The sequence below is a fragment of the Mauremys mutica genome, chromosome 15 (assembly GCF_020497125.1).
Source record: "Mauremys mutica isolate MM-2020 ecotype Southern chromosome 15, ASM2049712v1, whole genome shotgun sequence".
Taxonomy (NCBI): Eukaryota; Metazoa; Chordata; order Testudines; family Geoemydidae; genus Mauremys; species Mauremys mutica.
The window spans coordinates 34,695,047-34,829,657 of record NC_059086.1 but is presented as its reverse complement, the minus strand read 5'-3'; the positions used below and the strand labels follow the sequence as shown (position 1 = coordinate 34,829,657).

Here is a 134,611-nt window from a genome sequence, read left to right as displayed (position 1 = left end):
AAACAGGAGGCCAATAGGGTGCCAGCAGGGTGGGCAAGGGCAGCGGGTACAACCCCCGATTTAGGGTTGCCCCCAAAAAGCTGCTGCCCCCAGCCTCAAGATGGGGCAGTGGCCTGAGGCCTCCCTCCCTTGCCTGCCCCCCAGCCCTTGGCGTGACCCGGGGGTCAGCTCCACCCCCACCCCACTGCCCCAGGCAGCGTCTCCCAGATCCAGCAGGGACCGGCCTGGTTTAGCTCAATGTCCTTCAGCCGGCAGCTCAAGGACAGAGCCTGGAGACGCCCCCCGCGGCGGTTCTGGGGGGCACTGGCTGAATGAGCGAGGGGCGGCGGGGGGCAGTGAGGGGGCCTGGCGGTGCCCCCTGCTCCTTGCCCAGCCCCTCAGTCTCAGCAGCCACCATGCGTGGGGCAGGGAAGGGGTCCCTCCAGCTCAGACCGGCAGGCACCGTGGAGGGTTCCCATTCGCTGTGGGGCGCAGGGCGCTTGCCCGGCTTATCTGGGCACCGCTCACGTAACCAACTCCCCAGCACTGCGGGGGTTCTGGGGCCCGGCGGGGACGGGACAGGGAGCAGCCCCCGTGGCAGGGATCCCAGAATGGTCCCTGGGAGGCGGAGTACCAGGGTAGATGGGCCGATGGGGCTGGTCCCAAGGGGCCGGGAGGGGGGGCAGGGTACCAGGTAGATGGGCCCGTGAGCCTGGTGCTCCCCGTTCCCAGGCCCCCAAATTGCAGGTAGCTCCTCTTCTCCCACACCAGGGTCCCCCCTCCCCACACCAGGGGCTCTGCGCACCCCCCCCCTTCCTCAGCTGTGCCAGCCTCAGGGCTCCCCGCTAGCTCATCCATCAGATCTGGGCTGGCCGGGGGGAGGTTCCCTGCCCCGGTCACTCGGGGTGGCTCCTGCAGTGGGGAGGGGGCCCCCTGCTCCATCCATCCTGCCCCCCCCCGGCACCAATCAGGTGCTCAGCCCTGGCCTGGGAGCCGGGGGCCGGGGGAGCGACAGACCGTGACGCGGGTGGAGGAAGCTTAGCCAGATTAAACTCGATGCGGGGGCCGAGGAGGGGACCAGCTGGGGCTCAGAGGGGTGGGGAATGGGACAGGGGACCCCATGGAAAAAGGGGGGAACAGGGAGGTGGCAAAATTTGCAGATGATACAAAACGACTCAAGACGGCGAAGGGATCTCTCAAAACTGGGTGACTGGGCAAGAAAGTGGCAGATGAAATTCACTGTTGATCAGTGCACATTGGAAAGCATCGTCCCAGCTATACATATACAGGGATGGGTCTTAAATCAGCTGTTCCCGCTCCAGAGAGATCTTGGCGTCACCGCGGAGAGATCTCTGGAAACATCCACGCGATGTGCAGCGGCAGCCAGAGAAGCGAACAGGCGGCTGGGAAACATCGAGAAAGGGATAGATAAGAACTGGAAAAGGGTCAGAAAAAGGCTACAAAAACGCGTAGGGGTCTGGAACGGCGGCCGTGTGCGGAGCGATTCATAAGACTGGGACTTTTCAGCTTGGAAAAGAGGCGACTAAGGGGGGATATGATGGAGGTCTATAAAATCGTGAGTGATGCGGGGAAAGTAAATCAGGACGTGTTATTTACTCCTTCCCGTAACACAAGAACTAGGGGTCAGCCGATGCAATGAACAGGCAGCCGGTTTAAAACAAACAAAAGGACGTTCTTCGTCACACGACGCACAGTCAACCTGTGGAACTCTCTGCCACAGGATGGTGCGAAGGCCAAGACTGTAACAGGGCTCAAAAGGGAGCTAGATAAGTTCCCGGAGGACAGGCCCATCGATGGCGATTAGCCAGGCTGGGCAGAGATGGTGTCCCTACCTCTGTTTGCCAGAAGCTGGGAATGGGCGACAGGGGATGGATCCCTCGCTGATTCCCTGTTCTGTTCATTCCCCCTGGCATTGGCCACTGGGCTGGACAGGACACTGGGCTAGATGGACCTTTGGTCTGACCCAGTGCGGCCGCTCTTCTGTTCTTATGGGGGTACTGGCCCCAGGGCGGGGACTGGCTGGCTCAGGGGGGCAGGGAATTGGGCATGAGGCCGTTCCCCTCTAGGGGGCGCTGACCCCAGGGCAGGGGATTGACTGACTGGGGGAGGGGGCTGGCGGGGGCTGGATCCCTCACCAGAGATTAGATATTGGCTTTGTCGTGAAATGCCACTTACAACCCTACACCTCCCCCGCCCCCGACACACACACACACCCCGCCCGCACGGAGCAACATAAGCTGCTGGGGGGGACGGGGAGGCTGGTGGCGGCTGCAGGGGGGGACGGCTCAGGGCAATCCCAGGTCCCTGTAGTGTGTGTCTGGGGGCGGCTCTAGACATATATCCACCCCCCTCCCCTGCCAAATTATCCTTGCAGAGTCATAGCCTGGCCCTGACCTCTGGCTTGGAGAGAGGAGTGGGGCTGAGGGGTTAGGGCAGTTGTGGGGCGGGTGCTGGGAGCCAGGACTTTGGGCTCCATTTCTGGCTCCTGGCTGGATGGTGTTGGGCAAATCCCTGCCTCGGTTTCCCCTTGTGGCGAATGGGGACAGGATACTGAACTGTGTCCCTGCTTGGTGGGGGGGATTAATTTGCCTTTTGGGGGAAGAGACTCCCTAGGAAGCCAGAGCTGAACATGGGGTCCTGGGGCGGGGGGTGTCTCTCAAAATCCCTCCCTTTTCTGGGGTCTCTTTCCCTCCACAGCTCCCAGAACCCCACGGGACTATTCTACGCACCCGCAAACTGCTGTTTAACCCCCACATCTCACACCTCCCTCCCCGACGCTCTCTGGTGATTCCCTCTTAGACAAGGGAAGGGCGGGATACCGGGGTAGATGGGCCCGTGGGTCAGATTCAGGGGGGCAGGGAAGGGGGCAGGATACCTGGGTAGACGGGCCCGTGGGGCTGATCCAGGGGGGCATGGAGTGGCCAGGATACTGCGGTAGATGGGCTCGTGGGTCAGGTTCAGGGGGGCAGGGAGCGGGGGCTGGATACCTGGGTAGATGGGCCCGTGGGGCTGATCCAGGGGGCACGGAGCGGCCAGGATACTGGGGTAGATGGACCCAAGGGACTGATCCAGGGGGCACGGAGCGGCCAGGATACCGGGGTAGATGGGCCCGTGGGGCTGATCCAGGGGGCACGGAGCGGCCAGGATACTGGGGTAGATGAGCCCGTGGGGGCTGATCCAGGGGGCACGGAGCGGCCAGGATACTGGGGTAGATGGGCCCGTGGGGGCTGATCCAGGGGGCACGGAGCGGCCAGGATACTGGGGTAGATGGGCCCGTGGGGCTGATCCAGGGGGCACGGAGCGGCCAGGATACTGGGGTAGATGGGCCCGTGGGGCTGATCCGGGGGAGCGGGACACCCTGCCCCATGCCACATCCCTGCCCTGGCCACCTGCCACCACCCCCCACAGAGCCCCACGACCCCCTCTCCTCAGCCCTGCCCCTCTGTCTCCCTCTCCCCCTCTGCAGGCTCGGCAGGGCCCTGGGGCCGTCCCAGGCCGCCGTCTCCCGCTAAGCGCCCGGCGCCCGCCCAGGCTCCACGCCGGGGGCCGTCCCGGGCCATGGGGCCCGAGCCGCTGCGGGACGAGGAGGAGGAGGAGGAGGAGGGGGCCGGGGGGCCCCCCCGCCGCAGCCGCTTCGTGAAGAAGGACGGGCACTGCAACGTGGAGTTCGTCAACCTGGGCGAGAAAAGCCAGCGGTACCTGGGCGACCTGTTCACCACCTGCGTGGACGCCCGCTGGCGCTGGCTGGCCCTGCTCTTCTCCCTGGCCTTCGTGCTCTCCTGGCTGCTCTTCGGCCTGGCCTTCTGGCTGGTGGCCGCCCTGCACGGCGACCTGGGCCCCCCGCCCGGCCCGCGCCCGCCCTGCTTCACCCAGGTCACCGGCCTGCTGGGCGCCTTCCTGCTCTCGCTGGAGACCCAGACCTCCATCGGCTACGGCTCGCGCAGCGTGACCGAGGAGTGCCCGGCCGCCGTGCTGGCCGTGGTGCTGCAGTGCGTGGCCGGCTGCCTGCTGGACGCCTTCCTGCTGGGGGCCGTCATGGCCAAGATGGCCAAGCCCAAGAAGCGCAACCAGACGCTGCTCTTCAGCCGCTGCGCCGTGGTGGCCCTGCGGGACGGCAAGCTCTGCCTCATGTGGCGCGTGGCCAACCTGCGCCGCAGCCACCTGGTGGAGGCCCACGTCCGCGCCCAGCTGCTGCAGGTGGGGACCCGGCGGGGGGGAGTAGGGCCTAGTGGTTAGAGCAGGAGGGGCTGGGAGCCAGGACTCCTGGGCTCTGTCCCTGGCTCTGGAAGGGGAGTGGGGTGTAGTGGTTAGAGCAGGGGGGCTGGGAGCCAGGACTCCTGGGTTCTCTCCCTGGCTCTGGGAGGGGAGTGGGGTGTAGTGGTTAGAGCAGGAGGGGCTGGGAGCCAGGACTCCTGGGTTCTCTCCCTGGCTCTGGGAGGGGAGTGGTGTCTAGTGGTTAGAGCAGGAGGGGCTGGGAGCCAGGACTCCTGGGTTCTCTCCCCGGCTTTGGGAGGGGAGTGGTCTCTAGTGGTTAGAGCAGGGGGAGCTAGGAGCCAGGACTCCTGGGTTCTCTCCCCGGCTTTGGGAGGGGAGTGGGCTCTAGTGGTTACAGTGGGAGGGGCTGGGAATCAGGACTCCTGGGTTCTCTCCCCGGCTCTGGGAGGGGAGTAGGGTCAGAGGGACGAAGCGGGCAGGGCCACGGATCCAGTGGCCGAGGAGGGGGGGCTGACGGGGTGGGTCTCCCGGCTTCCGTCCCATCACTAACCCCCCCGCCCCGTCGTCCCCCCCCCAGCCCCGCATGACCCCCGAGGGCGAGTTCCTGCCCCTGGACCAGCGGGACGTGGACGTGGGCTTCGACAGCGGCACCGACCGCCTCTTCCTGGTCTCGCCCCTCACCGTGGTGCACGAGATCGACGACGCCAGCCCCTTCTACGGGCTGGGGCCGGCCCAGCTGGCCCGGGCCGACTTCGAGCTGGTGGCCATCCTGGAAGGCATGGTGGAGGCCACGGCCATGACCACGCAGTGCCGCACCTCCTACCTGCCGGGCGAGCTGCGCTGGGGCCACCGCTTCGCCCCCGTCCTGGCCCGCTGCCGCCGCGGGCGCTACCGGGTCGACTTCCGCCACTTCCACCGCACCTACCCGGTGCCCGGCACCCCCCGCTGCAGCGCCCGGGAGCTGGGTCAGCAGCGCCCCAGCCCCCCACGCGCCTCCTTCTGCTACGTTAACGAGCTGGCCCTGCGCGAGCAGGAGGAGGAGGAGGAGGACGGGGCCATGGGCGGCCTCGGGGCCCCGGAGACGTGAGGGGGCAGCGCCTGCGGGGAAGGGGGCTCGTAGGGGGCCAGGCCGGGGTGGGGTGGGGGCGGATGGGGAGGGGTTGGGGGTCAGTTCCTAGGGGGGAGGTGAGTTTGGGGGAGTCAGTTTCTGGGTGTTGGAAGGATTGGGGGGCAGTTCCCTTGGGGGTTGGGGGGTTGGCTCCTGGGTGCTGTTGGGGGTCGGTTCTTGGGGGGGGTAGGGAGGCAGTTTCTGGGGGGCTGGATGTTGGGGGGCTGTTTCTGGGGGGCTGGGTTTTGGGGGGGTCAATTCCTGGGGGGGCTAGGGGCTGTTCCTGGGGGTTGGGGGCAGCTCGTGGGGGCCGGGTTTTGGGGGGGCTATTCCTGGGGGTGTGGGGGGGAAGTCAATTCCCAGGGGGTGGTTGTTGGGGGGCTCCATTCCTGGGGGGCTGGGGGCTGTTTCTGGGGGGCTGGGTTTTGGGGGAGTCAATTCCTGGGGGGCTGGGGGCAGTTCCTGGGGGGCTAGGTTTTGGGAAGGTCCATTCCTGGGGGGCTGGGGGCTGTTCCTGGGGGTCGGGTTTTGGGGGGGCTCAATTCCTGGAGGGATGGGGGCTATTCCTTGGGGGCTGGGGGCAGCTCCTGGGGGTCGGGTTTTGGGGGGGGTCAATTCCTGGGGGGCTGGGGGCAGTTCCTGGGGGCTGGGTTTGGGGAAGGTCCATTCCTGGGGGCGTGGGGGGGGAGTCAGTTCCCAGGGGGTGGTTGTTGGGGGGCTCCATTCCTGGGGGGCTGGGGGCAGTTGTTGGGAGCTGGTTGTTGGGGCTGGGATGGAAGGAGCAGCCCCAGCTTGACGGGGCAGATCCTGACTCCATCTGTCTGTCCCTGCATCCGTCTGTCCCCCCCAAATGGCCCCAAAGCGACGCCTGATGACACAGAAATAAAGAGGATTTGGAGAGGAAAATCGGCTCCGTCTGATTACTGGGTGGTGAACAGGGGTTGGTGGGTGTCACTCCCCCCCCCAACCCTCCCCACCACGTCAGCTAACGCTGCCCCCCAGGGATCCCTCCTTCCCATCGGCCAATGCTCCCCCCCGGGATTCCCCCATCCCATCGGCCAATGCTGCCCCCCCCGGGATTCCCCCATCCCATCGGCCAATGCTCCCCCCCCAGGGATCCCCCCATCCCATTGGCCAATGCTCCCCCCCCAGGGATCCCCCCATCCCATCGGCCAATGCTGCACCCCAGGGATCCCCCCTTCCCATCAGCCAATGCTTCCTTCTGGGGACTCCCCACCCCGTCAGCAAACGCTGCCCCCCTGGGACTCCCCTGTCAGCCAATGCTGCTCCCCAAGAGACCCCCCACCCTGCCAGCCAACGCTGCCGCCCCAGAAGCCCCGCCACAGGGACCCCCCTCTCCCCCGCCCTGCAGCGGGAAGGCAGGGTCTGCTCAGGTGGTTCCTGGCCTGGGCCCAGATGCCCAAAATAACCAGCAGCAGAATCCATTTACTAGAACTAAAGAGAGATTCCCACGGGGGAGGGGCGGTGCGGAGGGTGGGGTGATGGAAGGTTTGAGGAGAGCTGGATGGAGGAGGAATTATAGAGGGATGGAGGGAGGGAGGATGGAGGGATGCAGGGAAGGAGGGATGATAGAGGGATGGAGGGATGAGGGAGAGATGCAAGGAGGGATGATGCAGGGATGGAGGGATGATGGAGAGATGCAGGGAGGGATTTAGGCATGATGGAGGGATGGAGGATGATGGAGGGATGCAAGGTGGGATGGAGGGATGCACGAATGATGGAGGGAGGGAGGGATGATGGAGGAAGGGAGGGAGGGGTATGATGGAGGGATGCAGGGTGGGATGGAGGGATGATAGATGGATGGAGGAATGATGGATGCACGGATGATGGAGGGATGGATGGATGGGTGGAGGGATGATGGAGGAAGGGAGGGAGGGATGATAGAGGGTTGGATGGAGGGATGATGGAGGGAGGCAGGGAGGGATTTAGGGATGATGGAGGTATGCAGGGTGGGATGGAGGGATGATGCAGGGAGGGATGGAGTGAGAGATGCAGGGATGATGCGGGGAGGTATGGAGGGATGATAGAGGGATGATAGAGGAAGGGAGGGAGGGGGGATGATGAAGGGATGCAGGGTGGGATGGAGGGATGATAGACCGATGGAGGGATGTTGATGGATGGATGATGGAGGGATGCAGGGTGGGATGGAGGGATGATAGACGGATGGAGGGATGATGGATGGATGAACAGATGATGGAGGGATGGATGATGGAGGGAGGGAGGAAGGGAGGGAGGGGGGATGATGGAGGGATGCAGGGTGGGATGGAGGGATGATAGATGGATGAACGGATGATGGAGGTATGGATGGATGGATACACGGATGATGGAGGGAGGGAGGGATGGAGGGATGATGGAGGGAGGGATGGATGGAGGGATGATGGAGGGAGGGAGGAAGGGAGGAAGGGGGGATGATGGAGGGATGCAGGGTGGGATGGAGGGATGATAGACGGATGGAGGGATGATGGATGGATGCACGGATGATGGAACGATGGATGGAGGGAGGGAGGGATGATGGAGGGAGGAAGGGAGGGAGGGATTGAGGGATGACGGAGGGTTTGAGGAGAGCTGGAGGAGGGCTGGGAGCTCAGATAAATCTGACAGCGTTTCTATCACTAATCCCAGCCCCTGAGTCACAGCTGGGGCCGGGCAGAGAGCACCCCACCAACGCGCCCAGCCCGGCTCCTCCCCCCACCCCCAGCCCCCCCTCCTGCAGCCCAAGCGTGTGGGGACCTCGGTGCTCAGCACCCACTCCAGTCCCTGACGCACTCACGGCCTGGCGCTGCCGCAGCGTCTCTCTCACACCTTGTCCGGGCGATAAGGCCCAAAATAACCCCTCGAGTGCCCCTAATCTCGGGTCATGGGATGGGGGTGGGCCGGGGTGGGGGGAGGGGTGCTGTCTGATTGGGCCCATCCCGCACCAAGGGGCGACCCCGGGGGGGGGCAGGCCCAAATCCAGCCCTTCCCCCCTCCCCCACCCTCCTGAGCCCAAGGGCAGGAAATCAGAGATGGGGATTAGCGAGGGGGGGGGAGCCAGCTGTTCCCCCAGCAGGACCCCCCCTGGCCCAGCTCCCCCCCCCCCCCGCCCAGCCGCTAATTCCATCCCTGGGCATCCAGCCTGGTCCTTCCCTCGTCATCAGGGACACGGGGCTTGGCAGGGCGATGGGGGCACAGGGTGCCAGCCAGATGCTGCCAGCTGCCCTTGACGGTGCCCCTCAATCCCGACCCGCAGCCCCCCCCGGCCTCTCCCTTCAGCCCTGTCGGTGCCCCTCAATCCCGACCCGCAGCCCCTCCAGCCTCTCCCTCCAGCCCTGACGGTGCCCCTCAATCCTGACCCACAGCCCCCCCAGCCCCTCCCTCCAGCCCTGCCGGTGCCCGTCAATCCCAACCTGCAGCCCCCCCAGCCCCACCCCCAGCTCTGCCGGTGCCCCTCAATCCTGACCCACAGCCCCCCCAGCCTCTCCCTCCAGCCCTGCTGGTGCCCCTTAGTCCCGACCCGCAGCCCCCCCCCCCCCCCAGCCTCTCCCTCCAGCCCTGCCGGTGCCCCTCAATCCCGACCCGCAGCCCCCCCCGGCCTCTCCCTTCAGCCCTGCCGGTGCCCCTCAATCCCGACCCGCAGCCCCCCCAGCCCCACCCCCAGCTCTGCCGGTGCCCCTCAATCCCGACCCGCAGCCCCCCCCAGCCTCTCCCTTCAGCCCTGCCGGTGCCCCTCAATCCTGACCCACAGCCCCTCCAGCCCCTCCCTCCAGCCCTGCCGGTGCCCCTCAATCCCAACCTGCAGCCCCCCCAGCCCCACCCCCAGCTCTGCCGGTGCCTCTCAATCCTGATCCACAGCCCCTGATTAGCCCCACCCTCAGCCCTGCTGGTGCCCCTCACTCCTGACCCATAGCCCTCCCAGCCTCTCCCTCCAGCCCTGCCGGTGCCCCTCAAGCCTGACTGGCAGCCCCCCCAGCCCCACCCCCAGCCCTGCCGGTGCCCCTCACTCCCAACCCGCAGCCCCTGCTAGCCCAGCCCTGCCCCACCCCAAGGCTCTGCCAGTGGTTCCCCCCAAGTCATTTCAGACCCCCCGGAGCTCTGACTCCCCCCACAAAGTTGCCATTTCTCAGAATAGCCTGTGACGGGGGGCTGTGTCGGGCGGGGGGGTCACCCCCATTTTCCCACCCCCTGGGGTAGACGGGGCCCCTGGGTCTAAGCTGGGTTCCCGGCTGGTCCCCTTGGAGTCCACACAACCCCCCCGCCCCCCTGCTCGTGAGCTCAGCGCGCCCCCTGGTGGCTGCATGGGCACATGGCAGGGCTGTCTATGGGGGTGTCTATGGGGCAGAGAGGTTGGAGGAAGGAATGTCTATGGGGTGTCTATGGGGCTGCCTATGGGGTGGAGGAGGGAGGGGTGTCTGTGGGGCAGACAGGGTGGAGGAGAGAGGAGTGACTATGGGGTGGAGGACGGAGGGGGTGACTATGGGGATGGCTATGGGTCTGTCTATGGGGTGTAGGGAGGGTGGATGGGGGTATCTGTGGGGCAGAGGAGGGAGGGGGTGGCTATGGGGTGTAGGGAGGGTGGATGGGGGGTATCTGTGGGGCAGAGGAGGGAGGGGGAGAAGGTGGAGGGGGTGGCTATGGGGTGTAGGGCGGGTGGATGCGGGGTATCTGTGGGGCAGAGGGGGGTGGCTATGGGGTGGAGGAGCTGGAGGAGGGGGGTGGCTATGGGGTGTAAGGAGGGTGGATGGGGGGTATCTGTGGGGCAGAGGAGGGGGTGGCTATGGGGTGGAGGAGCTGGAGGAGGGGGGTGGCTATGGGGTGTAAGGAGGGTGGATGGGGGGTATCTGTGGGGCAGAGGAGGGAGGGGGTGGCTATGGGGCTGGCTATGGAGGTGTTGATGGGTGTGTCTGTCTGTCTCTGTCTGGTTGCCGTGGTGACGGGGCCCCTGGATTGACGGGGTGAGGGGCAGGGCCTATGCCACCTGTGGGATGAATATTAATAAGGGTCTCATTAATATTCACGATACGCTGATTAATTATCCATAGCGATAGGCCCTTAGCAACGGACAAAGCCCCACTAGGCCCTTAGCAACAGCCTGTTCTCTTTCAAGTCCGTCCTCTGGGCACAGTTAGGGGCGGAGGGCAGTGAATGGCAGGTTCGGTTCCCTATTGGCTGGCTTGTCTGTCATTTGTAATGATTGACGGCCAAAGTGTGATTTAGGACTATTCGGACTTCCATTGGCTGCTTGAGCTGTCGATCTAATTAAGGAGGGGCGTGTTAGATTCTTAGGCACTGATTGGCCAGTCTGAATGTCAATAACTAGTACGGCAGGCTGTTGAACTCATTGAGGGGTCTCATTGGTCGCCCTAGAGCTCAATCTCAGAAGTGGGGCGGAGTTTAAGCAAACCTCTGATGCCCATTGGTTTCTCTCTCTATCATTCTTACAAGCTGACGGGTTCAGACGGGAGTCGCCTCCTCCCATTGGTTGTCCCCAGCGGAAAGGGGTCGGGTTTTGGGGCATTCTGCCCTCCCATTGGTTGGTTCTGGGGAAGGAGGCGGGACGTTCCCCTCAGTGCCGGGCCGGGCGGCTGCGGGAGGAGGAAGCAGCCGCCGCCGCGGCAGGACAGAAGGGACGAGCCCAGGGGCCGGAGCGGCTCCGGCGGCCGGTGCGGGCGCCATGGAGGACGGAGTCTATGGTAGGGGTCTGGGACTGTACCACTCTTGGGGGCCGCGCGTTCTATTGCGGGGCCCCGCCCATTCCGTGCTGGCTGCCGGGGGGGGCGGGGCTGGGTTGGGCTGAACTGAACCATTCCCTCCTTTTGGGGGGTGTTTGGGCTGCACCATTCTCTTGCTGGTGGGGAGGTGGCTGGACTGTACCATTCCTCCCCTTAAGGGGGCTGAACCATTCCCACCCCCGAATGAGTAGATTGCCCCCTTATGGTGTAGGGTTGGGCTGTACCATTCTTCTTCTTGTGGGGCGTGGGCTGTACCATTGCTTCCTATAACCGAGAGTGAGCTCCCTTATGGGGGGAGGGAGGGATTGTGGAGGGGGTTGGGCTCAACCATTCCCTCCCTGAGGGGGACTGAGGAGAGGGTTGGGCTGTGCCATTAGTGGGAGTGGGGGGTTGGGCTCAACCAGCTGGTGTTTGGGCTATACCATTCTCTTGCTTATGGGGGAGTTGGGTTGTACCATTACTTCCCATAATGGAGAGTGGGCGCCCTTATTTGGGGCGGGTGGGAGGAAAGGGTTGGGCTGAACCATTTATTCCCCTATGGGGAGGGTGCTGTTGGACTGAACCATTACCACTGTTTCCCCTGCCCCCCCCCCACCTCTCCACTGACTCCCCGCCCCGCCCCCGGTGTTGTCCCTCGTCCGCCCCCCAGATTGTTTATGAATTGGAAGCGCCTTGGGGCAGGGAGCTTTGTTCTGTGTTTGTACAGCCCCTGGCGCCGTGGGGCCTGACCTGGGGCTGAGTCTCCCAGGGGCCAACAGGATCCAAATAATACATACCCACGTACAGCCCCTGGCGCCGTGGGGCCTGACCTGGGGCTGGAGCTCCCAGGGGCCGACAGGATCCAAATAATACATACCCACGTACAGCCCCTGGCGCCGTGGGGCCTGACCTGGGGCTGGAGCTCCCAGGGGCCGACAGGATCCAAATAATACATACCCACGTACAGCCCCTGGCGCCATGGTGCCCGAGGCTGGGGCTTGCAGTGGTCCTGCGCTGCAAATAAACAATAGGACGAGGCCGGAAAGCCTTGGGATGTCGTATTGGAAGGCAACCAAACCTGAGCTCCCAGTTTCATGCCACGGCTAAGGCCTGGAACGTGCACAGATTTTGCGCTGGTCTAACCATACCGCTCCCTATGGAGCCTGCAGGGGCAGGAAATAGCTGCAGTGCAGGGCACCCTGGCCATGTCCTCCATCTGCCCCCCATGGCAGCTGTGTCTCTGCACTGGACAGGGGATCCCTGTATAAACAGCCCCTGTGCCCACCTCACCCTGCAGGCGTCACCCGAAAGTCAAGAAACACTCACGCGCGCCCCGCTTCCTCCCTCGCTCCTAGAGCAGGGGGTTCCTGTGTCAGGCTAACCTCTGGTCTCCATCCCAGTGCCCCCGGACCTGACCCCCGAGGAGCGGCTGGAGCTGGAGAACATCCGGCGGCGGAAACAAGAGCTGCTGGTGGAAATCCAGCGGCTGCGGGATGAGCTGAGCGAGGCCATGAACGAGGTGGAGGGTCTGGAGGCGAATGAGGGCAGGTAACGAACGTGCTGATCCCCAGAGGGGCCGTGCCCCAGCGCTGAGTGAGGGGTCCCCGTATACCCAGCCCCTGTGCCCTACCCCAGAGGGCTTCTACGCTGCTGGGGCTGTTCCCAAGTGCTGAATCTTGTGGTTTTTTCTCCATCCGACCCGCAGCAAAACCCTTCAGAGGAACCGGAAGATAGGGATGGGCCGCAAGAAATTCAACATGGATCCTAAAAAGGTAAGAGTGGAAGGGGCTGGGAGCTAGGACGCCTGGGTTCTCTCCCCAGCTCTGGGAGGGGAGTGGGGGCAAGGAGGGCAGGGGGCTGGGAGCCAGGCCGCCTGGGTTCTATCTCCAGTCCCTGCATGTGGGTGGAAGCGGAGGTGACGCCTGGGGCAGGGGCCTGGGAGCCGAGCGGGGTGTGTCGGGTCCCGGGCGCCTGACTCCGTTCTGTCCTCGGCCCAGGGCATCCAGTTCCTGGTGGAGAACGAGCTGCTGCACAACACGCCCGAGGAGATCGCCCGGTTCCTCTACAAGGGGGAGGGGCTCAACAAGACGGCCATCGGGGACTACCTGGGGGAGAGGTGAGGGGGCGGGGCCATCGGGGACTACCTGGGGGAGAGGTGAGGGGGCGGGGCCATCGGGGACCACCGGGGGGAGAGGTGAGGGGGCGGGGCCATCGGGGACTAGCGGGGGGAGAGGTGAGGGGGCGGGGCCCTCGGGGACTAGATGGGGGAGAGGTGAGGGGCGGGGCCATCGGGGACTACCTGGGGGAGAGGTGAGGGGGCGGGGCCATCGGGGACTAGCTGGGGGAGAGGTGAGGGGGCGGGGCCATCGGGGACTAGCTGGGGGAGAGGTGAGGGGGCGGGGCCATCGGGGACTAGCTGGGGGAGAGGTGAGGGGGCGGGGCCATCGGGGACTAGCTGGGGGAGAGGTGAGGGGGCGGGGCCATCGGGGACTACCTGGGGGAGAGGTGAGGGGGCGGGGCCATCGGGGACTACCTGGGGGGGGCCATGGGGCCATCGGGGACTACCTGGGGGAGAGGGGAGGGGGCGGGGCCATCGGGGACTACCTGGGGGAGAGGGGAGGGAGCGGGGCGGGGCCATCGGGGACTAGCTGGGGGAGAGGTGCGGGGGCGGGGCCATCGGGGACTATCTGGGGGAGGGGGCGGGGCCATCGGGGACTACCTGGGGGAGAATTGAGGGGAGCAGGGCTATCGGGGACTAGCTGGGGGAGGGGGCAGGGGGCCTGTGGGGAGGGGCGCAGCCCTTGGACTCTGACAGGGAGGGGAGCTCTGGAAGTTCAGTCTGATTAAGGAGGGTGGGGGGACAGACGGGGAGGGAAGAGTATTTCAGCTCTGACACCCCCCCGCCCCACAGGGAGGACTTCAACATCGCCGTGCTGCACGCCTTCGTCGACCTGCACGAGTTCACCGACCTCAACCTGGTGCAGGCGCTGCGGTGAGCGGGAAGGGGTGGGGCTCGGGGGGCTGGGGGAGGGGGAGGATGGGAAGGTTGGGGGAGAAGCTTTGGGGGCTGAGGGATATGGAGGGTGGGAAGGTTTGGGGCAAGAGGGGGATCGGGAGAAGGGGATGTGGGAGGGGAAGGTTTGGGGAAGAGAGGGGGCTGGGAGTGGGGGAGGGTGGGAAGGTTTGGGGGCAGAGTGGGGGCTGGGAGAGGGGGATGTGAAGCAGGAGGGTGGGAAGGTTTGGGGAAGAGGAGGATTGGGGGGCTGCGGGGCGGAGGAGGGTGGGAAGGTTTGGGGGCAGATGGGGATCAGGGGGACTGGGGGAGGGTGGGAAGGTTTGGGGGCAGAGGGGGATTGGGGGGGCCCTACTCACCCCCCCCTCCCCCCGGTCTCCCCAGGCAGTTCCTATGGAGCTTCCGCCTGCCCGGGGAGGCCCAGAAGATCGACCGCATGATGGAGGCCTTTGCCCAGCGTTACTGTCTCTGCAACCCTGGCGTCTTCCAGTCCACAGGTACCTGGGTTCTAGCCCCGGCGCGGGGAGGGGAGTGGGGCCTAGTGGTTAGAGCAGGGGAGGCTGGGAGCCAGGACTCCTGGGTTCTCTCCCCGCTCCGGGGTGGGGGTGGTGTCTATTGGGGACGTTCCTCCTACCAGCCTCCCTTGCTCCCCCAGACACCTGCTACGTGCTCTCCTTCGCCGTCATCATGCTGAACACCAGCCTGCACAACCCCAACGTGCGGGACAAACCCACCGTGGAGCGATTCATCACCATGAACCGGGGCATCAACGACGGGGGCGACCTGCCCGAGGAGCTGCTGCGGGTGAGGGCGAGGCTCTGATCTGGGGGGCAGGGCGGGATCCTGGGGTCGATGGGTCTGGCCTGCTGGTGAGGAGGGGGTGTGGCTTGTGTCTGACTCCACCCTTCAGGAAAAGGGCTGTGGCCTCTGGCACTTGTCATTGGGGGCGTGGCTTTATTCTGACTCCACCCCTTGGTGGGGTGTGGCCTCTTTGTGACTCCGCCCCCTCGCCCGCCAGAACCTGTACGACAGCATCCGGAACGAGCCGTTCAAGATCCCGGAGGACGACGGGAACGACCTGACCCACACGTTCTTCAACCCGGACCGGGAGGGCTGGCTGCTCAAGCTGGGTGAGAGCGGGACCCCCCCCGGACCCACACACACCCCCCGATCCCCACCCCCGCGATCTCTGCATGCCTCTGCGCTCTCCTCTCTCTGTGTCCCACCGACCCCCCCGCTGTGTCCTCCAAGCACCGACCTTCCTTCCGCACCTGCAGGAATACTCCCCCCGCCCCGGCTAGGACGCCTGGGTCCGTACCCCCAACACAGCTCCTGACCTCAGCTAGAATGCCTGGGTTCCCCCCCCCCCCCCCCACACACACACACAAACACCTCGGCTAGGACCTCACACACACACACACACACACACACACACACACGTTTTGGCTAGTGCTCCTCGGTCTGCCCCACCCCCACTCCAGCCCCCGCAGCCTCGGCTAGGGCTCCGGGGTCCATGTCTGTGCTCTCCCCCCCACCCTCTGGCTAGGGCTCCTGGGACACCACCCCCCAACCCCAGCCTCAGCCAGGATTCCTGGGTCCCCCGTGCCCCCCCCCAACACCCGGCCTCAGCTCGGCTCCTGGGTCCGTCCCCCCCACCCCCAGCCTTCAGTTGGTCTCGGTCTGCGTCTGTCCCTGCCCCGCACGCTGGGCCTCCCCCAAGCCGCCTGAGTCTGACTCTGCTTCCTTCCCCACGGGGGCTTTGAGGGCACTGCCCCACCTCCCAACTCCCCCCCCAAGTTAAGCATTCTGGGGTTGGGGTGTTACACAGCTATAGGGGGAGCTCCTCCCCCCCAATGTGAGCCCCCACCCCAAAGGCGTTGGGACCCCAGTTCTCAGCACCCCCAGTTTTGAGGTAGGTGCCCCCCAGACTAGTGGGGCCATGAGGGGTCATGATGGGGGTCGCACAGACCCCACAGCAGCTCAGTCAGAGGCACAGGCTGGATTTGGGGGGCTCTGGGGTTTAGGGTCACAGGTGGGTGGGGGGAGGTGGAGAAAGCTGAGTGGGGGAATTCAGGAGGCTGGGAGGGTCCTAAGTGGCTGGGGAGGAGGTAGGTGGAGGGATCTGTGGGGGTGGGGGGTGATGGGGAAGGGATGTGGGTACAGACCTTACTTTGTGCCTGACCCATTGCTGCCTCTAGGGGGAGGCACCGATTGGGGGTCAGGGGGTGAGCAGGGATCAGCTCCCAAGAGCCGGGATGGGGACTGGGAATCCGGATACTTGGGTTCCATCATGGCTCTGGGAGGGGAGGGGAGTCTAGTGGTTAGTGGGGTGGGGGGTAGCTGGGAGCCAGGACTCCTGGGTTCTCTCCCACCTCTGGGAGGGGAGTGGGGGCTAGAGGGTTAGAGCAGGGGGCTGCGAGCCAGGATGCCTGGGTTTTCTCCCAGCTCTGGGGGGAGTAGGGACTAGTGGTTAGAGCTGAGGGGTAGAGGTGGATGCTGGGTGCCAGGACTCCTGGGTTCTATTTAATCTTCTCCCCAGCCCCCGGGGCAGGGAACGGCCATCTGGGACGATGGGTGCTGTCGCTCACAGAGAAAAGCCGGACAGAGGCACCCCCCCTCCCTCGCTCTATGTATCAAACCCCTGTGACATCCCCCCCCCCCCAGCGAAAAGGACATTCCCCCCCCCCCCAGCGCTGATCCCTGCGGCAGGGGTGTGATTTGACCGTGTTTTTCCTCCTCACGTTGATATAACTGATTTTTCCTCTTTCTCTCTCTTCTCTCTTCTCTTCCCCCCGCTCCCCCCTTTCTTTCTCTCCCTCCCCCGTTTCCCTCCCCACTCCGGCCCCCCACGGCCCCCCCCACCCCCACGCCGCTGATGCCACTTGCGCTCGGGTTTGACCGTTCCTCCCCAGGAGGTAGGTAACGGAGGGGGAAGCCGCTGCCGGAATGGGGGGTGGGGACCTCGCCCCGTTAGCTCCACATCACCGCAGTAGAGATCTGCCCCGGGCCCGACCCCCCCGGAGCATTGGAACTGGCTGCGGGGGGACGGGGGGTCCCGCCCCTTGAGAGAAGGGGGGTTGCCGGAAGCACCCCGGAATCGCCACGCAAGCTGCAAAGGTTTTGTCTCAGGGACAGTCGTGCCACACGGGGTCCCCCCCATATGGGACCTGGTGGTTAGAGCAGGGGCGGCTGGGAACCAGGACTCCTGGGTCCACGCTCCTCCCAGAGCCAGGGAGTGGGGCCTAGTGGTTAGGGCGGGGGCAGGGAGCCCGGACTCCTGGGTTCTCTCCCCAGCTCTGGGAGGAGAGTTCTGCCAGTGACCCCAGTTTCTCAGGCTCCCCCGCCGGCCTGCGGCAGTGCCATGGCAGGGCAGCTGCGTGGGGTCTTATGCCTGAAACTGATGCCCCATGTGCCCGGGCGAGGGTGCCGTGTCTATCCCAGCATGCCCTGGTCGTCTCCTCACGCTGCCCCTGGGTGGACCGGCCCAATAGGATCAATAGCTGCCCCCGCCCCCAGCTGCCCCCATCACTGAGCCCCCAATCTCTGCTTCCCCTGCAGGCGGGCGCGTGAAAACCTGGAAAAGACGCTGGTTCATCCTGACTGACAACTGTCTGTACTACTTCGAGTACACCACGGTGAGCCCCCCCCGGAGCAGCCCCGTGGGCCCTGCAGGCTGGTGTCCGCCCCCCCAGGGCCGTCTACCCCAGGGGCTGGTTTCTAACCGTGCCCAGCGCCGCCATCGTCTTCAGAGGCAGACCAAGTGCTCCCCCTAGTGGTCAGTGATGGAATCGCCTGCCCCTTGGGCGAGCCCCCTGCCCCGAATCACTCGGGGGTCAGGCTGGGCCCCACAGACGGCCCCTGTAGGAACCCAGCGGGTCCTGCCGCTCGCCCTCCTGGGCCCGGGGTTCCCTGGCTCCCCCCACTTAGCTCTGTAGCCAGTGGCAGGGCGTCCCGCAAGCCGAGCCACGTCTCCCGACTCCGGCTTTGTTCCCCACTCAGGACAAGGAGCCGCGGGGGATCATCCCACTGGAGAACCTGAGCATCCGGGAGGTGGAGGATCCCCGCAAGCCGGTGAGGGCAGCGCGCCCCCCCCCCCATTCCCCCACTCCTCTGGGCCTTCTCGCCCCCGATGTTCACCGTGGTCCTCGTCTGTCCTTATCCTCTCCTTCATGGCCTTCCTCCTCCTCCTCCTCCTGTCTATCCCTCCGCGCACCCACCTCCGTCCATCCATCCATCCACACACCTTTCCTCCCTCCCTCCTTCCATCCATCCCTCCGTGCACCCCCCTCCCTCCCTCCCTCCGCATACCCCTCCTTTCCTCCATCCATTCCTGCAGCATTTGACCCTTGTCGATCAGGCTACACCGCATTGTGCTCTCAGCTCTGAGCTTTCATTTCGAGCACAAATGACTTGACTTTGCCTGAGTTTGCCGAGAGCCTGAGCCCATCGCTGCAGGGTGCGGGGAATCAGCCCTGGGTGTGACCGACGCAGCCTGAGTTTGCCGAGAGCCTGAGCCCATCGCTGCAGGGTTGGGGGAATCAGCCCTGGGTGTGACCGACGCAGCCTGAGTCTGCTGAGAGCCTGAGCCCGTCACTGGGGGATGGGGGGGATCGACGCAGCCTGAGCCCCCGTGGCTGATTCTGTCTCTCCCCCCACCCCAGAACTGCTTTGAGCTCTACATTCCCAACAACAAGGGCCAGCTGATCAAGGCCTGCAAGACGGAGGCCGACGGGCGGGTGGTGGAAGGGAACCACATGGTCTATCGCATCTCGGCCCCCACGCAGGAGGAGAAGGACGAGTGGATCAAATCCATCAAGTGAGGAGCACCCCCACGCGCCCAATCCCCCTCCCAGAGCCAGGGATAGAACCCAGGCGTCCTGGCTCCCAGCCCCCTCCCAGGGTGTTGCGGGTGGATGGTTCCAGCTCATGATGGGGAAGGGGAGAACAGATTGGGGGCGGGGGGGGAGGTCTGATCCACCCCATGGGGGGGGGCAGACAGGGCATGTGGGGGCTGGGGCGTTCCCAGCAATGGTGGACGGGCCGTGGGGCCCCCAGGGGGTGACTGCCCCAAGGCCAGGGCTCTGGGCTGCAGCGAGATCCCCCGGCCCCCCTAACCTCCCGCTCCCCCCCAGGGCTGCCGTCAGCGTGGACCCCTTCTACGAGATGCTGGCCGCCCGCAAGAAGCGCATCTCGGTCAAGAAGAAACAGGAGCAGGCGTGAGCCGGGCCGGCCAGCAGGCTGCCTTTCTGTGCCCCACCCCGAACCCACCTCCCTGAGCGCCGCTGAAACTGACACCCCCCTGGGCCAGGGGGGCCCAGCCACGGACAGACGGACAGACAGAGCATCACTGACTTCCCCTCCCCCAGCATCTGTGTGCACCACCAGCCGGATCTGTCTTCCGAAACACTCCCCCCGAGGCACCCCACTTGGGATACAGCCCCTCTCCAGGAGCCACTGGGTACCATGGGCCAGCAATCCCCTCCCCGCCCGTGGGGGCTGCGGCCTGGGGCCTCTGCCATGCTGCCTGTCCAGGACCTTGCAGCTGATTCTGATCAGGAGTGACTCCAGATTGACCCTGGGAGAGCAGAGATCAGAATCCAAACCTGCCCCCATTGCAAATGGGAGTGACTCTGGATTGACCTTGGGGGAACAGATTAGAATCCAAAGCTGCCCCCATTGCAAACAGGAGTGACTCTGGATCGACCTTGGGGGAACTGAGATTGGAATCCGGCCCTGTCCCCATTGCAAACGGGAGTGACTCTGGATTGACCGAGGCCCTGACTCCGTATCTTCAGCACTTTCCTTCACGGCTCTCTGGATTTTCAGTGGCTGACACCAAGCTCCCGTCTACACTAATCAGCCCTGAGGTGCAATAAGCTCTTGCCGAGCCGCCCCGTCCCCTTCCCTTCCAGCTGGCTGGGAATTTACCCACAATGCTGTGCTCCCACCATGGTGTGGGGCACCAGGAGCGAGTGGCGTCCCATGGTGCACTGCCTTTGGGGTCTCCCCTGCCCCCCACCATTCCAGCAACACCAGGCATGGGGTGGGGGGGCATTCCCATCTCCCCCCCCCCCCCCCCCGCAATGCCAGCTGGCCCCCTGCAGTGCCCCGTGGCAGCCAGCAGGGGGAACTGGAGTTCTTCCCTCCGCGGGGCAGCCAGCGGGGGGGGGATTTTAGCCAGCCCCCTGGCCTGCCCCTCACCAGCTAATATTTAAATCTTCCCACAGGGGGTAGCCCCCCCACATACACACTATTGGCCCTAGAGCTTGGGGTCCACCTGGAGGCCCCCCCCATTTTCATGCCCCCCCTGTGGGCTCTAGGAACGTACACTACAGACTGGGGGTATATGGGGAGCACCCCCCCACCCCAAAGTCAAAAGCCTTTTGCTTTCGCCGGCTGTGGAATCTCGTCCTTCTGATCACTCCTCTGCCAGGAGCGCAAGGTGCCATCGGAAAGCCCGGCCTCTCGCCTGGTGCCACTGGGAGCAGATGTGGGGCTGCCCCCCCAGGACCAATCTCTGTGCCCCCTCCCCCCGCCACCTTTCCGGATCAGCCAGCGTGGGGCGTCCTGGGAGAGCCCCCCGGCTCGTCGGCTCCCAAGCCAGCGGGACCCATCTCCTCCCATGCCTGGGACCCCTGGACGTGCTGCCTCCTCCTGGCGCAGGGGGGTTTCACCCCACCCCGGGCGCTGGTGTGGACAGAGGGGGCCCAGCGCCAGCCCCCTGCCTGCCCCAGGATTCCAGGGCGGGTTCAGGTTTTTGTAATTATTATTTAAGGATTTAATGGATGCAACTTTCAATGGAATTAAAACACTACAGTCTTGAGTAGAACCAGGGGGGTGTCTGGGGTGTGTGTGTGGGTGGGGGGGGGATCCACTCAGGGCATCAAACACCCAGGACAGCTAGCGGAGGGGGCACCAAACTGGTCTGGAACCAGTGGCACCTTAAACCCTGTTTGGGGCTGGGAACCAGGACTCCTGGGTTCTCTCCCCGGCTCTGGGAGGGGAGTGGGTCCCAGTGGTTAGAGTGGGGGGGGGGAGCTGGGAGCCAGGACTCCTGGGTTCTGGCTCTGGGAGGGGAGTGGGTCCCAGTGGTTAGAGCTGGGGGGGGGGCTGGGAGCCAGGACTCCTGGGTTCTAGCTCCGGCTCTGGGAGGGGAGTGGGTCCCAGTGGTTAGAGCTGGGAGCCAGGAGTTGGGTTCTATTCTGGCTCTGGGAGAGGAGGGGAGTGGGGTCTAGTGGCTACAGCAGGGGGGTGGCTGGGACTCAGGACACCTTTAGCCGGGATCTAAGGTCCCTCTGGGCTGCGCAGCTGGGCAGCAGGCTCCCAAGCGCCTCGCAGGCCGGGGGAGGCACCTCTCCCCAAGCTGGGGCGGTGAGACAGGGCTGAGGGGAGTCCTCTCTCCCTGGGGCAGCCTGCACCCCAAATCCCTCATCCCTGGCCCCAGCCTGGAGCCTGCACCCCCAGCCTGAGCCCTCACATGCCCCCTGCCCCCCAAGCCCCACACCCCCAGCGGCGACTTCACACCCCAGAGCCTGCACCCCAAACCCCTCATCCCCAGAGCTCATACCCCAGCCCTGAGCCCCTCATTCCTGGCTCTGCCCCAGAGCCTGCATCCCAAACCCCTCATGCCTGGTCCCACTCCAGAGCCGACACCCTCAGCCCCATATCCCCGGTCCCACCCCAGAGCCTGCACCCCCCACACACTCCAAACCCCTCTGCCCCACTGCACATTAACGTAAAAAATTGGAACACGGCGACCCCTTGCCCCCTGATGGGATGCAGCCACTTCTGGGGTGGGGCGTGTTGGGTATTTGGCGCGCTCAGACAAAGCACTGACTCACAGGTGGCGCCGGGGCTGCTGCTGCTTCCTTGGCAGGTTTATTCTGTCCTTTCTGAGGGAAAAAATAGCATCGAATCCTACGTAAAACAGCGCCGAGCTACACGACATGGACACAGCGTATGTACAGCCCGCCCCAGCCCTAGGCTGAGCCACAGCTATATACACAACAAGAGAGGAAGGGGGGGGTCTCCCAGCCCCCTCTGCTTTAACCACTAGACCTCACTCCCCTCCCTGAGCCAGAGAACCCAGGAGTCCTGACTCCCAGTCCCGCCCTGCTCTAACCACTAGCCCCCACTCCCCTCCCTGAGCCAGAGAACCCAGGAGTCCTGAATCCCAGCCCCCCCACTCTAACCACTAGCCCCTACTCCCCTCCCTGAGCCAGAGAACCCAGGAGTCCTGACTCCCAGCCCCCTTGCTCTAACCACTAGCCCCCACTCCCCTCCCTGAGCCAGAGAACCCAGGAGTCCTGACTCCCAGCCCCCCTGCTCTAACCACTAGCCCCCACTCCCCTCCCTGAGCCAGAGATCCCAGGAGTCCTGACTCTCAGCCCCCATGCTCTAACCACTAGTCCCCGCTCCTTGAGCCGGAGAGAACCCAGGCATCCGGCGCTGCAGCCCCCCGTGGGGCGGGGCTCAGTGGCAGGCGTTGAAGGGCAGCTTGGCCACGCCCCCGTGCAGCTCCACGGTGCCCTCGGCCCAGGACACGAGGTCACCGCGGGCGCGGCCGGCGCAGGTGGCCAGCCTGTAGACCTCGCCCGGCGCCAGGACGTGGCTCCACACGTGGAAGTCGGCCAGCTCCCCGATGAAGGCCTGCGTGGCGTCGAAGCGGCCGCCCAGCGTGTCCTGGGGGGGGGGGAGCAGAGAGGCCAGGGTAGAGCAGGGGGGGCACAAGCCACTCGGAAAGGGGGGGTACCCTGGGCTGGATGCTCTCAGCCTGGGGGGTGGGTGTGAGGGGGGGGTCTCGTACCTGCTCCTGCCCCAGGATGAAGACGCCCCCTGGCTTGATGGGGTGCCAGGGGGCCAGGTTCTCCCCGCTGCCCCGCCGCACCCCGTCCTGGTAGCTCTCCCAGACGCCGTCCCGCGTCGACCAGGTCACGCAGATGTGGTGCCACTTGGCATCGTGGATGGCCAGGGGCAAGGTGGCAGCCTGGGGGGGGGCGTGGCAGGGAAAGGGTTAAGGGCAGAGCTCGCCTCTCCCCCACCGACCCCGCCCACAATGGGAGCCCCCCCTGCCCCGCTGCCTGCAGCCCAGCGCCCCCCCCCCCACCGGGTTCCCACTGCCTGCAGCCCAGCGCCCCCTGTCGGGGTCCCCCTACCCCGCTGCCTGCAGCCCAGCGCCCCCCACCAGGCCCCCCCCCGCCTTGCTTCCCGCAGCCCAGCGCCCCCCACCGGGGCCCCCCATCCCACTCCCCGCAGCCCAGTGCCCCCCGCCAAGCCCCCATCCAGCTCCCCACAGCCCAGCCCCCCCTCCTGACCCCCAGCCCCGCTCCCGCAGCCCAGCGCCCCCCGCCAAGCCCCCATCCAGCTCCCCACAGCCCAGCGCCCCCTGCTGACCCCCAGCCTCACTCCCTGCAGCCCAGCGCCCCCCACCCCCTCTCCGCAGCCCAGTGCCCCCTGCTGGGCCCCCTGCAGCATCGCATCCTCCGCTGACCCTGGCAGACCCCAGCCCCGCACCTTGTCGTTGATGAGCAGCTCCATGGGGTTGTTGCCCCACTCAATGAGCACCAGCTCGTTGGCCTGGCCAGGCACGGAGTAGGAGAAGGGGGTGCCGACACCAGGCGCTGAGCTGGACTTGAGCCAGAGGCAGACCGTGAAAGCGAAGATCTCGTGATGCAGCGTCCGCTTCACCTTGACGTACATGTAGTTGGTGCGAAGGGGGAAGCCCACACGGAAAACCTCGTCCGGCTTCTCCACCTTGTGCCCTAGAGGGACACGGTCAGTGCTGGGGCGGCCAGGCACAACCAGCCCCAGGGGAAAGGGATGTGATTCTGGCCAGTAGCCAGTCAGCCACCTCCACATGCACTGATACGTCCATCAAACCACCATTCCATCCAGCTGTTCCTTCAGCCAGCCAGCCCTCATTCCAGCCAGCCAGCCAGTTAGCCAGCCCTCATTCCAGCCAGCCAGCCAGCTAGCCAGCCCTCATTCCAGCCAGCCAGCCAGCTAGCCAGCCCTCATTCCAGCCAGCCAGCCAGCCAGCTAGCCAGCCCTCATTCCAGCCAACCAGCCAGCCATCCCTCTGTCCAGGTTCCATTTCATCCATCCATTCAATGATCCATCCATAGATACATCCCTTTCCTCCATCCATCCATGTACCATTTCATCCACCCATTCAATGATCCATCCATCCAGGTACCATTTCATCCATCCATTCAATGATCCATCCATCATCTCCTCCAGCCATCATCTCCTCCATCCAGCCATCCTTCTAGCCATGTACCATTTCATCCATCCATCCAATGCTCCATCCATAGACCCAGCCATCATCTCCTCCATTCATCCTTTTAGCCATGCACCATATCATCCACCCATTCAATGCTCCATCCATCCATCCAGGTACCATTTCATCCATCCATTCAATGATCCATCCATCATCTCCTCCATCCAGCCATCCTTCTAGCCATGTACCATTTCATCCATCCATTCAATGCTCCATCCATAGATCCAACCATCATCTCCTCCATTCATCCATCCATCCAGGTACCATTTCATCCACCCATTCAATGCTCCATCCATAGCTTCGCCCATCAGTGATTCCAGCCATTCATTCAATTATCAGTTCAGCCACACATAAATCCATCCATGCAACTACCTAGCTTTGTAGCTACAATGCCGCCCACCTGTCTATTCTGTTATCCCCCTGTCCATCCCGGCAGCGAGTCCTATTCATCCAGCCACAGCTCTAGCCTGGCTCCTTTGATGCCCACCACCACCACCAGCTATCCAGCCGCTGATGCCCCCGCACCCCTGCCCCTCACCCTTCTCCTGAGGCCCGTGGACCCCGTTCTTGTGCCAGGGCGGCTCCTCGTGGCTGCGGTGCGGCTCCTCGTGGCTGCGGTGCGGCTCCTCGTGGCTGTGGTCGTGGCGCTCGGTGGTGTTGAATTTCTCTCGGATCTGATGCTCCAAGAGGCTGATTTTCTTCTGCAGGGCGTCACGCAGGGAGATGGAGAACAGGGAACTGTTGCGGCTGTGCTGGGGGGTGGGGGTGGGGGTGGGAGGAGGGGACTGTGAGCGAGACCTCATCATCCTCTCGGTGCCCATCTACCCTGGTATCCTGTCCTGTCCCTGCTACCCTGGATCAGCCCCCATGGGCCCATCTACCCTGGTATCCTGTCCTGTCCCTGCTACCCTGGATCAGCCCCCATGGGCCCATCTACCCTGGTATCCCGTCCTGTCCCTGCTACCCTGGATCAGCCCCCATGGGCCCATCTACCCTGGTATCCCGTCCTGTCCCTGCTACCCTGGATCAGCCCCCATGGGCCCATCTACCCTGGTATCCCGTCCTGTCCCTGCTACCCTGGATCATCCCCATGGGCCCATCTATCCTGGTATCCCGTTCTGTCCCTGCTACCCTGGATCAGCCCCCATGGGCCCATCTACCCTGGTATCCCGTCCTGTCCCTGCTACCCTGGATCAGCCCCCATGGGCCCATCTACCCTGGTATCCCGTCCTGTCCCTGCTACCCTGGATCAGCCCCATGGGCCCATCTACCCTGGTATCCCGTCCTGTCCCTGCTACCCTGGATCAGCCCCATGGACCCATCTACCCTGGTATCCCATCCTGTCCCTGCTACCCTGGATCAGCCCCATGGGCCCATCTACCCTGGTATCCCGTCCTGTCCCTGCTACCCTGGATCAGCCCCCATGGGCCCATCTACCCTGGTATCCCTTCCTGTCCCTGCTACCCTGGATCAGCCCCATGGGCCCATCTACCCTGGTATCCCGTCCTGTCCCTGCTACCCTGGATCAGCCCCCATGGGCCCATCTATCCTGGTATCCCGTCCTGTCCCTGCTACCCTGGATCAGCCCCATGGGCCCATCTACCCTGGTATCCCGTCCTGTCCCTGCTACCCTGGATCAGCCCCATGGGCCCATCTACCCTGGTATCCCGTCCTGTCCCTGCTACCCTGGATCAGTCCCCATGGGCCCATCTACCCTGGTATCCTGTCCTGTCCCTGCTACCCTGGATCAGCCCCCATGGGCCCATCTGCCCTGGTATCCTGCCTCATCTGTACCACCCTGGATTAGACCCATAGGCCCATCTAGCCCAGCATCCTGCCCCCTGTCCCTGCCACCCTGGATCATTGAGTCATAAATCCCAAGGCCAGGCCAGGCCAGTGTGCTCACCTAGTCTGACCTCCTGAATTACACAGACCAGAGACCTGCCCTGCAATAATTCCCAGGACAGAACTTTCCGAGAAATTGCCCAGCTCGACTGAAAACGCGCCGGCGCCGGCGAAACCACCACGCTCCTGGGCAAATGGTGCCAGTGGTTAATGACGCTCCCAGTCACAAACCTACCTCTTATTTCCAGCCTGACTGGGTCTTGTTTCAACCTCCAGCTGTCAGCCCGGGTTCCACCTTCCTCGGCCGGATGGAGGAGCCCGTGATTAACGATTCGATTCGTTCCCCCTACATACTGGGGTCCAGTCCCGCCTTCACCTTCTCATTGCTGAGCTAAATAGCTGGAGCTCCTGGCGTCTCTTGCGCCAAAGCAGGTTTTCTAATCCCTTAATCACCCCTGTGGCTCTTCTCTGCCCCCCTCGCCAATCGGGCAACGGCCTCCTTGGATGGGGGGCACCAGAACTGGAAGCCCCACAGTGTTACCCCAGGGCCCAATCACCTCTCTGGTCCTACTCGAGATTCCCCTGGTGACGCTTCCCAGGTTCCCATTAGCCCTTTTGACCTTTGCATCCCACAGGGTAGCTCAAGGTTCAACTGATTGGCCACTACGATCCCCCCAAAAATCTTTTTCAGAGTTGCTGCTTCCCAGGAGAGAGCCTCCTGCCCCCTCCTGGGAGTCCAGCCAGCATTGGGTCCTAGCTGGATACAGGTACATTTAGCCGCATGAAAACCCACATTGCTTGTGTCCAGTTTACCAAGCGAGCCAGCCAGCTCCGTAGCCATGCCCTGGCCTCTGTGGTATTTACCCGCACCCGCAATTGTCGTGTCCTCTGTAAACGGCACCAGTGACGAGTTCACATTTTCTTCCAGGTCGAAAACGTTACATCGCCTCGGGACCAGGGCCAGTAGAAACATGCGCGCTCGATGGCGATGCCCTGTTTGCAGTTACAGTTTGAGACCCACCGTCGGCCAGTTAAAAACTTCCTATCGCGGGCTCGTTTTTTTTAATCAAAATGCCATGTGCTACCACATGAAACGCCGCCCAGGAGTGTACGTTTAGTACATCAACGCGCTTAGCGTTAGCAACCAAACTTGTCATCTCAGCCAAAAGCGAGAGCAAGTTAGACTGACAGGAGCTATTTCCCATAAACCCATGCTGATTGGCATTAAGTACATTGCCCTCCTTCAAGTCTTTATTGAGTCCTGTATCAGTCACTCCATTAACTTGCTAGGGATTGATGTCAGACCGACAGGCCTGGAACTGCCCCGGGTCATATGCTTTATTCTGTTTAAACAGTGGCACATTAGCTTTCTTCCAGTCTTCTGCAACTTCCCTGGTGCTCCAAGACTTATTGGAAATCAACATTAATGGGCCAGTGAGCGCCTCAGCCAGCTCTTTTAAAACTCTTGGTTGCAAGTTATCTGGACCTGCTGATTTTAAAAGTCTAACAGTAGTTGCTGCTGTTTACCATCCTCCTGAGACACAAGGGGAATGGAAAGTGTGGTATTGTATGATAGATAGGCCATCATCTGTTTTCCCCCAAATATACAACAGAAATATTTGTTGAACAATTCTACCTTTTCCGCTTTATTGTTCATAATTCTACCATTTCCATCTAGCAATGGACCAATAGCACTGTCGGGGTTCTTTTTATTTTTAATGTACTGAAAAAAAACCCTCCTTCTTATTGTACCTAACTCTGCTGGACATAGACCCTCTGCTGACCCTTTGCTTCCCATATCAATTTTCTACAAATCATAGTTTCTGACTTATATTAATTGCTCTCAACTTCCCCTTTGCCTCTGATTTATATTCATTACTATCAACTTCCTCTTTGCTTCTGATTTATGTTCATTACTATGAGCGTCCCCTATCTTCTAGTTGTTATACCTATCTACTTCGCTATCTGCCTTCACTTCCTCTCTAAGGTTGTGTTGTTAACCAGCACAGCCTTTTCCCTCAGCTGTGGTTTTCGGGTGTCTGGTATAGCGTTCTCAGGCAATTTCCAATGATCATTCACATTTTTCTGATTAAATTCTTCCTTCCAGCTGATTTGGCTTATCATGTTTTACATCCTTGTGAAACTGGCCCTTTTAAAGCACCAAGGATATATCTCACCACTCTGGACTTTACTCTGTTTGCACATTATGAATACCTTCAAGCCGTGGTCCCTTGTACCAGAGCCACCATTAACTTCTAACTCCGTGATCAGTTCCTCATTCTGTTAGGATGAGGTTTTATCAAGAATTCCTCCATGTCAGCGGCTACAGCGTTTGAGATAGGAACTTGTCAACTAGGACGTTTAGAAATTCCCAGAATGATTTAGTGTCGGTAGCAAATTGCCTCCAGCCTACGTTACTCAAACTGAAACCCCAGTGATCATGCAGCTTTTGTTCCTATACGTTATAGGGGGCATAAGTTGTTGTTCACCCTGGTCCCTAGTGTGATTTGATGGGGTTGTGGCAGACTCCAACTAATAACCCTTCTTGTTCTTTATCGGTTAGGCCATTGATCCCAAAGCGTAGCTCATTTTCTTCCGCGTTGTCCGTGACGCGGAAACAGGGCTTGCCATTTGTGGCGTGGATTTCCCCTTTCGCCCCCCAGGTTTCAGTGATACCAGCTAGATCACCCTTAGGTTCACATGCGAGCGAGTCCAAAGCCTCTTGGTTGTTTCCCAGGCGCCGAGCTTTGCTGTACGGGCACCTCAAGGCTTTTCCTCCCCTCACATCCTTTGCTTCCTTGATTCGTTTTTTCCCCTCAGAATCCTGATTTCGGGAGAAGTGCTCAGCCTGCTCCTCCACTAGGCCCGACTCCCCTCCCATCACGTTCTGGGGGCAGGCCGGCCGGCGCCGTCGAGCCGTGAACTAACACAGCCGGACGCAACATTTCGTGAGACCCTCGGGCCCGTCTGGCCTGGTATTTAGGCCCAGCGCCCTACTGAGGCCCTGATCTCCCCCCCCACACCCCTGCCCCATGGGTGTGGGGGGGAAATCTGACCCCTTCCCCCCACCAGCCAGGCTGTTCAAGTTTCCCAGATGCGCTAAGAAGGGACAAACAGGAAGGAAGAGGCCAAGGGGGGTTATATTTAGCTGAACGCTCCGGCTGGGACCCGAGCTGCTCCCGCTAATCCATCCCCCTCCTCCCACGGAGCCGCCAGCGCCAATTAGCGCCAGCGCCACAAACCTACTGATGCCAATGGAGCAGCCTTTGTACGGTGCTGGAGGGCAAGGGGGGGCAGCCTTTTCCTCCACTCGCCCCCACTCCCCTCCCAGAGCTGGGGAGAGAACCCAGGAGTCCTGGCTCCCAGCCCCCCCCCGCTCTAACCACTAGACCCCACTCCCCTCCCAGAGCCAGAGCCAACCCAGGAGTCCTGGCTCCCACCTGCCCTTCCTCTACGTGAGGAACAAATATTCAGTAACGGACTCTCCACTGTAGCAGAGGATGGTCGAGCCCGACCCCAGGGCTGGAAGTCGAAGCGAGACCCATTCCCGCAGGAAGCAGCGTGGGCATTTCTCATGGCAGAGCAATTACCCAGTGGCACAACAGGTCGGGCGGGCGGTGGATTCTCGTTCTCTGAACGCTGGGCCCTGGGAACAGCTGGGGGCCGTCCCCGGGGCCTGTGCTGTGCCGGAGCTCAGCTCACCTGACCACCACAGTCCCCGCTGGGCTTGGATCTGTGACTCTAACCACTAGACCCCACTCCCGTCGAGCGCGCCTTGAGGAATGGGGCACAGGGCCTGTCCCCTCTAGGGGGCACCAGCTCTGATCTGCCCCAGGGCAGGGACTGGCTGCCTCAGGGGGGCAGGGAATGGGGCCTGGGGCCTTTCCCTTCTAGGGGGCGCCGGCTCCCACCTGGCCCTGGGCGGGGACTGGCTGGCTGCATCCCAGGACCCCATGGGAAACGTTCATCTTCCAGAACCGTCCCAGTAATTCAAGGGCAAAGGGGTCTTAACTGGGGTCTTGGCAGATGGTCTTGAAATAGGATCAATCAGTAATTCCTCCGGGCTGGGATCTGGGGGCTGTTTCTACTTAACTAGGTAAAGCCGGAGGCAGGGGGCTGGGAGTGTGGACTCCTGGGTTCCAGCCCCGGCTCTGGGAGGGGAGTGGGGTGTAATGGCTTGCGGGGGGGAGCAGGCCATGAGGCTCCTAACTGGGTGAGTGATGAGAGAGGTTGAGATGATGGAGGAAGGGGGAGGCGGTAAACTGAGGTAATGGGGGCGGGGCTGGTGGTGTTAGGGGGTGAGCAATGGGGAAGGATGCAGGCGGATGGGGTAGGGGGGCCGTGGGGAGCTGCTCCTTGAGCCATTCCAGCATTTTGGGAGGGGGCGGCTGGGGCGTGGGGGGGGGTGTGAATGGGGCCCCACAGCATCTGCTGATGCTGCAGCCCCTCCTAGAATGACTCCAGGGTGCGGAAGGGGGCACTGGTGGGGGGCGGATGAGGGGGGTCAGTGGGCAAGGGGGAGAGGTTAATAGGCAGGGCGTGGGGTCACTGGGGAGGCAAAGGGGTGGGATGGGTCCATGGGAAGGGGGTCAATGGCCAGGGTGGGGGGGGGAAGCCGGGGAGGTCAGTGAGGTGGGGGGGTCAATGAGGGGGATATATGGCCAGCGGGGCTGGGGGTCAGTGAGGAGGGGGTGGATGTGAGGGTTGGTGGCTGGATGGGGGGAGCTGGGAGTCTATGGCAAGGGGGGGCTGTGGGTCAGTGAGGAGGGGGGGTCAATGGCTGAGGGGACTGGGGGGGGTCAGTGAGGAGGGGGTTGATGGGAGGGGTCTATGGCAAGGTGGGGCTGGGGGTCTGAGGAGAGGGGAGTCCATGGCTGGGGGGGCCAATCCCCCCCCTTACCTGGAGGTGCTCCAGCCTCTCCTTGAGCGACTCCAGCATGCGCTCCAGCTGGGGGGCGCCGGCGGGTGCCTCCCGGGGCGGGTCCTCCATGGTGTTGGGGGCGGCGCTGGCCTTGCGGAAGGCGGCCTCGTGCCCGGCGCCGCTGGGGGGCTCGGGGGGCTCGCGGTGCCCGAAGTGGGGGTACTCGTTCTCCCGGCCGGCCCCCTCCCGGTGCCCGTGGCTCAGGTTGTCCTCGTGCCCGCCCGGCCCGTGCTCCCCGCCCGGCCGCCCCTCGCACCGGCTCAGCTTGGCCGTCAGCTCCCGCACCGTCTCCCGCTGGTCCAGGATCGTCTCCTTCTGGTGCACCACTGTCTCCCGCAGGTGCAGGATGGTCTCTTTGGCCTCCTCCAGCGTGCCCGCCCAGTGCCCCCCGGCCCGCGGCTGCGGGGCCTGCTGGCAGCCCGTCTCCAGCTCCAGGGGCATGGGGCTGCAGACGAACTTGGGCAGGGCGTACTCCCCCCTGCCGCCGGGCACCCAGCAGAGGGTCCAGAGGAGAGCCCAGGCCGGCCACATCCCGGCACCCACCGGACCCCTCGCCACCGCCCCAGCCTTCCTCCCGCAGCGGCGCCCGGCTGATCTGTGCCAGCGGCCGGTTGGCTCGGTGAGCAGCTGGGATTTTTCTGTTTCTGGCCGCCCCCCCGGCACCGTCCCGTCCGCCTTGATTTCCCAAATCCCCTGGTGATGGGCGGAGGGCGCCCGTCTCCCCGGAGACAGGGGAATTAGACAGGCGGGTTAATGGGCTTAAGGAGTCGTGGCAAAGCTCCCCCACCTGCCCCTGGCAACGGGACCCAGGCGTCCTACAGCCAAGCTGGCAGGGATCAGGGGCTTTTGGCAGCTGAAAGGAGTCTAAGGAACTGGGAGGGATTTAGGAAGGGGAAGTGACACACCGGGACACCAGGGGGCTTTCCACGGCCACCGGGGATGAGCCCCCCCGCCCAGCGCGGGGTGTGTGTGTGCCCAGAGCCAGACACATCTTCCCTGCAGTCAATCCAGAGTCACCCCTGATGGCAGTGGGGACAGGGCCGGGTTCTGATCTGTGCTATCCCAGGGTCAATCCGGAGTCACCCCTGACGGCAGTGGGGACAGGGCCGGGTTCTGATCTGTGCTATCCCAGGGTCAATCCAGAGTCACCCCTGACGGCATGGGAGTGAATCCAGATTTGCACCAGGGGACCATGGAGCTAAAGTTAAGCTCCCCCACCCCGAGCCATGGGCTGTTGGATATAACACAGTAAACAATCCAGCTTTATTCCATACAGCGCCTATATAAACAGCGGCAGGTGTCACTGCCCCCTGCTGGCTGCAATAAGCCCCACTCACTGCTGGGTCATAGTCCTCGTACCGCTCCAGGCGGAGGGGGAGTCTCGGACAGCACCGGCTGCAGAGGTTGGGGTGTGGTTCTCTCCCTGCAGCCCCAGCTGGGGTTACTCAGCCACATTGAACTGAAGCAGCCCCCTGGCTTCCACGCCGTCCGCCAGGGCCTCCCGCAGCTGGGTCCAGAACACGTCCTGGGCCTCGGGCTGCTCCGGCCACTGCAGGTAGCTGCGCTGCTTCACCAGCTTCCGCAGGCGGTGGTAGGGGGAGAGGCTGCGGGGGCGACAGGCCGAGATCTGAGCCCCAGTACCCACGGCACAGGGCACCCGCTCCCCACAGCACCCCCGGGAGCTCCCTCACAGCCAGCACCCCCCAGCTCCCCACAGCGCCCCCGGGGGCTCCCCCCAGAGCCAGCACCCCCCCCGCTTCCCACAGCAACCTGGGGGCTCCCCCCACAGCCAGCACCCCCTCCGCTCCCCACAGCACCCCCAGGAGCTCCCTCACAGCCAGCACCCCCCAGCTCCCCCCAGGAGCTCCCTCACAGCCAGCACCCCCCACAGCTCCCCACAGCACCCCCAGGAGCTCCCCCAGAGCCAGCACCCCCCACAGCTCCCCACAGCACCCCCAGGAGCTCCCCTCGAGCCAGCACCCACCCAGCTCCCCACAGCAACCTGGGGGCTCCCCCCACAGCCAGCACCCCCTCCGCTCCCCACAGCACCCCCAGGAGTTCCCTCACAGCCAGCACCCACCCAGCTCCCCACAGCACCCCCAGGAGCTCCCCCAGAGCCAGCACCCCCCAGCTCCCCACAGTGCCCCTGGGGGCTCCCCCCAGAGCCAGCACCCCCCACAGCTCCCCACAGCGCCCCCAGGAGCTCCCTCACAGCCAGCACCCCCCACAGCTCCCCACAGCACCCCCAGGAGCTCCCCCACAGCCAGCACCCCCCACAGCTCCCCACAGCGCCCCCAGGAGCTCCCCTCGAGCCAGCACCCACCCAGCTCCCCACAGCGCCCCCAGGAGCTCCCCTCGAGCCAGCACCCACCCAGCTCCCCACAGCAACCTGGGGGCTCCCCCCACAGCGCCCCCCAGGAGCTCCCCTCGAGCCAGCACCCACCCAGCCCCCACAGCCAGCACCCCCCCTGCTCCCCACAGCGCCCCCAGGAGCTCCCCCACAGCCAGCATCCCCCCCCCCCGCTGCTTAACACAGCACCCCTGGAAGCTCCCCCCCCAGGCAGTGCCCCCCCCCGCTCCCCCCAGCCCCCTGCCAGGAGGGGGGGGGGGCCGGGCCAGCCGCGGGGGCCTCACCGGAAGTTGGGGATGTCCTCGAGGAAGACGACGACCAGCGGGTCGGGGCCCCGGTGGCAGGCGCGGGCGCAGGCCAGGTGGAGCTCCAGCGAGCACCACTCGCTCTCCAGGGCGCGGGCGCTCAGCAGGCACAGCGCCTTGCGGCTGCCGCTCACCCCGCGCTGCACGTTGTCCAGGTAGTAGGCGCCGGGGGCGAAGTCGCGGGGCCCGAAGCAGAGCCGGAAGCGGGGCTGCCCCTCCTGCTCCAGCTTGGCCAGCAGCGTCTGCACCACCCAGGCCTCGTCCTCGGCGCAGCAGGAGACGTAGGCGTCGTACTGGTAGCCCCGCCGGTCCCGCCGCAGCCGGCCCCGGCCCCAGGCCCGCAGCAGGTAGTAGCCGTAGCGGAGGGTCCAGCCCAGCTTGGCCCCGGCCAGGGACCCCGCCAGCGTCAGGGAGGCGGCGGCGAACGACCCGGCGAAGAAGAAGACGCCCGGGTCCGCCCCGCAGAAGGAGAGATCGTGGGCTTGGAAAAGCCCCTCGCTCACGCCGGGCCCCAGGCAGAGGTAGGAGCCCAGCAGGGCCACCTGGAGCCCCGGCTCCGCCGCCGACCAGTTCTGGAACCAGGCGTTCTCGCAGGAGCAGGCCAAGGGGTTCCCGGCCACGTCCAGGAAGCGCAGGGCGGCCAGGGCGGCCAGCGGGGCCCGGCTCACGTTGCGCAGCCCGTTCGCCCGCAGCGAGAGCCACTCCAGGGAGGCCAGGCTGGAGAAGACCTCGCCGGGCAGGTCCCGGAGGGAGCTGCCGTCCAGCCGGAGCCGCCGGAGGCTGCCCAGGCCTCGGAAGAGCCCCGGGCGGAGGCGGAAGGGCCCTTCCCGGCTGGGGTAGACGTCGGAGAGATCCAGGGAGAGGAGGCCGGCCAGGGGGGCCAGCGAGAGGTTGAGGAAGACGCCGCCGGGGTTGTCCCTCAGGCTGAGCTCCTGGAGGTTCCCCAGCCCTTGGAAGAGTTTGGAGGGCAGCCGGACGGGGGGCCGGGCCTCCTGCGAGCTGAGATCCAGGCCCCGCAGGGCCGGCAGGCCGGCAAAGGGGGCGGGCGAGTCGTACTTGCCGTAGGCCAGGAGGCGGTTGCGGCTGAGGTCCAGGGTCTCCAGGCCTTTCAGGCCCAGGAAGGAGCCCTGGGAGAGTTTGTAGAGGCCGTTCTGGGCCAGCGAGAGGTGGCGGAGGGAGGTGAGCCCCTTGAAAGCCCATTTCTGGAGGGTGAGGATGCGGTTGCCGGAGAGCAGCAGGGTGCGGAGGTGGTGGAGGCTCTGGAAGGCGGAGGCCTTGACGTACTGGAGGTTGTTGTCGCTCAGGTCCAGGGCCTCCACCTTGCGGGCGTAGACGAAGGTGTCACGGGTGACGGCTGCCAGCTGGCAGCCCTGCAGCAGCAGCGTCCTCAGGGAGGCCATGCCCAGAAAGGTCCCTTTGTAGAGGTAGGTGAGGCGGTTCCTGGACAGGTCCAGGTGGGTCAAGGCGCTGAGGGGCCGGAAGACGCCGTCTTCCAGCTTGGTGAGGTGGTTGCGCCGCAGGACGAGGACCCGGAGCCGGGGCAGCGCCCCGCCCCAGGCGCTCTGCTTCAGCTGCTGGACCTTGCACTTGTCCAGCGAGAGGGACTCCAGGCGGGGGAACGCGCGGAAGACGCCCCCCTGCAGCCGGCTCAGCGGGGTGGTGGAGAGGTCCAGCCAGGTCAGGTTGGTGCAGGCGCCCAGCTGGGCCAGCCGGGACGGCGGCACCTTGGAGTGTTTGATGTCCAGGCTGGTCAGCGCCGGCAGGCTCCCCAAGACCTGGCAGGCCAGCCCCAGGTCCGAGTCCAGCGCCGGGCGCATGCTGGACCAGTGCAGGGCCGTCAGGTTGGGCAACGGCAGGCCCAGAAGATGGGAGATGTTGAGGGGGTTTTCGTCCAAACTCAGCCTCTCCAGGCCGGGCGCGGCGCGGAAGGAACCGGCCTCCAGCCGGCTCATGTTGTTGCGGGTCAGGTTGAGCGAGCGCAGGCCGGGCAGGGAGCAGCGGGCGAGGTCCAGCCAGGCGATGCTGTTGTTCCGCAGGTTGAGGTCCCGCAGGAAGGGCATGGAGAGCAGGCCGGGCCCGGGGCACGGGGCGGAGATCCGGTTGGAGTCCAGGTCGAGGAGGGAGAGGTTGGCCAATTTGCCGGCGGCCGTGGCCACCTCCTGGAGCTGGGAGAGCTGGTTGTGGGGCAGGTGGAGCTCCTGCAGGCCGGGCTGGGCCGCCAGGGCGGTGGGGTGGAGGGCGGCCAGGCCGTTGCCCCCCAGAAGCAGCACCTGCAGGCCCGTCAGCTCCGCCAGCGCCGTGGGGCCCAGGGCCGCCAGCCGGTTCTGGCTGAGGTCCAGCAGCTCCAGCTCCCGCAGGCCCTGGAAGGCGCCAGTCTCCAGGGCGCGGATGCGGTTGCGGTCGAGCCGCAGCTCCCGCAGACGGGGCAGGTGGGCGAAGGTGGCGGGCGCCAGGCCCTGCAGGGCGTTCTGGGAGGCGTTGAGCCAGAGGGTGGAGTTGGGCAGCGGGGCGATGGCCGGGCCCAGCTGCGTGATGCCGCGCCCGGTGCAGCTGGCGTAGCCTGGCAGCTCGTAGGGCAGCAGGCACCAGGCGAAGCCGAAGGCGCCGGCACAGCGGGCACAGGCGGCGACTGCAAGGAGCCAGAGGGGCAGGGCCAGGGGCTGGGGCTGGGGCATGGTGTGGTGTGTGTGTGTGTGTGTGCTGCCCCCTGCTGGTTGTGTGTGTGTGTGTGTGTGCTGCCCCCTGCTGGTTGTGTGTGTGTGTGTGCTGCCCCCTGCTGGTTGTGTGCGCGCGTGTGGGTCTGCCCCCTGCTGGTTGTGTGTGTGTGTGTGTGTGTGTGTGCGCTGCCCCCTGCTGGTTGTGTGCGCGCGTGTGTGTGTGCGCTGCCCCCTGCTGGTTGTGTGTGTGTGTGTGTGCTGCCCCCTGCTGGTTGTGTGTGTGTGTGTGTGTGTGTGTGCGCGCGCGTGCGCTGCCTCCTGCTGGGTCTGTGTGTGTGTGTGTGCTGCCCCCTGCTGGTTGTGTGTGTGTGTGTGTGTGTGTGTGTGTGTGCTGCCCCCTGCTGGTTGTGTGTGTGTGTGTGTGTGTGCTGCCCCCTGCTGGTTGTGTGCGCGCGTGTGGGTCTGCCCCCTGCTGGTTGTGTGTGCGCGTGTGGGTCTGCCCCCTGCTGGCAGAGCTCAGAACACGCCCTGCTTACATCCCCTACCCCACCCAAGGACCCCCCCCACGCAGTGACCTCCACCCACTCCCGGCAATGAGTGACCTGGGGCGGGGCTTCCAGCTACATCCCGGCCCCTCACCGTGATTGACAGCTCCCCCACTCCCCAATCCAATGGCAGGTGCCTTAAAAGAGCCTCAGTTTCCCGCTCCCGGCTGGGGCTGAGCCGAGCGGCCCGGCACAGAGACACCTGCAACGAGAATGCAAATTGCACTCTGGTCACTAGTGGTTAGAGCGGGGGGTGGGGGGGTGGGGAGCCCGGACTCCTGGGTTCTCTCCCCAGCTCTGGGAGAGCAGTGGGGTCTAGTGGTTAGAGCAGGGCTGGGTTGTGTTCCCACAGCTAACAGCGAGTGTGTGTGTGACCTCCCAGGGCCAGACTCATTTCTCTGCTTCACTTCCACTTCTGCAAAGCCGGGCTAAGGAAATTCGCTCTGCAGCCCGGAGGTCTGTGAAATCAGAGAGATAATGATCGGAAGGGGCTTAAATCCGGGCTAAGCAGGGGCAGTGTTGGCACCCGCCCCAGGGCAGGGACTGGCTGGCTCAGGGGGCAGGGAATGGGGCCCGGGGCCTGTCCCCTCTAGGGGCGCCGGCTCCCACCTGGCAGCAGGTGCCCTGTATCCTCTGTTCTGGGACCCGTCAATGCCGAGTTTGTTGGGTCTCAGCCGTGATCCGAGGTGCCCCTGGGGCATGAACCCCCCCCCCCACCGGGAGAGAGGCCAAGGTCCGCATGGGCCTTTGATACAGAGCCCCTGTGCCCCGGGGAAGGGCTGGGGGGAGCTATGTAGTGGGGTGTCTGGGGGGGGGCGGGGTAGATAATGGCTGCCTCTGACGGGGGGGTGTCTTTGGATGCATTTGTGGCCACTAGGGGCAGGAAATCGCAGCTTCTGCTCCCCCCCCCACTCTTCCCTCCACCTTTCTTGTGGTAGAGCGAATGAAACCATCTCAGGGAAGTGGGCAGTGCCCCCCAGGCTGCCACGGCCCCCCCGCCAGGGATCAGACCCAGCACCCCAGGGGGCAGTGGGTCTCGGGGGGCTCCCCAGGGGCCTTCACAGTCTGGTTTGGTGCTGTCCCATCCTTGCCAGCGGGGGAGGGAGGGTTGGGGGCAGCTGGAGGCCTGCAGCAAGTGCATGGGGGGAGGGTTATGTCTATGTGAACAGACCCCCCAACTTGGCTGGTGCCACTCACACCCGACCCGCAGCCCCTGCTAGCCCAGCCCTGCCCCCCCCAGCCCTGCCGGTGCCCCTCACTCCCGACCCGCAGCCCCCCACTAGCCCAGCCCTGCCGGTGCCCCTCACTCCCGACCCGCAGCCCCCTGCTAGCCCAGCCCTGGGCCCCTCCCCAGCCCTGCCGGTGCCCCTCACCCCCGACCCGCAGCCCCTGCTAGCCCAGCCCTGGGCTCCCCCCAGCTCTGCCGGTGCCCCTCACTCCCGACCCGCAGCCCCTGCTAGCCCAGCCCTGGGCTCCCCCCAGCTCTGCCGGTGCCCCTCACTCCCGACTCGCAGCCCCTGCTAGCCCAGCCCTGGGCTCCCCCCAGCTCTGCCGGTGCCCCTCACTCCCGACTCGCAGCCCCCTGCTGCGCTCTCTCTCTCTCTCTCTCTCACCTGCTACCACAGAGCTCAGACTTTCAGCACCATCTGTCCCAACTCCTGGGATGAGTCAAAACTTTTCCCCTGGACGTCACTGGCCGCTACTTCCTCATTGTGCAACAGAGCGACACCATCAGAAACCTGCTGCGGAAATTACAGCACCCGGGCCAGGGCACAGGGTGTGCAACAGGGGGCGCCCTCCCCCAGAGGAGTCATTGACCCCCACTGAGCCCCTCCCCACTCCGCTCCCCACAGCCCAGCGCCCCCTGCTGACCCCCTGCCCCGCCCCCCACAGGCCAGCACCCCATACTGAGCCCCCCACCCCACCCCCCACAGCCCAGCACCCCCTGCCGAGCCCCTGCCCCACTCCCCGCAGCCCAGCACCCCCCGCCGAGCCCCCTACTCACCCCCCGCAGCCCAGCACCCCCTGCCGAGCCCCCGCCCTGCCCCCCGCAGCCCAGCGCCCCCTGCTGAGCCCCCCGCAACCCCGCGCCCCCTGCCAAGCCCCCGCCCGGCCCCCCGCAGCCCAGTGCCCCCTGCTGAGCCCCTGTCCCACTCCCTGCAGCCCAACGCCCCCTAGTGCCGCACTGGGGCATCGGGGCCAGCCCTGTCCCCTAGGGGAGAGCGCCCCCTGCTGAGCCCCCCACGCTGCCCCCTGCTGAGCCCCCCACCCCGCTCCCCAGCGCCCCCCACCGAGCCCCCTGCAGCTCAGCGCCTCCCCTGAGCCCCCGCCCCACCCCCTGCAGCCCAGCGCCCCCCGCTGAGCCCCCGCACCACCCCCCGGAGCCCAACGCCCCCTGCTGAGCCCCCAGCCTGCAGCACAACGCCCCCTAGCGCCACGCTGGGGCATTGGGGCAGCCCTGACCGCTGGGGAGCTGCAGTGCCAGGGGGCGGGCAGCAGGGGTCAGTCTGACCCCGGGCTCCAGGCCGAGCCAGGGACGATCCAAATCCGGCTGGGAGCTCGCAGGGGCGGGGGAGATGCTGGCCGCGGTCCCATGGGAACAGGGAGCCCGGAGCACCATGGACGTGCCTGGGAGCCCAGCCAGCCCTGGGGGGGGGAGATGCCGGTAACGCCAGGTCTGGGGGTGGGGGAAGGGGTCACGCAGACCTGGGGCTGGGGCGGGCACCAGGAATCCAGGGAAGTGGAGGCTGCAGCAGACACGTCTTTGGGTCTGGAACCGGGTCGGGGAACCCAGGGCAGGGAGATGGGGGAAGAGAGGGTGAGGGCAGAGCCCTGCTGGTGCCCCTCACTCCCGACCCGCAGCCCCCTGCCAGGCCAGCCTTGGGCTCCCTCAGCCCTGCCGGTGCCCCTCACTCCCGACCCGCAGCCCCCTGCCAGCCCAGCCTTGGGCTCCCCCAGCCCTGCTGGTGCCCCTCACTCCCGACCCGCAGCCCCTGCCAGCCCAGCCCTGGGCTCCCCCAGCCCTGCCGGTGCCCCTCACTCCCGACCCGCAGCCCCTGCTAGCCCGGCCCTGCCCCCCCAGCCCCGCCGGTGCCCCTCACTCCCGACCCGCAGCCCCTGCTCGCCCAGCCCTGGGCTCCCCCAGCCCTGCCGGTGCCCCTCACTCCCGACCCGCAGCCCCTGCCAGCCCAGCCCCGGGCTCCCCCCAGCCCTGCCGGTGCCCCTCACTCCCGACCCGCAGGCCAGCGCCCAATGACTGTTCATATTTGGCCACTGACCTTAGTAGTTAGAAAGGAGAGCCCCCCCCCGAGCCCCCCGTCCCGCACCCCAGCGCCCCCTAGCGCCAAAGGGCCCGGCCCTGACTGCCGGGGGGGGCGCCCCTGTAAGCCCAGCCCCCAGGGTCCATCCATCGGGCTGGTTCCAGCGGAGCCAACACGTTCCGTCCGGGGTGGGTGGGTGTATTTCGGGGGGGGGGTGAGGGGGGGTTTAGCCTGTCTCTTTAAATATGGAAATGAGCCAAAGAGGCCACGCCCATTTCATGCTAAACTGGCCCAGATTGGGAGGGGCGGGGCGGTCGCGGGCCACTCCTGATTGGCTGGAAAGTTTCTTTTCAGGCTGGAGTTTTGGCAGGACCTTTTTGTGTCTGTCTCTGGCACTGGGTCCTCCCCCCCCCCCCGCACCCCGCTTCCCCGCCCCCCTATTGCCCCCCCTCCCCGAACCTCCCATAACTCCTCCCCCGCAGCACCCCGCCCCCAGACCCCCCCCCCCCCGCAACTCCTTCTCCCCCTCCTGGAATCCCCCCGCTCTCTGCCCCCCCACCCCGCTCCCCTCCCCTGCCCCCTCCCTTCCTGGCCCCCCCAGCCCCAACTCCGCCTTCCCCTCCGCTGGTGCTGCCCACCCCGCCCTCCGCCCCTTCCCGCCCCCCCTCCGGTCCCTGCCTCGGGGCTCGCTGCCTCCCAGCTCCCGGCCGGTCCCGGCGCCAGCATGTCCCGCTCCGACGAGGTCAACCGGCTCACGGAGAGTGTCTATAGGGTGAGCCTCGCCGGCTCCCCCCCCGCCGGCCCCCCCCTTCCCGTCCCCCCCCGCCGGTCCCCCCCCCGCCGGCCCCTTCCCGGCTCCCCCTCCGGCTCCCCCCCCCCCGCCGGTCCCTTCCCGGCTCCCCCCCCCCGCCGGTCCCTTCCCTGCTCCCCCTCCGGCTCCCCCCCCCCGCCGGTCCCTTCCCGGCTGCCCCTCCGGCTCCCCCCACCCGCCGGTCCCTTCCCGGCTGCCCCTCCGGCTCCCCCCCTCATCGGTCCCTTCCCGGCTCCCCCCGCCCCTACTCCCCCCACCGCCGGTCCCTTTCCTGCGGCCCCTTCCTGCCCCCCCCCCCCGCCCCACCGGTCCCTTCCTTGCTCCCCCTCCGGCTCCCCGTCCCCCCCGTCGGTCCCTTCCCAGCTCCCCCTTCCGGCTCCCCCCCGTCGGTCCCTCCCGTCCCTTCCCTGCTCTCCCTCGCCAGCCCCCTCCCCCTCCGCCGGCTCCTCATCCCAGATCCTCCGCCGCTCCCCCCGCCGGACCCTCCTCTGCTCCCCCCGCCGGTCCCGTCCCTGCTCCCCCCGCTACCCCCCCCCAAGCCGGTCCCTTCCTTGCCCCCCGCCTCATTCTCTGCGCTCCCGCCCCTTTGCCTGCGCAGTTATTCTACTCCCTGACCCCGGCCGCGCTGCCCCCCCCCCCACTCCTTCCATCTCTGTCGCCAGGAGCTTTTCTCGATTTCCCCCCCCCCTTTGTTAGCCTGGCAGGGAAGAGTTTGGGGAAGTGTTTTGGGGAGGGGGGTGACGGTGGAGGGTGTATGTGTGGGGGTAGATGGAGGGGGGCGGGTCTAACTTCCGTTGTCCCCTGTTTGCTCCGTCCCACCTGTGGGGGGGGGGGGTTGGGGTGCTGGGGGCCCTGCCGCTCACCCTGACTCAATGGGTGGGTTGCATGGTCTGGTCCCCTCGGCTTCTGGCTCTTTCTGGGGCTATGGGCTTTGACCCCACCCCACGGGGCAGCCCTGAGTGGGTGGGGTCAATCCGGAGTCACCCCTGATTACAACGGAGCCAGGTTCTGATCCCAGCTCCACCCCAGGGTCAATCTGGAGTCACCCTTGTTTGCAGCGGGGCTGGGCTCTGATCTTAACGCCCCCTTGGTTCAATCCGGAGTCACCCCTGATTGCAGCGGGGCCAGGTTCTGATCCCAGCTCCACCCCAGGGTCAATCCGGAGTCACCCTTGTTTGCAATGGGGCTGGGTTCTGATCTCAGTGCCCCTTGATTCAATCCGGAGTCACCCCAGATTGCAGCGGGGCCAGGTTCTGACCTCAGCCCCCCAGCCCCACCCAGAGGCTGTTCACCGTGGAGATCAGGATTCCCCCTGGAGCTTGGACCCGTTCCTGCTCGGCAGGGAACGAAGGGGAAAACCGAACGCACAAATGCTGGGGCGAGGGAGGGGGGCGGGGGGATGGTTTCCTGCCCATGTCACTGGTGGGTTCATTTGGTGTCCACAGGGAGCATCAGGTGCTGGGGTCTCAGCTCCCTTCTATCCATCCATCCATCCCCCCACACACCGCTCCATCCCCGTCTGCATCCTCCATCCACAATCTAATCGCTCCGTCCTCCCCCCAGTTACGCCAGGGACCCCTCCTCCCATCCCCCTCCATGCAGCCCCCAGTCTGGGGTCCCCCCCAGGACAGGATGTGATCCCCAAAGGGCTATGGTGGGGGCTGCACCTTGTGTGGATCCCCCCCCACCCGAGTCCTGCCAGCCACTGTCCCAGCTGACCAGGAGCCCCGGGGGATTAGATTTGGGGAGGGGGGCGCTGCAATTTCTGGCTGGAATCAGATTCTTTTAAAAGGCTAATTCGTTCCCGGGGAAACGGCCTGTGGGAGCCCAGAGGAATCGGGCTGGGCTCCAGATGCCTCTCGGATCCGCCCCACCCCCCAGGGCCTGGGGGCCAGGGAACAGCCTCTGCTCAGGCCGCCCCCCGGCTACACCCCTCTGGCTCCAGTGTTTCCATGAGGCGGATCAGTCCATCTCTCCGTCCTCACCCCTGCGTCTACATGTCTAGCGATAACTACATGTCCTAGTTTGTTATTGTAGGGCCTACGTTGCCTGCTTTGCCATTGTAGGGTTGCTTGGGAACCCAGGAGTCCTGGCTCCCAGCCCTCCCCCCCCCCCCAACACTAGACTCCTTTCCCCTCCCAGAGCCAGGGAGAGAACCCAGGAGTCCTGGCTCCCCTCCCCCATGGGGACAGCGTCTTTGCACCCGACCCGCTGTCCCCAAAGCCATCGGGCTGAGCCGACTGATCCGGGCTGAGCCGGCGCTGGGCTCCCGTGTGCTGGGCGGGGAAGGGCTGGCAGCCGGCCGCAGCCCAGCGCCCAGGGGCCTTCGCTCCAGCCAGTCGCCCTCCTGCTGGGGCAGCCGGGCCGGCCCCGTCTGCCACCTGCTGGGGATTAGGGGCGCCAGAGCCCCGGGGCTCAGTATGGTGTCTGTCCCTCCCCTCTCCGTCCGTCCTCCCCCTCGTCATCTGTCCATCCATCTTCACACCCACCCCTCTATCTGTCCGTCCCTCCCACCCATCCGTCCATCCACCCCTCTATCCATCCGTCCGTCCACCCCCCACCCCCCGTCATCTGTCCATCCATCTTCACACCCACCCCTCTATCCGTCCGTTCACCCCTTTATCCATCCGTACGTCCACCTCCCCACCCCTCTGTCCATCCACCCCTCTAGCCATCTGTCCATCCACCCCCCACCCCTGCCTCCATCCGTCCGTCCACCCCCCACCCCTCTAGCCATCCCTCCCCACACACCTCCTCATTTGTCCCTCTCTCTGTCTATCCACCCTTCTGTCCATCCCCATGCTCACCCCTCCACCCACTGCTCCATCTGTCCATCCCCATATGTGCTCCTCCCTCCGTCTGTCCGTCCATCCATCCCCATGCCCATCCATCCCTCTCCACACACTCCCCGGATCCGTCCCTCGCTCCCCCTCCTAGCACCCCAGTCGCCCCTTCAAGTGTCGCTTTGCTTAGGAATAAAATATCTTGGTGTCCTATAATGTAAATCTTCAAAACAAGGAGCCTGGTGGCACTTTAAAGACTAACAGATTTATTTGGGCATAAGCTTTCGTGTGTGAAAAACCCGCTTCAGCTGCAAATACAATGTGAATCCTACCTCCCCCCAACCCAGGATTCCCAGCCCCTGCGCCCCAACCCAGAGGGGTTGCATCCTGGTGCAGGGCGAGGGATCCCCGTAAATGCAGCCCGTGCACCCCACCCCAGAGGGGCTGCATCCTGGCACCGGCCAATAGGCTCTTGTATATCCAGCCCCTGTGCCCCACCCCAGAGGAGCCATGTCCCAGTGCCGGGCAAGGGGTCCCCATATACCCAGCCCCCCGCCCCACCCCAGAGGGGCTGCATCCCCGTGCTGGGTAAGGGGTCCTGTATACCCAGCCCCTGCGCCCCACCCCAGAGGGGCCGCGTCCCAGCACCAGGTGAAAGGTTCCGGGGTAACCAGCCCCCCCACCCCAAAGGGGCCGTGTCCCAGCACCGGGTGACAGCACGAGCACTGTGGAGCTGAGATCACCCCCCCGTTTGGTGCAGGTGATTCTGGACCAGTTCAATCCCGGCCTGAGGAGTTTTGTCACGATGGGGAAGTGTTACCAACGAGCGCTCTCAGGTAAACCGCGATTTCCCCACGGACTCCCCAGCCCATCCCTGCCCTGGGGCCGGATGGGAGCCAGTGCCCCCGAGAGGGGACCCGTGCCCCATTCCCAGCCCCCCTGAGCCAGCCAGTCCCCGCCCTGGGGCCGGATGGGAGCCAGTGCCCCCGAGAGGGGACAGGCCCCGGGCCCCATTCCCCACCCCCTGAGCCAGCCAGTCCCCGCCCTGGGGCTGGATGGGAGCCGGTGCCCCCGAGAGGGGACAGGCCCCGGGCCCCATTCCCAGCCCCCCTGAGCCAGCCAGTCCCCGCCCTGGGGCCGGATGGGAGCCAGTGCCCCCGAGAGGGGACCCGTGCCCCATTCACCACCCCCCTGAGCCAGCCAGTCCCTGCTCTGGGGCCGGATGGGAGCCGGTGCCCCCGAGAGGGGACAGGCCCCGTGTCAATCACTCCCTTGTGCTCTCTCTCCCGGCAGGGGTGACCGTAGCGGCCAAGGGTTATTTCGACGCCCTGGTGAAGCTGGGGGAATTGGCCAGCGACAGCCAAGGGTCCAAGGAGCTGGGTAGGTGATGCCTGGGACAGAGGGCTGGGTGCGGGGAGGGGGCTGGGCCGTCAGGTCAGATCCACGGGCCCATCTACCCCGGTATCCTGCCTCCTACCCGCCTGCCTGGATCAGAATTATGGGCCTGGCGTCCCGCCCCCCACCCCACCCCACCCCCCAGGTCCCCATGCTGAGGCTTCCTGCTGCAGGAAAATGCTGTTTTCCTGCTGGAAGCCAAGATTTCCTCCGTCTCCACTCCCCCATCCGGGGCTGGGCCGGCCTTGCAGACTGTGTGGGGGCAGGGGAGTGTGTCTGTGTCCTGAGAATTCCCCCCCCCCCTCCGCCACCACCATAGCTCAAGGCCCAGCCGTCCCCCTTCGCCCCCACCCCCAGGTTCCAGCTTTAACCCTTCACGGCCTGGGGGGTCAGTTCCCCGCCCCACTCTGCTACCAGGGCCCAAATTCCCCCTCCCACACCTGCCTGGGGGGAGGGAAGGAGGAGTTGAGAGGTGGTGGGGGTGGAGTGGGGGGGCTGAAGGAGGATTGTGTCTCTCTGCCTCTGGGGGAGGGGGGCATGGTGCACACTGGGGGCGTGTGTCGTGCATGTGGGGGGGTGCACGCAGGGGTGTGTGTGGCTGGTGAGCAGCGTGTGAGCAGGGGTGCGGGGGGTGTAGCAGGTGGCGAGCGTCTGGGAATTTGGCGAGGGGATTGTGCGTGTGCAAATTGCGGCAGGTGTGCGCAGGCTGTGGGAGGGGTGGGTGTGTGCAGATGGCGGGAACCGGGAGGCGGGTGTGTTCAGAGGGGCAGAATGTGAGTTGTAGGGCAGTGGGGGGGTGACCGGCTGGGGGGGGGGTGGGGAGCCGGCCCCGCTCGCCAAGGCTAATGTGATAGTGCCGGGCGTGTGCGGGGGATGTGTGTTAACGGGTGGGGGACCCTGCTCACAGGCCCTGGGTGAGGGGGGCAGATGGGACCAGGCCCTTTTGCCCCACAGGGGATTATGGGATGGATTAACACCCCCCCACACACACACACACCTGTCGTTTCCCCGTCCCCCAGGGGACACCCTGTTCCAGATGGCTGAGGTGCATCGCCAGATCCAGGTGCAGCTGGAGGAAACGGTGAGTATCCCCCCTCCCCCACATCGTGTTATCCCTCCCCCCACCTCCCCAAAGCCCTGGGGTGCCTCCCACCCGCCCTCGCCTCCTTCTCAGCCCCCCCCATGAGACCCTCCCCTGCACCCAGAACTGCTCATTCATGGAGAACAGTTGGAGGGGAGGGGGGATACCGGGGATTGGGGTGACAGGAGGGGGGGATATCATGGGGAAGATGTACTGGGGGGGAGGGGATCCCTTGTTCGCTGTCCCCCTCTCACCCCCCCCACTCTGTCCCCCCCCCCCCCCCGCAGCTGAAGCTTTTCCACTCGGAGCTGCTGGCCCAGCTGGAGCAGAAACTGGAGCTGGATGTCAAGTACCTGCTGGTGAGAGCCCCCTGTGTGGTTCCCCCCGGCCCTCCGGGGGCCCCCCAGTCCGGTGCCTGCTGCCCCCTGCGCCCACCAGCCCCCCTGCACCCAGCCCAGCGCCCCTGACTCCCCTCAGCTTGGTGCCTGCCCGCCTGGGCCCCCATCCACCCCTCCCATGTACCCCCCCATTTCCCCCTTTCCAATTTCCCACCCCCACCAAAGGCTTTGGCCCATTGTGGCAGTGAAAGGCCTTTGCCATCTCTCTGCCTCAGTTTCTCCAATTGCACCATTCATAAGTTCAGACTGGGGTCCCCGTCACACTGGGTGTTGCGCGCGCGCGCACACACGCACACACACGCACACAGACACCCCGTGACTGAGATTGGGGGGGGGTCCCCATCACGCTGCATACAACCCCCTCTGACTGAGATCTGGGCGGGTCCCTGTCGTACTGGACGCTGCACAGGCCGAGCTGGCCCTGCTTAGGGTCCTGGGGAATCCCGTTCTCTCTCCCCCCAGCCCCAGCCCCGGGGCAAGCTGACCCCCCCGCTCTCCGGCGCCCCCACAGGCCACCCTGAAGAAGTACCAGAGTGAGCACCGGGCCAAGGCAGAGGCCATTGAGAAGTGCCAGGCCGAGCTAAAGAAACTGCGCAAGAAATGCCAGAGCAGCAAGAACCCCCAGAAATACGGGGACCGCGAGGTGCAGGTGAGGTGGGGAGTGGGGCTGGGGGGGGACCCTGAGGTGCAGGGGAGCGGGGGGGCTCCCAGGGCGGTGGGGACTAGGAGGTGCTGGGGAGGGTAAATCCGGTGGAGGGCCCTTAATCTGGGAGCAAGGTCTGGAATAGGGGTCTGCCCCACAGGGCCGAGACCCTCCCCTTCCCCCCACATGTTGACGTTCCTGCCCAGTCCCACGCTCGCACACACGGCGCGCTCGGCACGGGCTAGACCGCAGCGGAGCTGCCCCGAACACGCCCGCACATGAGCCCGACATGCTAAAACACGGGGAAACGCTAACACGCGTGGCGCACACGGTGTCCCTGGGCTGGAACGGGGTAGACGTGTAATGTACACGCCAATGCGCAGTACATACGTGACAGACACCCACACCCACACGCAGGCACATGCGTGGGCACACAGGCACTGGGAAAAACCTCTGTATCTCCAGGGCTGGCTGACCGGGAGGGGGCAGAAAGGACCCCAGGCCGCAACCCCCCTCTCCTCAGCCCCCCAAGGGGCCCCTGGCAGTGAGGGGCAGAGCTTGGGAAAACAATGGGATCAGCCAGGCTCCCGCAGGAGACACGGGGCCGTCACGTCCGGCCGGAAACCGCAGCAGGATGTCGGCACCGGAGGCGGGGGGAGGCTGGGGCAGCTTGGGAGCTCCCCCACCCCGCTCCCTGCAGCGCCCCCGGCGGGCCGAGGCGGGCGCTGCTGTCTTGGGAGCGGTGGCTCGGGGTGCAGGCGGGATCGGGGCCCCGCGGGGCTCGCAGCTCCGAAGGGTTTTAACATTCTTTGGCCAGCTGGTGCCTGGGACCCTAATCTCCATAAGGGGCTTTGGATGGATGGATGGGGGGGGTGGAACACGCACGGGGGGGGCGGGGACATACACTGCGGGGGCACCTACACGGGGTGTGGGGAGAGACACAATTGCGGGATGCACAGGGGAATAGTTTCTGGCAGGTGTCTCCTGCCCCCCCCCCAAATAGTTCTCTGCCCCCCTGCCTCTGCTCAATGGGTTCCCCCCCTCCGCACTCACTCCCCTCCCCCCTCATTAGCATGTCAGGCGCCTGCTCCTTCCCCGCTCCCCGCCTTGGCTCTGGAAGGCCCCCCTTTGTCGGCACCCATTGCCTGGGGAACCATTACTTCGGGGTCACGGCCCCCATTCTACAGGCTGCCGGGGGAGGGGGGGGAGGGGGGCGGACAAGGGGGGGATAGTGGTAACCCTTCCCCCCACCAGGGCCTGCTATGGGGAGGGGGGCGAGGGAGTGTGTGGGGGGTGTTAACCCTTCCCCCACCGAATCAAATGTGGGGTGTCAGGGTCTGAGGTGGGGGTGTTATTTGGGGTCCAGTGTGGGGTGTCAGGCCAATATGGGGGGGGATTATCTGTGGTCGGATGCAGGGTTGGTATCTAGGCCCAGCTCTGAAGTGGTGAGGTCTGATATTGGGGTGATTCGTGCCCCCCCCATGCTCTGATGCCCCCTTGGGACTCTTTCTCCCCCCCCCCCCCAGTACGTAGAGGTGATGAGTGCCAAGCAGAGCGAGCTGGACCGCTTTGTGGCGGAGGGATACAAGGCTGCTCTGACCGAGGAGCGCCGCCGGTACTCGTTCCTGGTGGATCGCCAGTGCGCTGTGTCCAAGCACTTCAGTGCCTACCATGCCAAGGTGAGCTGCCCGCCCCATATCCTTCCGCCCCTGTGGGATCCCTCCATCCCCTGGGGGGGGCACGCACACCCCATATCCCTCCACCTGCTGGGGAGGGGGCTGCATGCCCCATATCCTTCCACCCCATATCCCTCCGTCCTGTATCCTTCCACCTGCTGGGGAGGGGGCTGCATACCCAGTATCCTTCCACCCCATATCCCTCCGCCCCCGAGGGGTCACGTACACCCCGTATCCCTCCACCCTGTATCCGTCCACCTGCTGGGGAGGGGGCTGCACGCCCCGTATTCTTCCACCCTGTATCCCTCCGCCCCAGATCCCTCTGCCCTGTATCCTTCCACTGCTGGGGAGGGGGCCGCATGCCCCGTATCCTTCTGCCCCGTATCCTTCCCCTGGTGGGGAGGGGGCTGCACTCCCCGTATCCTTCCGTCCTGTATCCCGCCGCCCCCACAAAGAGCCCCCTAGTGGGACGTCACCTGCACCCTTCCCCTCGTGCGCCCCACCACCACTGGGGGGGGCAGTGCGGCCGAGCCCCCAGCGGGCAGCGCAGGCCCCATGTTCGGGGCTGTGGGGGAGTGGTGTAGTTCCTATGGGGCCCTGGTTGGGGTCGCGCTGTGGACTGGGTGCGGGGGGAGTGGGAGCCCCGTGGAGGGTGGGGGGCTCCCCTGGCTGGGCATGTGGGGCAGTGTAGGGCCCCCCCTCACCCATCTCTGCCCCCCGGCCCGCAGGTGAAGGAGCTGCTGGGGACCAAGCTGCCCGGCTGGCAGCAGTCCTGCGTCCAGCCCACCCGCCTGCCCGACCGCGCGCTGGCCCTGGTGAAGCAGACGGCCAACAGCCCTGCCGCGCCCGCCATCTCCGACCCGCTGCCCGCCCCCCAGCCCCTGGAGGTGCCCCCCGAGCTGGCCCCCCTGCTGGGGGGCGGGGGGCTGGCCCTCAACCACGTACGTCTCTGGCCCACGGGGGATGGGGAGGGGCGCCATTGCCAGGGGGCGGGGCCCCTTGGGAGAGACCCGGACTCCTGTGTCCCCTTCCTGACAGGGATGGTGACTTGGGCACTCCGGGAGAGGGGTAGGGTCCCCCTGGCAGTGACCTGCTTCCTGGGTCCTCATCCCCAGCTAGGACGGCGACCTGGACTCCTGGGTCCATTTTCCAAGGGCAGAGCCCCTGGGAGGGTGACTCGGACTTCTGGGTCCCCAAACCCAGCTGGGAGGGTGACCCTGATCCCCAGTGAGCAGAGCCCCTCTCCCCCGCCCCCCACCTCTCCCTCCGCAGCGCGTCTCACTGCAGGAAGCGACTCCGCTCCCCAACGGCGACTCTCACCGCACCCGGGGCTCCCGTGACCTGGGGCACCCGCCTGCCAGCGAGCCCCTCACCGTCCCGCTAGGCCTGCCGGCCCCGCAGCCTGCACCAGCCACGCAGACCCCGCCGCCCCCCAGGGCCAGCGACGGCTACTCCTGTACCCTGCCCATCCCCCGCAAAGCCTCCGCGGAGACCCGCCTCGCCACGCTCAGTAAGTGGCCGCCGGTGCCCCTCACTCCCGACCCGCAGCCCCCTGTTAGCCCGGCCCTGCCCCCCACCATCCCTGCCGGTGCCCCTCACTCCCGACCCGCAGCCCCCTACTAGCTCCCACACGTTTGCTGCTGGAGCTGAGCCTGACTGGCTCGTCGCACGTGTGACCCCAGATGGGGGCGTCCCAGCCCCCACTAGTTTCCAGCCTCCCTGGCACATGATGCAGGCGCTTTGGGAGAGTTGTTGGGGGGGAGGGTGACCCCATTCTGGGGGGAAGCTGCCCCCCCACCCCCCAGGTCTGGGCGATTTGCCCAGCCTAAGCCAATTAAGAGTCCAGCGCTGAGCGGCTTGTTCCGATTCAGTATCCTGGACTGACCTGGCCGGGGCTGGGACGGGATTCGGGGGCAGGGGGCTCTGCGGGTTCCTGGCCAGTCACTCAGAAACCCCCTGCCCTGAGATCTCTCCTCCCCTCCCATCCAGCTTTTCTCTCTACCCCGGGTCCCCTCGTGTGTACCTCCAAGACCCCCCACATATCCCCCGTGTGCCCAGGGGCAGGGAGGGGGGAATTCCCAGCCTGACCTCCCCCTTCTCTCCCGCCCCCCAGCAGAGAACAGGACCCTGCCGCGGGTCGGGGCGCTGGCCGAGCGGCGCCGGGTGCAGGCCGTGTTCTCCCACGCAGCCGGCGAGAGCAGCACCCTGCTCAACTTCCAGGAGGGCGACGTCATTGCGCTGCTGGTGGCCGAGGCCCGGGACGGCTGGCACTACGGGGAGAACGAGGCCACGCGCATGTGAGCCCCCCCCTGCCTGCTCTAACCCCTAGTACCCCCCCCACAGCCGGGAGAGAACCCAGGAGTCCTGCCTCCCGCCCCCACCCCCTCCTCTCCTCTCCTCTCCTCTCCACCCCTCCCACAGCCCGGGAGAGAACCCAGGAGTCCTGGCTCACCTCCTCCCCTCCCATCCCACAGTCGGGGAGAGAACCCAGGAGTCCTGGCTCCCAGCCCCCCTCCCCCACTAAGCCCCCCTCCCCTCTCAGAGCTGGGGACAATGGATCCAGGCTCCTGAGTTCCAAGTCCCCGGTCCGGATCTGGGTCCCGGTGGGGCCCTCGCTGGGCTCTGTGGGGCTGTGACCTCAGCTGCTCTCTGGGGGGAGGGTCCGGGTGTGTCTCCATCCTGCCTGATCTCTGCTCCCCCCACCCCCAGGAAAGGCTGGTTTCCCTTCTCGTACACCCGGCCTGTCCCCCCTGCCGAGACCCCCGAGAAACCCTACGGCAGGTGAGCTGGGGGCTGGGCGTGCCACGAGGTGGGCGGGGAGAGGGGGACTAGGGGGTGACAGATGGAGGTGGGGGGCAGGGGGCTTGGAGAGGATGGGGGGCCAGGCAGTGGTACTGAGTTGGGGGGAAGGTACAGGGAGGGGGGCAGAGCGGGATAGAGGGGGTGGTGCTGAGCTGGTGGCAGGATGCGGGGCACAGAGAGGGGACGATTGGGGCCGGGGTGGGGAGAGTATGGGGGGGGGCTCGTTTTAACCCTGTCTCTCCCCCCCCAGTTTTCCCCTGAGCAAACTGAACAGCAGCAGCACGGGGACCCTGGACAAAGCGGGGTGTGTGGCCCCCAGCCCGGACGGGGGCCACGGGGGGGCCATCTTGCGCTACGCCCCCTCCCCCCGCCCCAGCACCTTCCGCCAGCGCCCCTATAGCATGATGAACCCCGACCTGTCCCAGGTGAGTTGGGGGAGGAGCTTCCAGGCGAGTGCCCCCCGCTGGCCACTGGCTGGATCCTGGGGTCCCTCGGCTCCTCTCGGGGCGCAGCTCCTCCCCCCAGTCTCTCCTCCTGAGGCCTGGAGCCTGCTGCCCACCCTCGAGACTCCCCACCCACCCCCCGGCCCCCCAGCCACGCCTCCAGGGTGCCAGCCCAGCCGGGGGGCGCAGGGGCAGTAGCTGCCCGTAGCCTCGGGAGCTGTTCCATTGCAATGGCTGGGCACTTCACGTCGATGACCCTCCGTGGGCGGCGCTTTTCCTGCCCGCCGCCGGGGTGCCAGGCTGGCCGGGGGCGCAGGGGACTGGCAGCATGGCACGGAGACAGGGAGCGAATTGGTCAGTTGTCCAGCGCCCCCAAATTACCACCAAGGGGGCCCCACTAAAGATTCCCCCGCCCTGTCCTCCTGCAATCCCCACCACCAGCCGCCACCTGGGGCCCAGTGTGGGCATTGCAGGGCCAGCCTGGTGATTGCCCCCTGTGCCCCCCGTCTCACCCTCCGGCTAATGTGATTCTCTCCTTCCTCTTCCTAGTTAGCGAACGAATTTGGGAGCCCCCCGAACTCCTCCCCGTCCAGGTGAGAGCAGCGAGGTCCGTGCCCCCCACCCCGGGGCTCCCACCCTAGGATTCTCCCTCCTCTCCCCTCGCTGGCCCTAGTGCCAGGATTCACCCCCTCCAGCCCCCCCACCCATCAGGATAACCTCCCCCCTGGGCACTGGCACCCAGATTTAAGTCCCCCCCAGCTCCGACTGAGGCCCCGTGACCCCATGCCCTCTCTCCCCCCCAGGTCTAACCCCTTCGCTCACGTCAGGCTGAAGCGGACGGTGACCAACGACCGCTCGGCCCCGCTGATCCAGTGAGGCCCCGATGGCGCCCGCCGATCGCCCCCCGGGGGAGAGATGCCAGGAGCCCCCCGCTCGGGAAAGACTGGGGAGCTGGCAGCGGCCTTCCCCCCATGCAGCCCGCGGCTCCCTCTAGTGGCGGCTTTGCAGAAGAGCATCCCAACTGCGGGGCTTGGGCTGTATCACGCAGCGGGAGGGGTCGGGGTTCGAATCCCACCGGCAATGTCTGGAGCTGGGGGGGGAGCAGGAATGGAGGTGGGCCCCGGGGAGCCAGAGTGTGGGGGGATGGGGGAAGGGAGGGGGAGAGGCTGCCCCCCCCGAGATAGAAATGCCTCCTGAGGGCTCTGCCCACCCTAGAGCGACCCCTTTTCTGGGTTACGTGTGTATCTGTCCGTCCCCCCTTGCACCCCTCTGTCATCCCCCTACACTCATCCATCCCCTCTGCACTCCTCTGTCTGCCCCCCATGCCCTCCTCTATCCATCTGTCCTCCTGGGCACACACCTGTCCCCTGCCCACCCCTCTATCCATCGGTCCCAGCTCCCCCCGGGGGGCTGCTGCACCCAAGTTTTTTACCAGTCCCTCGGCAGAGCCCATCAGTGCCAGGCCCTGCATCCTTCCCCACTGGGCTCCAGCCCCCCTGCTTCCCCCCGGGAGCTCTGCCCAGCTGGCCAGCCAAAACCAGCCGCCTGGGGGAGCCCCTCACCCCCTGCAGGGCCCCCCGGCAGCGCTGCCCGGATGTGGGGAGCCCCGTGGTTCGCCACCCACCGCCGCCTCGGCCCATTGTCCCTGCTGGGTTCCCGGCTGGAGCGTCCCCTCCTTAGGGGGGTTCATTGCCCCGTGACAGGTGGCAGGTGGCTAACGGGAGGCCGAGGTTTTAAGCCCGGCTTCAGTGCCAGGCCAACGGGGTGAAACTCGAGGGCAGAGCAGAAGGCGCCCAGAGGTGGGTGAAGGCGGGTCGGTGGGGGAGGGAAATCCTGTCTCGCCCACCGATGTGTGGCAAAGCAGGCCGGGCCCAGAGGGAAGGGGGTGGTTAAAAGACACGGGACAAAGGGGAGTTTGTACCTACGCCAGGAGGGGATTGAGATTAGCCCCCGAGACCGAGATGGCGGAGTCAGGATTGTTCGCGGCAAACGTCAGGGAAAGGGAGGTGAGGAAACGGGGGGAGAATCGGACAGATGATACCCTAGTGCCGCCCCATGAATACGGCGGGCGGTTCGGGTCGCCCCAGCTCCAAACAGATCTGTTTGCGTCGGGAGAGGTGTGGAGAAGGTCAGAGAAACGAGGCGGGGGTGGAACAGCTTCCGGCTGAGGAGAGCAGAAAAGGCCGGGCACCGTTCGGAGAGGGATGTGAGACGGCTGTGAAATCGGGACGGGGATGGAGACGGGGAAGTGCTATTTACCCCCTCACGTGAGGTGAGAACCAGGGTTTAGCCGATGAAATGAACAAGCAGCAGGTTGAAAACAAAAGGACGGCAGCGCCGTCAACCTGGGGAACTCCCTGCCGGGGGATGCCGGGAAGGGTGGAAGTCGAACGGGGTTCGAGAGTGGGTCCAGCGCCGGTGGTCACGGGGGCAACCCAGGCTCTGGGTGTCCCTAAACCTCTACCTGCCCAAAGCCGGAAGTGGACGGTGAGGTGCTCACGCAACAGTCGCCCTGTTCTGTTCATTCTCCGCGACGCAACGGGCCCCGGCCACTGGCGGCAACAAGCCACTGGGCCGGCGACTGTTCTTCCCTGGTCCTCAGGGGCTGGTTGGTTGTGTGGTTCCTCCGTCAATCGGGGTCGCTTCCAACTGCCCCTTTAACACCCCGTTCACCCCCCCACACACACACACGGTCCATGGTCCCATCCCCATGGCACCAGCTCTGTCCCGAGAGCAGCTTTGTAACCCTTCGGCCCCCAAGGTGGAGCTGTGCAAATCACAGAGGGAAACTGAGGCAAACATGGGCCTCAAAAATATTACAGCAAATTTCCACTTCCTCGTGCCATCCATCAATACGATTCTAGGTGTGTGTCCGTCCATCCCCCCGCACCCTCTCTATCCATCCATCCATCTCCCCACACCACCTCCATCCATCCATCCATCCCTCAAGCCCTGTTTCTATCCATCTGTCCATCCCCTGCCCCTCTGTCTATCCATGTCCCCTCCACACCCGCTCTATCCATCCATCCATCCATCCCCCCACACGGCCTCTATCTATCCATCCATCCCCCAACCCCTGTATCTATCCATCCATCCCTCGCAGCACACCCCAAACAGCTGTCCGTCTGTCCCCCACCCATGGCTCTGTCCATTATCTGTGTCCAACCGCCCCCCCCCGCCTTTTACTCTATGACAAGCCCTCTCCTGCTGACACAAGTTGCCCCAGGACACCCTGAAAAGTGCCTTGTCTGTTCCCAGCCCCACAGCTGGGCTACCTGCGCGGGGCGCTGAGCCCTATAACCCCTCTCCCCCCGCTAGACTATGGCTGGAGGATGCTGTATTCAAACTGCATCACATATAACCATGGCTGCCCCCCCCCCTCCGAGGGGAGTGCAGTGCCCCCTGCTGGGCACATGGGGGGAGGTAGCACCAGGCTGGGGGGGCGGGGGGCTCTGTTACAGCCTTGATGTGACTGTGGGAATTACACCTAGACTGATACTAAACCTGTGTCCAGCTGTCTGTGATGCCCCCTGTTGGAGGGGCCCAGCCCTGCGCTCTGTGTGTGTCCCTGGCACCACCTGTTGGAGGGGCCAGGCCCTGCGGTGTGTGTGATCCTGGTGCCCCCTGCTGGAGGGGCCGGGCCCTGCGCTGTGTGTGCCCCTGGCGTCCCCTGCTGGAGGGGCCGGGCCCTGTGCTCTGTGTGTCCCTGGCGCCCCCTGCTGGAGGGGCTGGGCCCTGTGCTGTGTGTGTGTGTCCCTGGTGCCCCCTGCTGGAGGGGCCGGGCCCTGTGCTCTGTGTGTGTGTGTGTCCCTGGTGTCCCCTGCTGGAGGGGACGGGCCCTGCGCCATGTGTGATCCTGGCGCCCCCTGCTGGAGGGGCCAGGCCCTGCGCTCTGTGCGTGTGTGTCCCTGGCGACCCCTGCTGGAGGGGCCGAGCCCTGCGCCGTGTGTGTGATCCTGGCGCCCCCTGCTGGAGGGGCCGGGCCCTGCGCGGTGTGTGTCCCTGGCGCCCCCTGCTGGAGGGGACGGGCCCTGCGCCATGTGTGATCCTGGCGCCCCCTGCTGGAGGGGCCAGGCCCTGCGCTCTGTGTGTGTGTGTCCCTGGCGACCCCTGCTGGAGGGGCCGGGCCCTGCGCCGTGTGTGATCCTGGCGCCCCCTGCTGGAGGGGCCGGGCCCTGTGCTGTGTGTGTGTGTGTGTGTGTGTGTGTGTCCCTGGTGCCCCCTGCTGGAGGGGCCGGGCCCTGTGCGTGTCCCTGGCGCCCCCTGCTGGAGGGGCCGGGCCCTGGTCTGTGTGTGTGTGTGGGTCCCTGGCACCCCCTGCTGGAGGGGCCGGGCCCTGCGCTGTGGGTGGGTGCAGAGGGCACTGGGACAAGCCCTTCTGTAGCTTGGACAATGCTGCCTCTGACCCCAGTATTAATAAAGTTTAATTTAAATCCCTCCGTGAGGCCTCACTGAACTGCGGGGGTGGGGGGAGCGCAGCCCTGCCCCCCCCGGTGGCTGGGAGCAGAACTGCCCCACATGGGGGGCCCCCATCTCGTTCCTTTTACCTGCCATTTGTCCATCCATCTTCCCCCGCATGCATCCCTCCAGCCATCCCCCCATGTACCCCACACCTCCCCCATGTACCCACTCCCCCCGCTATCCCAGACAATGCAGCACTTGACCCCTCCATCTCTCAGCCCACATCCTCCCCCACACCACACACCTCGCTCCCCCAAGCCCCACCCCCATCCCTGTGTCCAGCCCCCCCACGGCACGCGGGTAGCAGACACTTGGGGGTTAATATTCACTCTTTTTTAATCTTTGTTCATTTTGGCAAATCAGGAGCAGGCCGAAGGCGACGCCGGGCGAGACGCCAGGCGTCTCCCTGTGCCCATGTATTTACAGACCTGGCCTTGTTTGGCAGCTGCCTGGTGGGGGGGGGGTTGGTTCTTGGGGGGCAGGTAGATCCCCCCTTAATGACAAACTGAGCCAGAAACGCACCCTGGAGGGTGCCAGTGAAATCCAGGCCCACTTCTGACACAGGCTAGGTAGGGCTGGGCGAGGGGGCGGGACACCGGCGTAGCTGGACCCATGGGTGTGATCCAGCGGGGCAGGGAGGAGGGCTGGACACCAGCATAGAGGGACCCATGGTCTGATCCAGGAGAAAAGGGGCAGGATAGTGGGTAGCTGGTGCCCCCTAGTGGGGAAAGGCCCTATGTCCCATTCCCTGCCCCCCTGTGCCAACCAGTCCCTCAACCTAGGGCCAGATGGGAGCTGGTGCCCCCTTCCCTAAGCCTAACCCCATGCACCCCCAATGGGCCAAAGGCAGGGGGTGGGCCCCCAGGACTAGAAAATACACCCAGCACCCCTCCCCTGCAACAGGCTCTGTAACCCCCACTGACTCCATCAGGCTCCCAGTAGAAACCAGTGGTGCCCCCCCACCCCGGTAATAACCCAGCAGCCGCCTGCGCCAGCCCAGGGTCTCCACTCGGCCCTCAGTACCAACCAGCAAGCGTCAGACTCTTAGCCACCCCACCCCCCCATTCCCCCTCCCCGCTGAATCCCGGGGCCCCAGCTGATCTCCAGCTGCAGGGGGTGGGGGCTCCATCCTCAGTGCACATCCGGGGGGGGGCACGAAGGTGTTTGTATAACGATGCCCCCCCTTGTCCATCCGTCAGGCAGCGTCTGGTGCCAGGAGGGGGAAGCGGGCGGCAGCTTTGGGGCCTACATTCCAAAGTGGGGGGGACGGGGCTGGTTGGGGGGAGCCCCCCATTGCTGATGAGTTATGGGGCATTTCCCCCCTTTGCTTGAGACAGAGTTAAACTGGTAGGGGGACCAATCCGGGGGGGCAGTCTGAGCCCCCCCACCCCGCTACGTAGCTCACTGCCCCTCGAGGTTGGATTTGGCACAAGACAGTTTTGACAGCAAACTCCCACGTGCGGGGAAGGGGCAGAGAGGGGCACTGGGGGGCAGGTACATCCAGCAGCCTGGCTGCCCCCCAGCAGCTGAGTCACTGTAAAAAAATTGTCCAGAGAAGCAAGTCCTTGTGTGGGGGGGAGGGATCCCAAAACGCTGGCCTTGCCCCCCCCCCCGAGTCTCTGTGTCCCCCAGAACACGCCTGGCGCATGCGTCTCCCAGCCAGGCTAGGGGGTGAGGGCGCGGGGGGCGATGGCCCAGCGCCATCCCGTGGAGTCTCTGATTGCTGGGGGCAGGTCCCCGCCTCAGTTCTCAATGGGGTCTGGAAGAGAAGGAGAGAGGAGCAGAAGGTCAGAGCAAAAAGACCTGGATCAGCCCCATGGCCCCATCAGCCCAGTACCCTGCCCCCAGATCAGCCCCATGGGCCCATCTACCCCGGTATCCTGCCTCGTCCCTGTCCCCAGATCAGCCCCATGGGCCCATCTACCCTGGTATCCTGCCCCCTCCCTGCCCCCAGATCAGCCCCACAGGCCCATCTACCCTGGTATCCTGCCCCCTCCCTGCCTGCCCTGGATCAGCCCCAAAGGCCCATCTACCCTGGTATCCTGCCCCCTCCCTGCCCCCAGATCAGCCCCACAGGCCCATCTACCCTGGTATCCTGCCCCTCCCTGCCTGCTCTGGATCAGCCCCACAGGCCCATCTACCCCGGTATCCTGCCTCCTGCCTGCCCCCAGATCAGCCCCACAGGCCCATCTACCCTGGTATCCTGCCCCCTCCCTGCCCCCAGATCAGCCCCAGGGGCCCATCTACCCCGGTATCCTGCCCCCGGATCAGCTCCACAGCCCCATCGCCCCGGTCTCACTCACTGGCTGTGGACGCCAGCTCGGCCTCGCGGGGGGCCAGGTGAGGCTCGAGGGCGGGGGAGACGGTGAAGCGGGAGAAGCGCAGGGCGTCCATCAGGCTGGGCTCTGCCCCCTTGGCCGGGAGCAGCGCGGGGGGCGGCGTTGGGGGGGCCCCCGAGCTGGGGTCCGTCACCATGGAGACGAAGGACGGGTTCTGGGCCATCAGCGGGAAGTCGTCGTCCCATTCGAAGCTGCCGCCTGGGGGCAGGGGGAGGGTGAGAGGGGGCGGGGCCAGCCCCACCCCACTGCCAATGGCCCCTCCCCAGGGAGGGATCCCCGCTGGGGCCAACGCCCCTTCCCCCATTGGTCGGCACAGCCAACGCCCCCTTCCCCATGGGGATATCTGGCCTGTGTCTAGCCCCCCCCTCCCATCTCCTCCTGAGCCCCCACCTCCCTCTGGCTCAGCTCCCCCCTCCCTCCACCTTGGGGCACCGTGGCAAGGGGGCATCAACCAGCAGCTGCTGTTTATGGCTGTACGCAAACAAGCATGTTAAAATATGCAAACGAGCCCATGAAATAATTGGTGATGGCTTGGCCCTGCCCCCCCCCCCTGTGGCGCGGGGCTCACTGAATCCGTCGGCGGGCGGGAAGGCCTCAAGGCCAGGCTGCCCCACGGGGCCCTGGGTGGTGCCGCCCTCGCCCTCCGGGCCGCTCTGCGAGCTCAGCTCGTTGGTGGGCGTCTCCTAGGAGCAGATGGGGGAGAATGAGTGTGTTGGCCCCGCCCACCCCAGCCTGGCCCCGCCCCTTCCCATCACTCCCACACCCTGGGCTCCTCCCTATTCTTTGTCCCCGCCTTCCTACACCAGACTCCGCCCCCTGCTCTCCTGGCCCCGCCCTCCACCCACCAGGCCCCACCCTCACCTGGTCAAAGAGGTCGATGATGATGTCGTTGAAGGACACCATCTTACGTTTCCGTTCCCCATTCCTGGGCCCTGATCCATCCCACCTCCATCCCGCAGGCCCCGCCCCCCCATCCCCAGGCCCCACCCCCATCCTGCAGGCCCCGCCCCATCCCGCAGGCCCCGCCCTCACCTGGTCGAAGAGGTAGACGGTGACGTCGTCGAAGAAGGACACCATCTTGCGTTTCCGGTCCAGCTCGGCAGCCTCCTCGGCCGAGCGCGGGGACTTGAGCAGCCCGCGTAGGTTGCGCCCGTCGTCCGAGTCGCTGACCACGATGGGGACGCCCCCGACACCCGGCGCCTCCTCCTCCTCCTCCTCCTCCTCGCCCGGCCCCAGCGCCCCCCGCCCAGCCCCCTCCTCCTCCGCTGCCAGCCCCCCGCAGCCCTTCCGCCCCCCCGGGCCGGCGAAGGGCTGCAGGCTCAGCGGGGGCAGCGCCAGCGACAGGCGCGAGACCTTGGCTGCAGGCGGGGACGGGACGGGGGGGCAAAGATCGGGGTCGAGAGGCAAAGTGAGAGAAGGGTGGAGGTGAAAGTTCAAGGGTCAGAGGAAGTGAGCAACCCTGTCCTCCATCCCTGCCTCCCCCCCATCCTCTGCCCATCCCCCCCCCACCTACCGGCCTCCATCCGTCCCCCCGCATCCATCCCGGCCACTCTCCCCCCTGCCCCCCATCCTCTGTCCATCCCCCCACACCTACCGGCCTCCATCCATCCCCACCCCACCCGTATCCATCCCTGCCACTCTTCCTGCTGCCCCCCCATGCTCTGTCCATCCATCCCCCCCACACCTACCAGCCTCCATCCATCCCCCCGCATCCATCCCTGCCACTCTCCCCACAGCCTCCCCATCCTCTGTCCATCCACCCACACCCCTGGTCCTCCGTCCATCCATGTCCCTCACACCTCCTGGTCTCCATCCATCCTCCCACATCCCTAGTCTTCCATCCACCCTCCCCACCCCCAGTCCTCCATCCATCCCTTCGTCCATCCCCCCAACTCCCAGTGCTCCGTCCATCCCCCCAACACCTCCCAGTCTCCATCCATCCCCCCACCTCCTGACCTCCATCCATCTCCCCCACCCCCAGTCCTCCATTCATCCCTCCATCCATTCCCAACCCCATCCTCCATCCGTCCCTTCCACTGTCCCTGCTGCCCCCGCATCCTCTGTCCGTCCCCACCCCAGTCATCCATCCCTTCGTCCATCCCCCAACACCCCCACTCCTCCGTCCATCCCCCCTACTCCCACTCCTCCATCCATCCCTCGACATCCCCAATCCTCCATTCATGTCTCCGTCCATCCCCCCTACCCCCAGTCCTCCATCCATCCCCCCCACTCCCTGGCCTTCATCCATCCCTCCATCCCCCCCACACTTCCCTTCCTCTGTCCTGCAGAAGGTACCCCTCCCCCTGGATGATCCCTCTCCTGTCCTGACAGCTCCCCCTCCAGATGGTCCCCAATCCTTCCCCCAGACAGCTCCCCCTCCCCCCAGATGGCCCCCATGCCTCCCCCCAGACGGTCCCTGCCCCCTCCCTCCGATGGAACCCCCGACCCCTGGCATCCCCCTACCTTTGATGTCCTCGCTGCCTGGGCTCCCTGCTGTGCTGAAGTCCAGGTGGGGCTGCGGCTGCTCAGATGCCAGGTCGGCCCCCTCGGGGCTGAGGACAGGGGCCTCCCCGCTCAGCTCCGGCACCTCCTGGCCGTCCAGCTGCCCTTCCTCGCTCTCCACCCCCTCCTCCTTTTCCTGGGGCGGCCCCCCTGCCGTCTCCCCGCCGCCCCCTTCCTGCTCGTCTCCAGCGCCCCGGGCCCCCTCGGGCTCCAGGGCCCAGAGTCGGATCACGGCCTCCTCCTTGGCAGCTGGGGCCCCGGACACCGGGGTCCCCGGGTCCCGGTGGTTGCAGAGCAGGTTGCGGGTGATGTTCTCCCGCAGCGACACCAGCAGCTGCTCCTTGCACACCTGCACCACGAAGCCGGCCTCCACCTTGGCCGGCGCCGGCTGCCCCCCGTCCTGCCCCGCCTCCGGCTCCTCCTCCTCCCCCCGGCCCCCCTCCGCCTCGCCGTCGGAAAAATAGGCCGAATCCCGGTGGGTCGTGGCCAGCCCCCGCCCCGTGCCCGCTTCCTCCTCGGCCCCCGGCGTCTCCTCCGACAGCGTCAGGTCGCTGGTGGACTCCGAGATGGGCGTGGGGGGCAGCTGGGCAGCATCCCCTTCGCCGGGCGACTCCCCGTCCTCTTCCTCCTCGGGCTCCCGGACGAGGAGCTCCGGGGAGAAGGTGCTCTCCGTCTCGTAGCCGCTGTCGGGGAACTTCTGGCCCGGCGAGGAGAAGCGGGAGGCCGGGCTGCAGCCCTCGGAGGAGCTGGTGTTGGACGGGAGGTCCAGCGAGTCCCCGGAGTCCAGCGGGCCCCTCCGCCGGCCCACTGGGGCCAGGCCGATCTCGGGCCTGGCCGCGAAGCCGTCTGCGGCCTCGGGCACGATGGCGATGGTCTCCTCGTCGGCGCTCTCCGCCAGCGTGGCCAGGGGCGGGATCTCCACCGGCACGATGACGCTACAGCAGGCGGCGGTCAGGCCGGGGAAGGGTGAGCCCGGCGGCCGCCCGGCCGCCCCCCGCTTGGGGTAGTCCTGAAGTTCGTAGCTCACCACGGCCGTGCCCATCAGCGGGTCGTAGAACGCCGAGGGAGGGGGCGGCGCCCCGGTTAAAGGGGGTGGGCCGAGCGGCCCGGCCCCGCCCTCTCCAGCTCCGGGAGGGCCCTCTCCCAGCAGGATGGGGCAGTCAGCCAGGGAGCCCCGCTCCACCTTGAGGGAGGAGTCGTCCTCGGTGCCGTAGCTGTCGCGGTGGGGCCGGGGGATGGGGGCGTGGTTGCTCCAGCCGCTCACGACCTCCCCCCGGCCCGGGGCGCAGCGGCAGCGCCCGCCCCGGCTGCAGAGCGGGCAGAGCAGGGGGTTGCGGCGCCCGCCCCCGCCGCTGCTGGCGTCCTCCCCGTCCGTGCTGCCGGCCGAGCTCTGCTCCTCCATCAGGGAGGGCTCCCGGTCCCAGGGGGGCGAGGGGCGGAACTCCGAGGGGTCCCCCGCCAGCGTCTCCCCAGCCCCCCGCTCCTCCAGCCCCTCACAGTCCCAGCCACGCTGCTGCTCCTCCAGCTCCTGGTACACATGGAGCAGGGACTCCCCCAGGAAGATGCCCCCCGGCGCCGGATCCGTCAGCGAGGTCTCCTGGATCTCGGCCCGGAAGGGGTTGGCGCTGCGCCGGGCCGGCTCCCGGGACACCGAGATAAAGGGGTTGGTGGCACCGGGGGCCCAGCTGGCCGGCCCCTCCGGCAGGAGGTGGGGGAGGTGGTGCCGGGCCAGGGGCGGGGGGCTGCCCCGGCCCGCTTCGATGGGGTCCCAGTCGGAAGGGAAGAGGGGCTCCGGCGGGGAGCCGGGCACCCCATACTGGCGCTCGTAAACGGGGCTGGGGGTGCAGACGGTGCCCGCGGGCCCTTCCCCCTCGCCGTGCTCCTCCAGCCGGATGTAGTACTCGCTGCTGACCGAGGGGCTGCGGGCGCTAATCACCGGGACCACGCTGGGCGTCTCCAGGCTCTGCCGCGCCGGCGCCTCGTAGAAGGGGTTGGCGCCGGGCACGGCCAGGCTGCCGTTGCTGGCGGGGGCGGCCCCGGGGGCCGGGCTGGCCTTCCAGCGCCCCAGCCGGGCCTTCTCCCACATGTACTCGAAGTTGAGCCCCCGGCTGCTCTCGGTGATCGTGAGGACGTCGTCCAGGTCGGCCCCCTGGAAGCCATCCAGCAGCGGGTAGGCCGAGATCTCCTCCGAGCGGCGCCGGCGGGGGGGGGAGGCGGCCGGCGAGCGCTTGGGCTTCAGGGCGTTCCAGCGCCACTCGAAACTCTCCTCCGCCTGTGCGTGGCAGCGCTCCGTCAGCAGGTAGGTCAGCTGCAGGTGCAGCTCCTCCAGCGTGGGGCGCTGTGGCGCTGGAAGCCAGCATGACTGCATCACCTCGTACCTGCAACAGGAAGGAGACGGGGCGGTCAGCGCAGGGAGGGACAGAACAGTCAGAGAACAACAGTCGGAAAAAGAACAGCTGGAGAGGTGGAAGAACCACTAGCGAGATAGAGACAAGGGTCAGGAATAAGCCAGCTGTAGAGACTGAAGAACAGCCAGAGAGACACAGAAGGACCGGCAGAAAACAACAGCCGGAGAGACAGAGAAACAGCTGGAGAGAGATGAAAGAACAGTCTCAAAACAACTGCCAGAAAGAGACAGAACAATCAGAAAACAGACAGAGCAGTCAGAAAGTAACAGCCAAAGAAACAGGAGAACTGTCAGAAAGAGGCAGAAGAACATCCAGAAAAAACACTTGAGAGAGACAGAAGAACAACAGTCAGGGGGAAAAAAACAGCCTGTCAGAGAGAGACAGAAGAACTGCTGGAGAGAGAGAAAACAAACAGCCAGAGAGGAGAACAGCTGGACAGAGAGGCAGAAGAACAGTAAGAAAATAACAGCTGTAGAGTCAGAAGACCAGTTGGTAACAGAAGACAGAAAAAAATCAAGAGTGACAGAAAAAACAGTCAGAAAACAGCCAAAGAGAGAACAGTCCAAAAATAACAGCCAAAGAGACAGAGAAGAACAGTCAGAAGCATCAGCTGGAGAAACAGAAGTCAGAAAAAGCAAGAGGGGAAAAAACAGCCAGAGATAGAGGAACAGCCAGAAAAAACAACAGAAAAGTAGAAAGTAACATCTGTGGAGACAGAAAAACAGTCAGAAACGGAAGAACAGTCAGAAAAACACAGCCAGAGAGAGGGAGGCAGAGGACCAGTTGGAAAACAACAGTCAGAGAGAAAGAAGAACAGTGAGAAAACAACAGCCGCAGACACAGAGCAAAGCAGGTCAAGACGAATGGGAGAAATGGAGCAGTGACAGGCCCCAGCGACAGCCCAGCCAGGAACCACCTGCAGCTGTCAGCGATGGAAGAACCCGTCAGGCGCACACCGAGTCCGGTGGTCCTCAGCCCTTCGGAGCGGCTGTACCAGGCTTGGGTTGTGGCCAGCCAGCTCCCCACTGGGACCTGCCGGGGAGCTGGGGCAGCTGTGGGGCGGGGACCCAGTGCTCACCAGTAGTCAGAGTAGGGCAGCTTCAGGCGCGGCTTGGCCAGCTTCATCTGCTGCTCTTTGATGACGAAGGCGAGAACCTCCTCGTCCGACAGGTGCCGGTAGGGCTGGCTGCCGAATTCAAACAGCTCCCACATCGTCACCCCCAGGGACCTGGGCAGAGTAGGGTTACAGGGTGAGTGCAGGGACCCTCGCCCGGCGCTGAGATGCAGCTGCTCTGGGGTGGAGTGCGGGGGCTGGGTACACGGGGACCCCTCGCCCGGCGCTGAGATGCAGCTGCTCTGGGGTGGAGTGCGGGGGCTGGGTACACGGGGACCCCTCGCCTGGTGCTGAGATGCAGCCACCTCTGCGGTGGGGTGCAGGGGCCGGGTATACAGGGACCCCTTGCCCGGCGCTGAGATGCAGCTGCTCTGGGGTGGGGCTGTATATACGAGGACCCCTCGCCCGATGCTGGGACGCGGCCCATCTGGGGTGGGGTGCAGGGGCTGGTTAACAGCCATGTGGAACAGGTAGCTCTGGGACCGCAATCCCCCAAAGCTTCCCCCTTACTGACCCTTTGCCCCTGAGGCTGGGGGTGGTCCTGGCTGCCCGGGGGTGCAGAAGGCACCGGGACACAGTGCGGGACTCACCAGACATTGCTCTCCTTGCTCTGATCCACCACCACGAGCGTCCCGTGAACTTCGTCCAGCAGCTCTGGCGCCACCCAGCGCAGCGGGATCCACAGCCGGTCGGGGGTGATGTAATAATCCTCCTGCATGGGGGCGGGGGGTCAACACTGGGCAGGAACCCTCCCCCCCGTCCCCTGACCCAGCCAGTCCCCGCCCTGAGGGCGGATGGGAGCTGGCGCCTCCTAGAGGGGAAAGGCCCCGTGACCCAGACCCACCCCCCTGAGTCAGCCAGTCCCTGCCCCGAGGCTGGATGGGAGCTGGCTCCCCCTAGAGGGGACAGGCCCTGTGCCCCATTCCCTGCCCCCCTGAGCCAGTCAGTCCCTGCCCTGGGGCCGGATGGGAGCTGGAGCCCCCTAGAGGGGAAAGGCCCCGTGCCCCATCCCCACCCCAGGGCTCTCACCTTGTAGTTGTTGTGCGAGAGGCCATAGTCGCCGACACGGACGGTGAGGTCAGAGGTCAGCAGGCAGTTCCGCAGGGCCAGGTCGCTGTGGGGGAACGTGGGGAGACCCCAGTCAGCGGCAGGCAGCATCCCCATGGGACCCCCTGTCGGTGTCACACCTGCCCTGGGGAGAGCTCTGCCTCCCAGACACCCCCTGCTCTAACCCCACCATCCCCTTCCCCTGCCAGAGGTGGGCAAGAACCCAGGAGTCCTGGCCCCCAGTCCTCCCTGCTCTAAGCACTAGATCCCCCTCCCCTCCCGGAGGTGGGATAGAACCCAGGAGTCCTGGCGTCCAGCCCCACCTCCTGGCTCCAACCCCCCGAATCCCCTCCCCTCCCGTGGCAGGGAGAGAACCCCGGCGTCCGGGCACTCACCTGTGGATGTAGTTGTTCTTGTGCAGGTGTAGCAGGCCCAGGATGAGCTCATAGGCCATGCGCTGAAGCGTGCCGAGGTCACGGGTCAGGAGGTCGGGGGTCAGCCCGTCTGCCTGGCACTGGGCTCGCAGGTAGCGCTTCAAGTCGCCCTGGGGCGACGGGGGAAGGATGGGGGGGAGGTCAGGCAGGCCGGGGCACAGACGGGGGCACCAGGGACCCCGCGGGGGCTACTGTACCCCTCCAGCAATCAGGAGCAACCTCGGAGCCCCCAGCTTCGTTAGCAGCAGCCACAGCAGCTGGTGGAGTGGAGACTCCCCACCCACTTCCGGCATTATGGGGCTATGACACACAGGTCGGCAGTGTGCACTGCACCCAGGAGAGGGCTCACTCCCCTTCTCGCACACACACACACACAGCGAGGAATTCTGATCCCAGCCATCAGGAGGCAGCAGGGGATGGGGACACACACACACAGCAGTTCTGAGCCCAGCCACTAGGGGGCAGCAGGGGACACACACACAGCAGGGAGTTCTGATCCCAGCCACTAGGGGGCAGCAGGACACACACACACACAGCAGGGAGTTCTGATCCCAGCCACCAGGACACACACGGCAGTGATAAACCCAGCCACCAGGGAGCAGTGGGACACACACACAGAGCAGTTCTGAGCCCAGCCACTAGGGGGGCAGCAGGACAGACAGACAGACACACACACGTGCGCACAGCGGGGAGTTCTGATCCCAGCCACTAGGGGGCAGCAGGACACACACACACACACCCCAGTTCTGAGCACAGCCACTAGGGGGCAGCAGGACGGACGGACACACACACACACACACCAGTTCTGAGCACAGCCACTAGGGGGCAGCAGGACACACACACACAGAGAGCAGTGATAAACCCAGCCACTAGGGGGCAGCACTGCCCACACTCTCACCCCGCCCATCCCCACGGCAGCCCCCGCCCGCGCTCACCAGCTGGCAGAACTCCATGATGAGCAGGAAGGGGATGGTCTCCGTGCACAGCCCCAGGCACTGCAGGATGTTGGGGTGCTGAAGGCTTCTTCAAAGGGGGGCAGAGAGAGAGAGAGAAACAGTGTCATTCCTCATGGCAACAGCAGCACCGGGACGCCTGGGTTCTATCCCGGCATTCTATCTGGTGGTTAGAGTGGGGGCGGGGCTGGGAGCCAGGACTCCTGGGTTCTCTCAACAGCTGTGAAAATGACTTGGTCTGGGCAAGCCCCTCCCCTGTGTGCCTCGATTTCCCCCTCCGCAAAATTTGGGGGCCCCTCCCCTGTGTGCCTCGATTTCCCCCTCCGCAAAATTTGGGGAGAGGCTCCTGCCCTTTCCTCAGCAGAGAGGAGCGGGGAACAATCCCAGTGACTAGATCTCCCAGTCCCCGTCCGGCCTCAGTCCCTTCCCAGATCCTCCCGTACTGACGGGCTGGGGAAGGAGGGGTCGGGCGGGGGTGTGTGATTTTTAGCTGTGGGACTTTCATCTTGACCCTGTGGCTTTAAACACAGGTCTGGCAAGCCCCACCCGCAATCTCAGTAAGTCTGGGTGGAAGCAGGACCATCTTGGGCTGCTTTCACGCCACTGCATGATACAGGTTTCCTCCTCTTATCTTTGTGCTCTAAGGATGCTGAGATGCGGCTGCTTCTGGGGTGGAGCGCGAGGGCTGGGTATACAGGGACCCCTCACCCAGTGCTGAGATGTAACCGCCTCGGGGGTCAGCTGTGCGGGCTGGGGGAGGGATAGCTCAGTGGCTTGAGCATTAGCCTGCTAAACCCAGGGTTGTGAGTTCAATCCTTGAGGGGGCTGTTTAGGGAACTGGGGTAAAAATCTGTCTGGGGATTGGCCCTGCTTTGAGCAGGGGGTTGGACTTAGATGACCTCCTGAGGTCCCTTCCAACCCTGATCTTCTATGATTCTATGACCCCTTTGCCCGGTGCTCAGATGCAGCCACTTCTGGGGTGCCCCCATCCCCTAATTACCGATAGGGCTGAGCCTCCGACAGGAACTTCCTCTGCTCCAGGGGTCCGGCGCTGACCCGAAGCTCCTTCACCACAACCTGGGCTGGGGTGAAGTCTGAGAAGATCTCCCCCAGGATCACCTAGGAGACAGAGCTGATGGTAATACGGCAGGGTCTGCACCCCAATGGGGCCCCCACCCCTCAAAGCCAGCCAGTCCCAGTCCTGGGGTAGGAGCTGGCGCCCCTAGAGGGGTAAGGCCCAGTGCCTGCCGTGGGGCCAGATGGGAGTTGGTGCTTCCTGGACGTGACACCTGTAGAGGCCGGGCCAGCAGGTAGCGAAGGGGCAGGGGAGACGCACTCACCTTCCCAAACCAGCCGTTCCCGATCTCCTGCAGGTAGCTGAGGTGCTGCCGGCTCAAGCCCAGATGCTTCACTAGGTCTGGAAGGGGACACAGGAGGGTGAGGAGGGGGCTAAACCCTGCCAGCCCCTCCAACGGGGAGAAGGGAGCTCCCATGATGGCCCCCTACCCACTTTCATCCGATCCTTCCTCCCAGCAGGAAAGGGGTTGGGACCAGGAGGTCGTGATCCTCCTTCAGGGCCCCCCCAGGAGGCTGGGCCATCGGCTCATCGAAACAAGGCTTCCAGAATCACTGGTTAATCTAGAACCATGTTCCCAGAGTCACTGCATCCCCATTGGGTCATCTAGAACATGGCTTCTAATGGATCAGATGCCTCGATTGCTGGTCTAGAACTTGCTTTCCAGAGTTGCTTCATCTGCACTTGCGTGTCTAGAACCTCACTGGTATAGAATTGGGTTGCAAGAGTCATTGCACCTAAGATCATTTTTTTCTAACAAAACCCTAGTGTCATAGACTAATCTAGAACACTGTGTCCAGAGCTGCTTTGTCCACACCAGTTAATCTAGAACATCACTTGTCTATAAAGAGATTTCCAGAATCTCTGCTTCCAGGGTAACTAAGCTAGAACATTGTTAGTCTAGACCCTCTTTCCCAGTATCATTACTTCCACATTTGGTTAGTCTAAAGCCTGCTTTATAGTGTCACTGCTGCCTCACTGGTTGGTCTAGAACCCATTTTCTTGATTTGCTGCATCTACACTGGCTACTCTAGATCCCAATCTCCAGTCACTGAATCTTCATTGGTTAGTGTGGAATGTGGTTACCAGAATTTCTGCATTCTCATTGAGTAATCTAGAACATGGTTCTGTGGTCTTTTGCCCTATCTGCTGATCCTGAATGTCATAGAATCATAGAATATCAGAGTTGGAAGAGACCTCAGGAGGTATCTAGTCCAACCTTCTGCTCAATGCAGGACCAATCCCCAACTAAATCATCCCAGCCAGGGCTTGTCAAGCCTGACCTTAAAAACCTCTAAGGAAGGAGATTCCACCACCTCCCTAGGGAACCCAGTCCAGTGCTTCACCACCCTCCTAGTGAAATTTGTTTTCCTAATATCCAACCTAAAACTCCCCCACTGCAACTTGAGACCGTTACTCCTTGTTCTGTCATCTAGTACCATTGAGAACAGTCTAGATCCATCCTCTTTGGAACCCCCTTTCAGGTAGTTGAAAGCAGCTTTCAAATCCCCCCCTCATTCTTCTCTTCTGCAGACTAAACAATCCCAGTTCCCTCAGCCTCTCCTCATAAATCATGTGTTCCAGCCCCCTAATCATTTTTGTTGCCCTCCGCTGGACTCTTTCCAATTTTTCCACATCCTTCTTGTAGTGTGGGGCCCAAAACTGGACACAGTATCCAGATGAGGCCTCACCAATGCCAAATAGAGCGGAATTATCACGTCCCTCGATCTGCTGGCAATGCCCCTACTTATACAGCCCAAAATGCCATTAGCCTTCTTGGCAACAAGGGCACGTTGTCGACTCATATCCAGCTTCTCGTCCACTGTAACCCCTGGGTCCTTTTCTGCAGAACTGCTGCCTAGCCACTCGGTCCCTAGTCTGCAGCAGTGCATGGGATTCTTCTGTCCTAAGTGCAGGACTCATGAGGTTTCTTTTGGCCCAATCCTCTAATTTGTCTAGGTCCCTCTGTATCCTATCCCTACCCTCCAGCATATCTACCACTCCTCCCAGTTTGGTATCATCTGCAAACTTGCTGAGGGTGCAATCCACACCATTCTCCAGCTCATTAATGAAGATATTGAACAAAACCGGCCCCAGGACCGACCCTTGGGGAACTCTGCTTGATACCAGCTGCCAACTAGACATGGAGCCGTTGATCATTACCCGTTGAGCCCCATAATCTAGCCAGCTTTTTATCCACCTTATAGTCCATTCATCCAGCCCAAACTTCTTTAACTTGCCGGCATGTGGCATCTAATGTCATTGTGCCTCAGATCCTAGTTCAAGGCTGCAGCCATTTCAGCCCCTTTGTCTGGTCTAGTTTTGACCTAATAAATCATCAGTGTCTGATCTAGATCCTGATTTCTAGAGTAATTTTAGCCACAGTGGTGGGTCTACAAATAATCTCTCAACTCTCACTGGTTATCTTAGAACAGGGGTGACCGACCTGAGCCTGAGAAGGAGCCAGAATTTACCAATGTACATTGCCAAAGAGCCACAGTAATATGTCAGCAGCCCCCATCAGCTTCCGCCACTCCAACCTGCGGTGCCTCCTGCCCCCTGGCAGCCCCACCAATCAGTATCTCCCGCTCCCTCCCCACTTCTCCCGCCCGCCGCGATCAGCTGTTACCCGGTGCGCAGGAGGCTCTGGTAGGGATGGGGGGCAGAGCGAGGGCATGGCAGGCTCAGGGGAGGGGGCGGGAAGGGGTGGAGTGGGGGCAGGGCCTGGGGCAGAGCAGGGGGTTGAGCACTGAGCACTCCCTGTCACATTGGAAAGTTAGCATCTATAGCTCCAGCCCCGGAGTCGGTGCCTATGCAAGGAGCCGCATATTAACTTATGAAGAGTTGCATGTGGCTCCGGAGCCACACGTTGGCCACCCCTGGCTTAGAACCATATTTCCAGACCCAGTCCATCCCCATTGGCTAGCCTGGAAACAGAGTCAATCCATCTCCACTGACCAGAATCACCTCTTCATGTTGACTAGCCTAGAACCAGAGCTTTCTCATCCCCGTCAACTACCTAAAACAAAAGTCACCAAATCCCAATTGAGCCGTCTAGAACCAGTGCCTCCCCATGGACTAACTTAGAACCAGTACCACCAATCCCACTGACTAGCCTATAACCAGAGCCTCCCTGCCTCCATAGACTAGTCTAGAACCAGAACTTCCCTGTGCGCATTGACTAACCCAGAACCAGAGCCACCCAGTCCCCATTGACTAGCCTAGAACCAACCTAACACGGCCCACTCCCACTGGACAACCTAGAATCTGGTTTTCCAATCCACCCCATCCCCACAGTCCAAGCATGTGTCACACCCAGCTGGGAGACAAGCATGTCCCCTACCTGTCTTGGGCATCTGCTGGTTGGGAGCGGGGAGCGAGACCTCAGAGAGCGGCAGGATGTAGACGTCTGGGATGGACTGGGATGATGAGGTCTCCTCAGCGGGTGGCGTGTATTCCCCCGAATACTCCTCCCCATCCGGGTTCTCGAACTCCTGCAGGGCGCAGACAGACAGGGATGCATGAGGACCTGGGATATCCATTCTAGGGTCTATGTCTCTCTAGGCACATGGCCTGGGAACCACAAATCCCAGGGGCGGAAGGCAGGTGGTCCTGGAGTCAGAACAGGGATGTTCTAGGTGTGTGGTTTTCCCTTAAAGGGCCAGTGCACCCTGTGACACCCAGCCGTGCTCCTCCCCAGCCCCAGCCACCTCTCACCTTGAAGCCGACATCGCCCCGTTTGCAGCACAGGCAGGTGAGGAGGAGGAAGACGAAGGCCAGGAGACCCGAACAGGAGATCAAGACCACAGCATACGGGGGGGCAAGAGGGAACCGGCCTTGGGACAGACCATCTAGGGGAGAGAGAAATGAGAGTAAGAACCCGCCCGGCACTGAGATGCAGCCCCTCTGGGGCGGGGCACAGGGGTTGGTGATACAGGGATCCCTTGTGTGGTGCTGAGATGACTGTCTTGATTGAGCTCTGTGAGGAAAACCCCATCGGAACAGCGACTAGTTCCGGGCATTACAGGGCAAATAACGCCCAGCCCCAGTTGAAACGGTAATTCGTGGCAAATGCACGATTTGGGGAGGGGGCGAGGGATGGATGGATGGGTATCGAGTGGGGACCAACAAACAGACTCCTCCGAATTCACCCATCAGGAACTGGGCCAAGACCCCTCCCCAAATCCCTGAGTAGGAATTGGGCCTTGACCCCGAACTGCCCCACTAGTAACCAGGCCGAGACACTGGCTGCAACTCACCCACCGGGCATCAGGCCGGCAGCTCTTGCACCCCAAATGACCTCTCCCGAAACTCGGCCCAGAACCGCCCCCAAACACCTGCTCCGGGGACTGGACCCAGCCCTTCCCCTCAACCAGGCTCAAGTCCCACAAACTCGTCATGCCTGGGCTCCACAGATCAGCGGCCCAACAGGCCCAGCCACCATAAACATGGACCTCTCCCCAGCGCCCCAACTCCTAACACCCCATCCCCTACCCTCCTGCAGCCACACAAACACGTCACGAGCCCGGGACTGACTAATCCGCTGTGTGGAGGGGACGGCCCCGGCCACCTAAGGAGAGAAACTTACAGGGGGAGGAAACCCCCCATCCCGACCCAGCCCCCCACACGACACTGGACGCGATGGGGTCGGTTTCGGCAGAGGGGAAGGGTGCGCCAACAGGAGGTGCCCTATGGAGGGGTGGAAAGCAGGTGGAATAGAGCTAAGGAAAAAGAAATGGGACACGGCAGGGAGGGAGCAAAGGAAGGGATGAAGGAGGAAGGGGCGACGGAGAGATGAAGGGGACGGAGGATGGAGGGAGCAAAGGGAGGGATGGAGGAGGAAGGGGACAGTGGAGGGATGAAGGAGGAAGGGGATGGCAGAGGGAGTGACGGAAGGGATGAAAGAGGAAGGGGATAGAGGATGGAGGGAGTGAAGGAGGAAGGGGATGGTGGAGGGATGGAGCGAAGGAAGGGATGAAGGAGGAAGGGGATGGCGGAGGGATGAAGGAGGAAGGGGATGGCGGAGGGAGGAGGAAAGGGACGGTGGAGGGAGGGAGCAAAGGGATTGAGGAGGAAGGGGACGGCGGAGGCATGGAGCGAAGGAAGGGATGAAAGAGGAAGGGGACGGCAGATGGAGGAGGAAGGGGACAGCGGAGGGATGGAGTGCAGGAAGGGGATGGGGGAGGCATGGAGCGAAGGAAGGGATGAAGGAGGAAGGGGACAGAGGATGGAGGGAGTGAAGGGAGGGATGCAGGAGGAAGGGGACGGTGGAGGGATGAAGGAGGAAGGGAATGACAGAGGGAGTGAAGGAAGGGATGAAAGAGGAAGGGGACAGCGCAGGGATGGAGCAAAGGAAGGGATGAAGGAGGAAGGGGATGGCGGAAGGAGGGAGCGAAGGAAGAGATGAAGGAGGAAGGGGACAGAGGATGGAGGGAGTGAAGGGAGGGATGAAGGAGGAAGGGGACGGTGGAGGGATGAAGGAGGAAGGGGTTGCAGGTGGAGGGAGCGAAGGAAGAGATGAAGGAGGAATGAAAAGCAGCTTGGAGCGAAGGAGGAGATTGAGGAGGAACGGTAAGCCGGTTACAGTGACGGAAGGGATGAAGGAAGCGATGGAGAGGTGGAAGGATCGGAGGGGGGGCGATCTGCCAGGAGACCTGTCCCCTCCACGTGCCCAGACTCCAGGGAGGCCGTCCAGGCCCGGGTGCTCACCGTTCTCCAGCGGCGCGGCTAACGCTCTGTCCGGGTTGAAATACGACATGGAGGCGGCCAGCAGGACGACAGGCCCCTGCCTTAGCATTGTTGGGGCTCGGCGGGCATCGATCGGCGGGGGCCACCGGCGGGGAGACGGCCTAGGTCCGGGGGGGGAACAGGGGGGACCCGGGGGAGGGAAGCCAGGCGCGGGCCACGCCGCCTGAAACGGGGCAGGTGCGCGGGACAGGGGGGGCGCGCCCGGTGGCTTTCACGCATCCGAAGGGGCGAGGGGGACCCGGGCCGGAGGGCACCCCGGCTTCGCATCGCCGGGAAGATGGGCCGGCCTGGCCTCAGCTGCTACCTGCTTTTCATCCCGGAGCATCTTCCTTCCTTCCTCCGCCTCAGGGCTCCAAGGGGAAGGAGGGAAGGGGCCAATCCGCCCAGCGGAGGGCTGGCAGCGGCCAAGCAATAGAAAGGATCAGACGCGGGTTATGCCCATGCCAACAATAGACGGGGGGAGGAGGAGAATTGGGGAGGGTGGGATGCAGGGTGGAAAGGAAAACTGAGGAGGGGGGGGGAGATCCGGGCAGACGTCTGGGTTTTCCACCCGCTTTGCCGGGGTGGGGGGGCGGGGAAGTGGAAGGGGGGGAAGGGGAGAAGAAAAGGAGGATCAAATCCAATGGGAGGCTGGCTGATTTCAGCATCCGCCTGGCTAGGGAGCTGGGCTGCTGGAATTGATGGAGACAAGACCCACCCCCTCGGACAGACACCCCCCCCCCGCCCCGCCGCCGGGCTCGCCGATTGGGCCCGGGAGCTGTCCGTCAGGGCCAGAAGCCCAAAGAAAGGAGAGAGGAAGGGAGAGGGGGAGGGCGGAGAGATGCAGGAGATGGAGGGGGGGAGCGTCTCCATGGTTACCTTCTCCCTGGTACCAGCCTCACCAGCAGTAGGGCACTGTGGGAGAGGGATGGGGAGGGAGGGTGGGGGGGTATTTTGGGGAGAGGGTGGAGTTTGGGGGTGCAGGGTGTGGGGGGAGCTGCCAGGGGATTCCCCAAGCCAAGGTGGGGGGAAAAGAGGTGTCATGCGTAAACACGCACAGTGTCACATGGGCCACACACACAATGGGCCATACACACACACACACACACACACAGACGCACACACACCGACAGTGTCACATAAACATATGGCTCACACACACACTGTCACACACACGGCTCGCACACACCCTGACAGTGTCAGATACACACACGGCTCGTGCACACACTGTCAGATACACACATAGCTTGCACACACCCTGACAGTGTCAGATACACACACAGCTCGCGCACACACAGCTCATACACACACTGTCACATACCCACATGGCTTGCACACACCGACAGTGTCAGATACACACACAGCTCGCACACACACAGCTCATACACACACTGTCACATACCCGCATGGCTTGCACACACCCTGACAGTGTCAGATACACACATGGCTCATACACACACTGACAGTTTCATACACACACATATACGGCTTGCACACACACACACAACTCATACACACCCTGTCTCTCTCTCTCTCTCACATACACGGCTTGCACACATACTGTCACACATGTGGCTCACACACACACTGACAGTGTCAACACACACAAAGCTTGCACATACATTGTCACACATACACACGCAGCTCATACACACACTGACAGTGTCACACACAGAGTTCATACACTCACTGAGTATTACGCACACTTGGCTCTACACACAGTGTCACACATGCAGCTCATACACACATTGACACTCTCACATGCAAACATGTCCATATGATGTCTCCTACACACACAGAGCATCACACACACAGAATGTCACAACACCGTGTCTCCTACATACTCACAATGGCTCCCACACAAACCCATGCTGCCACATGTGCGCGTGAGGTCTCACAGTGTATCACATACACGTCTCACACACACGAATACAGTGAGGTGTGTGTGTACGTCACAAAAACACATTTACTGTTTTTGTTGCAGTCGTGTCCAGTGGCCCCAGGCAGGGACCAGACTCCATCGTGCAGGGTGCTGTATAGATCCATAGACTGAAATGCTGGTGTGTGCCCTAAGGAGATTACAGCCTAAGTACACAATTTCACAATGCCATGTGCACAGACACACATGGTGTCACAGACATCCTCAGTTTCACACACACACAGTTTCATATACAGTATCATGTACCCAGACACACAATATCAAGCCACACACAGTATCACGTACCTAGACACACACACATTGTCACACACAGACACAGTCACACGCACATACACACTCACACAAAGACACAGTCTCACATACCCAGGCTCACACAGTGTCACACAAATACAGTCACACACACAGTGTCACACATGGACACACACACAAAGGCACTTCACACACAGAGTCTCACAAATCCAGACTCTCAGTTTCTAATGCACACACACAGTGTCACATGCAGTCACAGAGTTTCACATACCTGGACACACACACACACACACACACTCTCTCTCTCACACACACACAGTCATGCACACAGTGTCATATATAGACACACACAGGCATTGTCACACATACTCAGACACAGTCTCTCTCTCTCTCCTTCACACACACACACACAGAGTCACATGTGCACAGTGTCACACAAACATAATTAGTCACACAGTCACACTCAGTGTCTCACACACAGTTGCACAAACCCAGTCTCTCTTTCTCACAAACACACACACACAGTTACACACACATGCAAAGTTTCACATACCCATAGTCTCTCTTTCACACACACACCCAGTCTAACACACACACACACTGTCACACAGACATAATTAGTCACACTATCATAGTGTCTCACAGCCCCCCCACCGGCTGGGATCCCCCTCACCCCACAGCCCCCCATCTGCTGAGATCCACCCACCCCTCCACCCCACAGCCCTCCCTGCTGGGATCCTCCCCTCCCAGCCCCCCCTCCGCTGGGATCCCTCTTCACCCCACAGCCTCCCCCTCTGCAGGGATCCTCCCCTCCCCTCCCCCCACTGGGATTCCCCTCCACCCCACACACCCCCCCTCTGCTGGGATCCCCCCTCCCCTCCACCCTACAGCCTCCCTCTGCTGGGGTCCCACTTTGCCCCCCGGCCCCTATCACAGCCCCCCCCAACGATGCTGCGTGGGTAGCACAGAACCCGCAGCTCCACTGTTCAGCCCCTCAGGGTGCCACCCCAGGGGATTGCTGAGCCGAGACACTCTGGGGAGCTGAGTCGGATTCGAGATGGGGAGCGGCGGGGGAGATGAGAGGAATGTGATGTCATCATTGTCACAGACTCGCACACACACATAGTCTAGACACCCCCACCCCCAACCGCACAGACACACCCAACCCCAACTGCAGAGACACCCCCCACCCCCAACCGCAGAGAGACACACATCCCCAAACATAGAGACAGACACACCCCCCCAACCACACAAACACACACATCCCCAACCAGTCACACCCACCCACAACCACAACCACACAGACACACATACACACATCCCCAAACACACAACCCCAATCACACATACACAACCCCAACCACACAGAGACAGAGACAACACCCCTAACCACACAGACAGACACATCCCCAACCGCAGACACACACCCCCAACCACGCAGACACAAATACACACAACCCCAAACACAAAGACACAACCCCACACATATACAATCTCAAACACACACACACAACTCCTAACCCCAAACACAGAGACACACACACACACACAACCCCACATACTCACACACACATGCACAAACAACCAAAAACACACACACAAGCATGTATGCATGGACCTACAAGGCCAAATACACACCCAGAGATACACCCAAACACACAAAGATGCACCCCCGCAAACCTGAGCGTCCACAGCCAGAGATGCCCCCACACACAGCTACAAACATTCCCACACACATAGGAGACACACAAACCTGCCCCCCTCACCCCAGGTGCACATGAAGAAAACAGCCGCCACACACACACACACACACACACACTCCCCCCCCACTGACTGGACACAGACAAATACCATCTGCTACTGCCTGTCTGCATCTCACTCCACTCATGGCTCTGGGAGGGGAGGGGTGTTCTAGTGGTTAGAGCAGGGAGGCTAGGAGCCAGGACTCCTGGGTTCTCTCCCTGGCTCTGGAAGGGGAGGGGTGTTCTAGTGGTTAGATCGGGGAGGCTGGGAGTTCAGCACCGTTGGCTTCTCACACAAACACCAGGCTAGGAGAAAAACACCCAATAAATCAGCAGCTTAATTCTCTGCCATTTGCGGTGGCTGGGCACTTGCCGGCTTCCCCTGTGAAAGTGTCCAATGAAAAGGGAGATTTACTGGCTACCGGCTCAGCCTGGGCTGCCAGCCATGGGCTGTGTCCGGGATGGGGGAGCTGGCCAAGGAGAACTGGCCAGACCTCAAAGGGCCACAGACACAGGGCCCTTCAGACTAGTCACCCCTCATTGCAATGGGACCAGGGCCAGGTTCTGATCTCAGCCCCCTGGGGTCAATCCAGAGTCACCCCTCATTGCAATGGGGGCAGGGCCAGGTTCTGATCTCAGCCCCCTGGGGTCAATCCAGAGTCACCCCTTACTGCAATGGGACCAGGGCCAGGTTCTGATCTCAGCCCCCTGGGGTCAATCCAGAGTCACCCCTCACTGCAATGGGACCAGGGCCAGGTTCTGACCTCAGCCCCCTGGGGTCAATCCAGAGTCACCCCTCACTGCAATGGGGGCAGGGCCAGGTTCTGATCTCAGCTAGACCAGTATAAAATCCACGCAATCAGACTCAGGCCTGGGGTGGAAGATTCGTTAACATTATTCTCTCCATTCCGGTTCCGTTGTCCATTTCCATTGAGAGGGTCCCTCTCTCTCCACCTTTCTGCTGCCTTTTTCATCCTGCTTTTTTTCTCCTAAACTTCCCCTAAGACAGACACAAACCCTGCGAAAGTTTTGGCGTGAGATGGAGGGGGTGGGAGGGATCCAGTGTTTGCAAGCCCTGTCTGCCTTTTATCATACACTCAATGGCTTCCAATGTTTTCTTTGCTAGTTGATCTCAATCCCACCCCAAGGGTGGCCATGCCAGGGTCCCCACCACACGCTGGGCACCTCCCATGGGATGCCAGGCACCCTGGCCAACCACCGGCTGCGGCTCGTACTGGATGGAGCAAGTCTATGATCTACAGGCCATGGTCGGTTGGCAATTAAAATAAACTAGCCCGGACGCATCCCACCCCTGGTGCTGCTCCATCGACTCCACTTCACTTCCTGCAGGGATCAGACTGCCCCGCGTGCGCCAAGCACCAATTAATTCAACCAAGGTCCCTATGCAATGCCCACCAAAATCAGCAGGGAAACGCCCATTGATGGGTCAGTGCTCCAGCTGGTGACTTCTCTGGAGCTAGGCCGATTTACGTCAGCCGGGGACCTGGTCCCACGGATCGGGCTCCGGTTTGCGAGGTTTCACTCTGCTCCCACTGAATTCAAGAGCAAAACCCCTGTGGGTTTCATGGGGAGCAGGACTAGCCGCACAGGCCATACAGAGGGAATTGTTTCCCAACCAAGGGGTCCCGACCCACCAGTGGGTCGCAGGGAGATTCTAGCTGGGTTGCCTTAGTGAAAAGTCGGGGAAGCACTGCTCCGCTGGCTAGGGAACTGGTTTGGGATAGGAGTCATGGGATCTATTCCCTGCTCTTGCCTCTGCTTCCCCAGGCACAACAGGGCAGGGATCTCAGCTGGACAGGGACTGTCTCTCGCTGTGTCTATGCAGCGCCTGGCACAACTGGCCCCTGATCTCAGCTTGGCAGGGCCTGTCTCCCATTGGAACTGTGTAGCACCCAGCACGACAGGGCCCTGATCTCAGCTTGGGCAAGGACTGTCTACACCTGCATCTGTGCAGCGCCTGATGCCGCTATAACACACATAACGGTAACAAGCAGTATTACTGCAACGCCTTTTCTGTTGTATTGACTTGTACAAGATTCGCACTGTTTTCCCCTTCACCCTCAACTACCTGTCTGTCTGTCTGTCTGTGTGTCCTTTGACTGTGACTTCCCGTCTCTCCTCGACTGTCCGGAAAGGACATAGCCCCGCACAGGCTCTGTCTCCAACACACAAATATTAGCAATAACAGCCCTACGAAGCCTCGATCGGGTCCGGGGGAACGACACACTGGAGCCAGCCCCAGTGGAAACGGCACCTGGAGGCTGAAGTAAGGGGGTCAAGCAAACAGCAGAGACACCGAGACTGGAGATATTGACCTACATCAATGGTCGCTGGGCAGCAAAAGGGGACAGGTGTCAGTGGGGGGGGGGGGGGCGAATTATCCCCAGTGTTGATGGTCACGGCCCCTGTGCCAATATAATGGTGCTCCCCCCCCGGGACGGGAAGGGGGTTCACCCCCCCCAGCAATGGCCGCTCCCCCCCGGGACGGGAAGGGGGTTCACCCCCCCAGCAATGGCCGCCCCCCCCGGGACGGGAAGGGGGTTCACCCCCCCAGCAACGGCCGCCCCCCCCGGGACGGGAAGGGGGTTCACCCCCCCAGCAACGGCCGCTCCCCCCGGGACGGGAAGGGGGTTCACCCCCCCCAGCAATAGCCGCTCCCCCCCCGGGACGGGACAGGGGGTTCACCCCCCCAGCAATGGCCGCCCCCAAACACTCTCCCACACGCCTACGACGCTCTAGGAATCTCTCTCTATGACCCCGGGAGCGTTCAATCATTGGCCAGCGGGCGCGCGAAGCGCCTCCCTTCCATTGGCCAGCGGGACCCGGTGACGCCCTGCCATTGGCTGAAGCGCCCGAGGGCGGAGCCTTTCCCGTGCCGTATATAAGGCAGCCCCAGGGTGCTCCGCTCTCTTTTTTTTCAACCGCCATCGCTGTGGCTGTTAGTGTGAGGTGAGGGCCGCGCCGCGCGCGCGCTCGGTGGGGGCTGGGGAACGGGCGGCCGCGGAGCGGGGCCGGGCTGATGGGCGAGCGCGCGGCAGAGGCAGGGCGCGCGGGGATACGGGGAAGGGGGGCGCGCGGCTCGCCGCGGGGGCGCGCATGCGCAGAGGCAGGGAGGTGAGCTAGGGCCTCTGGCGCGTGCGGCCCCTGGGCCTGGCGCGCGCGCTGCTGCTGCTGCAGGGGGAGGGGGCGCAACACGTGACTAGGGAAGCCCCCCAGCACCGAGTATTGGGGGGGGGTCATCTCCCCCCGCCTGTTGCAGCGGGGCCGGGCATTGGTCAAGTGGCTCCCCCCATCGTGCCTCAGTTTCCCCACCTGCAAAGCGCCCGCGGAGCTGCAGACACGGCTGCGCGGGAGAGACCGGCTGCGCCCCGAGCCAAAGCCCCCCCCGCCCCCCTTCCTGCACCCAGGACACGCCCTGCGCACCCCGAGTGCCCATCTCGGTTCTTGCCTTGCCGCGGGTTGCTCTGCAGCCCCCCCCGCTCACCCCCGGGGCTCGATGTCACCCGGGGCCCTGTAACGAGGGCAGGACGCTCTGGGTCCGTGGCACCGTGCAGTGTAACTGCTGCGCTCGGTGCTGTCCAGACCCACCCCCGGGGCGGCCCCTCTGAGTGCTAGTGGGTCCCGCCTTCATAGCTTGTGTGGGCTGATCCCATTGCACCCACCATGGGCTCCTGGCATCCCTCTCCCTGCAGTCGCTCACCCTCGTGCCCACGGCTCTGCTCCCTGCTCCATACCAGTGTCTGCTGTGCCAGGGGCCCCCCGCTGGCCTGTGGCCCGAGCGCACCCCATGCCAGGGCAGCTGAGGGCTTTGAAGGCGGCTTTGTGGGCACTAGCAGCGTGGCAGAGACACCTGTTGAGAACAGCGTGAGTGGGTGCAGGATGCTGGCGCTGTGGCCTGGTGGGAGATGATTGGGGGGTGATCCTGGGGACTTAGACAGGGAGCACCTGTCTGACCCCAATTCACAGCCCGGCCCCCCCCCAGGATAAGCTGCACCCTGGGTTTGTGGGGTGGCGGCTGGAGGACCAAGGCCCCATGTGCTTTGGTTGGGGGCGGGTGAGGATGGAGCAGAATTGTCCTGTCTCTTCCTAGCTCATTCCCTCTGCCTCTCCCCCCCCAGGGCCAGAGCCCACAGCCTCGGCCAGGATGCCCGTTGCCAGGAGCTGGGTGTGCCGGAAGACCTATGTCACCCCTCGGCGCCCCTTCGAGAAATCCCGCCTCGACCAGGAGCTGAAGCTCATTGGTGAGTTTGGGGGGCAGGCCAGGGGCTCAGGCTGGTGCCTGGTTGGGGCTCAGCAGGGGATGGGGCAAGGGTGATCTCCTGTGTCAGGGCTGGCCATAGGCAGCATTAGGGGGTGCTGGTCTGCGGGGGGTCAGCAGGGGGCGCTGTCCCTGGCAGTCAGGACTCGCACTAGGGGGTGCTGGGCCACCATATGCAGCTTGCTTTGTTAGACAGCATGAATGGCCCAGGAATTATTTTCTGATCTTTAGGCGATTTAAAGTTCAGGCAATGTTCAACCTGCTGCCTCTAGTAAGTGGGATACAGTCCTGAACCGCGTCCCAGCGCTGGCCGAGGAGTCCCCGTATAACCAGTCCCCGTGCCCACCCCAGAGAGGTCGCATCTCAGTGCCCAGTGTGGGGTCCTCGTATAACCCGCCCCCGTGCCCCACCCCAGAGGTGGCTGCCTGTTGTCCCTGTTGGTAACAGCCCTGCTCCTCCCCAGGCGAGTACGGGCTGCGGAACAAGCGCGAGGTTTGGCGGGTGAAGTTCACCCTGGCCAAGATCCGCAAGGCGGCCCGTGAGCTGCTCACGCTGGACGAGAAGGACCCCAAGCGCCTCTTTGAAGGTAGGGGGGCAGGGTGTGTGGGGGGCGGCATGCTGGTCCCAGCAGCTGTCTGAAGTTGTTGGGAGGGGAAGAGGCAGGGTCCCTGGGTCTAACCCCCTGTCTCACCGACACCCCCCAGGCAACGCCCTGCTGCGCCGGCTGGTGCGCATCGGGGTGCTGGACGAGGGCAAGATGAAGCTGGATTATATCCTGGGCCTGAAGATCGAGGATTTCCTGGAGCGGCGCCTCCAGACCCAGGTCTTCAAGCTGGGCCTGGCCAAGTCCATCCACCACGCCCGGGTGCTGATCCGCCAGAGGCACATCCGGTAGGGCACGTGCCGCTGTGGCTGGGGGCGTCGGGACTCCTGGGTTCTCTCCCTGGCTGAGGGAGGGGAGGAGGGTCTGCTGGGTTACACAGGGTGGGACCGGGTGGGGAGGGGCCGTGTGGCAGGCAGGTCAGTGGCCTCGTTCTCGGTGACTGCCCTGCGTCTTCAGCAGGGTCAAAGCGGAGCCCAAGGACGTGGGGAGTTTGGCTGTTGCTCCTTCCCTCCCCGTGCCTAAAGCTTTGCTCTCGCTGTGTTGTGTAGCCCTCCTGGATGAGCCTGTGAGGTGCGTGGAGCCCCCTGCCCAGTGGGGCAGGCTCCGGCCTGGGGAGCCCCCTGGTCAGTCCAACCCTGCGCTCCGGCTAGCGGGCGGTAGGGCTGCCCGTGTCGGCAAGGCTCACTGCGGCAGAGCCGTACACCTTGCGAAGGGCCAGGCCGTCCCACCAGCCCCCTGCGCTGGGGGCTGCTGCACAGGTAACGAGCCGCCGGCTGCTCCCTGCAAACAGGGATTGGATCCCAGGGCTACCTGGTAATGGAGCTTGGTTCAGTGGGATCTGGTTCTGATCTCGGCTCCCCTGGTGTCAGTCTGGAGTCACTCCTCTTTTGCAATGCGGGCAGGGCTGGGTTTTGATCTCAGCTCCCCTAGCATCAATCCAGAGGTCACCCCTTTTCTTTGGATGACTCTGGATTCACACCGGGTACCAGCAGGAGCTGGCTGGGGGTGTGGGGAAGAGATGGGATGGGACTCTGGTATCCAGGAGCAGCTGATGTGCAGCTGGCTCTGGGGAGTGTCTGGGAGGAGCTACACGATGGCAAAGGGGTGGGGCATCTGCCCCAGGGGTTGCATGTTAAATTCTAATCGGGGTCCTGTTGCCCCAGAGCACTGTGGGTAGGTGGCTTCCCGTCCCTGCCCTCACCCCTCTCCCCTTCCCCAGGGTGCGGAAGCAGGTTGTGAACATCCCGTCCTTCATCGTGCGCCTGGACTCGCAGAAGCACATCGACTTCTCGCTGCGCTCGCCCTATGGGGGCGGCCGGCCTGGCCGCGTCAAGAGGAAGAACGCCAAGAAGGGGCAGGGCGGCGCCGGCGGGGCGGATGAGGAAGAGGAGGATTAAAGGCCCTGGCAGCTCCCCCTGCTGGGCAGCCTGCACTGCTGTATCAATAAACCAGTTTGGAGTGGAGCTGAACTGGGTGGATTGGCCTATTAGCGGGGTCCTGCCATTGGGGTGTCAGGGCTGCTGTACCCCGGCCTGACAGCAAATGCTCTGAGTCTTGTGCCTCACCAGAGGGGGGTGCTCTGGGCTGTGAGCGGGAGGCAGCCGTGCACCTGGTGTCAGCATCTGCTGGGCCATGCACCCTGCAGCAGGTAGTTCCCCAGCTCCCTGTGGCTGGAAATGAGCCCTGTCCTGCCTGCTGCTTGCCCTTCCCCTGCTGGCCTGCAGGCAGCACTGGCCCTTGGAAATAAAACCACCGCAGACCTGCTGCCTGTTTCCACGCTGAGGGTGGAGGGCTGGAGGATTGACCCTGATCAGGGGCTGGCTGACGCTGATGGGGGGTGGAGGTGACTCCCAGGGAGGGGTAGGAAGGGACAGTAGCTGGGAGCTGTCACAGGGGCCCCAGCTCAGTGCACTCTTCCCCCCCCCCCAATGTATGGGGCAGTTTGAACAGCAGTGGACGCTCTAGCAAACTGTTCCCCAGCTCAACAGACATGTGGCTGCTGGGGGAGGAGTTTGGCTTGTTTGCCATGGGCTGGAATTGGGCAAAGGGGGCTGGGTTCTCCCCTTGCTGGCTGTGCTTTGGGTGGTTCTGGGATGCCTGGGTTGTGGGGTGAGAGAGGGGCATTTGGGTGGGATACTCCTCTCTACCCCCCCTCACTGAATGGTCCCCTGGGTCCTAGCCCCCCTCCTGCTCTCTGCCCTGATGCTGCCCCAGTGGGGGGGAGGGGGGAGATTTCCTTCACTGCTCCCTCTTGTCAGCTGGGGGGGGGGGGCATGGCTCTGGGGGCCTTGAGGGGAGGGAATGGGCCTGTTCTCTGAGTGGCCTGAGGTGGGACCCCCCCTTCCCTGCTTGCCAGGCCCGGCCTCTTCTGTTTCCTGCCTCATGGGTCTTGGTGGTGCCAGGCTGCCCTGAGCTCCCCTCCCCTCTGCTGGAAGCTGGCAGTGGGCATGGGGGAGGGATTGGGGGGTGATTCTCTGGTCTGGGGCACCAGGCGCATGAACCTTTGTTCTAACTAGGTAGGGCTGCTCTTTAGCTTGTCCCCGAATCCTCCCAGGCTGAGAAGGGGGCTCTGGCCCCTGCCTGCTGGAGCAGCAAATGTGGGGCAGCCAGTAGCTGGCTGGATAGTGGCTTTATGTGGGGCAGAGACCTGCCCTCTGCCCACAGCCCCTGGCACTGTGACCCCTGATGCTGGATCAGCTGGGGGAGCCCCGCCCATGAGAGAGGCGGGTCCAGGGCCGGCCCCTGCTGGGAAATGAGGGTGAAAGGCTGGAGCTGAGCTGGGTGCCAGGGGTGGGGGGCCAGCCCGGGCCTGTGATGGCAAAGTGCAGCGGGTGCCCCTGAACCCGGCCGCTGGGGGAAGCGAAAGCCGGAGCGGCGGAAGCAGCTGGGTTTTTTCTGAACCGCTGAGGCCGTTTTCAGTAACTTTGCTCCCCCGAGTCAGCGTTCGTGGTGCCAAGAGCCTTACGGGAACGGCTGGGCGCGGAAGGGGGTCAGGCTGGGGTCACGGCTAGATGCAGCAGCTTCTGGGGTGGGGGGGGGAAGTTGTTGACAGGAGGATCCCTCAACTACCGCCAGCTGGCAGGGAATGGGGTCCCAGGCCTGGGTCTTGCCTGGCTCAGGGGAAATGGGGCTTTTCCCCTTCAGGGGATGCTGGCTCTGATTCGTGGGTGCTTTGAGGGGTCCCAGGCAGCCCCCAAAGCAGTGGTGGGAGGCAGGATGCAGCAGACAGGTTTATTCCATCCCGATGCCGCGGTACAAGACACCCCCCCCCCCCGCCCGGTGCAGCCCGGCTGCTGGTAACGGCCATGAGTGCTCCTGGCGGGAGATGAGGTCCAGGCGGTTGGTGTGGCGCCCTCCAGGGGATGAGGTGGGAGCCCTGGCAAGGGGCCGCGGTCCAATCTGGCTCCCCTGGGAATAGTTGGGATCTAGACCCAATGCCCTTCCCAGAGCTGCGGAGAGAACCCAGGAGTCCTGGCTTTCAACCCCCTCACTAGATCCCACTCCCCAGATCTGGGGAGAGAACCCAGGAGTCCTGGCTTCCAGCCCCAACCAATTCCTGTGCCTCCCTCCTGGTTCTTACCCTGGCCTGAAGAGCCCCCTCCAGTCCCATCTCCCCCACACTCTGGAGCTGCCATGGGGCTGGTGCCAATCTGCTCCCCTCCCCCATCTCTCCCCACCCTGCGGTGCTGGGTTTTCCATAGGGCAGGGGGTACAGACCCCTTCCCCGATCTTCCTCCCACTGTGCTGGAAAACCCTGGGGTGTCCTAGAGGGGGTCCCACTCTGCCGTTTCCTCCCCTCCCCCAGCTGTGCTGAGAAGGCCTAAGTTACCGGGGGGGGGCTCCCACTGCCTCCCACGAGCATTGGGGGGGATCCTGAGCGCAGGTCGGGGGTCCCCCTTTGCTCCTCTCCCCTCCCTCTGCGCAGACAGTTCTGTAGGGCCGGGGCAGGGCCCCCTAGCAGCGCAGGGAGTTGCGTAGGGCCCGGGGCACGGGCAGCGCCTCCAGATCGGGCCCCTCGGTCCCGGCCCGGACGCTGGCCCGCACGGCCCGCCGGCACAGCTCCTGCAGCGAGGCCACCTTGCAGCGCAGCGGGCGGGCGAGCGCCAGGGGCTCGGGGCGGCTCCCCTGGGCCTCCAGGTAGCAGGGGCCCCCCGGGTGCCCGGCCCGCCCCAGGTAGTGCTCCACCAGCTGCACCACGCAGGCGAAGGCGGGCGGGCAGGGGGCCCCCGGCTGGGTCTCCAGGTGGAAGGCGGCCCCCTGCTGCTGGATGCGCAGGTTGGTGATGCCGGCCCCGGTGCGGAGGCTGAGGGTGAAGAGGTGCCGGTGGTCGGAGGAGTCGCGGACGAGGAAAGCCCCCGGCGGGTGGGGGCTCAGCAGCCGCTTGGCCTCCGCCCCGGACAGGCTGCCCCAGTAGAAGCCGCTGGCCTCCAGCCGCTCCAGCGCCGTCTCCACCCGCTCGAAGTCCCCGCAGAAGCTGCGGTAGTGGTAGGAGAGGGCGGGGGGCTGCGGGGCGGGGGGCCCGCTCATGGCCGCCGGGGGGTACGGGCAGCAGTGCAGGCAGGGCCAGCACAGCGGGACCATCGCGCTGCCCAGGCCGGATTCTCCTCCCCCCGCTCCCTGCCGAGTCCTCCTGGTCACCGGGGTCCCTCCCGCGGGATCATCTGTGGAGAGAAGGCGGGGGGGGGGGGGGGGTCATTGCGGGGAGCCTGGGGCTGCGGGTCGGGAGCGAGGGGCAGCTCAGGGCAGGCGACGGATTGATTCCGATACCGGGAAGTTCTCACACAGAATCCAACACGGGCTATTAATGCTCTTCACGACCTAATGACCCTGGGGCTGGGGAGAGAACCCAGGAGTCCTGGCTCCCAACCCCCCACCCCCGCTCTAGCTACTAGACCCCACTCCCCTCCCAGAGCTGGGGAGAGAACCCAGGAGTCCTGGCTCCCAGCCGCCCCCCCTGCTCTAACCACTCTAGGATTGGAATCACCTCCAGTTGTAGAGGGGTGTGTGTACAGACACACACACACACACGATCAGCCACCCATATTGAGTGCTGGAGATACTGCCTCTCACACACACAAATCACTGACACACACAAAGCGACACAGGTGCACACAAGCAGGCTCAGACACACACGTACATACAGTCACGTACCCTTAGAGTCACCTACAACACACCCCCCCCCACACACAGAAAAACGTCACTCAGCAGTCAGTCAGCAACACACAGCAAACTGCACCCCATTCAGTTATACACACACCCACACACAATTATAAACACACACTCCCAGAAACACCTCTGCACACCAGCGATACACACACTAAGTTATGTAGATACACACACATAATCACACCCCACAGGAGAACATACCTACAAATCTATGGGGTGTGTATGTGTGTGTCCCTGCCACCCCATGCTGGCAGGGATGAGCCCTGCGCTCTGTGTGTGTGTGTGTGTGTATCTCCCTGCCGCCCCATGCTGGAGGGGATGAGTCCTGCACTGTGTGTGTTTGTATACACACCATACACTTAAGACACACTCACAAAATATATGCACAAAACCATACCACCCCCACATTCACACACTTATAACACACATCAGAAACCTCATTGCAGATCTACAAACACAACATATTATTCCATATAATTATACACACACACTTAAAACACACCCATGCAAACACAAGCATTCACAACAACCCATACACATGCACCCTCTTACACACGTATAACACACAAATGCACACAGATATGGTAAACACAAAGAAATATATATCTCCTGCGTGTCTGGTTTGTCTCTGTGTACACTACACACAAAGCATAAGAGGCATAAATACACACACAATATACACAGAGAGAGTGTGTGTGTGGAAAACACTCATGGACAAAACATGTATACATTCACACCAACAAAATATGCAAACATTTTGGGTAAATATACACAAAATGTACACACACCCACTCAATCCTCCCCACACAAAATGTATATGCACAATCCTCCCCTCCCCACACAAGAGGTACACACGCACACACACACGATCCTCCCCACACAAAATGTACACGCCACACACACACTCCTCCCCACACAAAATGTGCACCACACACACGATCCTCCTCACACAAAATGTACACACCACACACATGCACATGATCCTCCTCACACACAATGTACACACATTACACACACATATAATCCTCCCCACACAAGATGTACACACCACATACACACACGCATACTCCTCCCCACACAAAACAAACAAACCCACATTCCTTCCCACACAAGATGTACACACACACACACACACACACACACACCACAAACTCTTCTGATCTTGGCCTGCCCCTGCCCCAGCCCAGGTGCCCCAGAGAACAGGGAGCGAATCCCGCTTTGTCTGTGTGTGTGGAGGGTGGGGGGAAGGGGAACAAACATTTTAAGGCTGCGCCAAATTCACTCCCTGCTCCAACTTCCTCCAGGAAACCCCGAGGCTGGAACAAACCTCCAGCTCCGGGGGAACAGGAACTCTTCTGGTTGGTCCTAAAAGAGAAGAAATCCAGCCGAGATATTTTTTTAAACCAAACTCTTATAAAAGACCTGAACCTATTAAAGTAACGAAGGGCCCGATCTGCATCGTGCTACATGAAATCTGAGCCCAGTTCTGGGAACCCTTGTACTAAGGCTCACGCAAACCCTCCCGGCTCAAGGCCCAGAGCCTGACACGGATTTCTGCACCCACTCGGATCTGTCCCATCGCTTGCAGCGAAACGCACTCGCGCGCGTCACTTCTTTGGAAGTGCCGGGGGCCCAGAGCCAGTGTGACGGGCCCCCGTGGCCCGGGCATCCCAGTTTGAACCCAAGTCACCACACGAAAATGTCCGAAAACCCAACCCGTCAACCGACCCCCAACTAGCAAGTATGAAAAACCGAGATGGGGCGGAAGGTAATAGGTGGGGATATTAGCAGGGCCGGCTCCAGACCCCAGCACGCCAAGCGCGTGCTTGGGGCGGCTGCCGCGGGGGGCGCTCTGCCGGTCGCCGGGAGGGCGGCAGGCGGCTCCAGTGGACCTCCCGCCAGCGACCCTGCGGATGCTCCACCGGTGCTGTGGGACCAGCGGACCCTCCGCAGGCACGTCTGCAGGAGGTCCACCGGAGCTGCGGGACCGGCAACCGCCAGAGCGCCCCCCGCGGCGTGCCGCCCTGCTTGGGGCGGCGAAATTCCTAGAGCCGCCCTTGGATATTAGACAAAGCCCTGAATATCGGCACGGACCTTATAAAATCGAGACATCTGGTCCCCCATAGCTCGAAATAACTAATCTAAAACCAATGTTACCCCCCAACCCAACCCAGAAACTGACCCCAAATAACTAACCTAAAACCAATGTCAACTCCCCCCCCAACCCAACCCGGAAACTGACCCCAAATAACTAACCTAAAATCAATGTTACCCCCCCCCCCCCAAACCAACCTGGAAACTGACCCCAAATAACTAACCTAAAATCAATGTTACCCCCCCCAAAACCAACCCAGAAACTGACCCCAAATAACTAACCTAAAATCAATGTTAACCCCCCCCAACCCAACCCGGAAACTGACCCCAAATAACTAACCTAAAACCGATGTTAACCCCCCCCCAACCAACCTGGAAACTGACCCCAAATAACTAACCTAAAACCGATGTTAAAAAACAACCCGCAAGCTGTAACTGACCTTAAGTCAGTGGGACGTTAACAATTAAAGAATGGCCGAATTCAAAATGTGGCAGAGAGAGAAATAAGAAATCATGACGGTCCAAGGAGGGGTGGAGAGAACAAAAATGACACCTAAAAAAACATCTGGAGAAAAAAAAATCCAAAGAATCCCTTGAAAAGAGTCATCGCAAAGATCTTCCTTAAAATCAACCAGGTGGTTGTTATCCTCATTAACAGCCCCCCACTCCTGGAGCAGGGTGTTGCTAAAAGTGCTCGAAAGTCCCATTGTCTCGCCAGCAGCTGTGCTTCGTGGGTGACGGGGGGGGGCGGGGGTCAGCGGGGCAGATTAGGGGGCATCTGAGCCAGGGCTGCCCTAGGTCCAGCCCCCCCCCCCATCTATTTGCAAACTCCCCTGGTTGTAGTTGTGGTGGGTGTTTGCCCATGGCGGCTCCCCCCGCCCCATGAAATAATCCCCCGTTGTAACTCACCCCTTTCTGACCCCCAGCCAGTCCGGATTGAGGCGATTTTGCAAGCAGCCCGTGTAGACTCACGCTGGCGTGCTGGGAAGGCTACTCCCGGAGTCCTCGCAGGGCAGAGGGAAACGGAGCAAATCAGCTCCCCTCCCCCAAGCCACAGGAAAGCCTCCCCCTTGGGGGGTACATCCTGGCCCGGCAGCCGGGCCCCCAATCTCCGGCCGGGGGGGGGGGCGGGAGCAGGGCCCCTGGAGCGGGCAGCTGCCGGGAAGCCGCTGCAGGCACCGCAGAGGGAAGGAGGAAAAACCACTTTCCCTTTTGCACAAGCAGGAGGCTCGGATGCATTGGGAGTTGTGGGGCTGGGGGGGGGGGGGGGGGGCGGCGGCGGCACAGGACAGGTCCCCCCCCCCTCGCCAGCCCGGCCCCTAATCTCGTCAATTTCACACCCCCCCCCAGCTCAGCCTGAAATTGACACCGGGCCAGAGTCTCCCCTGGCCGGACTGGGGAGGGGGTGTATCCTGGGGGGGGGGGAAGGGGGTGTCTCATATTTATTTTTGTGAATGGGCCCCATCCCCATCCCATTGGCCAGAGGGGGTGCTGGGGGCCGGCTGGCTGGGCTCTGATTGGCAGGCGGGGCTGGGTAAACCCTCTCCCCCCCGCCCCCCCCCCGGCTCAGGGTGATTCCTGGAAGTGTGCAGGGCACTGTTGGTAAAAGGGAGGGGATGTGCGCCGTGGTCCCTCCCCTCGCTGCCTGCACGGGGCTAGGGACACCCGGGGGAGGGCAGGGCTGGCTCGCCCCCCCTCTCGCTCCTGGGGGGGGGAGTCCCGTAAATCCCCCCGCCCCCGCCAAGAAACACACAGCCCAGCTGTTAACCCTTCAGCGCCTGCACCGGGGAGGGTCACAGACCTTCCCGAAGGCGGGGAGCGGAGCGCACCCCCCCCCTCGTCTGCCAACCCCCCCCAGCTGTCCTACCCCCGCGTCCCCCCGCCCCGCTCCCCTCTCCCGCCTCCTTCCCCCCTCCTCCATCTGCCCCTCCCCCCCACTGCCCTGCCCCCGAGCTCCCCTCTCCCGCCTCCTTCCCCCCCTCCTCCATTTGCCCCTCCCCCCCACTGCCCTGCCCCCGAACTCCCCTCTCCCGCCTCCTTCCACCCGCCGCCGTCGGCCCCCCCCCCCGTCCGCCCCCCCCGCGCCCCTCTCCCGCCTCCTTCCCCCTCCTCCATCTGCCCCATCCCCCCCACTGCCCCCCCGAGCTCCCCTCTCCCCCCTCCTTCCCCTCCTCCTCCATCTGCCCCTTCCCCCCACTGCCCTGCCCCCGAGCTCCCCTCTCCCGCCTCCTTCCCCCTCCTCCATCTGCCCCTCCCCCCCCCGGCCCGCCCCGAGCTCCCCCCTCCCGCCTCCTTCCCCCCTCCTCCATCAGCCCCTTCCCCCCACTGCCCTGCCCCCGAGCTCCCCTCTCCCGCCTCCTTCCCCCTCCTCCATCTGCCCCTCCCCCCCACTGCCCGCCCCGAGCTCCCCCCTCCCGCCTCCTTCCCCCCCTCCTCCATCTGCCCCTTCCCCCCACTGCCCTCCCCTCTGCCCTGCTCTCCTTTCCCACCTCCTTCCTCTCCTCCTCCATCTGCCCATTCCCCCCCACTGTCTTCCCCCAACCCCCACTCCCTTCTCCCACCTCCTTCCCCCTCCCCTTCCCCCTGCTTTGTCTGCGCTTCCCCCCTTCCTGTTCTCCCCTCTCCCTCTCCCTCTCCCCCTCCCCTTCTTTCTTTTTCTCTTTCTTTTTTTCTTTCTTTCCACTTCACATTTTTGCCTCTTTATCTCAGCTCCGAAGCCCCCGCCCCACAGGGCTGGGGGCAAACAGGGGCGAGTCTCCCTGGCCCATCCAGGGCTCCCTCAGATCACCTGGCGGAGGAGGGGGCTGTGCACTGTGGGTGCCCAGGAATGGGGCTGAGACCCAACAGACTCATTACACACATGAGCCACCCAAGAGGAAGGACTTTTGGTATCTACTGATCTAGGGCTGGATCAGAGCCGGCGCCCCCTTGAGGGGACAGGCCCTGGGCCCCATTCCCCACCCTCTGAGCCAGCCAGTCCCTGCCCTGGGGCTGGTCCTGAGCCGGCGCCCCCTAGAGGGGAGAGGCCTCCTGCCCCATTGCCTGCCCCCCGGAGCCAGCCAGTCCCTGGACTGCAGCCGGATGGGAGCTGAACAAGGGATATAACGAAAAACCATTTAAAATCTGGGTGCCTGCTAGTGTCCCCCGCTGGGGGAGGACACCCCTCCAATACCAGTCACTATCCCCCCCACCTCCCATAGAGCAGCAGGCACAGTGTCCCCTGCCCCCCAGAGAGACAGTCTAGACCAGGGGTGGGCAAACTTTTTGGGGCGAGGGCCACATCTGGGTGAGGAAATTGTATGCAGGGCCGGGGCAGGGCGGGTGGAGTGCGGGATGTGGAGGAAGGGGCTCAGGACAAGGGATTGGGGCAGAGAAGGGGTGCAGAGTGTAAGAGGGGGCTCAGGGCAGGGAGTTGGGTGCAGGAGGGGTGCGAGGTACAGGCAGAGGGCTTAGGGCAGGAAGTTGGGGGGCGGGGGGCAGGAGGGGTTTGAGCTCCAGCCCGGTGCCGCTTACCTAAAGTGGCTCCGGGGTGGCAGTGGTGCACACCAGGGCCAGGGCAGGCTCCCTGCATGCCTGCCCTGTCCCCACGCCACTCCAGGAAGTGCTGCGGCCCCTGGGTGGGGGGGCAGAGGGCTCTGCGTGCGCACATGGAGCCCTTTGCCTCCCGGCCCGGGGGCTGCTTCTGAGAGCAGCACCGGGCCCGCAGCACCACCAGGGGTAATCCCGCAGGCCGGATCCAAAGCCCTGAAGGGCCGGATCCGGCCCGCGGGCCATAGTTTGCCCATCCCTTGTCTGGGGGAACCTCTGCAGAACCCAGGAGTCCGGGGGGAGAATACCTGCTACCCCCCCGCTCAGGTTTCAGTGGCCACCCCTGGGTATTAGGGAGTGGCCATGGGAGCGTCGGGGCCCTATAGTGGAGTAGGGGGATTGATGGATGGTTGACAGGTGTCAGTAGCACCTGGCTGGGTGCTCAGTTCCCCCTGCTGCCCGTTCTCAGAGCCAGATCCCGGGGGTCCTGAGCCGTCGCCGGGTCCCCTCCCCCGGATGTGGGCTGGATGCCTGAACACAGCCCATGGCCTTTCGCTGGGAATTCACCAGCCCTCGTAACCCTCCCCTGGGGTCAGCTGGGAGCCCTCACCCCATGGGGCAGATGGGGAAACTGAGGCACTGAGAATGGATTTGTCCACAGCTGTAGCAGAACTGGGCTGAGAACCCAGGAGTCCTGCCCCCCCTCAACCACTATACCACGCTCAAACCACTAGACCCTGCTCCCCTCCCAGAGCCGGGGAGAGAACCCAGGAGTCCTGGCTCCCAGCTCCCCTCTCCATCCACTTCTCTTTCCCCCATTTCTCTCCTAGCCCCCACTCCCTTCCCCACACCATGGGCAGGAACCCTGCCCACATCCTAACCCCCACGGCAGGTTCCCCTTGGCTGCAGCTGGTTGGCAGTGAGCTCAGTTCATTTCCCAGCCTCAGTGACACACTCAGGGCCCCTGAGGACAGCGAGTGAGAGGGGACGCCCCATCCGGCCCTGGGCGGGGACTGCCTGGCTCAGGGGGGCGGGGAATGGGGCGCGGGGCCTGTCCCCTCTAGGGGCGCCGGTTCCCACCTGGCCCCAGGACAGGGACTGGCTGGCTCAGGGGGGCAGGGAATGGGGCGCGGGGCCTGTCCCCTCTAGGGGCGCCGGCTCCCATCCAGCAGTGTTGTTCCCGTTCTGTGGCCTTCACTCTGGGTCTCAGGCGTCCACCCCCCCGTGCATGACACCCCCTGGTGCCACCCGTCCCCCCTTCCACCCCAGGAAAGAGGCCCAGCCCCAGAGGCCCCTTGTTGGGGTGCACTGGTGGAGGGTGGGGCTGTGTATGTTGCCATGTGTACATGCTGGGGGGGGGCTCTCCAGGCCCACTTACCCCCTCTGCACACACAGAGTCGTGTGTTGGGGGGGATCCCCCGGGGTTTCTGGCCAGCCCGGTGTTTACGAGCGGCTGGTTCCTGGCAGAGCCGAGATGCCGGTAAGGCCGCTGGCTTCCTAGCAGCCGTTAGTGGAGGCACACGGCAGAATGCTAAACAGCAATCACAACAAAGGCCGTGTGCCAGAAGGGGAGAGTGTCGGGGGGCTGCTGGTTGCTCCCCAGAGCCCCCCCAATTGCCATCACCCCCCTCCCCGCTGCCCACGAGGGATCTCCACCCACCCCCTATTTGGTCCTCGGTGTCGGTGCCACCTGGCAACCCAGAGCTGAGGCCTGTGAGCTCGGTGCATGAGTGGGGATGGGAATGGGTTTGCTAGAGCAGCTCCCCCATCCCTGCAAGGGCCAAAGTGTGGGGAGGGGCTGCCAGGGGGGATGTCAGTGTGTGTGTGTGTCCCAGCCGCCCCCTGCTGGAGGGAACCAGGACTGGGCCGCTCTGTGTCATAGCCCCCACACTGCTCCCAGCGAGTGGGGATTCCCCGGTCGGCCCAGCGGCAGGGCCTGGGGCCCCAGTGGGGAAGCACCACGCGGGCTGGGAGGCTGGAGTGCCAGGTTACATTGCTTCCAGGGCGGCCGTTCTCTTCTCTCCTGCCCGTGCCGCTCGGCCAGCTCTGTCCCCGGGCCTGCCCGGCTCGCGGCCATCGACTCTCTGGGTGAAACAGCTGCCGCACCCCTCCCCAGAGGGGTCGCATCCCAGTGCTGGGCGAGGGTCCCTGGATACCAGCCCCCGTGCCCCAGGCCAGAGTGATCCCATCTCCCCCAGGTGTAACACACACTCCCAGCGCGAGTACAGGGGAGCTGCAGGGTGCCGGGGGGCTGGTTTGCGGTTCTGTGTTTATTACAAATCTGGAGATTAACAGGATGCAAAATAACACAAACAGCTGCCTCAGCACATCCCCTCCCCCTCCTGGGGCTGAGCCCCCCTGACCCCCCACCCGTGGGGCTGGGTGGGGCAGAACCAGCTGGAGGGGGAGGTTATGGGGGGGCTATAAGCAAAGCCCATTATCAGGGGGGGAATCACTCTGTCACCCCCGGTGGCCGAGGCTCCCTGCCCCGTCGCTGCGATAACTCCCCCTGGGTTCACGCTATGCGGGTGGGTGGGGGGCTCCCCTGCACCCCAGGGGCGCTGCCCGTGGGGCTCCTAGCTGACATCGATGGTGGCGTACAGGACGGGCTCAGGGGCAGGGGCCGGGCCCCCCTGCTTGGCCTGAAGTGCCTGGCCGTCCAGCTCGGCGTAGGTGAGTCCCTTGGCGCCGGGCTCCTGGGGCTGGGAGGGGAGAGATACAGAGAGAGAGAGAGAGAGAGAGAGAGAGAGAGAGAGAGAGAGAGAGTGTGTGTGTGTGTGTGTGTGTGTGTGTGTGTGTGTACACCAACACACACACACACCAGACAGTTCTGATCCCAGCCACCAGGCGGCAGCAATGCCCCCCACAGCCTCCCCTCCCCACATGCACAGTTGCTCTGACACGCTCTGTCCTGTCCAGCAGGGGGGCTCCCCAGAGCTGCTCTTCCCCCAACCCCCAGGGAACCCAGCAACACCCCCACCCCCCCACCCACTCCAGCCCACAGAGCCCCATGGGGCAGAGATCAGGGAAATTGCCTGCCCCCCACGGAATTGCGCTGACCCTCCGCAAACCTTAGACAAATGCAAACGTTTGGAGGACGGTTTGAGGGGGGTCGAGGTGAGTTGGGGGTGCAGGGTCAGGCTCTTATTCTCTGTGTTCTGGGTCTCCCGCCCCTCTCGGCGGGGGGGAGCCCCAATGCTGATCCCCAGCTCCGGTGTCTGCCCTGAGGGGGTACGGGGGGGCCAGGCAGAGTCTGGGGGTGCCGGCATCAGAACATGGCTCTAGTGGGACCTGTGCCGGGCCAGATGGCTTGTGTGGGGCAGGGGGAGGCTGGATGGTTCATTGGTGTGGGGGGGGGCGGGCGAGGAGTGGGGGGAACTTACCAGGACATCCAGCTGCGTCCCTTCACCCAGGAGGGTGTCTGTGGAATAGAGACACCCCCCCAGTGAGCGGCTGGGTCCAGATCAGGGCCCTGGGCCCAGCCCCCCACCCCCCATCTGAGCTGTTCACAGACTGGCCCGCCTGCCCCCAGCACACTGGGGTGGGGCAGGGTCACTAGCCCCACAGTGCAGTGGGGGAAACTGAGGCACGGGGCGGGGCACCCCCAAAGGAACACAGTGAGTCAGGGCTGCACCCCACATCAGCATGTCCCCCCACAGGACACACCCCCTGCCAGGGGACACCCGCCCCTCCTCCCTGCTCCATGGCTGCCCCCTCATGTGTGACTTACAGACTGTGGTTGCAGGCTCGGACTCCCTACGGGGAGAAAGAGAGAGAGAGAGAGAGAGAGATAGTAACAGAACCCAGGAGTCCTGGCTCCCAGCCCCCCTCCCCCATTGTAACCACTAGACACCACTCCCCATCCCAAGCCAGGGGGAGAACCCAGGAGTCCTGGCTCCCAGCCCCCACATTGTAACCACTAGACACCACTCCTCATCCCGAGCCAGGGAGAGAACCCAGGAGTTCTGGCTCCCAGCCCCCCCCCCATTGTAACCACTAGACACCACTCCCCATCCCGAGCCAGGGAAAGAACCCAGGAGTCCTGGCTCCCAGCCCCCCTGATCTAACCATTAGATCCTAGTCGCCTCGCAGACCCAGAGAGAAAACCCAGGAATCCTGTGTCTTGTATCAAGTAGATCGGGGGTGGGGAGTGGAGCTGGGGTCTCACCTGCTCTGTTTTGGGGCTGGTCCTTTCCCTGCAGAGACACGAAGCAGAATCGTCCATGAATCGACCCGGATCCCGTGTACCAGTCCTGCCCCATAGCCCTATAGGGCAGCCTGGATGGGGAGCCCAGGAGGGAGCCCCCCCCCCCGCTCTGCCTGGGGAGCATCTCACCCTCCAGCTGCCGAGCCTGGATACCCTAGAGACAGGTCTCCACCTGCTGCACCACAGCGCCCCCTGCTGGGCCCCTGCCCCACCCCCTGGGTTTCCTTCCAGGTCTCCCATCCAAGCCGTGACCCCTTCCCAGCCCGGCTTAGCAGCGGGTTTAACCCTTCCCTCGCTGGGCAGGACACTCACTTCCTCGAGATCTTCTGTAGCAGAGGAAGGCCAGGAGGAGGAGGAGGAGGCCGGCGGCCGCTGCGCTCACCCCGGCGATGATGGGGATGCTCATCTTCCGTTCTGATCCCTCTGGGAAGCAGCACCATGCCATGAGCGCCATGAGCGGCTGGTTCAGTACCTGCTTCCCCTGCATCTCCCCCCAGAGGACCCAGGGACCCACAGCAGAACAGTCTATGGGACTAGTGGGGGGCAAGAGAAGAGGGGATTCTGGGTAATAGTGGTCAGGAAGTTCATTCCCAATGGCAGAGGGCTGCACTGTACTGTACCAGCTCCCTGTCCTCAGCATGTGCTCAGAGCTGTACGGACTCACACCTGGAGTCACTGCGGAGCAGGTCTGGGCACGGCTGTTCCTATTTGGGAGGAGGAACGTCCCTGTGTCTGTAGAGCTACAGGGGAGCTTGTCTGCCAGCCAGGGCTGAATCAAACCAGGGGCGCTAATACCGACAGCCCAGACTCGCTCTGAGATCACCGGTGGGGGTTGGGAATAGGGTGAGCAGATGTCCCGATTTTATAGGGACAGTCCTGATATTTGGGGCTTTTTTAATATGGGCTTCTATTACCCACCACTCCCCTGTCCTGATTTTTCACACTTGCAGTCTGGTCACCCTAGCCTGGAACCACACGGGGTTCATCATTTCCAGTCCAGTTTTCACATAGACAAGGTCTTAGTCCGTCTTTCTATCCCTCACCAGACGTGCTCCCATCTGTCCACCGCCCTACGTTCCCAAGGACCCACATTCCCACTGACCCGTGACCGTCCGTCCCCATGGATCTGTCCATCGCCCTCTATCTAGCAGATCTAAACCCATCAATTCTGTCTGCAGGGACCATCCCCCTCCAAATGGCCCGAATGGCCCCGTGGGCATCTGAGCCGGGAGCCCTGTTCCCTGGGGGGTGAATTGTTCCATTTCTCCCGCTCACCTTCTCCGTCTGGCTCCGTCGTGGGGGGATTCAGCTGCTTGGGCCCAGCTGAGGTGGTTCCTTCTGTGGGATGAGAACGAGCGTCAGCTGGGATGGGGGAGGGAGGGAACCGAGCACCCAGCCATCGGCTCTGAAACTCCAGGGGCTGCTGCTGCCCCCTGGCTGGGGAACCCCCCAGTGACTCCGTCCCTGCTCCCCATCTGGGCGTCCCCTCTGCTGGGCCCAGGGCAGAGCCTGGCTCTGAGAATCCCATTGGGGTCAAGACCCCCTGAGGGTCCTGCTGGGTGTAGGGCTGGGAACGGGGACGTGGAGCCAGGCCCCTCACCTGCTACCACCAGCTCCATGGGGTCACTGGGCTTCGACCAGACGGGCGGGTCCCACTTGGTGCGATATCGGCAGCTGTAGCTCCCTGCGTCTCCCCAGTCTGTGGGGCCCACAGGGTGGGGCTGTGCGCTGGGGGGAAGCTCTCCCAGGCCCTGCCCCCACCAAGCCAATCTGGCATCTGTCCAGTGACCCACCCCATATGAAATGAGTCCGGGGGGGGGTCAGATGGGGCATTCGCTGTGGGGATCTGCCCCTGTCCCACCCAGGCAGCTGTTCGTGGCTCCCCCTGGGGGCAGCTCCTTGGGCAGCACAAACCGGTTTTTGGGGTGATTGATGGCGATTCACTGCCCTTAGACTTGGTATCTGGCTTCGCGCTGCCTGAGCAGGGGGAAGTCGGCGCCGTTCCTGACTGAGTCGGGTAGGTTCCCCCTGCGGGAATAGAACCAGCGTCTGTCAGGGGTAGGGCACAGGGGTGAGAAGCTGGAGCCCTGGTGTCTGTGGTTAGTTATACAGGGAACCTCTCCTCCCGCAACCGGCAATGGCGGCTCTTCCCCAGGCTGAGCCGGTGTCCCTGGGGAGAGGACGGGACCCTGGGATTCAGGCCGGCTCAGCCCCCCAGGATCCCAGAACAGGGAGGATCGGCCCAGCGAGACCCTGAGCGCAGATACAGACCCTGGCTGGTGTGAGGAACTGGGTCTGTTCTTACTGTGGCCTGTGAGTGCTGAGTGGGGGGTGCTGGCCTGGGAGGACGGTCTGCATTGGGGGATGGGAGACTGGCCTTGGGGGAAGATACCTGAGCAGGTAACATGAGAACCCAGGAAGGGGTTAGAGGCCGGTTGACACCTCTGCCTGGGAAGCTGAACAAATGCTGGGGGAGGAGACGCTGGTGGGGGGGGACAGAGAGTTTGCAGCAGGTGGCTGGGGAAGGGAGGGAAGGACACACAGGACTCTGACCCCCCAAGGGGGCTGTGGTGCTCCTGGGACCCCAAGATGGACCTAACTGGGGAGGATCCTGTGGTCCGTGCCTGCAAGACCTGTCTGGGACTGTGTTCCTGTCGTCTAAATAAACCTTCTGCTTTATTGGCTGGCTGAGAGTCACGGTGATCGCAGGAAGCTGGGGGTGCAGGGCCTTGTGTCCCCCCACACTCCGTGACAGCTGGCTCCATGGAAACCGGAGCCAAAATCATGACTGACTAGTATTAATTACTAGGAGCCCCTGTCCTGGTCCAGCCCCCTGTGTGCTTGGAGCTGTACGGACACACGACACAGAGACGGTCCCTGCCCCAGCCAGGTGCCATTCACACCTGGAGTCACTGCGGAGCAGGTCTGGGTGCGGCTGTTCCTATTTGGGAGGAGGAACGTCCCTGTGTCTGTAGAGCTACAGGGGAGCTTGTCTGCCAACTGGGGCTGTATCAGACAAGGGGCGCTAATACCGACAGCCCAGACTCACTCTGAGACCCACTGAGGGCCCAGCTGGGTGTGGAGCTGGAACGCTGAGCCGGGCCCCTCACCTGTTACCACCAGCTGCACGGGGTCGCTGGGCTGCGAGGAGACGAAGGGCTCTGAGTCTGATCGGTTCTGGTAGCTGCAGCTGTAGCTCCCTCCGTGCTGCTGGCCCACGCTGGGGATGCGGAACTCGGCCCCGGCCCCAGCAGGGTCCATGTGTCGCTGCAGGTTCAGGTCTCCAGCCTTGTGCAGGAAAAACCTCACATCCCAGTGCGGACCCTGACACCGGATGGTGACGTCTGCCCCTGGGGCGGTGACCCCAGTGGGGCTCAGGGAGATGGAGGGTCTGGGTAAGCTGGGATCTGCGCACAGGAGACAGGCTGTGAGAGCCAGACCCAGGCACCCACCCAGCCCTGGCCTCCCTGGCTGGCCCCAGCCATGGACAGATCCAGGGGCTGCTGGGGGAGCTCATTCTGCAGCCTGGCCCTGGCCCCGAAGGAAGTTCTGTCCCTGCCCAGACGAGCAAGTTCCCAGAGTTCCCCCCACCCAGAATCCCGGCCCTGCGAGCTGGGCTCCCAGCCCCACAGACACGGAGCCGCAGCTCCCTAGTGTTTGGGATCCTCATATGCCCGTGTGTGGCCCCTGCCTCGTTCACTGCGTTACGTCTGCCCTGGGGGAATGTGGGCACAGCCAAGCTAGCTGCAGCAGCTCCTCCCCAGCACAGGCTGCCGCGAGGGCACCACGCCCAGCCCCCGCTCCCTGCATCGGCTTCCCGCAGATGGAGTCAAGTCCGAGGTCTCTGCCCTGATCTCCGAGGTGCCCGAGGGCTGAGCCCAGCGTATTCCCGGCTCCGGCTGCAGGGGGCTGCGAGTGCCGGGTGCGTGGGGCCGGGCTGGGCGCTCGAGGACAAGCCGCCCAGGGCGCCGGGTGCACACGCGAGCGGCTAGTCCTGCCCGCCCACGGCTCCATTGCTGTTTTCAGCTCCATCAGAGCTAACCCGGGAGCCCCCCGCCGGCCCCCAGCTGCAGGGCAGACACCCCACAACAGCCCACAGCTCTGGGGTGACCCCGGGGTGGCGGCTCCCTGCCCCCGGCCCGGCCACAATCAGGGTCACGCTCATCTGGGCAGGGGACAGAACTTCCCCCGGGGCTGGGCCCAGGCTGCAGAACGAGCTCCCCCAGCAGCCAAGGGCCCCCCCAACCACCCAAACCTCCCCACCTCCGGCTCCAAGGCCAGGCGCCCTCCCCCGGCCGGCCTGCTCCGTTATCGACCCGGGGCAGCGCGGCCATTGACCCCCCACACCGCCCCAGAGCAGCCCCTCCGCGGTGGGCACAGACCTCCCCCGGGGAGAGGCCGAGAGAGAACGACCCGCCCGGGACAGACGGGGCCACGGCGCTTAATGCTCGACTGGCAGGCGCCCGACACCACGGTGACCAGGGCAGCGTCAGACCATGTGCAGGGTAGAAGGCTGCTCCCCCCTGGCTGGGACCCCCCAGTGACTCCGTCCCCCGTCCCCGGCCGGGCGTCCCCTCTGCTGGGCCCAGGTCAGAGCCTGGCTCTGAGCGTCCCATTGGCACCGAGCCCCCGGGGATCTAGCTGGGTGTGGGGCTGGGAGCAGGGACGCTGAGTCGGGCCCCTCACTTGCTACCACCAGCTGCACAGGGCAGGAGAAGACAGGTCGTGAATCACAGACACCAGTGACGAGGCTGATACAGGGGCCTGCACGGAGAGTCCCCTGGATGCTTTTCCCCCGAATTCAAGACCGAGAGAGCTGGGCTAGTGACACAAGGGACATGGGGTCCCCCCACCCCGCAGCAGGGCAACGGCGCGGATCCATCTGCCAGGAGCCCAGGGAGGGGTGGCTGGGCAGGGCAAGGAGAGGCCGAGGGGACCTAGAGGCCAATTGTGTTTTATCTCCATTGGCTGGGGAAGGAGAAATCAGTTCAGTGGGGAATGATCACAAGTGAATCAGAGTTCACTGGTGTAGCAGGAACTGCTGGGTAGGGTCACACTGGGAACTGTTGCTGAGCTGCCTGAACAGTAACTGCCATTGGCTGAATTAAACCCACTTCATGGGCAACAATTTACATTCATGGAGCCCCAGGAGCTGGAGTTGGAGCGTCCCAGGCACTAGGCCAGAACCCACCGTGCTGCGGTCCCATCGCGGCTTCTCTGTCCCTAGGCTGGTTTGTTGTATCTTGAGCCCTCCCCTTGTGCCGTCTCTGTTTGTTGCTCTGAGCTCCAGCTCAGATACCTGCAGCGATTTCTCCAGGCGATGGGTCGGCTTCTCAGTGCAACAACTGTCCCTCCGCTGCTTTTTCTGGAGTCCCTTTGATCTCGGACAAATTCTCTCTTCCTGTTGCTGCCCCTGAAGGTTTTCTAATAATTTACTGCCCGGTTCCTCCTGTAACTTTCCCCCTCCTGCCTCTGTCTTTCCTCTCTCTGCCTCCCCCTGTTCCTGCCATCTCTGCCCCTTCTCAGCGGGACTGTCTCCCTGCCAGCTCTGTGCCTGGCCCCTTCGCTGACACAGCTCGGCCACCGGGTCCCTTTCCACTGGCTCCCGCTCGCTGGGTCCCTGCGTTTCTGGTGCCGGTTGGTACCTCGCTGGCTGCTGGTGTCTCTCCCCAGCGCTGGGCAGCCTCTCTCCAAACTCGACCAGCCGTTTCCGCCAGCAGCGCTGGGGCGGGGGAGGAGCTGGTGGCTGCGCTGGTTTCTTTCTCTCCCCAGCACAAAAAAATCCCGCCTCAGGCTCAAGCTCCCCCCACTTCCCCTGCCCGGGAATCCTTGGGGGTCTCCCCACAGCTGGTGTTTCCAGGCTGCTTCTGAGCAGCCAACGTGTGCGGCTCCCACTGCTCTGTAACCCGACAGCCCCCAGCCCAGGTGGGCATCATGCAGCCGGCCCTGGAAGGCAGTCACAGGCTGGGGGCGGGGCCGGCTGGGCAGCCCCTGGGCCCGACTCCTCTGTGCACCCCCAGAGCTGGGGCAGCCAGGGGAGCATCCCCCTGGGAAAGGCCCCTGCTCTGCAGCTCCCCCCGGGGGCAGAGCCGTGTTCCTGCTAATTATTTACATCCAGGTGCGGAATGAATTTTGTTGTGTGCACAGAGAGGTGATATGTGACGGGGGTGGGGCAGAGGGTTGGAGTGCTGGGGGGGGCTCCGGCTCGGGGTGGGGGCCCTGTGATGGGGCTGGGGATGAGGGGTGTGGGGTGCAGGCTGCCCCAGGGCTGCAGCGGAGAAAGAGGACTCCCCCCACCTCTCTCACGCTGCAGGAGCCTGGGGCCGGGGGAGAGGTGCCTCTCCCTGGCCACGGCAGCTTAGAGGAAACTTAGGGGCAGGGGTCCCCCCTCCCTCGGCCCCGAATCTCAGGCAGCTGCTGTTCCCCCCTAGCTAGGGACCCCCCAGTGACTCCGTCCCCTCTCCCCGGCCGGGCGTCCCCTCTGCGGGGTCAGGGCTCAGGGCAGAGCCTGGCTCTGAGCGTCCCATTGGCACCGAGCCCCCGTGAGGGTCTGGCTGGGGGTGGGGCTGGGAACAGGGATGCCGAGCCGGGCCCCTCACCTCTCACCACCAGCTCCATGGGGTCGCTGGGGTACGACACGTTGAACGGCTCCGATCGGCTGTGATAGAAGCAGCTGTAGCTCCCGCCGTGCTCCCAGCTCACGTTGCTGATGGGAAACACAACCTCCAACCCGTCCGAATCCACAGGTGGGAAACGGCGTCGCTCTTTATTCAGCACGAACCGCATGCCCTGGTGCTGCCCCTGACACCGGACAGTCACGGCTCCCCCCAGGGAGACCCCCCCGCTGGGGCTCAGGGAGATGCTGGGTTTGGGGTAGCTGGGCTCTGCAGGGGGAAGCAGACAGGCCGTGAGACACGGGCCCCATCACTCAGTCCTGGGGCCCGTCCTCACCACGCGGCCTCAGTGGTGGGTCAGACCCGGCGGCCCTGGGGACGGGCTCCTGGATCCCTTTCCACAGGGCCCAGAGTTTCCCCTCAGCCCTGGGCTCACAGCATGAGACACGGAGCCACCCCAGCCCCTGGGGCCCAGAGCTCTGCTCCCCGGCGGGTGACAGGCCAGGCCAGTCTCCAGGGTCCATTCGCTCCCTGGCTTCTCTGCTGGGAGGGCTGGGAGCCAGGACTCCTGTGTTCTCGCCCTGGCTCTAGGAGGGGAAGTGGGGTCTAGTGGTGAGGGCAGGGGGGATGGGGGCCAGGACTCCTGGGTTCTGTGCACAGCACCACCACCGACTTGTAGGGGACTGTGCAAGTCTCTACTATCCACTGAAATTTAAAACCTTCAGCTCCACCCATCACCCCCTAACTGATGTGTTGCCTGGGAAAGGCTCCCCCTGCTCTGCAGCTCCCCTGGGGGCAGGGATCCCCCCTTCCTCTGCCACAAATCTCCAGTGGCTGCTTCTCCCCACTGGCTGGGGAACCTCCCACTCCCAGTGACTCCCCACTTCCCGGCCGGGCGTCCCCTCTGCTGGGTGTGGGGCTGGGCACCGAAGTGCCGGGCTGGGCCCCTCACCTGCTACAATGATCTGCACAGGGTCACTGGGCTCCGAGTAGGCAGCTGGTCCTGTTCTGTTGCTATAACGACAGGTGTAGTTGCCCCCGTGTTCCCGTCTGGCGCTGGTGATGGGAAATTCAGCCTCAGAGCCGGCAGGGTCTGTGTAATTCAGATAGTTCCCAGCTCCAACCTTGTAGAGGAGGATCCTCATGCCCAGGAGCTGATAGTGACACCGGATGGTGACGTTTCCCCCCACGGGGATCACCCCACCGGGGCTGACGGAGATGGAGGGTTTGGGGTAGGACCCCTCTGGAGTCACAAACAAACAGGCAGTAAGTGGGGGTGACACAAACCGCATCCGTCTGATTCAATCCTCTGCCCATCTGTCGCTCCAGCATTTCACCCCCGGCCCATCCGTGGGGTGCAGCCCGGCCCCGCGGCTCACAGCCGGGGTGAGACACAGCAGTGGGGAAGGAGATTTCCAATCTCTGATTCCCTCAGTTCTCCAGGGTCAATTCAGCCCTGCCCCTGTTGCAGTCAGGGGTGACTCCGGATTGAATCTGGGGGGCTGAGATCAGAATCACCCTCCTTCTGTTTTTCTAATGTTGCAGCTGAGCTGCAGCTCTGCTGGAGTTGGGCTGAACATGGATTATTCTTTAAAATATTCTAAAAAACCACATTTACTCCAATTGTCCGGCAATGTGCTGTATGCACAGGAGTGGGGGGTGGGATGGGGGTTCATGGGACAAATCTGAGTCCTTTGAGCAAAGGCTCTGAAAAACACATTTGCAAAATCCCCCGGTTGTTCTAACATTTTCCTGCCCACCCCTGGGGCTCAGACTCCGGCTCTGCTCCGCCCCAAACCGCTCTCAGCCGCTGGGGATTTAGCTCCGCTCTGCACGGTGCCGGGGGCCCCTTTGGGGACGGGCTATTCCCAAAGCTGTTCAGGGGACGTTCCGAACGCCGGGCCGGGCTGAGCCTGACCCACGAGCAAAGCAGTGACACGCGTGTGCAGCAAGCCGAGGGGGAGACACAACGGGGCCTTGCTCCAGTCCCGCTGCGTGTCCACGTCTTACAGCCCTGCTCTGCCTGACCCGTTCCCCGGGCTCCTGCCAGCTCCCCAGGCACAGTGCGGGGGCGCTGCGGGGTGGCTGGTGCCTTCGCTCTGTATTTCCTGCTTTGAGTGCAGGTGAATTCACCCTGTGTGGTGCCCATCCCTGTAATGAGTGGGGCGAGGTCTCAGTCCCACCTCTGGGTGTGGAAGGGAGTCTGCAGGGCCGTCCTTAGGCATAGGCAGAACAGGCAGCCACCTAGGGCAGCACTAGGTCTGGGGGCACTGCTCTGCCGGGAGCCCGGACAGAGGGGAAGCAGTGGAGCAGGTAAGAGCAGGCTGCTGGGTCCTAGAGAGAGCCGAATGCAGCACAGGCTGAGGGAGGGGATTGGCTGCTGGGGTCTCTGGGAAGGGGAGGGAGGAGGGGTGGGGGAAGGAACTCACCTGTGGGTGTGACTCTTTTCCCTGGCGGGAGGTGAGACAGGCTCCACGGCTCTGGCAATGTGCTTTGTTGTCCCCCAAAATGTCCATTCTTCTTCCCCACTGCCCCAGGGAGCCCCCGCTCTTTCTCTCTCCCATGGCTGGGTTGGGGGAGGTGCTGGGAGCGGGGGGAGGCTGGCTGCCTGCCTGCTGAGGAATGAAAGTGAAAGTAACTCACTTTTTTTTTTGTATTGGTGTATTTATTCCACAGTAAAAATAAACAGTACTTCAATTTAAAAATATAATTTGACAAAAGGAAAAGGACAAAAACTAGTATAGTTGGTGTTACGACACAGAAGTCTGCCTAAGTTCAACATTGCTACCAGCAGCTGTGTCCTTAGATGGTATTAGATTTGGACACCATAACCCTGTCATATTACTCACTGAAAGTACAAATTTAAGTAACCGTTTCCATCTTTAATCCTATATCAACATTTGGAAGAATCTCTGTGCTGCACCTGCTAATGTGAATTCTTAGTGAACATGTATGAAAAGAAAAAGAGACTTGTCATCAAATAGTAAATTACACAAATCACTTATTGCTTCTGTAAACCCTTAGTACCCTACAATATCCTGCCGCCCCCGTTTTCCTTACCCTTGGGAAGCCAGGATTGGAATGGTCGCACAGGGCTGGGCTGGGGATAGCCAGATAGCAGCATGTGCGAAAAATCAGGACACGGGTTGGGGTAGGGTGAGCAGATGTCCCACTTTTATAGGGACAGTCCCAATTTTTGGGTCTTTTTCTTATACAGGCTCCTATTCCCCCCCCCCCCCCATCCAGATTTTTCCCGCTTGCTGTCTGGTCACCCTAGATGGGGGTAATTGGTGCCTATATAAGACAAAGCTCCAAATATCAGGACTGGCCCTATAAAATCAGGACATCTGGATCTGGTCACCCTAGCTGGGGAGTGCGTCTCTCCCCCGGGCTGGCAGTGATCCATCTCATCCGGGGGGCGCTGCACAGGGCAGGATGACCTGCTGTGGCTCCATGGGTGCCCCGTCCCTGAGATCAGATGCTGGGCTAAGTTCACCATGGTCCGTTGGGCTGGCGGTGGTGCCCATTGGCGTGTGATCGGAGCTGAGGGTTTGCTGCTGCTGTTGCCACTCTGCACCCCAAGAGGTGGATTTTGGGGTCCTGCAGTTTTCCCCCTATCTCCTCCTCTAGTGCAGCTGTTGGACCAGCAGGCTGGGGGGTGAACTAAGCATGAAAGCAGTGCTGTGTTGCCATTTAACAAATTTGTTTGCCAAAAATGCTTGCTAACAATCCTGAATTCAATTTCAATTTTTTTTAAATCAATATCTTAGCCAAAAACAGAAAATTAAAGTTGTTGACAATTATTTGTGACAAGTTTGGTATGGGGAAGGGAGTGGGCCAGTTTTCATCAGAGAAACAAAAAATGTCGACTGACTTTCCTATAGCCCTGTTATTGCTAAATAGAGCCCTCCAACAACTGTAATATGCTCATCTCCTTACTAGTGTATGGAGCAGGGATCAGCAGCCTACAGCACATGTGCAAAAGGTGGCACGTGAGCTGATTTTTAATGGCACACAGCGGCACTCAGCCCGCCACTGCTCTGGGGTTCCGGCTGCTACCCCATTGCCACCCGGAGTCCTGGCTGCCGGCCCCACTCAGCACCCGCTGCTGGGCTGGGGACCCCCAAGGAATACAAGGCTGGCAGCGGGCTGAGCAGGCTGGCGGCTGAGACCGCGGCTGAGCCACTCAACCCGCTGTTGGCTTGGGGTTCCATTCACTCAGCTGGCAGTGGGCTGAGTGGGACTAAATTTAATGAAATCGAAAAACAAGAGCAACTAATGACAAAGTGCAGGAACCTAGAGCAGTGGTCCCCAACCTTTTTCGTCTGGTGCCCGCCAGATGAAGGACCGTGGTGGTGGACGAACATCCACCGAAATGCTGCCGAAATTTGGCGGCATTTCGGTGACGACGTCTCTGGATGATGCTGCTTGTCGGCAGCAAGCGGTGTCATCCAGAGGCGTCGGTGCCGAAATGCTGCCGAATTTTGGCGGTATTTCGGCAGATGCTCGTCCTCCGGCCAGTATGCGGGTGCACTGAGAGGCACCTCCGGACGCCATGGCGCCGCGGAGACCCCTGACCTAGAGAGCCTTCTGAAGCAAGGTGATCATTTTGATTTAAATGTACTTGAACTGTACGAAGAATTGAGTTGTTGCCACATGCAAAATCGATGATGGACATTGTACAGTTTATTCATACCAGCAAACTTGTTGATATCTATCCTAATGTGTACATTGCCACTCATATTCTACTGACAATTCCTGTAACAGTAGCATCAGGAGAATGGAGTTTCTCAAAACTAAAGCTCATTAAAAACTATCTCCACTCTACAATGAGTCAGGAACACTTGACTGGTCTTGCTATTCTTGCAATTGAACAAGCCATCACTTTGTCTTTGTCATACGATTACATTATTACTGATTTTGCAGCCAAAAAATCAGAAAGATTGTTTTTAATTAAAAACAAATCCTTGTTTCAATACCTCTTCATATACATTTCCAATAAAATGTTGACAAATTTAAAAAAAATGTATTATATGCATCATTCTGTCAAATCAGAATTTTTTCTATAGGGCTACTTCTTTAGTGCTAGTCCATCAGCATTACAGTGTGCTTAATTAAGTTAAATTGGCTTTAATAACATGCACGTGGCAAGTTTTCCAATACTGTAAGCTTATGTTTGTGTTGATAGGAGCAAGACAGGCACAGGGGTTAGGGTGACCAGATGTCCCGATTTTATAGAGACAGTCCCCCACACCCGTTCCGATTTTTCACACTTGCTGTCTGGTCACCCTAACAGGGGCACCAGTTTAATAAGCCTGCCTAGGGCACCATAAATCCTAAGGATGGCCCTGGGAGCCTGGGTCAGAGAGGATCATAACTTTGTGGGATCTGCACCTAGGGTGACCAGACAGCAAATGTGAAAAATCGGGACGGGGGTGGGAGGTAATAGGAGCCTATATAAGAAAAAGACCCAAAAAACTGGACTGTCCCTATAAAATCATGACATCTGGTCACCCTAGCTGCATAGGCGGCAGGTTATATACATTTGCGGTGCCCGAGCACCAGGAATATTCAGGGCCGGGTGCCCTGCTCCAGCAATATTTGGAGCTGGGTCTCTCCCCTGGCCTTGCCTGGATCGGGCCCTGGCCCCCGCGGGTCTCCCTCGCGCTGCCGTGTCTTTGCCTGGAGCCGTCCCGGCCACCGCCTGCCACCCCTCCCGCTGCGTGTCGTCCCCGCCTCCCCCCCCGCCGGCCGCGTCCCTGCCTGCTGCTGCTGCCCGAGTGGAACGGCTCCCGACAGAACTGCTGTGTGCTGCCCCAGGGTCCTAGTGCCTCCCATCTAATAATGGCAGGGCAGGCTGCCCTTACCCTGCCCTTCCGCCCTAGCCCTGAGCCTCTCCGGTGCCCCCAAACCCTTCATCCCCAGCCACAGCCCTCATCCCCCCCGCACCCTAATCCTCTGCCCCAGCCCAGAGCCCCCCCCCGCAGCATGAACCCTCATCCTCAGCCCCAACCCTCATTCCCCTGCACCCTGATCCTCTGCCCCAGCTCTGAGCGCCCCCCAGCATGACCCCCTCATCCTCAGCCCCACAGCCCAACCCTCTGCCCTAGCCCTGAGCCCCCCCACATCATGAAACCCTCATCCTCAGCCCCCCAGCCCTCACCCAGCACTCCCTCCTAGCCCCAAACTCCCTCCCAGAGCCTGCACACCCACCCCCTGTCCCAGCCCAGAGCCTGAACCCAGCACCCAAACTCCCTCCCAGAGCCTGCACCCCTCCTGCACCCTAATCCCCAGCCCAAGACCTGCATCCCAGACCTCCCCCCCGAAACCCCACCCAGAGCCTTAGGCAGGTGGGAGCAGAGTTGGGGGGCGGGTTCTGGGCACCACCAAAATTTCTACAAACTTGCCACCCATGCCTAGCTGCACCCCTCATCCCTCACCCACGTCCCTCGTACTTTATGTGGAAATTCCCCCCGCTGCCCCATTCCCAACAGATACTCACCTCCTGACTCCGCGCTGCACCCGGCCAGCCAGAAACCTGGAAAGGAGACGGGTTGTTAGGGACCAGATCCCAGAGCAACTGAATCCTGCACCCTGGTGTCAGATTTCCCCCTGCCCCCGATGGACACAAGCCCTGGCTGTCTCCGATACTCACCGAGGAAGAGGACGGTGAGAGCAGATGCCATGACGGGGGCAGCGAGGGGCCCCTCAGTGCTGCCACCAATACCCGGTGCCCAGCTCCACTGAGCCCCAAATGAGGAACTCATCTGCTGGCTGCAGCTACAGGAAGTCAACGATGTCTCGGCTCTTCCTATGTCCATCACACATTGTCTCTAATCTGCTGGTGAAATCAAGTGGGGTCAAAGTAAGCAGAGGGCTTTGCAAAAGGAAAGAAACCCAGGGACTGTCAGCCTGGCCAAGCTCCCAGCTTGTCTGTGTCTCTGGGGGGGACAGGACAGGCCACCCTCAATGTACCCTGCAGCCTTGAGGAAAGTGCATCAGCCTGAGAGACCACAGGGTCTGGTCTTCAATCTTCCACTGACCACTATTTCCATCCCCTTTTCATTCTGGGTTCAAGCGGCTGATGACCCATGTAGGTAAAATTAATACCTGATCGTGCAATTAAAGGCTGGTGTTGTAATGGAGGGGACAGAGTTAAGGTCATTCAGGAAACTGTAACTCTGGCATTTCCTGGTGCTAGAGGGTTTGACTCTGCAGCCTTCCCACTCAGCCTGCCAATCTGCCCACCTGCGACACGAGCTGTGGCACCGAGTGAGGAGTGGGTACGATGGGGGACGCCTGGGTTTGCTGCCCCTTGCACCATAGCTGAGCGGTGATGACGGGTTTACACTGTAACGCCTGGTTCTAAGGGGCTTTTCTCAGCGTGTGAATTAAATCAACCAGGTTCTAAAGAAAATCAGAGAAAGAGAAATTCCATCCCGGGCCCCCAATGGGTCACCAGCCGGGAGAGACCCAGGGACCTTCTAATGCCCCTGCAGAGACCCTGCCCCCGAGCTGGAGGAGACACTGTCAGGGATTATGTGGCCAGGCCCCTAGATAGGGACGTGACACAGGCTTTGTTTATACGCCATTGGCTAGTGGCAGCAGAAAGCTGGGGGTCACGGGGCAGCGTTAAAAGTGCTGCAGGAGCCCGGCTGCATGGTCCCAATGGGTCTTAACTGCCCCATCCCCCTGCTCACCTGCTGGCCCCCAACCACCCAGGAGCCTCCCCCCACCGCTTCCCCCCGGCCCCACGGAGCAGGAGGGGGATGTCCAGCAGATTCGCCCACAGCTAACACCCCTCAAACTCTGCCTCCCCCCCATCTCCCATCCCGCCCCCTGGCCTATCCCTCTTCAAATCCCCGCAAGCCTGCCCCCCGCACACCCTGCCCCCACCACGGCCCCTCCCTCCTCACACTCCTGTCCCCTGCCCTGTTTCCCCTCAAATGCCCATCCCCCGCCCTCAGTTAAGATGGCCGCCATCTCCCAGTGTCCCCAGTGGGCTTGGCACCAGGCTGCCCTCTGGGAAATGGCGCCTACCTGGGCTGGGAGGGGGGCAGGAGAATACGGGGTGTCATAAACATACAGCTAAGGGTAGCACAAATCCCTCTTTACCCTTTAAAGGGTTCATTTCTGCTTTACTTGTAAAGGGTTAAGAAGCTCAGATAAACTGGGGGGCACCTGACAAAAAGGACCCATAAGGGGAGAAGATACTTTCAGATCTGGGGGGGGGGAGGTTTTGGTCTGTCTCTCTCGGAGCCAGCCAGGAAACCAGGCAGGGAAATTCCATCTCCTTAAGCATATCTGAATTAAGCATCTAGTCTTGCAGAAATAGTAAGTAATGGCAAGGAAGCGCTTTAGGTTACCTTTTGTTTTAGCTTGTGAATTTTCCCTGTGCTAAGAGGGAGGTTTATCCCTGTTTTTCTAACTTTAAAGTTTTGCCTAGAGGGGAAATTCTCTGTGTTCTTGAGTCTTTTGCTATTTTAAGAACCCGATTGATTTTTCATTGATCTTAAGATCCAAGGGTTTGGGTCTGTGTTCACCTGTACCAACTGGTGAGGATATTATTCTCAAGCCTCCCCGGGAAAGGGGGTGCAGGGCTTGGGGGAATATTTGGGGGGAATAGGGCTCCGAGTGCTCCTTTCCCTGATTCTTTGTCTAAACCACTTGGTGGTGGCAGCGATACTGTTCAAGGTGGAATTTGTGCCTTGGGAAAGTTTTTAACCTAAGCTGCTAAAAATAAGCTTAGGGGGTCTTTCATGCGGGTCCCCACATCTGTACCTCAGAGTTCAGAGTGGGGAAGGAACCCAGACATGGGGGGTGGCAGAATGTGGGGGAACATTGGGGGGTGAGGGGGCTGAGGGGAAGGAGCTGAGGGGGGCAGGGCAGTGGCGGGGAAGGGGGGACAATGGATGCTGCCCCCCATGGTTAGGGGGTGCCTGGGTTCTCCCCTTGTGAGCATTTAAGGGTGGATCTTCCCCATGGCCATGGGGGGCATCACCTGTCCCTGGCTCCCTGCCTCTCCCAAGCCGGCCAGAGGTGCCCCAGCTCAGCTGGAGTTTTGGCCGAAAAACAAATCCCTCCACACACACCCCATCTGACGACCCCGACTCTGTGAGGGGGGAGCCAATCCCCATCCCTCCATCCCGCTCGCCCCCATTCCCTTTCCACCTTCTCCCCACTCTTGTTTCCCCTCAAACACCCATCCTGTCACCCCTCCAGCACCCACCCACCCCTTTTCTCCCTCCCCTCAAATTCCTGTCCCCGACTCCCTCCCTGATCTCAGCCCATCTCCCCTCTAATCCCTCCCCCCCACTCTCAGCCTGTCCCCCAAACTCCCATTCCCTGCTGCTCTTTGCAGAGGGTCTCACAGGCCCAGAGGGCTCGGGGGGGTTGGAAACTCTCCCCCTCGCCAGCGTTACACAGGCCGGGGGTTGGGGCTCGTTTCAAACAGAGCCCCTGGTTCTACTCGGCTCCTGGGCAAACCCCCAGCAGCAGCCGCTCACAGGCAAAGCTTTCGGGTTAAACCCCCAGACAAGGAATCACACCCGGCCTGTCTATTGAAACGGGGGCTGAGCGACCGTGGCCAACAGCTGGAGTCAGCCCGGCTCCAAGTCTCGCTCCTTCGGGAGTCACCGGAGCAGAGCCGCTTGTGTCCAGACCAGCCGGGCTGTGGGGGGAGGAACCGGTTCATTTCACTCTCCGGTCGGACGGGCAGGGCGGCCGCTGACCCCGCTCCTAGTGTAAGCGGGGGAAGGGTCCTGCTATTGTGGGAAACTTTCCTGGCTTATACCCGCCCCGGTGGGATTGGCTAGTGAAAGGATCTGAGTCCTCGCTCCCACTCCCTTTACCCAGAGGGCTGCCTGACCTTGAGGGCTCCCCTTCCTCCCTCCCGTGCAGGCAGAGTCCTCGTAACCCCGGCAAGGCTGGGCCCCAGATCCCTGGGGGCTCGACCCCCAGTCTTGTCGTGGTCACTTAGGACAGGGGCGAGGGTGTCCCCACTCCGGGGCTCTCTCTTTGCGCCGGCTGCTTCCCGGACCCACTGATCAGTACACAGAGTTCAGAGCACGTACAATTTATTAAACAGCAACTCATAAAAAATAAATAAAAATGGGGAAGTTTAAAGGAAACAAGTCACCCTGCCCTGTGGGCACAGGGACACCACAAACAGCCGTCTCTGATGGGAAAGTTCACAGTCTATTCCTCACCGGTCTCAGGTCTCTTTCCCAGGCCCTGGTCACGCCAGCATGATACCACAGGGTGACAATCTGTAGGTTGTGGAAGAAACTACTTCCACTCTCAGGTTGGAAGCAACAAAACCAGAGAGAGCTTTATTCGGGACATGCAATCGCAAGAGAAAAACACAGCTGACAGAGAGCATCTCTGCCTCAGTTGCTCCAAAGTGCAAATGATGTCACACAAGCATTTATACATTTTAGTGGCCTGCATTAATTAACAACATCTGCAATTTGTGGGTAATGTCCTGCCGAGTCCTGTATTTTCTCACTTCTGTTCTCAAAACATCGCTATCTCAAGGCTGGGTCACATGGACTCCACTCTGCCGTCTTCTCACCCACTTCTGAAGTGAGTCCTGCTTCTACAGGTCCTGCAATATTAGGCTAAGACTTAGCATGAGGGTTGCTCTGTTTCTCACAACTGAAAGGCCTACATTTAAACCCTTTAACCCTGTTTCCACAACATCTAAGTAGCAGTGTGGAGACCCCGTATTCACCACTACGATAGAATTATCATGGGTTGGGTACAAAGTTGTCTCCAGAGGCATCATTTTAAAAGTCTTGATCTGTTGAACATTCATGTCCTGTTGCTCTGTGTGTGCTAAACTTGTATGGGACGTTATGAAGCATTGCTGGGTGTGCTACTGAAATGTGTTGTGAGGTTGGGAGACGGCCACAGCCAACCTTTCAGCTGCAACAAAGGACCAGCCAGACACTGTTAATGGCTCATCAACACCCCTCAAGGAAAGAATCTACTATCCCAGGGACTGTGCACAATGGAGATTGCTGGACCAATGGGGCTGCCTGATCCTTGTCACAGCAAAGATCTTTCCAGCAAACTGGAAGAAAATGAAAAAGAGGGGAAGGGACATAATCCCTGGGCTTCTTTTCCCCACAACTCAACACCTGGAGGAACATCTGGAGGACAAAAACTTTGCACTGGGGAAGGGTGGTCCCAGGCTGGGATGGAGTCCAGTCTGTGTATTGAGCATCTGTAACCTGCTTGTCCCATCTGTCAGGGGGAGACGCTGCCTGATTCAAACCCTGTTTCGTTTGTAGAACTTAGGGCTTGGCTACACTTACAAGTTGCAGCGCTGGTGGAGGCTTTCCAGCGCTGCAGTTACACCCCGTCCACACTTGCAGGGCACAACCAGCGCTGCAACTCCCTGGTTGCAGCGCTGGCTGAAAACCCATCCCGGCAGGGGTATAAGGAGTGCAGCGCTGGTGATCCAGCGCTGCTCAGCAGGTGTGGACACTCACCAGCGCTTTAATTGTCCTCCAGGGAATAAGGAGGTATCCCAGAATTCCTGTTCAGCCACTCTGCTCATCAGTTTGCACTCTACTGCTCTTGCCTCAGGTGACCCGCCCTTTAAATGCCCGGGGAATTTTAAAAATCTCCTTCCTGTTTGCTGCAGCCAGGTGTGGAGTGCAATCAGTTAATCTTTCCAGGTGACCATGCCTCCACGTGGCAAACGAGCCCCAGCATGGAGCAATGGCGAGCTGATGGACCTCATCAGTGTTTGGGGGGAGGAATCCGTGCAGGCACAGCTGCGCTCCGGCCGTAGAAATTACGATATCTTTGAGCAGATATCAAGGGCCATGCTGGATAGGGGCCATGATCGGGACTCACTACAATGCAGGGTGAAAGTTAAAGAGCTGCGGAGTGCCTATTACAAAGCCCGCGAGGGGAATCGCCGATCCGGAGCTGCCCCCACGACCTGCCGTTTTTACAGGGAGATGGACGAGATACTTGGGGGTGACCCCACTGCCAATCCCAGGACAACGATGGACACTTCTGAGCAGGCTGGGGGACAGGAGGAGGAGGCGGAGGCGGAGGTGGAGGCGGCGGCGGGGGGGGAGGAAACCGCGAGTGAAGCTACTGGGATGGGAGAAGACACCCCAGAGTGGGCATGCAGCCAGGAGCTCTTCTCAAGCCAGGAGGAAAGTACCCAATCGCAGCAGCCAGCAGTTGCAGAAGGACAAGCAGAGGAGCGGGTTAACGGTAAGCGGCTTTTATTTTCTGGGTGGAAATGTTTCTGGAGAGGAAGGGGGGTTATGGCTGCATGCATGCCAGACTAGAATAGCCCGTTGATGTGGTCTATCACATCGCGGTAATCTGCTTCAGTTATCTCAGCAAAAGTTTCAGCCAGAGCGTGGGCAATATGCCTGCGCAGGTTTATAGGCAGAGCCACTGTGTTCCTTGTCCCAGTCACGCTGACGCGTCCACGCCACTGTGCTGCGAGTGGGGGGGGGACCATTTCTGAACACAGGCAAGCCGCGTAGGGTCCCGGGCGGAATCCACATTGCTGTAAAAGAGCCTCCCGCTGTTCCCTAGTGACTCGCAGCAGGGAGACATCTTGCAGGATTAACTCCTGTGAAAAATGTTGGGAGACTCTTTAGTGAAGAGATAGGGAGATAGTGAAGATCACCCCTGCAGCTGCATCTTCACTCAACCCCTCTATCACTCCAGATTACCCGAAGCAACCAGCTCCCCTCTATCAATCAAGCCCCACTTCTCCCTCTATAAGCACCCCTCACTCACCATTTCGTGGCTTCTGTCGTGTTATGCGTGTGGTAAAAGAATGCTAAAGTGAGAACTCCCTCAGTGTAACAATTCATGTCTGGAGATAGTGGATACAATGCTGCCCCTGTTAAATGTTTCATTTCTGGGTTTCTACAGTGACCTTGACTACTGGACTGAGCAGATGTTCCACTGCACAGAGGCTTCAAAATTTGAGAAAAAATCCCCGAAAGAGCAAAGAGGACATGCTGAAAACTGTTCTTCATCACTCTGCTGCAGAGAGAAAGGAATCGAAGGAGTGGAGAGAGAAGGAAAGCATGATCCGCCAGAGACATTGGCATAGAAACGCTGTGGCAAAGAGGAAAAGCACAAACCAGCTGCTAGACATCCTGTCGCGCCAAGCGGACTCTCTCCAGGCTATCGTAGCCATGCAGGCAGAGCAGTCCCGTGCTGCCCCACAGCCCCCCCCCCCCCGTCCCAAAGCTTTTTGCCTTGTGCCCCAATGTCAGCTCAAACCGCCTTTCCCCAGCATTCAGGTTCTTACCACCACCAGCTGCCTCCAACACCTGTACGTTCACCAACCAGCCCTGATACCTACCACCCTTACCCTCTGCACTCAACCCCCATCACCATGCAGTATATGCACCCTGAAGTGCAGGATTCGTTAAACAGCACTCCAGACAGGACATATGCAAACTTGTGACTGTACAGTTCACCAACCCACACCCCTGCCCTCTTGTTTTCATGAAATGTTGTGTGTCTGTCTGTCTGTCTGTCAGTCAAGGAAGTTTTTTTCTTTTCAATAAAACAATTCTTGGCTTTGAAAACAGTCTTTATTATAGCAGATAGTTAAAGATACCTTAGCCCAGTAAAGAAAGAGGCACTGCAAATCATATTATTATTAGGGATAATAGAATAACAGTGTAAACAGTGCAATTCACTCCCATGCAAGGCAGCAAACATTACTGTTGGCTTTCAGCCTCAAATTCTTCCCTCAAGGCATCCCTAATCCTTGTAGCCCTGTGCTGGGCCTCTCTATTAGCCCTGCTCTCTGGCTGTGCATATTCAGCCTCCAGGACTTGAACCTCGGTGGTCCATGCCTGACTGAATGTTTCACCCTTCCCTTCACAAATATTATGGAGGGTACAGCAAGCGCATATAACCGCGGGGATGCTGCTTTCCCCCAAGTCTAGCTTCCCATACAGACATCTCCAGCGGGCTTTTAAACGGCCAAAAGCACACTCCACAGTCATTCTGCACCGGCTCAGCCTGTAGTTGAACCGGTCCTTGCTCCTGTCAAGCTTCCCTGTATAGGGTTTCATGAGCCAAGGCAGTAACGGGTAAGCGGGGTCTCCAAGGATCACAGTGGGCATTTCGACATCCCCTACTGTGATCTTCCTGTCTGGGAAAAAAGTCCCTGCCTGCATCTTCCTGAACAGGCCACTGTTCCGAAAGATGCGTGCATCATGCACCTTTCCAGGCCAGCCTGTGTAAATGTCAATGAAACGCCCGCGGTGATCCACAAGCGCCTGGAGAACCATAGAGAAATACCCCTTACGATTAACGTACTCTGATGCCAGGTGGGGGGGGGGCAGAATAGGAATATGCGTCCCATCTATCGCCCCTCCACAGTTAGGGAAACCCATTTGTGCAAAGCCATCCACAATGTCCTGCACGCTCCCCAGAGTCACGGTCTTTCTTAGCAGGATGCGATTAATTGCCTTGCAAACTTGCATCAAAACGATTCCCATGGTCGACTTTCCCACACCAAACTGGTTCCCGACCGACCGGTAGCTGTCTGGAGTTGCCAGCTTCCAGATTGCAATAGCCACCCGCTTTTCCACCGTCAGGGCAGCTCTCAATCTTGTGTCCTTGCGCCGCAGAGTGGGGGCGAGCTCAGCACACAGTCCCATGAAAGTGGCTTTTCTCATACGAAAGTTCTGCAGCCACTGCTCGTCATCCCAGACTTCCATGACGATGTGATCCCACCACTCAGTGCTTGTTTCCCGAGCCCAAAAGCGGCGTTCAACGGTGCTGAGCATTTCTGTGAATGCCACAAGCACTTTGGTGTCACACGCGGCAGGAGAATCGATATCGATATCATTGTCAGACTCCTCACTGTCACTTTGGAGCTGAAGGAATAGCTCGACTGCCAAACGTGTTGTGCTAGCGACACTCATCAGCACAGTCCTCAGCAGCTCGGGCTCCATTTCCCACAGAAATCGCGATTCACACACAGAGCAGAAATACACTCACAATGGCGCCAAACGTTGCCAGAAAGACAGAATGCTGGGATGTGAAGCGATGCACCATGGGGCGTTGGAACAGGAAGCGGAATGACCCACACACTTCCTTCCCCTTCCCACAATACTCAGCGCCAAAACGGCGCCAAAACGGGACGAGGTGCTCTGTGGGATAGCTGCCCACAATGCACCTCTCAATACAGCGCTGGAAAGTGCTGCAAGTGTGGCCACACTGCAGCGCTGGTAGCTGTCAGTGTGGCCACACTCCAGCGCTGGCCCTACACAGCTGCATGACCAGCGCTGTAACTCCCAGCGCTGCAACTTGTAAGTGTAGCCAAGCCCCTAGACTGTGAATTGATTGTATTTCCTGAGTAACCAGCTCTGATCTCTGTGCCTGCTCCTTATAACCACTTAAAATCTCTGCTTCTGGAGTTAATAAATCTGTTTTATATTTGACCTAAACAGTGTGTTTTGGTTGAAGTGCTGGGAAATCTCAGCTCAGTACCTCTCTTTGGCACTGGGAGCTGGCCAACCAAAAACTCTGCTAAGTGTCAGTGCGGGGGAAACACTCCCCTCACATTAGCAGACGGGAGGTGGGGGAGAGACAGGATGGAGACGGGTGTCGAAGAAAACTCAGTTCTCGCTTATGTTTAGGTGCAGCAAAAACAAATACTTTATTATAATACTCTTTATTAATTAATTCTTGGCCTCCACACGGGGGTGAAATGCGGCTTCTGGGAATGGTGGCGGGCGGTGGACACGGGTTAATGATAAGCAGGTGCATTGGCTGCAAGGCGACCTCGACCCCTGCTGCTCAGACCCTGGGCGGTTACAATCCGGGCAGGGCTGGCCCCGTGTTGGGTCCGTTCTCCTTAGGCCGGGCAGGTGGGGTGGGTGCCACACACCCGACTGCAGCACCTGATGGGAAGCCAGGAGCGTGAGCTAGGAGAGGAGGAACAACACAGCGGGGTGGAAAATAACCCAACCAGGGAAGGGGGAAGGATCTCCAGGGCCTTCGCGGCGCTGCCAATCAGCAATCCCCGCAGGCGGGCTAGGGCAGCAGGGCGCCCCCCCCCATGGCCACTGATGGGCCCAGCTGCCCCCAGATAGGGTTGCCATCTGTCTAATCAGACACACCCAAACACCCTTGCCCCCCCTCCCCTTATCTGAGGCCCTTCCCTGCTCACTCCATCCCCCCTCCCTCCATCGTTTGCTCCTCGCATCCTCACTCACTTTCACTGGCCTGGGGCAGGGGGTTGGGGGTGGTGGTGGGGTTCTGGGCTGGGCAGGGATATTTTGAGTGTGGGAGGGGGCCCTGGGCTGAGGATTGGGCAGGGGCTGGGGGTGCATGATGGGGTTTACGGTGCTGGCTCTAGGAGGGGGCTCCGGACTGGGTGAGGGGATTGGGGTGCAGGGGTGAGGGCTCTGGGAGTTTTGGTGCGGGAGGGGGCTCTGGGCTGGGGCAGTGGGGTTGGGTGCAGGGGTGAGGGGGCTGGGGCAGGGGACTGGGGGGCAGGAGTGCGGGGATGGGGCAGAGGATTGGGGGGCAGGGAGTGAGGGGGTGGGCTCTGGGAAGGAGGTTGGGTGCAGGAGGGGATGCAGGGCTGGGGCAGGGGGTCGGGCTGCAGGAGGGAGTGAGAGGTGCTGACTCTGGCTGGCTGGTGCTTACTCCAGGTGGCTCCTGGTCGTCGGCGCAGTGGGGCTCAGGCAGGCTCCCTGTCTGCTCTGGCCCTGTGCTGCTCTCAGTAGCAACCGGAACCACCCTGTGGCTGCTCGGAGTTAGACTCACAGACTTTAAGGTCAGAAGGGACCATTATGATCATCTAGTCTCACCTCCTGCACAACGCAGGCCACAGAATCTCACCCACCCACTCCTGTCACAAACCTGTGTCTGAGCCATTGAAGTCCTCAAATCGTGGTTTAAAGACTTCAAGCTGCAGAGAATCTTCCAGCAAGTGACCTGTGCCCCACGCTGCAGAGGAAGGCAAAAAAAACCCCAGGGCCTCTGCCAATCTGCCCTGGAGAAAAATTCCTTCCCGACCCCAAATATGGTGATCAGCTAAACCCTGAGCATGTGGGCAAGAGTCACCAGCCAGCACCCAGGAAAGAATTCTCTGTAGTAGCTCAGATCCCAACCCATCTAACATCCCATCACAGACCACTGGGCATACTTACCTGCTGATAATCAAAGACCAATTGCCAAATTAATTGCCAAGATTAGGCTATCCCATCATATCATCCCCTCCTTAAACTTATCAAGCTTAGTCTTGAAGCCAGATACGTCTTTTGCCCCCACTGCTCCCCTTGGAAGGCTGTTCCAGAACTTCACTCCTCTGATGGTTAGAAACCTTTGTCTAATTTCAAGTCTAAACTTCCTGATGGCCAGTTTATATCCATTTGTTCTTGTGTCCACATTGGTACTGAGTTTAAATAATTCCTCTCCCTCCCTGGTATTTATTCTTCTGATATATTTATAGATAGCAATCATATCGCCCCTCAGCCTTCTTTTGGTTAGGCTAAACAAGCCAAGCTCTTTGAGTCTCCTTTCATAGGACAGGTTTTCCATTCCTCGGATCATCCTAGTAGCCCTTCTCTGTACCTGTTCCAGTTTGAATTCATCCTTCTTAAACATGGGAGACCAGAACTGCACATAATATTCCAGATGAGGTCTCATCAGCGCCTTGTATAATGGTACTAACACCTCCTTATCTCTACTGGAAATACCTCGCCTGATGCATCCCAAGACCTCATTAGCTTTTTTCACGGCCATATCACATTGGCGGCTCATAGTCATCCTGTGATCAAACAATACTCTGAGGTTCTTCTCCTCCTCGGTTACTTCCAAATGATGCCTCCCCAGTTTATAACAATAGTTCTTGTTATTAATCCCTAAATGCATGACCTTGCACTTTTCACTATTAAATTTCAACCTATTACTATTACTCCAGTTTACAAGGTCATCCAGATTATCCTGTAGGATATCCCGGTCCTTCTCTGTGTTGGCAACACCTCCCAGCTTTGTGTCATCTGCAAACTTTATTAGCACATTCCCGCTTTTTGTGCCAAGGTCAGTAATAAAAAGATTAAATAAGATTGGTCCCAAAACCGATCCCTGAGGAACTCCACTGGTAACCTCTTTCCAGCCTGACAGTTCACCTTTCAGTACAACCCGTTGTAGTCTCCCCTTTAACCAGTTCCTTATCCTTTCAATTTTCATATTCATCCCCATTTTTTCCAATTTAGCTAATAATTCCCCATGTGGAACTGTGTCAAATGCCTTCCTGAAATTGAGGTAAATTAGATCCACTACATTTCCTTTGTCTAAAAAATCTGTTACCTTCTCAAAGAAGGAGATCGGGTTGGTTTGGCACAATCTACCTTTTGTAAAACCATGTTGTAATTTGTCCCAATTACCATTACTACTTTCTCCTTCAAATTTTTTTTCCAAGACCTTGCATACTACAGATGTCAAACTAACAGGCCTGTAGTTGCCCAGATCACGTTTTTTCCCTTTCTTAAAGATAGGAACTATGTTAGCAATTCTTCAGTCGGACGGTACAAATTCATTACAAATTCTTGCTAATGGGCTTGCAATTTCATGTGCCAGTTCCTTTAATATTCTTGGATTAAGATTATCTGGGCCCCCCGATTTAGTCCCATTAAGCTGTTCTAGTTTGGCTTCTACCTCGGATGTGGTAATATCTACCTCCATATCCTCATTCCCGTTTGTCATCCTGCCATTATCCCTAAGCTCCTCATTAGCCTCATTAAAGACTGAGGCAAAGTATTTGTTTAGATATTGGGCCATGCCTAAATTATCCTTAACCTCCATTCCATCCTCAGTGCTTAGTGGTCCCACTACTTCATTCTTTGTTTTCTTCTTATTTATCTGGCTATAGAACCTTTTACTATTGCTTTTAATTCCCTTTGCAAGGTCCAACTCTACATGGCTTTTGGCCTTTCTCACTTTATCCCGACATGTTCTGACCTCAATGAGGTAGCTTTCCTTGCTAATCGCTCCCATCTTCCACTCCTTGTAGGCTTTCTGCTTTTTCTTAATCACCTCTCTGAGATGCTTGCTATCCAGCTTGGTCTACAACTCCTGCGTATGATTTTTTTCCCCTTTCTTGGGATGCAGGCTTCTGATAGTTTCTGCAACTTTGATTTGAAGTAATCCCAGGCCTCCTCCGCCTTTAGATCCACAAGTTCTTCAGTCCAATCCACTTCCCTAACTAATTTCCTTAATTCTTTAAAGTTAGCCCTTTTGAAATCAAATACCCTAGTCCCAGATCTATTTTTGTTTATCCTTCCATCTAGTTTGAACTGAATTAGCTCATGATCACTCGAACCAAGGTTGTCCCCTACAACCATTTCTTCTATGAGGTCCTCACTACTCACCAAAACCAAATCTAAAATGGCATCCCCTCTTGTTGGTTCTTCAACTACTTGGTGAAGGAATCCATCAGCTATCGCATCCAGAAAAATCTGAGCCCTATTATTGTTACTAGCACTTGTCCTTCAGTCTATATCTGGGAAGTTCAAGTCTCCCAGGATCACCCAATTCCCATTAGTGTTTACTTCATTAAAAACATTAAAGAGGTCTCTATCCATATCCAGATCGGATCCCGGCAGTCTGTAGCACACCCCAAGCACTATCCCAGGGGAGGATCTAGTAGCTTTCTTTCCCAGTGTGATTTTTGCCCAGACAGACTCGGTCTTATCCATTCCATCCCTTCTTATTTCTTTACAGTTAACCTCATCATTGACATACAACGCTACTCCACCACCTTTGCCTTTCTTTCTGTCTTTCCTAAACAGCACAGACCCTTCAATACCTGTGCTCCAGTCATGACTACTGCTCCACCATGTTTCTGTTATCCCTATAATATCCGGGTTCACTTCCTGCACCAGTAGCTCTAGTTCCTCCATTTTGTTACCTAGGCTGCTCGCATTAGTGTACAAACATCTTAATTCTTGCTGTTTGGCTTCACTCACATTCTTTACCCAGTTTGGCCCAGACATTCTACCACCAGTATCACCCCTTAGACTGGTATCTACACTACCCGTCCTCCGTCTCTCCATTCTCCTGCCCACGGCTGTACCCTCTCTTACTTTGTTTTTGTCTCTCTCAATGTTAAATTCCGGTGTGCTGATTACCTGGACATCTCCCAACCATCTCCTCCCAATTCCTAGTTTAAAGCTCTATTCATCAGTTGTGCCAGCCTCCATCCTAGAAGTCTATTTCCCTCCCTCCTCCGTCTGATTCAATCCTCTGCCCATCTGTCGCTCCAGCGTTTTACCCACCGCCGCCTGGAACCGCACCGCTCTGAGCCTTCAGTCCACCCTCAGCACAATCCATCTAAATCTCCCCTGTATCCAGGTGGGCTCTGCCTGCTCTCCCCTGCCAGCCAGATCCCCTCCTCCTAGCTGGGCATCTGATATCACCGGCCCCAACAGCTTCTCCCCTGTCCTTTGTCTTCTGTCCCTGGTAAATCGGTCGCCTGGGCCTCCTCTCCTCTCTTCTGTCCTCTGGCCGGAACCAGCTGGTCAGGTCACCGGGGTCCTGTCCCCGCAGCCCATTGTCCTCCCACTGGCCAGAACCGGCTGTGACTCCTGAGCTGGGTCCTCTGGTCACCAGTCACTGGGGTGTCTGTTAGAGGCTTTCCCTCAACCCTCCCACTTCCCTGGTTCTTGTCATGCAGACAGAGCAGCAAAAGACCAGACGTCCGAAGCGCAGACAATGTGATGTTTACGTGGGGTTAGTTTCCAAGCAAACAGATTCCGAAGCCCTTCCCACCAGTGGGGCTGATCTCCATACGCCGATACTGTCTGTCCCCCAGTGTCCCCTTCCCGGCTCCGATGCTGCAGAGCGTTTACCCCACGTCCCCCTTCCCGGCTCTGACGCCGCAGAACGTTGCCTGTGTCCGTTCCCCGTTCCCTATATTCTGTTCCCGTTCTGCCCCCTTTCCCATTAGCAAACGTGAGTCCCGTTTCGCTTCCTACTTCCTGGTTGACCCCAGTTTATATAGGGATATTCTCAGCTGTACCTTAACCAATCATTTTACTGAAATGTGACTGACCAATCCTAACCACCTCGTTAAACCAGTAGCACCCAGGGAAACTGAGTCCCACCCCCTCTGCGTGCAAAACATTGGAAAAACCAAGAAAATCCAGCACTTTGTCACAGCCCCCCTGGAGGTAAAACACCCCGGTGCTGAGCTCCACCAAGCCTGAGGCCCGAGTGCGAGCGGAATGAGGAACTGCGCCGGGGGCTGCAGCCACAGGAAGCCCATGATGTGCTCGGCCTCGATCTTCCCATCCTTGCAATCTCGAGTCAAATCTACCACGGTCAGAGCAAAGCCAGTTCCCTGCCATGGCCAGAAAACCACATCCCCTCCTGCAGCTGCTCAGCCCCGCTCCCATCACCTCCGAGCCCCACATGGGAGCTGCCCAGTCTGGTACCGGCTGGGAAAGGGGGAATCTCAGGAGGTGTCAAGAGATGACTTTTTCCAACAGCCCCATCTAGCCTCCGTCTAGCAGCTCAGAGCAGAGGAGGGCTCCCCCCGCACACACACACACACAGTGCCCCCCAAGGAGAGACCCTCTCCCATGGAGCAGGGCAGAGGTTCCTTCCTGACCTGCCAGGGCCCAGCACTTGCCCTGGAGCATGAGGGTGGAGGGACCTGGCCAACCTCCTTCTCAGGTAGTGTCGCTGCAGATGCTGTTCGTAGCCAAGTAGCGTGAGACAGAGACAGGACAGAGGGGTGGGGGGGTTGTGGTTTCTGGCCCCCATAATGGGACATGGGAGGGATAAATTTAGATCCTAAGTTGCTAAAGCAGCAGACGAAAAATGCATGAAAAGGAGAAGTGTGACCAGAGCCGGTTCCCACTTGTTGATTCTGCGACTGCCTGGGAAACTCAGCGTAAACCTGACTCCACAGCAGCGACCATGTAATAGACCCTGGTTTGGGGATGGAAGTGGGGTCTAGTGGTTAGAGCAGGAGCCAGCTCCCCCCACCACCACCATAGGTGCTGACTTCTACTGGTGCAGGTGGGTGCTTGACCCCCGACTGCCCCCAGCCCTGCCCTGACCCCGCCCCCCTCCCGCCCCCTTTCCAATCCCTTCCCCAAAGTCCCCGCACCAACTCCGTCCCCTCTCTGCCCCTATTCTGACTCCTTCCCCAAATCCCTGCCCCAGCCCCGTCTCTTCCCTGCCTCCTCCCCTGAGCACATCAATTCCCGCTCCTCCTGCCTCCCTCCCGGAGCTTGCTACAGCTGTTTGGTGGCGGCGAGCGCTGGGGGGTAGGTGGAGGAGCTGAGACGCGGCGCACTCAGGGGAGGTGGCGGAGGTGAGGGGAGGCGGTGGGGCAGGGAGGGGAGCTCGGCTGCCGGTGGGTGCAGAGCCCCCACTAATTTTTCCCCATGGGTGTTCCGGGGCCGGAGCACCCACGGAGTCGGCGCCTGTCATGAATATAAAGGAAAGGGGAACAGCCTTTACGTACGCAGGACTATAAAATCCCTCTTGGCGAGAGGTACAGAATCACTTCCCTGTAAGGGGTTAATCAGGTCAATTAATCTATTTGGCACCTGACCAGAAGGACCAACAGAGAAGGAAGAGACCTTCAAATGTGGGGGGAGGCTTTGTTTGTTCTTGTGTGTTTGCTCTTGAGACCAAGAGCGAGACCAAGCAGGTAACCCAGCTCCTACGGAAATGATACATCTACAATTACAGAAATTGTAAGTAACAGCAAGGAAATGTGTTAGATTCTTTTGATTTAGCTTGTGAAATTTTCCCTGTGCCGAGAGGGAGGTTTATTCCTGTTTTGTAACTTCGAAGTTGAGCCTAGAGGGGAATCCTCTGTGTTTTAAATCTTTTTATTACCCTGTAAAATTACCTTCCATCCCGATTTTACAGAGGTGCTTCTTTTCCTTTTCATTTTTATTTTATTTTTCTTTATAATAAAGTTCTTGTAAGAACCTGAGTGGTTTTTAGTGTCCTAAAAAACACAAGGATCTGGTCTGTGCTCACTTTGCTAACCTATCGGTTGGTATATTATTCTCAAGCCTCCCTCCAGGAAAGGGGGTGAAGGAGCTTGGGGGGATATTTTGGGGGGGTAGGGCTCCAAGTGGCCCCTCCCTGAATGTTTGTTTAAATCACTTGGTGGTGGCAGCGATACTAAGGCTAGAAAGGAATTTGTGCCTTGGGGAAGTTTTTAACCTAAGCTGGTGGAATATAAGCTTAGGGGGTCTTTCATGTGGGTCCCCACATCTGTACCCCAGAGTTCAGAGTGGGGAGAGAACCCTGACAGCGCCTATGCACCCTGCCCCTCCCCAGAGCAATCCCATCTCCCCCAGGTGTGACACACACGCTCCTGGCGCCAGGACAGGGGGGTTGGGGGCTGGCTTGTGGTTCTGTGTTTATTACAAATCTGGAAGTTAACAGGATGCAAAATAACATCAAAGCTGCCTTAATGTGTCCCCTCCCCCTCCCAGTGCTGAGTTCCCCCCTCCCGCCATATGTGGGTCTGGGCAGGGCTGGGGGACAGTAGCTGGATGGGATGGGGCTGCAGCGGGGAGAGGGCAGCATCCCCCCTAAATCTTCCCTAGAAGCAGAGTTCCCTGGAGCTGGCGCTGGAGGGGGGTGAGTCTGTCGCCCCCTGGGGGGATGGTGCCCCATGGCTGTGGGGGGCTCTCACTGCGGGACTCCCTGGCTCATGTTGATCACGTCGTACACCCTGGGCTGCAGCGTCTGGCGATCCAGCTCGGTGTAGGTGCCGGAGTCAGGCTCCTTGGGGTGGGAGGGAAGAGAGTCACTCGTGTGTGTGTGTGTGTGTGTGTGTGGCATGCACCAAACATCCCCCCCCACACACACACACAGAGCAGGGTCCATCCCCTCCAGCAGGGGGTGACAGGGGGGGACACCCACCCCCTGCAATCCCAGCTGGCGTTCCCATAAGCCCATCCCCATCCCAGGAGCCCAATCCCAAACCACTGAATGTGCCATGAAAGGCTGAGCGGGGAGGGAGGTGTGAGGGGGCTGCTGGGGCCCATGTGGGTCAAGGTTGGGGTCAGGGCCCCTGGGGGAACAGGGGACACTTACCAGGGTCTGCGGCTCTTTCCCTTAGTCAATGGTGGAGTCTGAGGAACAGAGACACCTGTTGAGCTGCACCCCCGGCCGGTCCAGAGCAGAACCCCACACCCAGCTCCGACCCTCCCATCCAGCCAGGGGGGTCTGAGCCCGGCACAGCCACCCCTCCCACTCCCCACAGCAAGGGCCAGGGTCATTAGCCCCGTGTTACAGAGAGGAAAACTGAGGCACAGACACAGTGGCAGAGTCCAGGAGGTTACGGTGGGGCGGGGGGCTCGAAGCCAGGACTCCTGGGTTATCGCCCTGGCTCTGGGAGGGGAGTGGGTTTAGTGGTTAGAGCAGGGGACTGGGAGCCAGGACTCCTGGGTTCTCTCCGGCTCTGGAAGGATAGTTTTAGAGCAGGGGGGTGGGAACAAGGGGTGGATGGGGATTCCCTGCAGGTCACTGGCTGGGATGGTCTGATGGAGAAGTGAAGGGGGGGACGGGAGCGGAGGGGGACGGGACGACACAGGCAGACCCTGAACTAGAGGGGAAGGGGAGCCACCAAAAGCCCCTCCCTTCCCCAGGGGTCCTGCCCCACCCTGGTACCGCTTGTGTGCGTTACTCACAGACAGGGTCTTCCTGAGCCGGGGTCTTCAACACCGCCAAGGGGCTGGCATTAAAACAGAGAAAATCCCTTTGTAATTGTCATAGCCCCCCGACCCGCAGGGAGATTCCACAACATACCCAGAGAGCCCCCCATTGTTCCTCCTACTGAACCCTGTTCCCTAACCCCCCTACCCCCCCTCCCCAACAACTAGACCCCACTTCCCTCCCAGATCAGGGAGCAACCCAGGTGTCCTGGCTCCCAGCCCCCCTGCTCTGACCACTAGACCCCACTCCCCTCCCCAACGTGGAACAGAACCCAGGAGTCCTGCGGCAGGTAGATGGGGGGTGGGGAGCGGAGCTGGGGTCTCACCTGCTCTGTCTCGGGGCTGGTCCTGTCCCTGCAGAGACACAAAGCAGAATCGTCCATGAGTCGACCCAGATCCCGTGTACCAGCCCTGCCCTCAGCCCTACAGGGCAGCTGGGACGGGGGGCCCAATACAGATGAGATTTCCCACCCCCTGCTCTGCTGAAGGGAGCCCCACCCCCTCCAGCTGCTGAGCCTGGATACGCTAGAGACAGATCCCTGCTCCCTGCAGCCCAGTGCCCCCTAGTGAGTCCCCTGCCCCACCCCCTGCAGCACAGCGCCCCCTACTGAGCCCCCACCCCCTGCAGCACAGCGCCCCCTGCTGAGCCCCCTGCCCCACCCCCTGCAGCACAGCGCCCCCTGCTGAGCCCCCTGCCCCACCCCCTGCAGCCCAGTGCCCCCTGCTGAGCCCCCTGCCCCACCCCCTGCAGCACAGCGCCCCCTGCTGAGCCCCCTGTCCCACCCCCTGCAGCCCAGCGCCCCCTAGTGCTGCCCAGGGGCTTTGGGTCCAGCTCACCCTGCCAGGGGAGACGCCCCCTGCTGGGCCCCTGCCCCACCCCCTGGGTTTCCTTCCCCGTCTCCCATCCAAGCCCTGACCCCTTCCCAGCCCGGCTTAGCAGCGGGTTTAACCCTTCCCTCGCTGGGCGGGGCACTCACCTCCTCGGGTTCTTCTGTAGCAGAGGAAGGCCAGGAGGAGGAGGAGGAGGAGGCCGGTGGCCGCTGCGCTCACCCCGGCGATGATGGGGCGGGTCAGACCCGGTGCTGCACTTGGTTCCGATCCCCCTGCGAAGCAGCACTAGGATGTGAGCACTGTGAGCAGCTGGTTTGTTACCTGCTGCCCCAATCTCTCCTCCTCGAGGACCCAGGGACCCACAGCAGAACATTCTATGGGGTTGGGGGGTGGGCAGGAGCAGAGGGGATTCTGGGTAATAGTGGTCGGGGGTTCACTCCCAATGGCAGAGGGCTGTACTGAGGTGGGGGCAGGGTGTGTGTGGGGCTGTACCTCAGCTGGCCCTGTATCCTTCAGCACCCCCTGCCCCCCATCCTCGGGTCCTGCCCCTGTCCTGGGAATTTCTCAGCAGCTTCAGCTCACTTCTGTGTAGGGATCATATGGGTGGGGGGATGGCAGTGGGAGGGGGCTTGTGTCTGGGCAGGGCACTTTGAGATCATTGGGAGAACCATGCCCTGCTGAAAGGATCAGCAGAGGAAGATGTAACGGTGCTGTAATTGTACCCATTGTCATTAGGTTCCAGAGTCAACGACATGTCACTCTGGATCGGTGGGTTCAAGTGTTAACACCATGTTTATCTGGACTGAGAGGGTCCAGGGTTAATGCCCCACTGGGCAGCACCCCAGCAAAGGGGGAGCCTTGCATCTGAGCCGTTCCCCGAGGCTGGCTGCAGACTCAGGCAGACAGACGGGATACACGGGATCATTATCCCCGGCTCCCTTCTCCCAGGGGGATACGCACCAAGCTGTGGGTGGCTTTGTGGTGGCTGTGGGCAGAACAACACCCCGGTTTGTGGGGTCCCTAGGGTGGGGCTCTTTCCGGGGCTGGTTTGATGGTGATTCCCCCGCCTGCCCCGGTACCGGGCCGGTACAGGGCCGGCTCCAGACCCCAGCGCTTGGGGCGGCGTCCTGTGGGAGGGTGGCAGGCGGCTCCGGTGGACCTCCCGCAGACGTGCCTGCGGGAGGTCCACCGGAGCCGCGGGACCGGCGACCACCAGAGCGCCGCCCCCTCCCCCCCACGTGGTGTGCCGCCCTGCTTGGGGCGGTGCAAATCCTAGAGCCGCCCCTGCATGGGAGGATCCGGCTGTTGGGTCCCAGCTGGGTAGCACCAGATGGGACGGGCAGGGCTGGTGCAACCAAAAAGCGCTGCCCCCACATTTTTTTGTAAACAGCTCCGGAGAGGCCGCCCGTGGCGCGGCCAGTCCCTCCCCCTGGGGGAGCAGCCGGTGGCCGAGCGGGGAACGGGAGGGTCTGGCGCTACCAGCTGCGCCTCCTTCCCCACGGCGCGGGCTGAGCCGGGATCCCCGCTGCCCCCGGGGCTCTCGGCGGCGGCAGGCTCGGGCGTGGGGGAGGCCTCGCTGCCCGCTTCTTCCTGTAAGTTTCCCCCTCCTGCCACCGTCTTTCCTCTCTCTGCCTCCCCCTGTTCCTGCCATCTCTGCCCCTTCCCAACGGGACTTTCCCCTGCCAGCTCTGTGCCTGGCCCCTTCGCTGACACAGCTCGGCCACCGGGTCCCTTTCCACTGGCTCCCGCTCGCTGGGTCCCTGCGTTTCTGGTGCCGGTTGGTACCTCGCTGGCTGCTGGTGTCTCTCTCGCTGGCAGCCTCCCTCCAAACTCTACCAGCCGTTTCCACCAGCAGCGCTGGGGCGGGGGAGGAGCTGCTGGCTGCTGTCCCCCGCTGGTTTCTATCTCTCCCCACCACAAAAAATCCCACCCCAGGCTCGAGCTCCCCCCACTTCCCCTGCCCGGGAATCCGTGGGGGTCTCCCCACAGCTGTTGTTCCCAGGCTGCTTCTGAGCAGCCAACGTGTGCAGCTCCCACTGCTCTGTAACCCGACAGCCCCCAGCCCAGGTGGGCATCACACAGCCGGCCCTGGAAGGCCGTCACAGGCTGGGGGCGGGGCTGGCTGGGCAGCCCCTGGGCCCCGACTCCTCTGTGCACCCCCAGAGCCGGGGCAGCCAGGGGAGCATCCCCCTGGGACAGGCCCCTGCTCTGCAGCTCCCCCTGGGGCAGGGATCCCCCCTCCCTCGTCCCCGAATCTCCATGAGCTGCTGCTCCCTGGGGGCAGGGCCGTGCTCCCTCTAACTTTTTTACATCCAGGTGTGGAATGAATTTTGTTTTGTGCATAGAGAAGTGACGTGTGGGTGTGGGGCCAAGGGGTTCAGAGTGCAGGAGGAGTCCCAGGGCTGGGACAGAGGGTTGGAGTGCAGGGGGGTGAGGGCTCCGGCTGCGGGTGGCGCCTCTGGGGTGGGGCTGGGGATGAGGGGTTTGGGGTGCAGGCTGCCCCAGGACAGCAGCAGGGAAAGAGGGCTGCCCCCAGGCCTCTCTCGCTGCAGCAGCCTGGGGCAGGGGGAGAGGTACTTCTCCCTGGCTGCGGCAGCTTAGAGGAAACTATGGGGCAGGGGTCCCCCCTCGCTCGGCCCCTAATCTCAGGCAGCTGCTGCTCCCCCCTAGCTAGGGGCCCCCTAGTGATTCCATCCCCTCTCCCCGTCCAGACGTTTCCTCTGCTGGGCCCAGGGCTCAGGGCACAGCCTGGCTCTGAGCGTCCCATTGGTGCAGAGACCCCTGATCAGGGGCATTCACAGGAATATAAATGTGGCTGCTTTTAGAGGGGAACTTTGTGTGCCCCCCCCAGCCAGAGGAGCTGGCTCTGCTCCCCAAGAGGAGTTCTGTGCTCCGGCCCCACTGATTCAAGCAGCCCCTGCACCTGCTTCCGCCCTTGCACATGCCCCTGCCCCAGAGTGTCCAGCTGGGTGTGGGGCTGGGAACGGGGATACTGAGCCGGGCCCCTCACCTGCTACCACCAGCTCCACGGGGTCACTGGGATGTGACCAGATGAACAGGTACCATTTGTCGTGATAATAGCAGCGGTAGCTCCCTGCGTCTCTCCAGCTCACGTTGAGAATGGGAAACTCAGCCAGGTCCCCAGCAGGCTCCACGTCCTGCAGCATGTTCGGGTTTCCATCTTTGTACAGAAGGAACCTCATGTTCTGGTGCCGACCCCGACACTGGAGGGTCACAGCTCCCCCCAGGGGGACCCTCCTGCTGGGGCTCAGGGAGATATTGGGTTTGGTGTAGATGGTCTCTGCAGTGAGAAGGAGACAGGCCGTGAGACAGAGCCCGGCACACTCACAGCGCCTTGTCCTCGCTGCACGGTCCCAGAGACGGGCTCCTGTGAGAAAACCCAGCCCGAGGAACCTCTCCGAGATCCCAGAGATTCCTGAGAGCTGCGCCTGAAATGGCCTGAAATCCAGAGCACCCCTCTGTACCCGTCTATCTACCTAAATGGCCCCAGAAGTTCCCCACAATAGCAGGACCATTCTCCCCCTTACACTAGGAGCGGGGTCAGTGGCAGCCCTGCCCGTCCATCCGGAGAGTGAAATGAACCGGTTCCTCCCCCAGAGCCGAGCTGGGAACCAGGACTCCTGGGTTCTATCTCTGGCTCTGGGAGGGGAGTGGGGTCTAGTGGTTAGATCGGGAGAGGGCCGGGAGTCAGAGGTGCTGGGTGCTGAACAGACACAGTGAGAAAAGCCCCTGCCCTAAAGCTAAGCCCTGAGGATCTAACGGTGCAGGAGGGATGATTATCTCCCATTCAGACAAGGGGAAATGGAGGCACAGGCAGGTTAAGTGACACCCCAAGGAGTGTCCCATCCGCCCAGAGACCCCCCCGCCACGATGGTCTGGCTGGGTGTGGGGCTGGGAGTGGGGACGCTGAGCCAGGCCCCTCACCTACTGCAATGTCTTAATACAGGAATGACTGCATTGTGCCCCAGGGCCCAGGGAACCTGCCTGCAGGGGCCTCAGTGAACCCGGCCAGGGAGGGGGCTCAGCAGGGGACGGTGCCAATGGAACAGAGCAGCCCTGAGCTTCCTGGGGGCAGGATTCAGGGCGAGGGAGTGGGGGGCAAAGGGGGTGCTAAGGCTCTGCCCAGGGGGCTGCTGTGGAATCTGCAGGTTTGGGGTGGGAACAGGCTGGAAATCGCTTCCCCCTCTCCCTGCCCAGAGCTTAGCTGAGGGGCGGAAAGGTTCCCCGTGCCAGCGCTGTGCGGGGCGGTGGCCAGGGCTGACGGGCCTGGCAATCCGGTATGGGGCCCAGGGCCCGGCTTCCCCCCCATCTCGCGGCCCT

The 134,611-nt window shown here is 62.1% G+C and overlaps 9 protein-coding genes across 14 annotated transcripts; 4 read left to right on the top strand and 5 right to left on the bottom strand.

The window, feature by feature from the left end:
- Positions 1–3,503: 3,503 nt before the first annotated feature.
- Positions 3,504–5,302, top strand: KCNJ14 (potassium inwardly rectifying channel subfamily J member 14). Its single transcript, XM_044988602.1, has 2 exons — positions 3,504–4,197; positions 4,793–5,302. Exons 1-2 carry the CDS (start codon positions 3,559–3,561, stop codon positions 5,300–5,302), a joined length of 1,149 nt encoding a protein of 382 aa, XP_044844537.1. The 5' UTR covers positions 3,504–3,558.
- A 5,555-nt stretch (positions 5,303–10,857) lies between these two features.
- On the top strand, positions 10,858–20,118 carry CYTH2 (cytohesin 2). Its single transcript, XM_044988599.1, has 12 exons — positions 10,858–11,013; positions 12,432–12,579; positions 12,737–12,803; positions 13,029–13,147; positions 13,943–14,023; positions 14,429–14,541; positions 14,700–14,848; positions 15,063–15,174; positions 17,603–17,679; positions 18,044–18,115; positions 18,706–18,860; positions 19,177–20,118. Exons 1-12 carry the CDS (start codon positions 10,995–10,997, stop codon positions 19,262–19,264), a joined length of 1,200 nt encoding a protein of 399 aa, XP_044844534.1. The 5' UTR covers positions 10,858–10,994; the 3' UTR covers positions 19,265–20,118.
- A 2,398-nt stretch (positions 20,119–22,516) lies between these two features.
- On the bottom strand, positions 22,517–23,894 carry LOC123350015 (neuronal pentraxin-1-like). The gene is made up of 3 exons (XM_044988348.1): positions 23,558–23,894; positions 22,851–23,030; positions 22,517–22,726 (listed from the first exon to the last, which is right to left on the bottom strand). The coding sequence occupies exons 1-3, from the start codon at positions 23,741–23,743 to the stop codon at positions 22,517–22,519; spliced, it is 576 nt and encodes a 191-aa protein (XP_044844283.1). The 5' UTR covers positions 23,744–23,894.
- Positions 23,895–31,851: 7,957 nt separating this feature from the next.
- On the bottom strand, positions 31,852–36,471 carry LOC123350152 (toll-like receptor 13). The gene is made up of 2 exons (XM_044988569.1): positions 33,724–36,471; positions 31,852–32,693 (listed from the first exon to the last, which is right to left on the bottom strand). The coding sequence occupies exons 1-2, from the start codon at positions 36,417–36,419 to the stop codon at positions 32,531–32,533; spliced, it is 2,859 nt and encodes a 952-aa protein (XP_044844504.1). The 5' UTR covers positions 36,420–36,471; the 3' UTR covers positions 31,852–32,530.
- Positions 36,472–39,507: 3,036 nt separating this feature from the next.
- LOC123350161 (brain-specific angiogenesis inhibitor 1-associated protein 2-like) lies at positions 39,508–55,936 on the top strand. Of its 2 annotated transcripts, none has more exons than XM_044988582.1 (14): positions 39,508–39,611; positions 44,561–44,636; positions 45,094–45,180; positions 46,215–46,276; positions 46,564–46,635; positions 47,186–47,323; positions 48,844–48,996; positions 49,722–49,934; positions 50,266–50,503; positions 51,107–51,290; positions 51,703–51,774; positions 52,046–52,220; positions 52,788–52,831; positions 53,042–55,936. In XM_044988582.1, the coding sequence occupies exons 1-14, from the start codon at positions 39,540–39,542 to the stop codon at positions 53,112–53,114; spliced, it is 1,659 nt and encodes a 552-aa protein (XP_044844517.1). In that variant the 5' UTR covers positions 39,508–39,539; the 3' UTR covers positions 53,115–55,936. The 2 variants fall into 2 exon arrangements, with proteins under 2 accessions (XP_044844517.1, XP_044844516.1); XM_044988581.1 differs by lacking the exon at positions 39,508–39,611 and adding an exon at positions 40,861–40,978.
- Positions 55,937–57,033: 1,097 nt separating this feature from the next.
- On the bottom strand, positions 57,034–80,729 carry LMTK3 (lemur tyrosine kinase 3). 3 transcript variants are annotated; one of them, XM_044988567.1, is made up of 16 exons: positions 80,318–80,729; positions 74,281–74,713; positions 72,289–72,422; positions 71,915–72,065; positions 68,837–68,913; positions 68,497–68,615; positions 67,479–67,566; positions 66,505–66,653; positions 66,092–66,176; positions 65,653–65,774; positions 65,027–65,176; positions 61,502–63,918; positions 60,071–60,396; positions 59,607–59,721; positions 59,003–59,236; positions 57,034–58,458 (listed from the first exon to the last, which is right to left on the bottom strand). In XM_044988567.1, exons 2-16 carry the CDS (start codon positions 74,366–74,368, stop codon positions 58,442–58,444), a joined length of 4,272 nt encoding a protein of 1,423 aa, XP_044844502.1. In that variant the 5' UTR covers positions 74,369–74,713; positions 80,318–80,729; the 3' UTR covers positions 57,034–58,441. The 3 variants fall into 3 exon arrangements, with proteins under 3 accessions (XP_044844502.1, XP_044844503.1, XP_044844501.1); XM_044988568.1 differs by lacking the exon at positions 74,281–74,713 and having other exon boundaries at positions 80,318–80,562; XM_044988566.1 differs by lacking the exon at positions 80,318–80,729 and having other exon boundaries at positions 74,281–76,506.
- Positions 80,730–81,125: 396 nt separating this feature from the next.
- RPS9 (ribosomal protein S9) lies at positions 81,126–84,574 on the top strand. Its single transcript, XM_044988629.1, has 5 exons — positions 81,126–81,198; positions 82,368–82,490; positions 82,971–83,093; positions 83,212–83,398; positions 84,331–84,574. The coding sequence occupies exons 2-5, from the start codon at positions 82,394–82,396 to the stop codon at positions 84,506–84,508; spliced, it is 585 nt and encodes a 194-aa protein (XP_044844564.1). The 5' UTR covers positions 81,126–81,198; positions 82,368–82,393; the 3' UTR covers positions 84,509–84,574.
- A 1,004-nt stretch (positions 84,575–85,578) lies between these two features.
- On the bottom strand, positions 85,579–91,637 carry LOC123350186 (suppressor of cytokine signaling 3-like). Of its 3 annotated transcripts, none has more exons than XM_044988626.1 (3): positions 91,281–91,637; positions 89,536–89,642; positions 85,579–87,772 (listed from the first exon to the last, which is right to left on the bottom strand). In XM_044988626.1, the coding sequence occupies exon 3, from the start codon at positions 87,690–87,692 to the stop codon at positions 87,066–87,068; it is 627 nt and encodes a 208-aa protein (XP_044844561.1). In that variant the 5' UTR covers positions 87,693–87,772; positions 89,536–89,642; positions 91,281–91,637; the 3' UTR covers positions 85,579–87,065. The 3 variants fall into 3 exon arrangements, with proteins under 3 accessions (XP_044844561.1, XP_044844562.1, XP_044844563.1); XM_044988627.1 differs by having other exon boundaries at positions 89,605–89,642; XM_044988628.1 differs by lacking the exon at positions 89,536–89,642.
- A 6,994-nt stretch (positions 91,638–98,631) lies between these two features.
- On the bottom strand, positions 98,632–111,452 carry LOC123350014 (immunoglobulin superfamily member 1-like). The gene is made up of 9 exons (XM_044988347.1): positions 111,376–111,452; positions 111,223–111,258; positions 107,150–107,335; positions 105,673–105,963; positions 104,706–104,990; positions 101,217–101,513; positions 100,021–100,134; positions 99,382–99,444; positions 98,632–98,639 (listed from the first exon to the last, which is right to left on the bottom strand). Exons 1-9 carry the CDS (start codon positions 111,404–111,406, stop codon positions 98,632–98,634), a joined length of 1,311 nt encoding a protein of 436 aa, XP_044844282.1. The 5' UTR covers positions 111,407–111,452.
- Positions 111,453–134,611: the final 23,159 nt, after the last annotated feature.

What these genes read in the sequence shown, in the direction of transcription:
- KCNJ14 (XM_044988602.1), top strand. Translation starts at nt 3,559, where the DNA reads ATGGGGCCCGAGCCGCTGCGGGACGAGGAGGAGGAGGAGGAGGAGGGG. An exon ending in TCCGCGCCCAGCTGCTGCAG is followed by an intron (nt 4,198 to 4,792) that starts GTGGGGACCCGG and finishes TCCCCCCCCCAG; the next exon opens with CCCCGCATGACCCCCGAGGG.
- CYTH2 (XM_044988599.1), top strand. An exon ending in TCAACATGGATCCTAAAAAG is followed by an intron (nt 12,804 to 13,028) that starts GTAAGAGTGGAA and finishes TCCTCGGCCCAG; the next exon opens with GGCATCCAGTTCCTGGTGGA. An exon ending in TGGCGTCTTCCAGTCCACAG is followed by an intron (nt 14,542 to 14,699) that starts GTACCTGGGTTC and finishes TTGCTCCCCCAG; the next exon opens with ACACCTGCTACGTGCTCTCC.
- LOC123350015 (XM_044988348.1), bottom strand. Translation starts at nt 23,743, where the DNA reads ATGTACGTCAAGGTGAAGCGGACGCTGCATCACGAGATCTTCGCTTTC. An exon ending in AGCTGCTCATCAACGACAAG is followed by an intron (nt 23,031 to 23,557) that starts GTGCGGGGCTGG and finishes GCCCCCCCCCAG; the next exon opens with GCTGCCACCTTGCCCCTGGC. An exon ending in TCATCCTGGGGCAGGAGCAG is followed by an intron (nt 22,727 to 22,850) that starts GTACGAGACCCC and finishes CCCCCCCCCCAG; the next exon opens with GACACGCTGGGCGGCCGCTT.
- LOC123350152 (XM_044988569.1), bottom strand. Translation starts at nt 36,419, where the DNA reads ATGCCCCAGCCCCAGCCCCTGGCCCTGCCCCTCTGGCTCCTTGCAGTC. An exon ending in GAGGACATCCCCAACTTCCG is followed by an intron (nt 32,694 to 33,723) that starts GTGAGGCCCCCG and finishes TCGCCCCCGCAG; the next exon opens with CCTCTCCCCCTACCACCGCC.
- LOC123350161 (XM_044988582.1), top strand. Translation starts at nt 39,540, where the DNA reads ATGGGAACAGGGAGCCCGGAGCACCATGGACGTGCCTGGGAGCCCAGC. An exon ending in CCTGGGGGGGGGAGATGCCG is followed by an intron (nt 39,612 to 44,560) that starts GTAACGCCAGGT and finishes CGTTTGGTGCAG; the next exon opens with GTGATTCTGGACCAGTTCAA. An exon ending in TGGATGTCAAGTACCTGCTG is followed by an intron (nt 46,636 to 47,185) that starts GTGAGAGCCCCC and finishes GCGCCCCCACAG; the next exon opens with GCCACCCTGAAGAAGTACCA.
- LMTK3 (XM_044988567.1), bottom strand. Translation starts at nt 74,368, where the DNA reads ATGCTAAGGCAGGGGCCTGTCGTCCTGCTGGCCGCCTCCATGTCGTAT. An exon ending in TCGGAGGCTCAGCCCTATCG is followed by an intron (nt 67,567 to 68,496) that starts GTAATTAGGGGA and finishes CCCCCTTTGAAG; the next exon opens with AAGCCTTCAGCACCCCAACA. An exon ending in CTGCCCTACTCTGACTACTG is followed by an intron (nt 63,919 to 65,026) that starts GTGAGCACTGGG and finishes TTCCTGTTGCAG; the next exon opens with GTACGAGGTGATGCAGTCAT.
- RPS9 (XM_044988629.1), top strand. Translation starts at nt 82,394, where the DNA reads ATGCCCGTTGCCAGGAGCTGGGTGTGCCGGAAGACCTATGTCACCCCT. An exon ending in CCAGGAGCTGAAGCTCATTG is followed by an intron (nt 82,491 to 82,970) that starts GTGAGTTTGGGG and finishes GCTCCTCCCCAG; the next exon opens with GCGAGTACGGGCTGCGGAAC. An exon ending in CCCCAAGCGCCTCTTTGAAG is followed by an intron (nt 83,094 to 83,211) that starts GTAGGGGGGCAG and finishes GACACCCCCCAG; the next exon opens with GCAACGCCCTGCTGCGCCGG.
- LOC123350186 (XM_044988626.1), bottom strand. Translation starts at nt 87,692, where the DNA reads ATGGTCCCGCTGTGCTGGCCCTGCCTGCACTGCTGCCCGTACCCCCCG.
- LOC123350014 (XM_044988347.1), bottom strand. Translation starts at nt 111,406, where the DNA reads ATGGCATCTGCTCTCACCGTCCTCTTCCTCG. An exon ending in TCTCACCGTCCTCTTCCTCG is followed by an intron (nt 111,259 to 111,375) that starts GTGAGTATCGGA and finishes TCTCCTTTCCAG; the next exon opens with GTTTCTGGCTGGCCGGGTGC. An exon ending in GTGCAGCGCGGAGTCAGGAG is followed by an intron (nt 107,336 to 111,222) that starts GTGAGTATCTGT and finishes TTCATTCCTCAG; the next exon opens with CAGGCAGGCAGCCAGCCTCC.